Source organism: Tetrahymena thermophila, assembly GCF_000189635.1.
Source record: "Tetrahymena thermophila SB210 genomic scaffold scf_8254367, whole genome shotgun sequence".
NCBI classification, from domain to species: domain Eukaryota; phylum Ciliophora; class Oligohymenophorea; order Hymenostomatida; family Tetrahymenidae; genus Tetrahymena; species Tetrahymena thermophila.
Genome location: NW_002476151.1, coordinates 1 through 144,179, shown reverse-complemented (window position 1 = coordinate 144,179; position 144,179 = coordinate 1). Strand labels below are relative to the sequence as shown.

Below are 144,179 nucleotides of genomic sequence, written 5' to 3'. Positions count from 1 at the left end.
CTCGAGTATTAGGATAATTTAATAAATAAATTAACCAGACTTAAACTAAAAAAATTTATTTAAAAAAAACTAAAGACTGAACATTAAAAAACAAAAAATAAAAGCTAAAGTCTAATTTTTTTAATACAGTAACTTAGAAAGGACCCAATCTTAAAGATAAAGGAAATTTAAATATAAGAATAACTATAAGCAAAAAGAGAACAAATGCCAATTAAAACAAAATTAATTCATAAATAAATAATTGTTTTTAAAAATATTTTCATCTAAAACAATTTTTTTCTATTCTGTTGTTTATTTTTGTCAAATATTAAAATATTTATAAATGACGACTTGTGAATATTTATGAAATTTATCAATAGGGCACAGTGAATCTTAAAAAATAAATAGCCTCAACTGATTATATAGATAAATCAAAAAACTATGAAAAGTATATCATAAATTGTGTAAATAAACCAAAATTTGTATTTTTACTAATTTGAAAAAATCTTATTAAATAAATAAATACTTAAGATAGTTTATTGGAATCAAAAAATTCTGGTGATTTTAAGTTTTTTACTTAGATGTGTATTTTGAGGGTGTTTTGATCTACTTTTATTATCATTCTTACTGATTTTTTTTGTGTGTAAATTTAAAATAATTCTACATGTTATTGTCTTTATTACTTTTCTCCTCTTTAGCAAAATATAAATTTAAATTTTTAGTAGTTGAGTAAATTAAATACATCAATAAAATTATTTTGTATATTTGGCATCTGAATAAATGTAAATAAATTAATTAAGTATGGTTATTTACTAATAAATTTTTAACTTACTATACAACTAACTAACATTAATCAGTATATTAAGAAGTTTTGAAAAATTAAAAAAGCAAAAACAATCTCTAATTAATTAAATTAAAAAAATTGAGAATGCTAAAGTTATTTCTATTTATATTTTACATTATTATATAAAAAAGCTTGTCCTAGCTAGGTTGTCCTTAAAATTGTGCTAAATGTGATCAATTGAATAACTGCATCTAATGCATCTAGGGTTACTAGCTCTAAGCAGGTTAAAATATATGTAATCCAATTTGCTAATATGGATAGTATTATAATCCTTAATCTTAGACATGTGTTTCAGTATGCCCGTATCAGTATTTTAATCAAGATTCATCACAATCTTGCGTTTAGTTTACTCAATGTCCTACTCTCAGCACTCTAGGTTAAGCATACTACGACTAATTCAATTAAGCTATTTAATTAGATAATTTTCTTTATACGATAGGAAATAACTTTGCGCAGAATGACTATTCTATAAAAATATTTGATACTGCCAACGATTGCCAATTTTAAGGAACATTAACTGGACATTTATCTTCAGTATTATCTATAGTTAATTTTTAAGATATTGATAATTAATCAAGCCAAAAAACCACAAATATATTTTCTCTTTCTGCCAATGATCTTATTAAATGGGATATACAACAAGGAAAGTTAGTGAATCAAGCTAAGTTTGGGTTAAATTACTATGCACCTTCAAAACCATATATTGACAGTTAGGTTGTTTTATTGCAATAAAATACAACTTACTTTGGATCATTTTAATATCAATAATATTTCAATAATCCAGTTAGTTTAAGCGCTTATATAACAATGTACTAACTTGTTCACTAGCTAAATATAATTGGTTATGCTCAAGATTAATCAGGAATTCTTTATAGCTATTCAACAATGGAACTTGTCAAATATAATTCTTAATATCAAGGCTAATTAATTTGTTCTTTTAATTAGAATGTTTAGTAAGTGTAGTCTGTAGATTCAAGTTTTTTAATAATTTTATTTTAGTCTTCTTTTAACTTGCAAACATATTACAGAGGTGAGTGTGATGATTTAACAATTCAGTAAAATGAATAAATTACTAATTTTTATATTGTAGATGACCAAAATTATATAATATTAGTTGAATTTTATACACAAGCTATTCTTTATTAGGTTAATGAATACGATAGCATTTCATCGAACATGTATATTTAATCGCTTTAAACGATAAGTCATTCTTCACAAATTCTTTAAATAAATATATATAAATATGATTAAATATAAACCATTAATAATTAAAATTCAAGCCAATACTTAGTCATACTATTTAATAATGGAATTCTTCAGATCTATTCAATAATTGATTTTGACTAAAACAGCTCAAATCCAGTCAATCAATTTTTAATTAATTTAAACTAAATAAATACTTAAAGCTAATCACTAATTAATTAAATTATTGTAAATAAATAGCTAGGAAATATAATATTACTTGGATAAGGACTTAGCTTTTTGGAAATAGATTTTTCCAAAAATATTGTCCTCAAAAATATAGTTAAAAAAAATATTTCTCAAACTAAAACAGAACATACAAATAGCGTAATAGGCTTTGTTAGTGATGCCAATAATAATAGATTTATTTCTTATAGTTTAGATGGTTCCTTCATCATATGGTAAGAGACTGTAGATTAATTTAGTGGATTAATAAAGGTTAGGTTCGTCTTATAGTAATTTCACCCAATTTGTGCCTCCAGTATTTCTTCGTTTTGTCCATACTAAATGTAGTCATTAGAATTAGCTTAAAGTAATTTACTGATAGCTTAGTATGTTAATGATAATCGCGTATACTTATTTAATTATTAATATGATGCTGTTTGGTTAAATAATACATATAATCTTACTGATCCTACTCTTAAGCTAAATAATTATCACTTTTTAAAGAAAAACTTGACTCTTACCTTATGTAATGCCAAACAAATAGCTGCTTTTAATATATCAACAGCAAGTATTATTTACAACAAATTACAAATAAATTAACCATATTTGTATGGAGCGATAGATTTTTAGCCAACAATAAATGGTGCCAAAATAGGTAATTATCTTATTTATATTATACAGTAAACTAGTTCCTTATAATATCTAAGACTAGACTTATTTCCTGCAGGAACAAACAGAATTAATTAAAGTATTTCAAAGCCTATTAATTCTACTTACTATATCTAAGAGACAATGGAAATGATAGTTATAACACCTAATTTCTTATATATAATGAATTAAACTCTCTATATTTATAACGTAGCTGTATAAACTCCTTCTGCTATTTCATATGAACCTTAAAGCAAGAATCTTATTATATTTTAAGCAAATTAAAAAGCAACTTATATGACAAGGAGCTTAACAACTTACACAGCTTAAAGATCTTTCACCTTTTCTAGTGTTATATCTAGATAAGCAGTTAGTGCTAATTCCCCAGAAATGTATTTTTTTTATTAAAATACTATGAACAAATAGCTTCAAAATTAGGTAAAATTATCGATTTTACTTTTTTATTAATAAAATTGTTTTTATAACTTAATTAGATATACGCTCTTGGTCCTAACTTAGATATACAAATGGTTGTATCTTTTTAAAATAAGATAACTAGCTTAACTGCAATTCAATAATCATAAAAAATATATATTGGATTTTAAAATGGCGATATTTAATCTGGATACTTTAATAACAACTACTTATAAAACTAAATTACTGTTGCTTCACCTTAGTTCTAATATGTTTAAGAATTAAATAGAGTATACTATTTTGATAAAGTAAACTTGTTTTATTTTGATTTTTTTTTTTCGAAACGAATATCACTTTCTAAAAATATCTTAAATTTTTTTTTAATTAAACTTAAAATATAATTTTAACTGCCTTAAAACTTTATTTAAATGCTTTAAATCCTAACAAAAATTTTAAAAATTCATTTTTTGAATAATTTTAAATTTTAATTAAACCTAACAATTAAAAAAAAAATTTCCGCATATATTATAATTAATAAAACTCTACAGATAAAAAAAAATAAATAAAAAATTGTAAAAAAAGTTAATGATGATTATTTATATTATAAAAATAGGATATAAAATATTTATAATTATCTTCTAACACAGCTATTACAGTTACTTCTGGATAGTAATAATAACTAAATGGATTAATTATTGATTAGGCATTCTAAAATGTTATTGGATTTACAAATAGTAATATGTACTACAACTTTTTCATCTTTGATTTAAATAAAAATACTTTAAAATATAATATAACTGGAGGAAATAAGCAAGGTACAACTTCAGCATATTTGGATACAAGTAATGGATATTTAATAAGCTATTACAATGGAACAAATTAGTTTTTTGTATGGAAATACCCTAATATTACTTACTTGTACTCATGCCAAGACCATATAAATATTTACAATGATATTGTGTCAGGTAGTGACTAGCCAAGCTCAATTGTATATAACGTTGGTTATATATTCTTAATTCCTTAATAATATATGATATTGTCAACAAATAACTATGGAGGTATTGATAGATATTTTTACAATACAAATACTTCAAATTATATCTAATTGAACCCATTTTCAAAGGTATTTTTTGATAACTAACAATTAATGCTTTATGTTAGCTACTCTTCTTAAATTTCTTATTGCACTGTAATAGTTTATGACACAAACTAGCTTTAGCAACAATACATAAATGGTAATTCATTTCTCAAAGATATATAAGGAGTTATATTTTAAGGAAGCAAATCATATATTTATGACTAAACAAATTTAAATGTAATTGACAGGGTTAGCTTTAAGCTATTATTAACTATTTCTTCAAATAATCCTTCATTTTAAAGTGTAATTATCTCTGATCAGCTAAATTATGTATTTGTATGGAATAATTAACAAGTTAGCAAAAATTCAAATATAGCTATATTTAGCTTAGTTGATGGAACTTAAGTTTTTACAATTTCTAGTTATTAGCAAATCGATTCAGGTAATATTGACACAGTTGTTCTTGATGAAGATTCTTAGCAACTTTTTATTACTAAAGACTCTTATTTCTTTATGTTTTCGTTCGATTTACAATCATTTAAATACTCTGGATACTATTTAATTGGTTATGACACTGCTATTACTTAGATGTAATTTCTTCCAATTCAAAACATGATTGTTTTATTAGATGCTAGTAAAATCAGGTAAATAAATTTCTTTTTTTAATTTTTACTATCATATGTAAAAAATATTTATTCAGAAAATGATTTTATATTTTTAAATTAATTAGTTTTATAAGATGCGAGACTTCTATTAACACGAAGAATAACTTCAGATCAATTTATTTAACTATGAATGACGATTATTTTTAAAATTAAATTACTAATAAGTCTTATATTTTAGACAAATAGAATACAGCTTGGTCTTATGATTACCAAAATTTATAACAATCTTATTTATTCCAACTTGATTAAATCAGATTATCTACTTAGTGGGGTAATAATATATATGTCATTCTTAATAATACTTTGATTTAATATGATTTAAATATGAATTATATAAACAACTACTCAGGCAGGTTTAAGAATATTTGGTTCGATAATAATTATATATTTTTAGAATAAGTTACATAAAGCATAATCCTTTTAAATTAAACCAATTTATAGATAAATTAATATTTTACAACTAAACTCAGCTCTTATATTCAAAATCTGTTGATTATCTAAAATTTCACAGAAGTAATTATTCTTCTTTAGAACAATATTATTTGGCACATTAATTACCTTACTGGTTCAGTAATCAATAATTATTAAGCTCCAAGTACTATAAATGCTTTGTAATTTGATTTTAATGCGATGACTCTGATGTACATAAAGCCTACTTCTGTATAGTTTTTTACTAATTTTACCTCAAACAGAGTAAAATATTATAATTTATTTTCATAACCATACAACTCAACCCTTTCAAATAACATTACTAATGTGATTTTTGACTATCAAAGCAATCAAATGATAGTTATATATAAGAATTTAGCTTACCTTTAGGTACTTTAGTATTAGTATAATTCAACAACAAACTTGACTTTAAATAATATTGTATTAATTAGTCAAATTCCTCTTCCACTAAGGACACCTGACCTTTAAGTGTATTTAAATGGAAATTAATTATAAATTGTTAGCCCATGGTAAGCTGTTTTTTTATAAAGGAAATCTCTTATTCCTATATCTTATTTAAGAGATAATAGATATCTTAAAAGTATTACTGGTTATATACCTTCAGACAGTTAACCTTAATATGGTTTAGTGACTTCAGATTAGTTTTTATATTTAATTGTGCTTAATCCTTCAACTAAAAAGCGAAATATTTTATATAGCTTTTAAATGACATATCCAAGGATTATAATATTCAAAATATAGAATTAAGGATAGGTTTTATAATTTAATATAGTTGGTGCAAGTAATGGCGTATTTTTTAGCTATAATTTTCTTTTACCTTCTAACTTATATTCAATTTCTGCTAATTCAATACAAATCTAGTCACAGTGCTTTGAAAATTTAGGATAAATAAAGTATAGCTATAGCCTATAAAACTAACTTACAACACTCTAAAATTCCCTAAACTAATTGTAGATACAGCTGTAGTAATCTTTGATATATGTAAAAAAATAATTTTCTACATTTTACATTTTTTATTTTATTTTAAATTTAAAAATTAGGTTAATCCTACTGAGTCTTTTTATGAGAATACATTTTTTTAAAATCCAAACAATAAGATAGTCTATTTAAATTAAGATGCATAGAATAACCATATAATTCAAATAAAAAAGGATAGTTTTTAGTAAAATTACTTGTAAAATTTACAAATATCAAACATGATATTTGATATCTCTAATGCAAATAATGTAGGATTCAACTAAAATACAGTACGAATAACTTTTTAAAACATAACAATTTCTAGCAATGGTGATGGATTTTCTTTCGATTTATATAACTTATAGTATTTGGTAATAGAAAATTTTTAAATTAATGACATTTAACTGCAGAACAATTCCAAGCTATTTTCAATATCAAATTGCTCTTAGGTTTATTTCAACAACTTCACTATAAGTAATGTAGTGCTAAAAAATTAGTCGAGCCTATTTGAATTCATTAACTCAAACAATATATTTATTAATAATCTTACTATTAATAATCTAGTTATAGACTCTAATTCAAATACTAGCAATGTTTTCCATCTATTTAACTTAAAATATATTTAAATTCAGAATTGCAATTTCTTTAACATTTCTTCATAAAACTAATAATTTTAGACTAACTTTCTTTTCTCAGAAGCAACCAAATAACTGAATTTACAGTAAATTAATTACTTAAACATTGAAAGAATTCCTTTTATCTCATTTGTAGATAGCTATAAATAAGATTAATACTTATACTAAATAACACATAATTTTTTATCAATGAGTAATATAAACGCAACCTAAATTTAAAATTTAAATTCATCATTAATCAATTTTGTTGGAAATAGTTTTATAGTAAAAAATTCTTACTTTAATAATATAAATTGTAATTCATGCTTAGGGGGTGCAATCTATACCAAAAATGCAGTTTAGTTTAAACTAAGCAATTCATCATTATATAAAATAAATGCGTTCATTGGAGGAGCAATTTACATTACCGATTCTAATTATAATGAAATAGTTTTTGAAAACTGTAATTTTATAAGTAACTCTGCTATAGCAAGCGGTGGAGCAATCTATTTATAAAAAAGTGATCTTAAATTGCATAATTCAACTTTTATATAAAACCAAGCACTAGTTGGAGGTGCTATTAGATATACAGATATTGAACCACTATTTGCCTATAATTAAATATTAAAGCTAACTGATGATAATAATACTTTTGTAAATAATACTGGTACTATACACACAAATAATTTTGGCTCCTACACACACTCTATATAAATTTCATCTGAAAATTCAGCTATGTCTTTAATAGCTTCTAGAAGATAGCTATAACATACAGATACACAATCTATATCTAATGATTTCTTAATAAATGAGTATAAAATAACAGAATTTTAAAGTGGTGGATCTGTTAATTTTACCTTTAGAATTTTAGATTTAGAAGGAAATCCAGTTAATTTTAACTTAGATAAATATAACAATAATGAATACCCAGATATTATTAATTAAGAGATATCTAGCTATGTAATTAATGCAAATACATTTTCTGAGGAAGTAAAGTTGTTCGGGCAGCAATCAACTAACTATCAACAATTTAATTAAACAACAAATTCCTTTCTGATAAGTGATTTAAGTATTTATTCTCTACCTTAGACTGAGAATTTAATCTATATATAAGTGCCTTCTATCCAAAGATTAGTTAATTCTAATTTAACAAATAGGAGTTTTAGTCAAGGTAATATTAAAAAAGCCAATTTTTGAAAATACTTAATTATTTTATAAAATTATTAGGTCCTTTTTATTCGAGATTAGTATTTTAATTTAGAAAATGTGTTGCAGGAGAAATCTATTAAGAATCCAACAAATTATATATTTGCTCTGAGTGTAAAGACGGCTTTTATTCATTAGTTGAACCAAAACAAAGTAAAATTTCATTATTTGATAATTTTTACTTGTTAATTTAATAATATTTCTTTTAACAAGAAATGATTGAATTTAAACAAAATTAATAAGAAATTCTTATTTTTGATAATTTCGCATTTGCTTTTATTTTTTAAAAAAAACTAATTTTGATTGAAAATTAAACATTTTTATTTAAATTAAGATATACAAACTAAAATTCATTTTTTAATATTTATTTTTATTATAAAAAATTAAGCAAAATCTACCATATAAAATTGTTAAAGATGCCCAGATGGAGCTTCTGATTGCTATAGAAACACAATTAAGCTTAAAGAAGGATATTGGAGGAGTAGTAACAATACAGATTCTATTGTTTATTGCTCTAATTAGCCATCGAATTGTAATGGAGACGAATCTAAAGGCTATTGTAAAGAAGGAAACTTTGGACCTCTTTGTGAAATGTGTGACAATAATGGAGTTCGTTGGGGTAGTCCATATATGAGTAATGGTAAATATGGTTGTGTCAAATGCTCTACTTTAATGAATAATTCTTCATATATTTTACCATCTGCTATTGCAGGAATAATAATGTTAATTTACCTAATTTTTAGTATAAAAATTGCAATAAATATAAGTGAAAATATTGTAATTGGATTCTATTTAAGGTGTTTAAAGCTCTTACCTATTAGTAAATCTGCTTATCTCGATACAACAAACATGAATATAAAATCTATGATGAACTACATGCAGCTAGCTAAGCTTGTTAATACCTTCTAAGTTTAGCTACCTTCTTGGTTACAAATTTTACCTTAGTATTTAGGTAATTTCAATTTATTATAGATACTATATAAAATTAATAATCTTAATATTCTAATAGGTTCCCCTGTTGATAATTTTTTGTACACATTTGACTGTTACCTAAATAAAATTGCTAGCAGTAAAATTCCTCTGATATATTTACGTACGGTATGGACACTTGTTATGCCATTTTTATATATCATAGGAATGAGTATACTCTATTTTATATTTGTAAAACTGAAATGGGCTAAATTTCATAAGGTAAATAGTTATTTTAGAATTTAACTTTTCACTAATATAAATATATTTTATTTTATAAAAGAATCATTTAATTAGTGGTCTTGTGTTTTTGATATATTTTTTGTAATCAAATATGGTTTCTAATTTGTTGAGTGTGATGGCTTGCAGAGAAATTGATAATTAAAAATATATTCTAGCAGATATAACCTATTCTTGCTATACTAAAACTCATATTTAATATATTTTTACCATATGCATTCCTGGTTTATTACTTTGGGCTGTAATTTTGCCTGTTTTGATTATAAAAAAACTATCAAAGAATAAAAATAACCTCGAAAACTCTAACATAAGAATACCATATGGCTTTCTTTATCAAGATTATAAATAATAATATTACTATTGGGAGTTTGTGAGAAGCTACTTAAAAATTATAATCATAGTTATCATGAACTTTTATGGAGATCCTTACAGTATTTATTTTTCAATAATAAAATTAAATTTTTTATTTTATAATTAATAAATATTAGATAATAAGCTTGTAATAGCTGCAGTTTTATTCTTACTATATTTAGTGTTACTTCAAAAAGCAAAGCCCTATAATATGATTTACTATCAATAAGTAGATAAAAGGAGCATGGTTGTGTTAATAATTATTATTCTAATGAATATTTTTTTATATAACAAACCAGACATAATTCAACAGCAACTCTTTTATATAATAGTACTAGGAATAGATAATTTATATTAAGCCTATTTAGTATTTGAAGTAGTTAAAAATAAGCTTATAATAATTTATAAATATTAAATAAGAAGCTTAAAACTTTAACTTTTAGAATATTTTCCTATGCTAAAAAAATATATCAAAATAGACACAAAAAGTACTTTAGGGGTTTTCTACTATTGGAGATAGATAAGAAAAGAAATAATAGAAATGAAGAAAAAGAAAGTTGAGCAGGAGGTTATTATTTAATAACACATAACTTCTGTAATGTGTTAGTAATCAAATAGTGGAAGAATATAATTAGAAAATCATTAAAGTAATATTAATTAAAATTTTTAACCAATAAATTATAATTGCTATTTTAATTTTAATAGGTCCTCATAGCATGTTTAGTCAATAAGACATATATTCTTAAAGAAGTATTATTTAAAAGATAAAAGAGCATATTTATAAAATTTAATATTTTTTATTAATAGACATTGGTTCTTTTCTCTTGTAAGACAAAGAGAATGATTGGCTTCAAAGCAACATAAATTCTAACTCTAATTTGTAAAATCATGTGAATATTAGCTCAGCTAAAAATAATAATACTTAATAAATTTAAAAGTCTGCTTTTTCAAATATTTAAGAAAATAATATTAATAGTAAAAATGTATAAGATGATATACAAGATATGTAGATTATTTAAAGAAAAAAATCATTAAAATCTTAAAAAGAGTCATTTTAAATTGTAAGTATAATATATAAGAACCTTAGAAGAGTCCTTATTGATTGTGATCAAATAAATATTAACATTCTTTCATCATAAGAGTTAAATAAGTATAACTACTTTTTTAATCAATTAATATATTAAATAATATTTATAAATAGGTAATAATAAATAAATGAATATGAACCTCATGAATCAATAGAAGATAATGTTCAAAAAAATATAATATAATAATAAGATTCTTAATAGTTAAGTTGTTAAGTGCAAGATTAAATTTCTATATAAATATAACAATCTAAAGAAATTAATTATAAAATCCCAGATTTAGATAGCCATGCAAAGTAATAAAGTAAGTAATCAACTGACAGCTAAGGTATAGATAGCTCATAAGAATAAAAATAGAATAGCTAAATTAAATAATATGAAGATATATGACAAGTATATATATTTTTAAATATAATATATATATATTAAACATGTAAAAAATTTCAAATGTGATCCTAAATATTTTTATAATTGTAATTCGACATTATTTATTAAATTTTTTACTTTTAATCTAAAGAAATACTTTATTTTTCTAGTAACATTATCATACATAAAAAAATAATTTTATTTTAATATTTATTTTAATAATATTCTTAAAATTTATATTAAAATTGAACTGAAAAATCTAATAATATATCAAATATTTTTTTTATTTATTACTTTATTTTATTATATCTAATAATTATTGTGCTTAAATTATTTTTAAAAGAAAAAAATAAACTAGAACTAATAAAATAAGGCAAGTATAATAAATAAAAACTAATTACAGATAAGATATAAATAATGGATATTAAAATTTTGATTATTTTAATAGGTTTTTTTAAATACATTTAATGTTAAGAGATAATCCAAATAGTTTAATGTAAATTTAAATGTCAAGAATGCGATTACACTTTAAGAAAATGTTAAAGATGTGAACCTAATTTTTTTTATAATGAAGAGATATAATCATGCTAATCAAGCTGCGGTTATGGCAGATATTTTTAAAAAGAAACATAGTAATGCTCATCTTCTTGCATATATCCATATATATAAGATGAAATCACTTTATAGTGTAAATAAATAGAATAATGCCCCTATCTAGAAGAGATTGGCCAATAATATTTTGATTTGTTTACAATTAGTTTGTTAGTAGAAGATTAAATTATCACAGCTGGTAGAAATAGTATATAGTCTGATTATAAAATAAAAATTTTTGAGAGCAACAATATTTAACTTATTGGATAGATGGATGGTCATTTGTAAGAAATTATTGCAATTAAAGAATATAATTCAGAAGAAACAAATAATCAAGGAGTAATTTCGCTTAGCTCTAAAGAGATATTTATATGGAATTTACATTATGGTTAATTATACATTAATATTACAATCGAAAATCCTTATTTTATAAGTAATAAATACTCTGAACTAATCTATATTGACAGCTAATTTATCATTTTAAATTATGATGATGAGCGATAATTTGGTTTATTTTACTTTTAAGAGTATTTAGATTCTATTTAGAGAAATTAAAACTTAAAAGCGTCACATTTTTTCCATCTGTTTGAAAAGAAACATGTAAAAAATATAAAAGGATTTATAAGATACAGAGACCAATTAATAAGCTATAGTGAATAAAACATATTTTAATGGGATATATTATCCAAAATTGGTTATAAAAAGTGCACTTTTGATGAAAGAATCAAAGGAGTTAGATTAATAATTGATGATATCTTTTTGATATATTTCTATGAGTCTACAAAAATATTTATAATGACAATTACAAGTAGCTGTGCCAAAGTTTCAGAAGATGATATTTAATAGGAGATTGGAGAAATTTTAGTTTATTCTTCTTCTATTTTTTTTATACTTACAAATGACGAATTACTTGTCTTTCAATTAAATATTTTGCCGTTATAAATGCAAAGAGAGGAAATTCCTAGAGTCGATCTATTATAGATTCAAAAAATACAAGAAAATTTAATGATGATTAGATTTTCAAGTGAAGGATTTTTAGTTTCTCTAGAACCAACCGGTTTAATAAAAATTTACTAAATTTTGATAGATTAGGAAAGTATAGAATCAGAAAAAGTATTAAATTATTTAAATTAGTATGACTTCAAATTTTAAGCTCCTATGTTTTTGACTAACATAATAATAAATGTGAAATAACAAATGATTTCCTTATTCGGGAAGCAAATATTGTCAGTAAACTTTGATTTTTACAAAAATAGCTAAATAAATAATTAGCAGACATAGAAGAATATTCCAAAAATTTAAAATGGTCATACAGATAAGATTAATGGTATGCTTATTGATGAGCTATAAAAAAGAATCATAAGCTATAGCGATGATGGTAGTTTTAAGGTATGGGAATTGAATGAAGATTCATATAATCAGACTTTTGCTAAATAAATGTCATACGATAGTAATTTTGATAATGTAAATTTTATTATGGAATAATATCATCCTTCTTGCAATCCTTACAATTTATTGGTATGTAAATTCAAAGTATTAGGCATGGATATATTTAAGGATAGTGGTTATCTACTTTCTTAGTATAATGACAATACTGTAGTAATGTGGCAATATTCGATATTTTAAATAACATATATAAGAACATTTAGCTTAAAAGATTAAACAAAAAAACTAAATAATTTTCATATTGATAAATTTTATTTATATATAACTATTAGCAATAATTAAGAAGTAAAAGTATTTCATCTCTTAAACTAAAACTAAACTTATTCTCTTCCCTATGACAATCCTTTAAAAACTTACATTTTGAGGAACGATTATAATTTTTATTTAGTTATTTTAAAGCAAACACCAACAATTATAAGTGCTTTATTCTACTCAATTAGGGGCTAAAATTTAGAAAAGATAAACTTTTATATTGAATTTTAAGGATAAATGCAATCTATCCATGTTACTGAATAAGATGAAAGTACTTCTTATGCAAATCTCTATTCTTTTTTTATAAGTACAAATTAAAACAAACTATTTTTTATTGATTATAATTTTAACAAATTTACTACTGTTGTTCCAGTTGCAACAGCTTTAGCTTTTTTTACAGATCTCGATATATTGATTTGCTTTTCTAAGTCATTTCAAACATACTTAGTTGATGCTTCTTCAACAAACATACTCAACTAATTTTAATATTTCAATTCTATTATTAGCGAAAATGCAATTACAATTCCCTTCAGATAAAAGATTTGCTTTGTTTATATTAATAATGCAAATGATGCTATAAAAAATTAAGTAAATAATATTATGAAGCTTTTTTTTTATTTTTCTTTGGTTTTCATTTTTAATTAAATTATTATTTCTATTGGATAGGTGATAGGCATAAATCATCAAGGAGCAATCATTTACTTAGCAACATTCGAGTAGAAAATTACTAGTGTAAAAGCAGATCACATAACATAAAAGATATTTATTGGGTTTTAAAATGGTTAAATATATTATGGAAGCTTCTCCCCTTAACTCAAAATAAATTCATATAGGACCACATATACATAAGATCTTAGATACTCTAAAATAATTAGAGGTTTTATCTCTTTTTAATCAGTAAGTTTATTTTAATTTAAATATTATTGATTTTTTTATTTATTATAATAGAATTTAATGATTTATGATTTAATTTCTATGGAATCCTCAATATTCCCAAAAAAACATTTAAATGATATATCTGGATATATCCTCGACGAAAATAATAATAGCATAATTACCTATTCTAACGAAACAAATACTAATCTTTTTAAATGGGATATAAACGCTTTAGAGTATTATCAAATAAAAAATCCTATCTAAATTAAAGGAGGTACAATGGCTGGAGTAGATCAAGTATTTTTGGATTTGTATAATGGATTTCTTATAACTTTTAATTAAGCAATTTTAGAGATAATTGTATGGACGTATCCTAATTTAAAATTTCAGTTCAAGGGAACTGTTTTGCAGGAAGCTAAGTAAAATTTAACAAATAACAATGATTCGAATGAAAATGGATCTTAATAACCTTAATATACCTATGCAGTTAAACAATTTTATTTGTTTAAATAGAACATGACACTTTTAATTTTAGATAATCAAGACTCAATAATTGCTTATAACTATCAAAATAATATTTCTTATATTTTTACTGAAAACAGCTCTGATAAATTCTTTTTTGATGAGGAAGTTGGTTACTTGTTTATTAAAAAAGGGTTTGGTCTGTAATCTGTTTTAAAGGTTTATAACATAAGCCTTTCTGAAATAGCTGAAAAGAGAGACCATAACCTTGATATAAGAAATGTAATTTTTAAAAGAAAGTACACATACTCGTACGATATAAACATAATAGCTGTAATTGACAAAGTTTCTTTGTAAACTATTCGAACAATAAAATGCTTAAATCCAACAATACTAAATATAATAATCTCAGAAAAATTAGACATGATTTTTATATGGAATGATTACTACAAAGATAAGGTGTTTTATCAAAAAATTGCGATTTTTAATATTTCTTCAGGCCTCTTTTATAAAGAAGTATCTGCTAATTAATAATTAGAATATGGTAATATTGGAGCAGTAACATTAGATGAATCTTCTTATACATTGTTTTTTTCTAGGAGTAACTTTTGTATTTTTGCATTTGATTTATTAAGATTTGTTTACACTGGATATTACATCATTAAATTTAATACTGCTATCACTACTTTAACATTTCTACCTTAATATAATTCTCTCCTATGCTCAGATAGTGCCTAAATTATGTAAAAAATTGATTATTATATATTCTTAAACTTAAATTTTATTTTATTTTTTTAAGGTTCTTTAATGTCGAAAATGCTTTAAATTCAAGAAATTTAGTTACTCCATTATACTAATCTAGAAACGATAATTATTTTATACACAATTAGCAATAAAAAACTTATTTTATTGACTACGATAATTCACTTTGGGTTTTAGATAACTAATCTTTTGAATTAAACTTTTTAAAATAATTATAAACAATAATGGCTGCTAAATTTTGGAATGAAAACATTTATTTATCTACAACAAATGCATTAATTAAATTAGATATGCAACTCAATGTGCTGCATTAATTAGATATATAGCTGCGTACCTTATATTTTAGTCAAAAAAGCATATTTTGTTAAAATCAAAACTATGATTTAGTTAAAATAGATATTGATTCTCTTACTCTAGATTCAAAATTTAAGGTATAGAAGTTTTATAAAATTTTAACATAATTAATTATAATAGAATCGAATAGCGAAATATTAATTTTATATTAATCAGTAGATAGCGTTTTAATTATTAGGTATAGTTATGCAAGTTATAAAACAATATAAACTTTTTTTGATAACAGTTATTAATTTATGCTTTTTCAGCCTCAAAACAGTATGTTAATAATTTTCAAAAAAGAGAATAATGTAATGGATATTTACTCTGCAATCAAGTAAGACATTAGAGCTATTAAAGATCCAAACCAAGATATTGACACATCATTTGATTTTATTGAGGCTTATTGTGCTTATAAAGCTATATATGACCCACAAACAAATAAATTATATACTTTGAGTAATAATGGGTTGATTATTGTATATGGGTTTTCTTTTACAAAAAAAGGAACAATTAATTCTATTACACTATAAAACTGGCTGCCTTTACCCACTTTATTGAATGATGTTAAATTAAATCTCTAAGATTAGTTTTTTTTGATTGAAATGCCTTGGTAATTATATTATTACGATAGATAAACCAATATCCTTCAAAAATCTATTAGAGATAACTATATTCTGAACAATATAAATAAAATAAAGTATATTAATGAGCTTGGAGATACAAATTAAAGCTATTTTTTTGTTAGTTCATACAATATGTTATCATTAGCATACTAAAATAAACAAAATGTTTAGGTAGTTAAGTAATTTCAATTAAGCTATCCCATAGTGATTAATTATCAAATCAAATAAATTGATGGGAATAATTATATAATAATTTAAGGTTTAAGTAATGGTTTAGTTTACAGATATGATTTTCAGTTAGTAAACCAAAGTACAACTCAAAATAAGTTTGAGTGCTAATTTAACATAGGAATTTATAGTAGGTACTATCAGTAAAATAACTAATTATAAAACTTAGAAAAATCTTTAAAAATTGCAGATGCTGAAATATCTTAAACATATATCTATGTAAATAAAATTACCATATTTTATATTTACTAATTAAAAATTTCTTATATATTTTAAAATAGGGTGAACCAAGATTAAGTTTGTATTATGATCCTATCTTTACCAATTTAAAATCATAATATTCTGCTGTTGGCTCAACTCAAAATAATAATGGGAAATATGTTCTTTAGATTTTGGATGATATTTTTTCGCCAGAAAGTTTTTCTTAGATTAATATCCAAAACTATATATTTGATATCAGCTAATCAGATAACATCTAATTTAACAATCAAACAAAAAAAATAATTTTAAGCTAAATAGATTTTAAAAATGATGCTCAAAATTTTTTGATGAATTTTACTTAAGCTAATTCAATTATTTTAGAGGATATCCTTATAAAAAATATAAACATAAGAGGAAAGAGTAGCTTTTTCTATTTTAGTTAATGTAAGTAAGTTTATCTAAAAAATTTAAAGTTTCAAGACATTAACATTCAAAACGAGTCAAAAATAATAGAAATTGATAGAGTACAAGATATTTATATTGAATAACTGATATTTGAAAACATTTTTGCTGATCAAACTTTTCTTTTAGAATCTCTATTTTTAATTTAGAATTCCAAAAAAGTGCATCTTAATGATATTTAAATAATTAACATTCGTTCTAACGAATTCATATATTTTATGTAAGGATTTGGAATAGCAGAATTACAAATAAGAAATTTAAACTTTAAATTTTCAAACAAAATTTCATTTTTACAAATTTCAAACTCCTATAATGAAAACTCTAAGTAATTTATATAGAAAGGCGATTAATTTTTTATATAAAATGCAACTATAGCATCTGTAAATCATGTTTAAAACTCTGTAATAAGCTTAACAGGGAATTCTTTTATTATTAATTAAATTAAAATATTTAATGTGAGCTGCTCTAATTGCTTAGGTGCTGGCATTTAAGTATAATATAGTAATTAATTTATTCTGTAGGATTCATTATTTCAATTTAATTTAGCTTAAAAAGGTGGTGCTATTTATATCGATTCTAATTATTATAATAGTACTATTATCAAAAGTAGTATATTTTTAAATAATAAAGCATTAAGTTCTGGAGGAGCAATATTCTTACAATTTAGTAATCTGTAAATGTATAATACAACAATAATAGAGAATTAAGCACTAATTGGAGGAGGAGTTAGGTATTTAGGAATCTAACCAGATTTTATTAATTAAATCATAAATAAAGACTTAGTTGAAAACAATATTATTAATTCAATTACTAAAAATAATGCTTCAATTCATAGTAATAATTTTGGCTCATATTCGTTTTCCTTAAAGGTTACTTCTAACAGTATTACTAAAAATTATAATGATTAAATCATACCTATGATTGAAAAGGATACTATTTAAGTTTTTGATACTGTAAGCATTAATGATTTTTAAAGTGGGGGAAATATTGATGTAAAATTTTAAATTTTAGATCTCGAAGGTGTACCAATTAATTTTGACTAAAAATTATATGAATCTGAAAGCTATCCACAAGATGTAAGTGAAGAGATCTAAAATTTTAAAATTATAACTACTTTAAGCAACGATAAAATAAAAGTGTATGGTTAATATATTTCTGATTAATAGTAGTTTAATGCAAAAGATAGAACATTTTCAATCAAAGATATGAATATTGTATCTATTCCTGAGACACGAAATTACTTCTTTTTTGAAGTTCCAAGCATATTTAGAGCACATAACAATAATTAACAATACTATTTCAAATAAGGTACATTTAAAAAATATCTACTTTCTAATATCATTTGAAATATTTAATATAATAGAAAGATTTGGTGTAAAAGTTAACATCTAATTTAGGCAATGTATTGCTGGAGAAATACTAACATAAAGTGGGTCTCTTTTTTTATGTTAAGAGTGCAAAGAAGGTTTTTACTCATTATCTTAACCTAATTAAAGTAAGTTACATTAATTTTATTTTTTAAATTTCAACTTATCAAAAATGTTAAAGCTAATAAATAAAGTTAACAATGTGAGAGATGCCCAGAAAATGCAGAAAAATGCTATAAAAATAAGATAATTGTAAAAAAGGGTTATTGGAGAATTTCTGATGAAACAAATGTGATAATAAAATGCAAAAATAATGAGCAAAATTGTAATGGAAATGAATTAACTGATTATTGCAAAGAAGGTCATATTGGCCCTCTTTGTGAATCGTGCGATTCTACGGGAGAGATGTGGGGCTCAAGATATATGTCAGATGGTAAGTATAATTGCATAAATTGTAAGGGTTTGTAGAATGATATTAAATTTCTACTTCCTTCAATTTTAGTAGGGATATTTATGATATTCTATATATTATTTAGTGTTAAAATAGCCTTAAATATTAGCTAAAATATAATATTCGGATATTACTTAAGAAAATTAAATATGCTTAATATTAGTAAATCTGCATATCAAGACACAACAAATATGAATATGAAGGCTATGATGAATTACATACAGATATCTTAATTAATCAACACCTTTGAAGTAGATCTTCCTGGTTTTCTTGAATTGTTTCCAAAATATATAGGTAACTATTATTTAGTTTAATCTTATAAATTATAAAAATAACACATATTCAAGGATCTCCTGTCAATAATTTCATGTACACACTTGATTGCTTTCTTAGTACCCTTTAGTCTAAAAGTTTTCTTCTCATATTTTTGAGGACAATATGGGGTCTTATGATCCCAGTAATTTACATATTTATTGCTGGAATAATATACTTTGCGTTGTATTAATTCAAAGTATTATCATATAACAAAGTAATATTTTATATTTTAAAAAAAAATTAAAAACTTAAATTTTTATTATAGAGTTATTTAATATGTGGATTAGTCTTTATAATATTCTTTTTGCAGCCGAATATCATTAATAATTTACTAAGTGTTTTATCATGCAGATAAATTGATTAAAATTACTACATTCTTGCAGACGTTTCACATAAATGCTACACTGAAGAGCACATTAAGTTTATTCTATCAGTTTGTATTCCAGGGTTAGTTTTGTGGGGATTTATTTTACCAATGAGTATTTTGAAAATACTCTTTATGCATAGAAATAAGCTAGACTATGCAATAATTAGATTACCTTATGGATTTTTATACTAAGATTACACACAATAGAGGTTTTATTGGGAATTCATTAAAAGCTATATGAAAATATTAATAGTAGTAGTGTTAAATTTCTATGGAGATCCATTTAGTAATTTTTTAAAAGAGATTCATATTTAATAATAATTTATTTTTAACAATAGACAATAAACTCTTAATTATTATGATTATACTACTTTTATACTAAGTAAGCTTATCTATTATGAAGCCATATCAAATGAGGTATTTTTAATAATTAGAGAAGAAGAGTATGATAACCTTAACTGTGATAACAATAATGAATATCTTTTTGTATAATTAACCTGATAAGATTTAGTAACAAATATTCTATTTGATTGTATTAGGTATCCATAATATTTATTTAGGATACTTAATCTTTGAAGTAGTGAAGGCTAAACTATCAATTGCTTAGAAAAAAAACTTAGAATTAATTAAAAAGAAAATAATTCAATTATTTCCATCATTATCTAAGTTTATAAAATTTGATAAGCCAAAGGATCTTAAAACATTTCATAATTGGAATAAAATAAGAAAAGAAATACTAAGGATTAAAATGAGTTCAGTCAAAAAAGATCCATCACAAAAATAAAATTCTTCTAAGTCTTAATAAGAAGTTTTACCAGCTTTGATTTCACCACTTTCCTAATCAATAAATGCAAACATAGGATCTTATAATAGTAGCTAACAAAAATAAGTTAATAAATAATATTTAAGAATTTTTTAATTAATTAACAGATATATCTGTCAAAGAATTAATAGACTCACATAAAAACTTAAATGGATATTCAATTAGTAAATTTATTAAATTAATATAATTTTATTTAAATATTTTATTTACAAAAAAAAGCAAGTAAAAAATAGTTGGAGCCACCCTCAACAACTTCCTTTCAAAGCCAAAATTACTTTATTTCCTAAAATGTTAACACAAAGAGAAGCCAATTTTTTAAAGATACTCATCGAAGTAAAATAAGTTTTTATATAATTTATTAAAATATTATAAATAATTTATAAAAGCAAGTAGAATAGAAGATACAAATTAGATTAACTAAAAAAGCTCAAAATACTTAGATATTAATGAAATCATTTTAGACAATAGTCACTTCATATTCCCAAAATCAACAAAATAAATTTGTGATTAATAATAAATTGAATAAGAAAATAAATTTATTAATGATCTGCAATTATCCAACAAGCTAAATAAAAAAAATTATTTTGATTTTTCTAATTAAAATGAAAAAAATGAGAGCATTATTTACAAAAATCTTTCAAAAGTATATTTACAAAGAAATAGTAAAGGATTAACACCATAAAAGAATAGGTAATTCAATTAATAAACTGTAATTTCTCTTAAAATAATAGCTACTCGAATACAACTTTTACATTCAACTTTTTTTTTAAATTACAAAACTTGGTCTTGAGTGTTTTATTCTTAATATATGAGAAATTACAGTATATTTTATCTTTTGTAAATATTTTATTATTTAGTAAAGAAACAAATATCGATGAAGTTGAAGTAGGAAATTTAGTTGAAAGTTAAATCAATCAAGTAAGCCCTAGAAAGAAAATTAATGAGATGATCATTAATTTTCATATCGATTAAAACAAATTAGAAGATGAGAACTCACTTTATTCTACTAATATAAACAAAGAGGAAAAATCAGACTTTAATTTTGAACATAATGTAATATTTTAGATATAATTTTAATTATCAAGTTTGTTAAATAGGTTAAAATAAATTAAATTAATCTAGATATTTAAATTATCTTAAAATTAAGAATTGAGCTTTAATAATATTTGATACTTTTAGGTTTAATCATTTTAGTAAAAAATATTTTTATTTATAAATATTAGAATGAATAAACATCTAGCTTGAAAACAACTAATGATTTAAAAATTGTAAAGTATAACTAACATAATTTGATTGATAAAAATATTATCAATAATATCTAAGAAAAATAGAATGGTTTTTCATCTTATAAAAATTTGATTATTAATTAGTAAAAAAGCTCTAATCAATAGGAAGATTTTTAGATTTAATAAGCTGAGAAAAATGCCAAACAAAAAAATTAAAATATTTTAAGCTAAAATATGGTTAAAAACTCTCATTCAAAAGAGTAACAAATATAAAATTCTGAGTTATCAGATAAATTTACAAAGGAGTCTTCTTTATTAGAAAATTATTAAGATATTTAAGAACATTAAACTGAGCATTCAAAATCATTAAGTTCATGATGCTACTTAAAATAGTTGAAAACTATCATCTTATTTTATTAATTCATTAGATTTTATTTTGATAAAAATACTTATTTGTTCTAACAAAGTATTGATTTTTGTTTACATTTTTATGATTAATTTTGTGAAAAAAAAATAGTTAAATAGGAATTAAATAATTAATTTATTTAATAACAGGTATATATAGTAAACATCTCTCTAGATTACTTTTTAAAGCATTAGATATTATTGTTTTTTATCTGTAATAATACCTACCTTTTAAGCAATTTAACTGATATTTTATTGTTTTTAAAATAAATTATTAAATATCTTCTAAGAGAAAGAAAATTCTAAAAAAAGAAATAGATAATTATTTTATTTTGGAAATTAACTTATTGCATTTTCAAAAATTATTTAGCATAAAGTTAAATCTAAAATAATTTTTTAAAAATTATTTAGAGTAAACAGTAACCTACAAAATTGAATAAATTAAATACATCAATAGATTTTTTTCTCAAAAGCAAACATAGGAAAAATATCAGCTAAATCATTTTGTTTTTTATTTTAAGACCAAGAGAGACTACAACTAAATTAATTAAAATATGAATTATTTATTATTTTTTTATTTCCCACACCAAAGAAAATTTTGATTCATTAAAATCTGCATTAATAATTAAAAGATTACATATTTTTAAAAATAAATATCAAATCATCTTTAAGATAGAATGAGTGATTTACGTTCAAGTTGTAGAGATATATTAAGGAAAATTTTGTATTTTTGATTCTTTAAAATAAAAACTCACATTTACTATATAATTAAGTTTTTTTACATGTAAGATAAAAGAAATACTAAGTAATATTTGTTATTTAAACAAATTTGTTACAGCGAAATTGTGAATCTATTTGACAAGTATTTTTTTAAATCATAAAAAAATACACAACAAATCAAATATTTATTTACATTTAGTTTTAAGAAATTTGAAATATTTGTAACAGAGGTTATAAATTAATTTTTTAAATATGCTTAACTAAAAAAGTAATAAGTTTTAATGCATTTAAATATTTCTCTTAATTTATAAAATTATGCCAATTATTTACATTAAATATTCAAATGAATTAAATTTTTAAACTATTTTGTCGATTTGAAATCGTTATTTCTACTTCCATATTAATGTTTATCTAACCTTATATAAATGAAGTATGTTTAAAGTTAAGGTAATTTTGCTTGAATATTAGTTAATATTGACTGTTGAATAATAATATTTCAATTAAGATTTTTTTGAATATGTGTTGACTAAGATTAGTATGTAACAAATGCTGATTTTTATATAAATGAGGAAAATTTATTTATTTATTGCTGTAAAAATAACATAATTCAATCGCTTATTAGTTAAATCAGGTCTTCAGAGGGTGATGAGATGTTTTTTTTCCTTAAAAGAATTATATGTTATTTTTATTCACTCATTTTTATTTTCTTATTTACTTATGAAATGCTAAATATATTTTTAATTTTTAATATTTTTACAAAATAGTTGCTAAATTCAAACTAAATTTATATCTTATTTGTTTTATAATCTAATTTGGTTTTTAAATGTAAAATAAAGTTAGTTGCTTAAAAAAAAATGTAAATTGAAAAACTTGCTATAATTTTGGGTTGAATCTTAATATTTTAATCATTTATTTAGTAACAATTATTTACTTCCAAAATATTCCTCCTAATGTGGATTTCTTCTAAATTTAATTTGTTATCAATTTCTTACACATTAGTAAAGTTAATCTTAATTAAATTAGGAAATTTAGTTTTTCCAAATTTTTTTAAACCTTAAGTTAGATTTAATAAATTTTTTAGATAATTTGTAATTGAGATAAAGAAATAATCGAATATAAAGAGATTTTTAAAATAATTGTTTTCAAAACATATTTTTAGATTGCAATTGTTTTAATAGTAATTGTATGAATTAAAATGAAGCAAGTTTGAATTTATTTATTTTTTTAATTTTTATTAAATTGATGACTAAGTTAGTTAGTAATCAAGCCTATACTAATCAATTAAATAAATTCATGTGTACTAAATAAATTCGAATTGAACAAAGTTATTTTTATCAAATTTTTTTTGTATACAGTAAATTTATTATATTAAATAGTAAGCCAAAAAGATTAAAAAATGTTAACAGTTTTGAAATTAGGAAAACTTTTTTTAACAATTATAGGATTAATCATTTTAAAAGCTTTAGGAGATTGCGGTTAAAATTGTAGTATATGCGATTAAAGTAAACAAATTTGTTCATCTTGCGTAAATGGATTTATATTAGATTAGACTAGTAGTTTATGCGTTCCTCTTGTATGCAATAATGGTTAATTGTTTGATCCTAGTACGAATCAATGTGTTACAATATGTCCACAGTAATATTTAAATGATCAAAATTAAAAGGTATGTACCAAAATAACTTAGTGCCCTAGTAAATAAGAATTTGGGTAAGAATATTTTGATGTAGTTTAGAAAATAGTTATCTCAAGCATGTTTGTTGTCTTGCAAGGTTAAATACAGAAATAATCAACAGCTCCAATCATTTTACTAGACAATTAAAACTACAATCTAGTTGGCACAATTGATTCTCATAAAAGTTAGATAATCGATATGCTCTATTTACCTATTTAGTAGTAGCAATCAGTAGGTAGTCAAAATATAAATTAAATAGAATACTTATACTCTTATTCATAAAATGAGATAGCTAAATGGAATTTAATTACTACTCAAAATATATATTTATTAAATTTACCAAGTAATATAATAATAAGCAATACTATAAATTTTATCAATTAAAACTATCTAGTAGTACTAAAAAATGATAATTTGAATTAACAGTTTGGATATATAGACCTAAAGGAGCTTGACTTAAAAGCTTCACAGTAATAATTTGCAATTGATTATAAAATTTTCCCCTTGGTTCATTCTTAAGCAATATAGTAAATATGTATTATGAATAATTTTGCTTATAGTTTTGCTAGTGAACTGTTTATAGCGTAATGGGATATTCAGAATGTTAAATTTTCTTCATAGATATTCAAATTTTAATAATAAATTTCTGCTATGTATTGCTTAGAATAATAAAATTTAATGGCTGTAGTGATTCAAAACTCAGGTACTCTATTTTTGTGTAACGCAAATAATAATAAATGCTTAAATACTTAAACTACTCATAATTTTATTAGCAATGTTATTTTCACTGTTGACCCTCGTTTTAAGTACAATATAATCTTCACAAATAGCAATACTGAAATGAATTTACTTACTTATGATGATAATAGTATTTATTTCTTATAGAGCGCTTCTAGTGATATTGCTTATTTATATGAAAATAATGGTTTAGTTTTTGTAATTTCTTAAAGTGGTGCTTTATCTATGCACGGATATAATCTTTAATAAACAAAAGACTCAGCTGATATAAATATGATATCAAGTTAATTTACTAAAAAATCTTTATAAAGTAGTACTATAAATGCAATAACTATGAATAATAATAATGACCTTTTAATTGCTAACAGCAATTTAAACATTTTAAGTATTTCTTAAATAAATGTATAATAATACTCAATATAAAAAAAAGAAACCAAAAGAAAATTGTAATAATATAGGAGAGGCCACAGTGACAGAGTTAATGGTATTTTATTTGATAATTTATATAATAGAATAATTACATACTCTAATGATGGAAGTTTTAGGATATGGGATCAAATAAACTTATAGCAAGGTGAGTTTAGACTGGTCATTTATTAGTACCATCCTGATTGCCCTTAATTTTAATCATCAAATTGCAATAAGCAATTAGTGAAAATGGATTTGCTGACAAGCACAATTTTTATCACACAATACAATGATAACCAATTAATTCTTTGGGATTATTAGCTTTTTAGTGTTTCCATTAGAGATAGGATCGTAAGCAGTTTAGGAATATAAATTTAAAACTATTAGTTTTTCTAATAGTAGTTTCTAATTTTTTGTAATACGAAAATGTGGTAAGTTTATAATGTGAAGGATAAAACCTCTATTACTAAAAGTAATAATGCTCTATATGCTGTTTTAGAAATTATTGATGGTATAACTTAAGTTATTTATTATGATAGTATTCTTTCAATCTTATTTGTTTGTCCTCATCCTGATTGCTCTATAGTGAGTTACAGTACTCCTATTTCAGGTTCTGTTTTATTCATAAAGTATTTTTCTTAATATTAAATAATGGCAATAGGAACTTCTAATAGCTATTTGTATATGCTTTTTGCTTCATCAAAATTTAAAAATTATCCATTATAGGTTTAAAATCCAGTTTATATATCTTTAACTCCAGGTTATTACAAAAATATATATATTTTTAGCTAAAATTTTTTACTATCATACTATACTCATAATGGTGGAACTCTTTACTCTTATTATTCAAGTTTAGGATTTGCTTCAGTCTTTTCTTAGCAAGTTGCATCATTTGCCAATCCGGAGCTTCACTTCTTCTATTAAAATACCATCAATTAATAAATACAAAATCAAGTAAATTTACTTTTATTTTTAAAAATTTTTAAAACTTATTTTAAAAATAAAGCTTTTAGGATTTGATACTTAATTGAAAGTTAAGCTATTGCTTACGTTTACTGAAAAAATATCAACATTCAATGTTGATATTATTAATAGTAAAATTTATGTAGGATTTTAAGATGGTTCTATCAAAACAGGATACTTCTAATAATTTTTAGCTGGTTTATAGGACCCTTATACTTATGTAGACATGAAATATTCATCAGTGAATAACTAAATTATAGCTTTTAAAATGGTAACTAACTACTTTATATTTATTTTAATCCTCTTAAAACAAAAAACTAAAATATATTTATTTAAAGGGTGTTAGCTTATTTAATACAATAGATTGGTCTAAAACTACAATACCAAGTGCTCATACAATACTACCTAATGGAGGTTGGTTTGACGATTAAACTAGACAGCTTGTTACATATTCAAACGATACTACAATTAATATAGTAAAATGGAATTTAACTAGTTTAACAAGTTATGTTTTTAAAAATGGGCACTAGGATTCTGTTGTTATGGTTTATGTTGACTTAAAAAATGACAGAATGATTAGCTTTTCTAATGATTTAAATTTTCTTATCTGGATTTATAGTTCTGGGATAGTGCTTAAAAAATTTGATTTCCATTATCAAGATAACATCTATTTTAATTAATAGAACCTCGATGGTATATTCTAAGTAATTTAATTTGCACATGACATCAATAATAATAGAGTATTTTCATTGAATACAATTAATAAGTTTTATTCTTTTAACTATCTAACATTTGAAGTCATGCTATACTAAAACACTAAAGATAAACTAATAAACTTTTGGATTGATATGAATTATTAAAATAATAGATATATTTATTTGGTCTTATAGCCAGATAGTACTACTTCTTACATTCGGTTTATTGATGACCAAAAATTTATAGACTAATTTAATTTATATCAAAACCATGCTATTATTACAGAAATTAGGTTTGTTAATAGTAAAACGTACACTGTTGATACATAATTGATAGTAGTAATGGATAGAGTAACATTGAAAGAATTAACTAGAATAATTTGTTAAAATCCTTTAATTATGTAATTTATAGTTTTTGAAAAAATGGATCATATTTATCTTTACAGTGATTGGACAAAAGGCGTTTTAAGTTATCGCTTAAGTGTTTATAGGCTTAGTACTGGTTAAAAAATAACTGATATCGTTAATGCTTAGGGTATTGAAGATGGTAACATTGCTAAGGCTTACCTTGACGAAGACAGTTATCAGCTTATTGTTTTTAAATCTTTAAGGGTATACACTTATCTTATAGATGTTAGAACATTCAGATATACTTAGTATATCACTGTACAATATTCATGGAACCCTTCTTATGTTAGATAAGGAATAGTTTTGAGTAAAAATAGTAAATTTGTATTTCTGGATTCTGCAAATCTAAGGTAATAAAAATTTAATAACATTTTTTTAATTTTAATCATTACTAATTTTAGAGTTTATGACATCGATCCATCTGTGAATCAATTAAATAACATGAGAGATTTGACTGAACCAAAAATTTAAGATTAGTTTTATAATTAGCAGACTAATGCTTTATATTACATAGATAATGATAGTACTGCTTGGGTGCAAAATTTAAATAGTAACAATGGCTTTCAAGAAGTGGAAGAAATTGATAATGTCAAAAATTCATTGGTTCTTGGATAATATTTTTATGTTATAACTAATTTATACATAATTAAGTATGATAACAATATGAATAAAATTAAATAAATTAGTCTTAGTGCAAACTTTTACAAATACACTTAAACACACTTAATGGTTGTTGATTATAGCTTAAACTTCATATGCTTAAAACTTGATGACCTCAGCTAAGTAGGGTAAAAATACCTCTTAACTTCTTATCCTGTTTCTATAGTTACTCAAGAAGCCTTCTTTGAGATATTTTTAGTGTTACTTAATAAAGTAATCAGGTTTTCATATACAAATTGTTAATTAATAGAAACTGTATCAGTTTAAAATATATAATTTATTAGAATTGATCCTATAAGAAAATTAATTTATCATATTTTGAATAATGGAAATATTATTCTATATAATAGTTATAGTTAAGGTATCTCGTATGCAACAAATTAATAATATTTATTTACATTATCAGGAGCTTAAGACTTGGTTATTGATTAAAGTGCTAATAGAATATTTGTTTTAAGATTAAATACATCGGTTCCTATAGTCAATGTTTATAGCTTTTCAAATACCTTTGTTTTCACTAAGTTACCTTCTTTAATAGTCCCTTCAAGTGTAATGACAACATAAATACAAATTTTAACTTGCTATTTTGGATAGTGCCTTATTATACAAACTCCATATTACTATGGTTTATATTAACTCACTTCTACTTCTGTAAATTTAGTTGCAATTTTTAGAGATAACAATATTTTAACAAGCTTTATTCAAGCATATAGTACAGGAATTCAAAATATTTTTATAATGAATTCACTAGATTCTTTATAGATTGTAAATGCTAATATTTAATCAGGATTTTAATAAGTTTTATTAAAGCTTAATTTATTAAATTATCGTTTAATAAATTAGAGCCTGACTTAAAATGGGAATTTGTTAAATATAAATCTTATAGGGATAAGCAGTGGAATAAGTTTTAATTACTAATTTGTGATAAATATTTAATAGGGATAACAGAGTTCTCTAACTTAGTAAAACTGTTACTTTAATATCCCTTAAAACAACTACCAAATATAGTTAAGTAACCAAATGACAGGTATCTTACAGTCAAGCTAAATGTTTAATTTTGGTATAGCACGCACATTAATTAATGTAAATTCTTTTATAATCTTAAATATATTTATAAATTAAATTAATAAACAAATAATTTAGGTTGATGCAAAAAATAATTTTTATTACGATCAAATTTTCTAAACTTTAAGCTCTAGTGTAGTTTACTTAAATGGTGGTACAGATAAGAGAGTTTTGTAATTAACTCAAAATTTTTTCAATTAAAATAAAATCTAATAGCTTTAAATTTAAGGATATGACTTTGATTTATCATAAATGAGTGGCTAAATTAATTTTTCACCATAAACTCAAATTATAGTCATGAAGGATATAAACTTTATCTCTAATATTAAAAACTGTTAGTTTTAATTCATTTAACTTTAATCTGTAATCTTAGAGAATATAAATATTTCTGGAGTAGATATAGAATCATCTCAATTCTTTTATTTTTAGAATATTTAATAATTATTTATTAAAAATATAAACTATTCTAATTCTAAAATCTCATTAGATTCATAAATATTTAATTTCAACTAAATTTTTAACTTATTCATTCAAGGGCTCTATATTTCTAATATTAATAAAGTATAATAACTTAATAATGCTAGGTAATTATAATAATCATAAAATACTTTTAATAGTTTGATTTCAATAAATAATTCCTAGTAAGTTAAGATATTAATATCTTAAATTTCAAGTGTGCAAAGCTAGGCAAATATTAATTATATTTTTAAGCTATTAGGAGTTTAAAATATATCTTTTGATCAAGTATATTTCCATGATTCTTCATAATGTTAATTCATAAATTGGTAACCTTTGTATTAGTCTGGAAGTAAATCTATTTATATTGATAAGAGTATTTTTAGTATTACAAACTCTTAATGTTCAAATATTAATAGTCTCACTTAAATGAGCTTGATTTATTTAAAAGGTTACTAAGTTATTGCTCAAAATTTAACAATTAATTTTGTTAGTTGTCCTACTTGTTTTGGAGCAGCTGTTTATTTTGACTCTGTTTAACAAATTTCTATTTTGAGTTCTAATTTTCAAAATAATATTGCCTAAAGTGGTGGAGCTTTAGCTTTTAAAAATTGTGGAATTAGCTAGAGTAGTGCTGCATGTGTATCATCAAATTCTAATTTGAATTTATGTTTACTACTAATATAATAATCAATATTTTAATTTAATTAAGCTTTAGAAAGTGGTGGGAGTTTGTACATATTAAACAGTAATATACAAATGAAAGGTTGCTAAATTCAATAAAATAAAGCAATAATAGGTGGAGGCGTAAGATACTTAATAATACAACCCATTTTTGTATATAGATATTTTATTTATCTCAAATCAAAAAGCCAACAATATAATGACTAAAATGTAATCCAATTTAATAAAGCAGTAATACATAGTAATAATATTGGATCAAACTTAAAAAAAATAGCTGCTTTTGATAAGAATAAAAGATAGATAGAAGAAAATTTAAATGAAATAGTTAATTCGACAATCCACATCATAAGTTAAGTCTATATAAATTCTTTTGTGAGTGGAGGATTTCTTGAATTTTAGTTTTAATTATTAGATGAAGAAAATAATCCTTTATATTTTGATACAGTTTTATACAAAAGTAATGGATATCCGAAGTCCATTTAAAGTGAAATAATTAGCTATTATATTTAATCATAAGTATTTAGTAATTAGATCAAACTATTCGGATAATAATACTCCGATTATAATTTTTATAACTCTACTACTAAGATGTTTTCTATTTCAGGCTTGTAAGTGATAGCCAACCCGAAATCTTAAAATTAGCTGTACATTTAAAGTCCTGCTATTTAAAGGCCTGCCCTAAGTTCTCCAGAATATCGATAAATAGATTAAGGTTAGAGCTAATATATTTTTGTTTTTCAAAAATTATTTTTCCTTTATTTTATTAATTTATTTTTATTCATACATAAAGGGCCCTTTTATTTGCAGCTTTTACTTAAATTCAGGGACTGTATACCAGGAGAAGTTTTTAGAAAAAGTGGTTCCTTATATTACTGTTAAGTTTGTACAGAAGGAACATATTCTCTTATTTAGCCTACGCAAGGTAAATTACTTTAATGATTGATCGATTGAAATTAAATTTGATTTTAGAATAATATAGTACATAAAATTGTATGAAATGTCCTAGTCAAGCTAGCTATTGCTATGGAAGATAAATGACTATAAATGATGGATATTGGAAAGTTTCGAATTCAAGTAGCAACATAATATATTGTACTAACATGCCATCAAATTGTAATGGAAATAGCGATAAAGGATATTGTAAAGAGGGTCATATAGGCCCTTTATGTGAAGTGTGTGACATAAAAGGAACAATTTGGGGTGAAAAGTACGCAACAGATGGTAGCTTTAATTGTTTAAGTTGTAGTGAAGTTTAAAGTGCAAAATATATTATACCAAGTTTGATTCTAATATTTGGAATGATAGTTTACATAGGATTCAGCTTGAAGATTGCTTTAGATATTAGCAGGCTTATTGTTTTAGGATATTATTTAAGAATGATGTAAATATGTCCAGTTAGCAAATCATCTTTTTCAGATACAACAAATATGAATATTAAATCTTTAATTAACTACATCTAAATTTCTTAAATTGTGAATACAGCTAAAGTTTAACTTCCTTCTTTTATTACTTTTCTTCCTAATTTTGTAGGTAAAAATAAATACTTTTTTTCATTTGCTTTGTTGTATTTAAAATTTTTTTTAAAGGTTCGCCTATTTAAAATATGATGTATACACTTGACTGTTGGTTTGCTAGATCAGTACAAGGAGGTGTTCCAATAATATTTCAAAGAACTATATGGTCATTATCTATTCCGGTTATTTATCTTACGGGAGTATATTTGATCTATATTTCATTAGTCTTACTAAAATATGTCAAATTATAGACTGTAATTAAACAAAATTGAATTTGATTTAAATATATTTAATTTTAAAATTTAATTTTAATAACATTTTTTTTTTACCTTTTAAAAGTCTTATTTACAAAGTGGTTTGGTATTTCTATTTTTATACTTGTAGCCAAACATGATTTCTAATCTTTTGTCAGTAATGTCATGCAGAAAAATAGATTAAAAATTATATATTCAAGCTGATGTATCATATGAATGCTACACAGGAGAACATATTAAATATATTTTCTTAATATGCTTTCCAGGCTTTTTATTATGGGCATTTATGATTCCCGTTTACATTTTGAAGAAGATGATAAAATATTAAGATTAATTGGACCACTCACATGTAAGAATGAGATTTGGATTCTTATACCAAGATTATAAAAGAAAACATTATTATTGGGAATTTGTTAGAAGTTATATGAAAGTCTTAATTGTTTGTATCTACAGCTTTTATGGAGATCCATATAGTAATTAAATATCTAAAATTATTTTTATAACATTCTTTTTAATAAAAGCAAATAAGCTCATTTTTGCACTAATTATCTGCATTCTGTATTTAGTACTTTTGAAAAAGTTGAGGCCATTTTAAATGCACTATTTTTAAGATTTAGATACTGCTTCTATGCTTACTATAATAGTATTGATAATCATGAATATATTCCTTTATAACGATCCTCCTTACGTTTAACAAGTCATATTTTACATAATTTTATTAGGAATTCACAATATTTATTAGCTCTATTTGATTAAAGAAGTAATAAAAACTAAAATAGAAATTTCTTATAAAAGTTACATAGAATTTGTTAAAAAAAAATTGATACTTTATTTCCCCTAATTAAGCAAATATATAACTTTAAACAAAGAATCATCATTTAAAAAATTCTTACATTGGAAAATGATTAAATTTCACATCGTTTAGCTTAAGGAAAAAAAGATATCAGGCTAAGTAAGAGAATAAATTTTTGGTATTACATCAAGTTCATAATAGAAATTATCTAAATCTAATTAAATTTAATAAGAGAAAGCGAAGCTAAACAACTTAAATACAAGTATCTAGCAACCATAAAGTATTATTTTTAAAATATTTTTTTTATTTAATTAAATCAAATTACAATAATAGATAAATCAATTTCTTAGATATTGTTGAATGTACCTAACCAAATTAGCATCATTAATTAAGATTAGGCTGCAAAATCCTTTTAAAATAGGCTTTAGTCTTCACAGATATAATTTCAAGATTAACATGAGAGTTTTATGCCTCATGATAATAGTAAACTGATAGGCTTGAATAAAATTTCAGTATCTCAACTTGAAACATCAAAAAAGAGTTTAATAATAGTTAAAAATCTTCATAAAGTAGAAGGTGTTGGTGAAATAGAATATAATTTAGGAGTATTATAGTGTTAGGACTCTATAAAAGAAGACAACAATATACAAGAAGATACTCCTAATAATAATTATTAATACCTCCAAATTAATTCATTAAAAAATAGATAAGAAAATGAAAAAGAGCAAACAGAAGATATAGTTGAAATAAATGATATTTAGGTTTAAATAGATCAACAATAAATATTTTCTTTAGAAAACTTAAATTAATACACAAAAAAATAGTCAGACTCAACCTAGTCTTCAAATCACTAATAGTTTAATGTAAATAGTTTATAAATTTAAAAATTATTTCTAAACATTATTACAACAGTTTAATAGTAATTGCTAAGCTTTAGAAAATGGCTAAAACGTAGAATTAAACGAAAATACATAGCCATCATCAGGAGATTTTTAAGAAAACAAAAAGAATTTAGATAATATTTAAATTTTGTAAAATGCATATTATGATGCTAACTAAAATGATAAGCAGTAAGAATTAATGGAAATATCAGGTTATGACAAATTAGGTCTTTCTCCAATGCAATTTTACAGCAACTAAGCACTTATAATAGAACAAAACTAAATATTAGAATAATCTAATGAAAGCTTTTAAAATCAAACCCAATAAAGAGATAAGTAAAAATCGGAGTGTTCCATCATTTAAGAACAAAACTTAATAAGAAACAAGTCAATTAGTTAATCTAAATTTGTAAAAAACAATAACATTAGTGAAAAATCAAAAGGATAAAATATTTTGGATAGAGGTAACACATTATAAAGTAATTTTTTTTCTCAAAAGCTGTAAGATGTAAATTAAGCTACAGAAATATAAGAGCATAAAACTATCGGTTCTGAATTTATTATTTAATCACCAATTAATACTTTGAAATACTTCGATAATAACATATCACAGTTAGATTTAAACAGCATGAAAAACCAAGACCAATCTCCAAATATTTCTTAAAAAAATTAATTAAAATTAATTAAAAAAGGTAAATTTAACATTTTACTTTTATCAATTTTAATTTAAATTTTGAATTAATTTAATGTTATGTAAAATTATAGATCAATAATAAGAATTAGAAACTGTAAAGCCAATAGACTAAATAGATTAAAAAATAGAAAACAATTTACAAGAATCAAAAATTGTCTCTCCAATTAATTTTGAATTGAAATAAATAAGCTAAAATAATTAATAGGAATTTTAGGTCATTACATTCTAGCAACTAGATGAGATTTAGACAGATTAAAATGATTAAGACAAGAAAAGTTAAGATGAAGCTCAATATGAAATATTATCTTGCGATGTTTTAAGTAATGTGGAGCTTTAAATACTCTAACCTGAAGAAAATAATTAACCTAAGCTAAAATGAAGATGAAAAAATATTAAAAAATAAATCTTTAATTTATTTTTTTTATTATTATTAAATTTCTTTAATGGTAAAAAAAGATAATATCTAGATAAATGTTTAGTAAATAGGATTTTTTATTAAAATAATCTGCTTTAAAAATAATAAAAATTTTAAGCATTTAAAACTCCATCTTTTAATTATATTTTAATTGAATTAGTCTATTTGTATTAAAACAATATTTTCTATCTAAATATCTAAGAAGTTTCTTTGGAATCTAAACTAGAGATTGCTCTTTTAAATTTTAATTGTAATAAAAGAAATTATAAATACTATTAAAATTTTTATCCAAAGACTTATAAGCAGTAACCATATAATATAAGAATATTAATTAAAAAAATATATAATAATTAATTAGATATTTACATTTATCTATAAATATTAAATTGATAAAAATTATCATAAATTAAAAAGTGTTTTTGGAATTTAATTAAAAATAATAGAATAGTTAGCTCATGTATTTTGTTAAATTATTTGCAAAAATCTTTGCTTATTGCACATTACCCATTTTCATAATGGCTCAACTTTTAAGTAGTATTTTTTTGAAAAATTATAAAAAGCCTATATATAGACTAAAATGCAAGTACTCCCTAATCGATTTAAACAAGGGTAAGACCGAAATATTAAAGATTGAAAAGTAAAATAGATAAACAAGTGATAGTAAATAGCAAATTAGTAACTCAGAGGTGTCTGAAAATAACTAAGAAGAAGATGTAAAAATAGTTATGTTTTCAGGAAATCCAGGATATATCAGATTTTACGATAGATTCTTGCATGAACTGTCAAAATAATTAGAAAATAAATTCGATATATATGGAATAGGACATTTAGGATAGTTTAATTACTAAAATAAACCTATCCATAATGATTTTTCATTGACTGATTAAATTGATTAGAAAGTAGAGTTTATGAACTATCTATTTAAGAAATATCCTAAAAGCAAATTTATTTTGATATCTCATTCAATAGGTTCATACATTGTTCTAAACATGCTTGACAGAATCCCATCAGAAAAAATAGTATATAGCTATAAACTTTATCCTGTGATTGAAAGAATAAAGGAAACTCCAAATGGTATTCATAAAGCTAAATTACCCTATTTTCCTTACATCTATCTCTCTAGCTTTGCTGTTGGCTTTTTTTCTTATTTACCAATGTCACTTAAGAGAGTAATTTCAAAAATTTACTTAGAATCTGAGCTAGGCAACATCAAAGAAGATGTTTCAGATATGGCAGAAATATTTGCAACCTATGCTACTTACAGCAACTTTTACTCTATGCTATATATGACAAAAACAGAATATTAAATGCTCAATGAAAGATAGGCAAAGTTGCTTGATAAGTTTTCTTAAAAGATGATGCTCTATTATGGAATAGATGATGCATGGTGCCCAATACAGTACTATAAAGACATAAGAATTGATATGCCTCATTTAAATGCTAAATTAGATGAAAAAGGATTTTTGCATGCATTTGTAATTGGTGGTTCTACATTAAAATCTGAGTTGATTTCTGGATGGATTAAGTAAAAGTTAGATGAAATTGACTATGAATATTGAACAATATAAAAAAAAATATAATTCATCAAATATAATATTGACTTTAATCGTTGCTAAATACAAATAAATAAATTATTTTTTTGTTGAAATAAAAGATTTATTTACAAAATTTAAAATTTATTCAATTTATTTTTCTTTTTAAATTTAAATGCTTGATTTATTATTTTTGAACAACAATAAAAACAAAAATTATTTTCAGCTTTTTTTTTATAAAAATGGATTTGGAGAATTTAATAATGTGCATAAATAAACAAGTAATATAAATAAACTCATATTTTATAAAAATTTTATAGAAGAAATTAAGCTTAAATTGAGAAAAAAATATTTTTAAGTATAATTTTAAATAAGAATAAGATTGGATGAGATTGAATTTTTTTTACTTAGTAGTTTTTTTATATAATTCAAAATATTTAAGATGTCTAAATTGGTTGAATAATTTAATATTCGCATGAGAGACTGGCATTTTATAAGAAATTTAATTTCTTCTTTTCAGAAAAATCAACTATATTTTGTAAAATTATAAAAAAATATTATAAATAAAGTGATATAAAATTAGGTACCAGGCCAATATTGGTCACTTAAAGCGTTCAAAGGTAATAAGCTATTATATTAGTAGCATGAAGCAATTAATTCAGAACAAAAATATGACTCTTTTTTGTTACATAAGTCTTGCAGCTCTATGTTATTTTCATTTAAAATTCTTGATTTCGATTCTTAAGTTGAGATAGATTGTATTCTGCAAATGCGATCTCCTGCGCTTTTAAGCACTTGTTTTGTACTAATGTCAAACTATTTACCTAAAGTTATTTTCATAAAGTTAAAAAAACCTTATATCTGCTTCTAGGTCTTTTTGTAGTTGAGTTTTCTATATGCAATCCTTGATGTTTAAAATAAAATAAAATAAAATTGAATTAATAAATTTTATTTCAGAGTGAAAATTAATACTTTTCAAATTAATTAGACCAATCGCTAGCAGATATTTATTCCCAAGGAGTGAGGTTTACTCCATTTTTTAAATTAGATTCAAAAAGTACTATTTTTCCACATTTATATTTGAGAATCATTCCAACATGATCTAATAGTATTAAATACTTTTTAAAAGAATGAGTTTTATTTTAAAATTTATTACCATATTAGCTTGTGGTCAAAGTTCTTTATATAGCTGAACCAATGCTATTATTTTTAAACAAAAGTATATCTCCAGTATCACATATTTGTTTGAATTGATGCTCTGATATTAATGTTTACTATAATATATAAAATATATGTAATGTAAAAAAATAAATTTAAAATAATTACTTTCCAAAACTATTTATCTAAATAGCATGTCTTATATCTATAATGATAATATTAAGCTTACTCTAAGTGCTATTTTATGGCAAAAATCCACTCTTCAAGGGTTTAAGAATTATTATCACAACTTTTAAAGTGAAAAACCTTGCCTGATCTTATAGGCACTATTCTGATAATTTATTTTTATGATAATAAATATTTAAAATTTTTGGAAAATACTAATTACTTGAATTCTGTCAATTACTAAGTCTAAGGATCTCTTATCTCTTAAATATAAGTATCAATAATTTAAAAATTTATAGAACCAAATATGCTTGATTTGTTCTCTGGCAAGTAGTAGTTGAAATAGAAATTATCCAAAGTGCAGTATCTTTTCTAAATTTAAAATTATATAATAAAATCTTACTTTTAATCAAATAATAATGAGTCAATGAATATATTTATGTTTGTAAAATACTAAGAAGACTTGTATTTATTAAATTAGTGTACATACAGAATAATTAATTAATAATTACCTAAAATCCTTAAAATAAAGTAGGGCTTTTTTTCAATAAATACCCTCTTTTCATAGGTAATTGAAAATCGTGGAATCTTGACTCAAAAAAAGATTACTGTGTTGTATTTAATTTGCTGTTTTCTGTCAATTCATCTACTTATTCGATATTATACTTTTATTGTTTATTTTTCTTAAGTTCAACTGAGTCTCTTATTCTATGAACCAAAGAGCTTTTATTTATTTCTTCATTTAAATTTTACTAACAAACATCTTCATTCTAAAATGCTAAGTTAAAATTATGATTAAAATATTGATATTCATCAATTTAAATCATTTTATTTTTTAATTTTTTCTTCTTTTTCTCTAAATTTTCGACAATCTTATCTAAAATTTCTTCGAGAGTTAAAGTATTGTCTTCACATTCTAATAAATCTAAACTAAGGTCAAAGGCGCATCTCTTTTCCAATTATTCTCCTTCAGAATCTTATTTTAGATCATCTTATCTTACTTATAGAACAACACTTTCAGGTGAGGCATATTTTTCAAAAGAATTTTGTTTGCTTTCTTCTAAGAAATAAAATGACATTAAGCTTTAATTTATAATAATTGCAAAAAAACTAAGGAGAAACAATATCAATTTTTTGCAAAATATTAAATATTTATCAATCAAATTAATTACAAAATTTTTGTTTTTAAGCCAAATATTAGCATCAGAATGTAAATAAGCAAGTTTATCAAAAATTGCAAAAATATTTCTATTCATTAGATTTTTGACTATTTATCTAATTTTTGAAATTAAATTGGTTCAACATCTATCATGTATATTTCATTTTAAGCTTTACTAGAACGTTCATTTAATTTAATAATTCTTATAATTCAAGATATAATAGCTTTTATTTGTAATGTTTTTATATTTTTTGTATTTCAAATAAGGATATTTTTCCAAAACTTACATAAAAAATCTTTTATAATAAGTATTCCAAAAATCATCTAAAAAAATTTTATATTAATCTTTAATTCATTCATCTAAAAATCTTTAAAAATAACTAGCTTAGATTCTAAAATGAAATTTCATATTAAAATAAAAATTGGATTATTCTACTTTTATAATAAATTTAAATTGATTTGTTCATATTTATATTTACATAATTTTTAAGGTTAATTCAAATTTAAAAGAAAAATTGACTTTGAAATAACTTAAATTTACTATGATATTAATTTATGCTATAAAAAATATAATTAATTTAGGCAATAACATCTAATAAAAATTGTCATTTAATCTTATTTAACGAAATACTACTAATTTTATTGAAAGATATTACTTTCAAGTATAGATTTATTGTTATTAATAGGTAACATATAAATGAATGCTAAAAGATTTTCTAAGATTCCTATTTACGATGTTTCGAAATAAAATATTTGTAATAGCAAAGAATACTAATATAAAATATAAAAAGTTATAATTTTCGAGAATAATCTTAGTGAGAAGTGTTTGATTGTTGTTTTTCATAAATCAGATTATTAAATTGTGAAGATTGGAGATTCTACTTCAAATGAAGTTATTCTTGCAGAAGGAAATATCTTAGAAATTTTAAAATTAAATATTTAATAAATAAAAAATAATAAATATAAAAATGAAATATATTTGATTGAATATTCTTCCTAACCATATAGTGTTTTTATATTCGATGATAATTATCTACATGAAGTAAATTTGCTAGAAAAAAAGATTTTAAAGACTATACAATTCCAGTTATCTAATTCTTTTAATGTCCAAAATACATAAGAGCTATGTAGTAAACAAGATCACCAAAAGTATATATTAGAAAGAAAGGCTCTCCTTCATTCTAGTATATAAATAATCCTATTGAACTAAAACTTTATATCTATCTTGCAAAGTAGATTCTAAAATTATAGCTTTTCTTAGATATCTGTATATAATCAAAAGGGCCAACTTGTAATAAGGGAAAGTATTATTGGATATCGTGATAAATTTGATAGAGGTCTATTTCTTGGTTGCTACTTAAGTAGCTAAGAATAGATTTATTTTGTTTAAGAATGCATATTAGATGAGCCAATAAAATTGTTATGCCTTGATGTTGAGATGATCTACAAAATAAAACTTGAAGAAAGTGAATAGATTTTATAAGAAAATGATTAAACTAGTTTAAATTATTTTCAAAGGTACTTAAAAAAACAAGACAATAAATCATATATATCTTAAAATCTCTCCTCTAAAAAATATCATAATTAAGTTATAGATATTCGGGAGATAGACTAGTTTTAACTAATTATATTCATGAATACTAATGAAAAGTAAACATCATATGATTCCTGTTACTTAATATATGACACTTAACAATCTCAATTTAAAGCAGAAATTATTTTTGACAATTTTGAATATCCAATAATTATAAATCGAATTCTTTGTTTAAATCAATGTTTTTAAAAAGTTATATTTGAATTTATTTCATCAGAGGGTTTGTACATAGCAGAATATGGTCTAATTACTAAATAAATTACTAATTGCTAAAAAGAGTGCAGATTTGAATTTAATTAATATGAGTTTGGTAATAATAAAATTATTAATACAAAACAAAATTAATCTAATAAAATTTGCTACTTTGATATTGATGAAGACCAATAAGTAATATATTAAAACTAATTAGTTGGAATGTCTCACTCCCTGATTTTTTTGATGCAAAAAAAAGGAATTACTGAATAAATTTCTTAAATTTCAATATACGATATATTTTTATAACTTGATTTAATTGAGAAATTATGAATGAACAATTAATTGATAGTTAGATAGATAGATAAATAAAAATTTAATTTATTTTTTAAATATCTTAAAAATATTCAATTAATTATGTATAAATTAATTTTTTGTTTTCAGCTCAAATATTTATTTTTTTTATTTGAAATTCTTCCCTGGAATTCTTAATAAATCTTTTGAGAAATGAATTGATTTTTTATTTTCAGAAATTTTAATTTGGAGCATCAATATTTATTATGATTATTACTTTAATGTAAATTTAGAAATATAAGGTAAGTAAATTAATAAAAAATAAAGGATATTTATTTATGAATCTGAAAAGAAAGATAGAGTAATAAGTACATGCATTAAAAGCTAATACAATAAATATTATTTAAATTTACTCTAAACTTTATTCTAGGTGTTAAGTATTAATTTGAAATATTACATATAAATATATGTTTTGTTTTTTTTTTGGCTTGAGATATAAATTATTATTTTTACTTTAGATTTTTCTTTTAATAAATATTAATTTCAGGTTTTTCATTCAAATTATGATAATTAAATAAAAATTATTTATATATTGATTTTATTCAAACAATTTGCTTTTTTAGTAATCAAAATAAAATCTTAGCTGATATTAGCAAGAAAAGTAAAATTCACTTTTTTGCCTTTTTAGAAGCTAAAACTTTTTTTAATCTTGAAAGAAGATCATCTAATCCTTTTTAGATATTTAATTGCTAGTCATCTAGTTATTATTTTCTTGTATTTTTTTCTTCTTCTTCTTAACCATTTTAAAATGTAAACCCACATTATTGTTTTTCTTTTATGGGAGATATTTAATGAAGCAATGATTCATGGATAATAAAATTACTTTCTAATTTATCCGAATATAATTCACTAAAGTGTGGCTATTAAGAATATTAAAATTAATTAAATTGGTCTTTTGGTAAATCCTTTGCATCTGAATTGTGTAAGTTAATACTGAGCAATTTTGTTTTATTCTTTTAAGGTTTTGGAGAAATCAGTTCATTTATAGATTATGAATGATTCTACAAACTTTTTGCATTTGCTATTGTTGATAAGTGCAAAATACTGCGTTATGGAGAATGTGGAGATTTGCTTAAAGATAAAGACATTTAAGCATTTGATGAATTACAGTTTTTCTTATCATTATTAAAGGAATTGTTGTTAGATACATTTGTGTCAACTTACGTATTTTATACAGTGTTACTATTCGTAGCTATAAGAGATGGCATTTTATTTAATTACTACTTGAATTGAAAAGCTTTACTTGTAGAAACAAATGAATTAAGCTATAAAATAGAACCATTTTAAGATTTGCTTTCATAAATAGCAAGCATCTAATCCTTTTCTAATAATTTTTCTTCTTATTCCATACATTGCTTCTCAAGTTGTTAAACTTTTTACTGGAGTTTATAATTTGCCAGCTGCAATTTTCTATATTCTACTAATAGTAGTGATTAAGAAGGCTGGCTACTGTTGTTATTTGGTTGCACTTTTTATTGATGGCCATTTGGAGAAAGCTTGCTATTATTGTTAGAATCAGAGTTCTCATTAAGTTTGTTTACTTATTCTTTTTGGATAAAAGAAGTTAGCCTATTAAAGTTACTTAATGTTACTTATTTCTTTTCAAAATTAGCATCTACCGAAAGCCTTGAAGTACCAATTTAAGAGGATGGAATAGTTAACTTTTGTTTTGGAGAGTTTTCTGTCGTCAAAACTATTCCATTACTTTGAAAAGGTTTTTTTTAAGAATCTAAAATCTTCTCATTGAATTTATAAATGGTTCTCTTATTTATTTTACTATTTTTTGAAGGGAAATAAAAGTTATTTTGTTTTTATTCTCCTGCTTTCGCTGTTAATGGTTGAGTAGGAGATTGTATTTTATCATTGCCATAAATAGTTTTTGATGGCAAGGCCAATCCAACACAACTATTTTTTTTCTACAGCTGATGATTAAAATGAAAATTATTATTATTTTCTCCTTGATCAGTAGCCATTAAACTTTATCCTTGGTTAGCATTCGATTTGTTCAAAAATCCTTAACTAGATGTTTTGTTTAAAGATGCTTGGCTAAAGTTGATTTTTTATTTTTTTACTTATGGCGCAAATATAATATCCTTTAATGGTGTGTTAGAATCTTGATTTTAATAAACTTAATACTCATTTTATGGTCGAATGGCTAACATTAATTTATTTTTTTATTTAATTTATCCTTAACTCCCTTGAGAATTCAACATGCTTTAAGCGTTAGAAGGAGTATTAATGTTGCTGTTGAATTAGTAAGAAGAGTTATGTGGACTTATAATCATCATCAATCTCTTTAATCTTAGCTTGAAAAATTGAATTACTTAATTAATTAATTTATAATCTTTTTATGATATTTATCAATTAATTTTTAATTAATTGTTAAGATGATATTTTGAATAACTTTTAATTTAAAATAAATAAATAATTGATAGCTAAAGTAAATTCTTTTCATAGTGCAATTATTTTAATCTTAACCATAAATTAAAAATTCAGATTAAACTATTAAATTGTTCATTCGAGTATTAAATTATGAATTGTTAGAAAAAAAATAAATGAGTTCTATAAAAATAATTCTACATAGTTATTAAATAATATTAGTATTGAAATTTTATATATTAAATATCTAAAAAACTCTATAAAAGTTTTCTATCAAAAATTTAATGTCAATTTTTTTCTTTCTTTATTTTTTGTATTAAAAACCAGTGAATTTATGTTTTTCATCCTCTTTAAAAATTTAAGTAAATCTTTTTGATTGATCCAATTTTTAACAAGCATTCAAAATGAATTGTATTTATTTGATAAAATTGCACATTATTAATTAAATTAGTAACTTTACTTCCTAATTGCTTCTAACTTTCAGAAAAATAAATTAAATTTAAATTTTAAAAAGATTAAAATAATTTTTGTAAAATCTTACCTATACCAATCTAATCCTAATATATTATAGCATTAGTAATTTAATTAAATTTTTTTATTAATGTTGATTTTTAAGGATAGAAATTTAGTCAATTCATAATCTTAGGTTGCTTATTTCAAACTATTTTATTTAAGCAAAAATATTTAATCAGTTTATTAAATTTGATATATTTAAAAGAAAATTTGATTATTTAATTTGTTGGTGTAAAAAAATTAAGAATTTATAGATAAATTTTATTTTCAATCAAATAAAAATTATTTATTTAATTTATTTAAAATTATTTTAAATGGTAATATCATGTTAAAAAATTTTATTTTCTATATATTTAAACAGATGTACTAATTTTAAATAATTAAAAATTATTTTATTAAATAAGTTTTATTCTTTATTAAGCTTATGAAAATAATTTTAAGAGAATTTAATATAAAGTATTGTTAGATTAATTTTAAAATATTAATATTCTTATGATATTACCTATTAATAATTGATTCAAAATTATTATTATTTTAAATTCTAATATTAAATAATTTGCAATAGCGCTTTAATCTATATTTTATTTTTAATCAACACATAAATATTTGATATAAAAAACTAAATATTTAGTTTTTAATTATAAATTAAAAATAATAAATTTGTGATTTTGTATTTATAAAATTGAAATAAATTAAATAAAATTTTAATTTATTGTTAATTTTTAATCTACACAAAATTGTTAGATAAAACAAATTAAATTATTCAAATAAAAATAAAACTTTTAAAATTAACATACTTTAAAATTTATTTTTTTATGAATTTAATTGAAATTTAATTAAAATAGGATTATTAAATTTTTGTTTAAAGAATGTTTAAACATAACAAATTAAAAACAGTTTCTTTGATAGGTTTCTTGAAATAAATTATGCTTAAGCTATTATTATTTATTAAAGCTAAATAATATTATCTGGTATGATTCGAAGATTTATAAACAATATTTTATATTAAATATTACAATAATTTAGGCTTTTATAGTTTTAAAGTTATTGAAAAAAAAATTTATTTTATTTTAATTAAATTAATAAAAAATAATTATTATCTTTGTTTGTTTAGACTTTAATATCTATTTTTTATTAATCATTTATTAATTACTATTTATTCTAAGATATGATAAATAAAAGAAATATCTTTTGAATTTGTTTTTGAAAATTTCTTTTTTTTAAAACAGAATCTACAACCTTAAAATATATGTAATCTATCTAAATCAGAAATATTTAAATATTTGAGTAAACCTTAACAAATTACTCTAATTTAGCATAAAATAACTTTAAATTTTCAGTTACTAATACATTTAATAGTCTTATCATATTTATTGAATAAAACTAAAACAAGATCAATTTGAAAATTGAGAGAAGTACTAAAAAGTGAATACTTTTATTACTATCATCAAAATTTCTTTTATATAAAAAATATCTTTTTTAAATTTTTATCCAGGGTTAAGTGTAAGGATCGCAATAATTATTAGTCAAAGAATTTGTTTATTATCAATTCTTTTGATTTATCATCAAAAATTTCTTTTATTCAAAAATAACTTTTTATTTATCAAAGACAAAATGTAAGGTTCACAATAATTATTCTTTATTTGCTCTTCTCCATTTATCTTTTATTAATTTTTTGGAGAAATTGACATTTGTTGCTTGGAGTCTTGGCAATTGTCTCTACCATAAATTAGTTTGTGATTACTTAGTAAAGATAAAAAACAAACCTATTTCTTTTACTCTCTTTAAACATTTTTTAAATTTGAAATGAGCTTAAATTGTGTTAATTTTTTTAACATATTCTAATATAATTTCAATTATTTAATTATTTCGAAATAAAAATATTCTAAAAATTTTTTAATTTATTTATATATTTTGCCAAATTTAATAAAAAGCTAAAATAATAAAAAAATTTGTTTCAATTAATTGATGAATAATATAAACGAAGCTAATAATCTATATCTAAATATATACTTTAGTTCTAACAGAATATCATTGATTATTTTAAAATTAAACAATAGAAAATTATGTCTAATTAAATTTGTCTATAATCTAAATGAGTTATAGCATGAAAATTAAAAGAAACAGAAATCTATTTAATGCGGATTTTTCATTTAAAAATGCGTTTGAAAATGTTAAAGAGGAAATAAATTTATATTTTAACTTGTTTTATATTTATAGTATGATATTTAAGAAAATTTTAAAAATGAGAAAAGGTTTATAAAAGAAAATAGTTCTTGCTTTATCAGAATTAAGATAATACGAATATTTATTCTTTTATTTAAACTCATTTGGTTTGCATCTGAAAATGATATGCAATCTTTAAGAAATTTTTTCTATTAAATTTATTTAATAAAAGAATTTAATTAATGTCCATATTAATTACTAAAAGTTTTCTAATTAAAAAAGTTAATAATGAATTTTACTTCCTTCTCGATTTGTTCTATGAAGACTATAAGGAAATTAAAGCTACTGATAATTTATAAGCATTTTTTGATTTCTAGTAAAGTATTGATAACAGCATAGCTATTACTTGAATATATTTATAAATTCTTACTTAAAAAATAAGGAAGGTAGGTACAATATATTTGAACATAGTTTTAAAATTATCTTTTTGTTTTAGCATCTTGAACTTAACATACTTACTAAAAGAAGGCTAATATTAAGTATTTATAACTCTATTATTAAATCCTATTATTTTAAATTTAAAGCTGTTATCCTAATTAAAAGTCATTTTGCTAACTAAAGGAAGAATATTTTTATTGATAATTACTTTTCTGAGTAAAACCAACAAATTATATATTAAAAAATCTAAGAATATTATAAAAAAATCAAGAATTATCATTATTATTTTAAAGTATTTGATATATAGTTTAAATTAATCCAAAAAGTCACTTTTTTCATTTTGAAATGCGAATGTAAAAATAGCGTTCCTTTTATATTGAATACAGCAATTCCTCTTATTATAACTTTACTATGATGGATTAATAAGATTTCTTAAAGATACAATAGGAATAAGCTAAAATAATCTATAAATTTTAACTATTAATAATATTCTATGAGTTTAAATTATATCCTTGAACATATAAAAAGTTTAATGTGCTATTCACTATATATTTCAAGCTCATTTACAAATTTAATATGTCTATCTTATTTTATCAAATTTGTAGTAATATTTCTTTTATGTAAATCAGGTTTGTTTTGTAATATCAGTGACAATCAAATCACTTATCAAAAAATATCTTTAAATTAATGAAACTCAATCTAATTAAAATCATAATCAATTATTAGATAAAAAAAATAGCTAACTTTAAGAAATATTTTGATAATAAAAAAAACAGTCACGCAGCTGATTAATTAAATCATAATCAAAAATTAATTAATTTGCCTTTAAGTGTATACCAATAAATTAATAATAATAAACTTATTCATAATATTATTAACAAAATGAAGAACACAAATACTTAAACTAAAAAACTAACTTTTGTTTTCTACATTGAAAACGAACTTTCAAGACAATATGTTCACTTTGATGACATAGCAACTGGCATACTATCTGGAGATATTATGGATACAGACACAAATGCCTCTACATTAGCTGGCGCAAGAATTTTATTAAGCGAAATCCACAGCGAATTGAAATAAGAAATGCTTAATGGGAATTAAAAAATTGAAGTCTACTCCAGTGAGCAATAAGATCTTTAAAATAAATTAAAAGAAGATTGGATTACCTTATGGAAGCACACAGAATATTATGAATTACAAGAATTTTTGTGCTTGCAAGATATATATAACACTAACGATATGAGCTCTTATACATATTTAATTAAGCTCAGTGATATAGGTCTTCAAAATTTAAGCCTACTTCGTAAAATATCTCTAATTTCCTCAGATAAATTAACTTAAAATCTCTAAACTAATAAGTTTACAGACTTAGATCAATATAATAACTTAGATAATTTAATAGATGAAATATAAAAATTCAACTAAGAAGAACCTAATCGCAACAATACTTTTATTCAATTTATTAACAAGCCATCTGGATGGGAATCATTTGTAAAAGGTCGTTCTTTTGTCCCAGTGAATGCTATCTATAAAGGAGTCTTTAAAAGAAAATTTGAACATTGGTTTACATTCAACGTAGCTAAAGGAGAATATCCTGATGAGGAACTTCTGAATAAGACACGTGCTATTATAGTACCTGGTAGCGGAGCAGGTGCATGGGAAGACATTCCATGGGTTATTAATTTAGGACTTTTCTTAAATAAAATATATAATGAATTTCCTCATTTAAGATTTATTGGCATATGTTTTGGATTCTAAATTATGGCTCAAACATTCGGTGGCATAGTTAAATAAACCGAAGGTAGAAAGAAAGACCCTCATTTTCATGTTATTGGCAATGAAGAGTTAAGAATTTCTAAACAAATTAACAATGAATAATTCTTCAAGGATATTTTTGCTGAAGAAATAAACACCCTTTTTATCAATAAGGGTCATGGCGATTACGTAGAGTCTTTACCATCAGAATTCTTTGAAAAGATTGGTGAATCCGATACTTCTCCTAATGAAATAGCCTTTTCAAAAGATAAACGTATGCTTTGCTTTTAGGGTCATCCTGAGTATTCATTTGAATATTCTAGACGACTTATGGCTACATTTAGCACATGTTCTGACAAATCTCATGATTGGAATTGGCATATTCAATCCGAAAGATTTAAAGAGCTTTTTAGTAAGCCTAATGACCATGGTAAATTAGTCTAGCTTATAAATAACTTTTTTAGAAATTACTGATAAAATACTCAACATTCATCAAATAAATAATACATTATAAAATAAAAATCTTCTCTACTAAAAATATTTCAATAAAAATAAATTATCAACAACTATTTCATAATAAATAAATAAATTCTTCAATTATTTGTAAATATTCATAATAAATCTTATTCATTTTGTTTTTCTTGATTATTTCTTGAAAATTTTATTTCAAATAATTTCACAGATTTTGCATTACTTCTTAATTACATTTCAACAGAATAATTCAAATACTAAATTAGCAAATTAAAAAAAGCAAATGAGCAAAATAAAAACAAGAAAAATAAATAAATATTCAATTAAAAAAAAGTAATAATCAATCAAATAATATTTGTTTTTATTAGAAAAAGTTTTAAAAAAAATGAATAAATTCTAAAAAAAAATGTTTTAAAAATAAAAATTGTTCAATTTATATAAAATTGTTACAAAGGAATATTTTTTTAATTTTTAAATTTATTTTAAATTTTTATTCTATTTATTGAATTAACATCAAGCAATAGGATAGTAAGGAACATTAGCAAGACCACAAGTGTTACCGTTTTTAAGTCTAATGTAACCATTTTCACCCCAGGTAGTACCCCAAGAGTTTTTAACAATCCAAGCATCGTTCTAGAAACCAACAAGAAGGACAGCATGATTATGAGTAGTATTATTGCAATTGGAGAAAATACCACCTGTGTAGAAAGACCAATTAGAAGCATCAACAGAAATAGCAATTGGTTGAATCTTAAGGGCTTCAGCAAGATCATTAGTAGAAGCATTTACTTGCTTGTAGTTAGAGATAGTGTAATTAGGAGTTAAAGCAGCCTTTTAAGTATTGCATTTTTAGTTAACAGCCTTATAAGGATAGTTAGCTTCAGTAGTGATTGGATTAGATTCAATGTATCTGAAAGCCTAATCTTTGTTACCACCGTTACAACCTGCATTATCATATTCAGCAGTGCAGCAATCGACGAGTTATTATTCAGAAAGATTAATAGATCTTTCAGCTTTACCAGCGATGATCAAAGCTGATTCTACGGCACCAGTTGCAGAGAAAGTCCAGCAAGAGCCACAAGATCCTTAGTTTTTAACATCAGTAACCTTTTCTTCAGTAACCCAATTGATATTAGTTGAAGAATCAATAGGAATATCTTCAGCGATAGGTTCATTATTATCAGTAAGTCTTTCAGTAAGATAAGTAGCAGCAAATTCATCACGAGTTAAATCGAAGAACTGAGTGATACCCATAGTACCAGTTGTGTCTTACTTAACAAAGTCTAAATTAGAAGAAAAAACTTAGATTCTGTAATGTTCTGAATCAGGATCAGCGTATTTTTTGTTGTAAGTCTTCTTCCAAAGTGACCATAGCTAAGCTAAGTTTTCTTCATTTTCTTAAACGTTGTTGTTAGACTTGACTAAAAGGAAAACAGTTGATCCAATCAAAGCTGTTCCTAAAAGAGCTAATAAAAGTAATTATTTGTTCATCTCTTAGTTTTATGAGGACTTATTTTATGAAATATATTGTTTTGATTAATTTTATCAATTATTTGATGGAAGAACTGTATTTATTACTGCAAAATTCTTTTATAAAAGAGATTTGCCTCTATTTAGTTAAAAATTAATTAAAGATATGATACTCATAAATTTTACCAGAAGATTTATTAACATTTATTTTTAGTATAAGAAATTAATGTGTAAATCATGATAAGGTATTCATAGTAAATACGAGAATTAATTTATTTCCAATAAAATCATTTAAAGTTTGAATAGATTTACAAAATTTATCATTTTAAAATGAATTTAATCAAATAATATTAAATTGAAACTAAAATTATATAGGAATATTCTCTTATTTTATAAAATTTATTGCATCTAGCTAATAAATAAAAAGTTATATATAACTTCATAATAATTTAAAACTAATTAATTAATAAGATTTTATATTTTTCAAAAAAAGTTTAGATATTTTTCAAATCATACTCTTTTATGAAAATTTATATTTTTTAAAAAGTTTTAGATGCCTCTCAAATCACCTTCTTATGTTAAATTTTTATTCATTTTTCTTTATTCAACTTGCTGAACATGTCTGCATAAACTTTTTTTTCATCTTTTTGATATTTAGATTTCTATTTTCAAAAAAAAAAATTAAGTTTTAAAATTCAAAGTTAAATTAAATTTATTACCTATTGCAACAGCTATGATTTTAATTATTAAACTTCTTTATTATTATCAATTTCCTCCATTTACTTGATAACCTAAAATTTAAAGTAAATATTTTCTTAAAATAAAGGATCAAATTAAAGTATTTACAATAAAATAATTCTATCTTTTAACTAAAAATTTAATGTTTGTTTGTATAATAACATTTTTTAAAAATTATAATTTTAAATGAGAAAGTTTTATTGAAAAACAAAGAAACAACATCAAAACCATAAAAGTTCATATTTCTGAATTTAAAATTTAAGAAGATTGTCAAAAAATTGTAGAATTAATTATTATTTTACTTCTTCTGTTTTATCATACTCATCTCTTTCAAGGTGGATTGTAGCAATTCTAAATAATGCTTTTATATTGCTTTAGTTCAATTTAAGTGCCTATCTTGCATTTTGCAAAGAATCATCATATTCTTTCTGATAATATTTTACTAAAGACATATTTACAAAGCATTATTAACTTAACAGATCAAATCTTTATTACTCATCATTATTATCAGGAAATGTGTAATCAAATTAAAGAAGGGCCTGTTCAATATTTTTAAAATTAATTAAAATTAAATTTAAAAAATTATAATTTGCTATATTCTAGAAAAATTTTAAAATATATTTTTAAAATTAATTTAAATAAATTTTTCTAAAAGATTTAATGAAATTTATTTTTTCTTTATACTTTTTGATAAAAATAAGCTGCTTTCTCATAATCTTTTTCTTTGATTGCTTTATTTCCCTCACCCTTAAAATATTCAGCATTATCTAACTTTTCTTTTGTTGGTTTTTCAAATAACTCTCTTTCCTAAATTTATTTTTCATAATTAAAACAAACTCAACATTATAAATTTTATGAAGATATTAATATAAAAACCTTTCTTCTATCATGAGAGCATCCCATAGCTTACAAATAGGGATTTCCTTTCATTATCTATTCTAATTCCTTTTGCTTATCTTCTTCATCTTTAATATTATTGAATTTTTTCTCATAATCTAAAGAATATTTTTCTTGATTATTTTATGGATTTAATTCTTCTAAATTTTTATATTTTTCTTCAATGTTTAGTATCTTTTTTTCTATTTCTTCTTTTCTATAAGGAGCACCAAACTCCTCTAAAACAAGCTAACTAAAGTTATAAGCGTCCTAACTTAACTCCATTTTACTTTTGCAAATACTTTTTATTTAAGGCAGCTTTATTGATTTCTACTTAAAATATTAAATATTTAATAATCAACAAAAAAATTTCATATGATAATAAAAATATATAATATTCAAATAAGAAAATTCGTATATTTATAATTAAAAAATTATCTTAAATTTATTTATGTTCTACTAAAAAATGTATTAAGCTAAGTAAACATTTTAATCGCTAATTAACTTTCTATCTAAAAATGAGAAAAAATTTATGAAAACAAACACTTTATACATTTTAAGAAATATTTGGTTAAAATAATATCCGTTAAGGTAATCATCAATATTTTTGTGAGTAGATTTCAAAAAAAAATAATAAATTTTTAAATAAATCCAATTCTACTACTACTACTTTTTCATCCAAAACAATTAAAAATGTTAAAATTTAAAATAATAATTAAAATTATTTTTTCAATTAAATATTTTGAAAAGCTTAATTTTAAAAAGAAAAAAATAAAAAAATAAATATTTATTCAAAAGATAATTTTCATTGGTAAATATTAATTTATTGAGATCAGAAAGATTTGAAATTATTTTATTAAATAAATTATTAAATTTATGAGTTCATTTTCTATTTCAATTGATTTGTGTTCAAAAACGTATAATTTTAAGTCAAAAATTGATTTACATTTAATCACAATATAAAGAAAAACGAATAATTCCTATCAAATTTTCATAAAATATTTCATTCAATTTTAAGAATTCAAACCATAAAAATGCTGAAGCATTGATAAAACTGGTTAACAGATAAGATAAATGTTAACAAATCATTAGCAATTAGATGACTAAGCTTTAATATCATTAATTTGTTAAGTGAGTTCTTCACTGTAAGCTTCAAAACTATCTTTTTCACCTAAAAGATTTGAGCATTGTTCCTTTAACACTTAAATGATTTTTATGACTTCATCAATTTTTTATTTAATTTATTCATTATCGTCAGAAGTTGAAATTAAAACTATAGCTGATTGAATTTCTTGAACTAATTATGGATCAACAATTTCACTTATGTTATTCAAATGCTTAGAAAGCTTTCCATAATGGACATGCTTTGCTTTTTTAGATTTGTTTTTGCTGGTTTATGAAAGAGAACCAACTTCAGAGGGGTGATCAAATAGTTGTTTGGCCTTTTTTAAGAGCAATGATGCCTAACCCAATTCATTTATTGATTGTAAAAGCTCCTCTTCAGGATTATTATTCAAAAAACTTACAAAATCTTCCATTCTTCCTTAGTACTACTTATATTCAGCAAGATTATCGCATGAAAAATTTGACACATCTAATTTCAGAAGTTCTTATAGTGTAGCGTTTTGAGGATCTCCATCTTGTTTGACTTAGGCGAACAATCTGTGATTGTGTCTTTTCTTATATCTTAAAGCTGAGCAAGAACTAAGAATTAATGCTATTACAAGAACCAAAATGATTTGTTTTTTCATATTATATACTTCTTATCTAAATAGATCAATTAATTTTTTTATATTATTATTTTTTGTCTAAATGTAATTAAGAGATCCTTAAAATTTTAGTTTTTGTTTAACTCCTTTTAATTAATGAATGTTAAAACGTTTGAAAAATCAATACAGATTAGCGTTTTTGTAAATCTTTAAATTTTTATATTTTCTAAAATATTAAATTGTTTAGATTATTTTTTAAAGATAAAAAAATTATTTAAATTTAATAAAACTATTTTCTAAAAAAATGAAATAAATTTTAATTATATATATATATATATATATGTATAGCACCCCAGGGTACTGTCTTTTTCAAGGCTACATACAAATAGAATACATAAAAAATAATTTATCCTTTTTCTAAAATTTTCGATTCGGTATAGCCTTATTAATTAAGTGTATTATATGTATGGGTGAGTTATTTAATATAAAAATTTTTTTAGATATTTTTATTATTTTAAAAAATAAAGACAGAAAATGAACAAAATGAAAATTACTTTTTAAGTGAAAAATAAATAAATAAATAAAAATCAACTTAAAATATAAATTATCTTAGAAATTTAATATTTATTTATCTCATTTTCTTGGTCTATAAAAAGCACCAGTATTATTTGTATTATTAATACCAGGTGTAATGGTATTGGCTTACCCTCCAAGCATAGGGTTACCTTGTTAACCTGTTTAGAAAAGACCTTATCCTTATTAAACAAAATTACTAAACATATTAGATGATTAATTAGGTTATTATTATTGTTGTTGTTGTTGTTATTATTATTGATTCTAACCAAACGACCCAAATGAAATATTTTTAGGATCTAACTTGAAGGCTTAATTATTTTATTGATTATTATTGTTGGTATTAAAACCGAATACGGAATTACCAGCACCAAATCCTGCTTATGGAAGACCTGATTGTTAAGATGGCTAACCAAAACCAAACATATTCTGATTGTTATTATTATTTTGAGTTCCAAAAAGACTACTGGTGTTACCACTTAAAGCTTGCTTACTTCCACCTTAAAACAAACCCCCTTACATATTTAAACCGCTGGCATTTCCGAAATTAATATTGCTTAAAGCGCTTGCTTACTAATTATTATTGTTTTATTATTATGGGAAAGTATTATTGAACATTCCATTTTAATTTTGTTAATTTTAAAATGAATTTGCATTATTCAAGCTAAATTAGTTATTCTAACTAAACATTCCAAATTAGTTGGTTGCTCCAGATGTTTGCTAGTTGTTTTGTTTATCTTCGGTTGAAAGCCTTTTCTTTTTAATACCTACTTCATCACCTTCTTTATCTTAGAATTGGTTTTAAATAATACCAGGTTGCTGATTAAAAGCTGGAATTTGATTATTTTTTTATCCAAACATTCCACCTGCATTATTATTGTTTGAAGTATTAGCAAAGCTAATTAACCCTTAACCTTGAGTAGGCTATTTAATACCTGTTTCCAATATTTATTTGTTGTCAGCTTAAGTTTATTACTGATTTAATAAACTATTACTATTATTATTATTAACCTAAAATATTGGAATTTTTACTTCATTATTTTGTTAAGGCACATCTTGTTTTATTTCTTATTTATTATCTGCTTAAGGTTGTTATTATGTATTGTTATTATTCAAAAAGTTAAAATAACCTCCTGTTTTCTGTTAGGTAGCTGGATAACTGTTTAAACTAAAATTTGAAGGAGCTGGTGGTAATTTTTTGTTTTTGTCACTTTCTCCAGCAGCAGTAGGTGCCTCAGGTTTTTATTATAAGTTTGGTAAAGCTCCTTATGCTGTATTTTATTAAGCTTAAAGATTTAAACTAAGTGCAGACATACCAAACATTTCTGACTGAGCTTACTTTTTAACTTAATCCTGAGGAGGAGAAGCAGGAGGTAAAGAAGCCTTTTACTGTTATTGTTATTATACTTACTATTTTGCTTTTTCAGTGCCTTATTAGGCTTATTGATTTAAATTAAGTGCAGACATTCCAAATTTTTCTTATTAAGTTTACTTTTTAACTTAATCTAAAGGTGGAGAATCAGGTGGTAAAGAAGCCTTTTGTTACTATTGTTTTTATTATGGTTATTGCTATATTGCTGCTGTACCTTAATTGAATAAACCTTATTGATTTTATTATTTTGCTTAGAATAAAGAGGTAGTTGGAGGTTGTTAAGTTGTTTATTAATCTACAATATTTCCTACTTTTTTAGGTTCATTTAATCCTTATCCAAATAAACTTTAATTAGTCTACTGAGTAACTTGAGCTTAGGATGGTGAAGAAGGAGGTTATGATGCTATCTAAGCTTTTTATTAGTCATTTAGCTTTTATTATTAATTTTAAAGTAAGTCTACAGATTTATCTTCCTATTTTTTTGGCAACAATTTATTTTAACCAAATAAACCTTATGATACTTATTATTAAACTTAAGATTATGGTGGAGATGAAGGAGGTTATGCTGCAGCAGCTTAAGCTTTAGGTTTTTCATTTTAGTTTTAATTTGTAAGATTAATACCTATTCCTAATTAAGGCTACTATTACTATTTTGGTTAAACAAGGGCCGAAGCAAGTGAGTTATTAGATATTTGTTTTTACTATTATTAGCTCTGAGTATCTTTTTATGGGAATGTAGTAGCTTTGTTAATATTTCCAAATAGAGGATTATTTGTTTGAGGGTTTTTTGATTGTTGAGTTTCAGTTTTAGGTTAATTTGTATTTTATATAGCTTAGCTTTCTTAATTACTGCTTAGCTTAAATTGATTTTATGTCATCAAATTAGGAGGATTTTTATTTTGTTGTTATTAAGCTTACTCATTGGTATTGTCTTTTTTAACATTTTGGAAAAGTGAATTACTTTGTTTTGGTAATTCTGGTTATTACTATTTATTTGTGTTACTTTTTTCAACCTCTTGTAAATTGATTGAGACTCCTCTATTACCTAAGATATTAGCGGGAAGTTGGTCTTTTTTATCAGTTTTTACTTGCAATTAAGAAACATTTTAAAGATATTCCTCTTCATCAGATGAATCAGAATCCAAAGGATTATTAATTTCACTTTCATTAATAGTAAAAGAGTCTGCCTTTTTAGTTTTGACCATTATTGAAGGAATTTTTTCTGTTTTAGGTGAAGGCACTCCTTCTTTAATACTTGCTACCATTCTTCCTACAGTCTCATCGCCTTTTGACTTTTGTGGTAGCTTATTTTCTGCAATAGCATTAAGATTAAGATTAATATTATTATTTTCCTTAGTTGGATTGTGCACTTTTTAAGTTTCATTAACTATTATTTTCATTTTTTCTTTTGTGATGGCCTCTTTTCCCAAATGTTCATATTATAAGGGAGTTAATAAATTTTAAATTATTAATTTATTACTCAAATAGTAATGATTTTCACCTAAGTAAATTTCTTTATCTTATTATGATTTAGATAACTTCTTTGAGGACTTCAATGATTTAAATAGATTTTCCCTAAATTTAATGTTATGAGGGATAGGAATTTTAGAGTTATCGCATTAAATTTTGAATAGTAAATCATCAGTTTAAGCTTTTTAAGGTTAGGAAAAATTAACGCATCCCCCTACTTTGCTAATATGCATTATAGATGATTAGCACTAAATAAAATTTTTTTAGATTTCGAATGGATCTACTTAAATTTCTGCAAAATCGTCTTAGCTGATCTCTTCTTATTCAGGATCACTGCTGAAGTTTTCATCAAGATCAAATTCGACCTCCTTCTTTTACTTTTTCTATGCCACAGTTTTCTTTTAACTTTGATTTAGTTCAACCTCATCAGCAATTGTAACACGACCTGCTAACTTTATATTTGGAATACGATCCTTTTACAAAGTGGGATTACTTTCTTTTTCTTCCTAAGTTTTTACATAAGAGTAGTGAAGTAAATGATATTAGTTTTCTTAGACCTGAGTTGTGTCTAAATCAATATTATCTAAACTAAGGTCGACTCTGCCTTTAACTTCTTTCTACTTTTATTAGTTATCTATTAACTATATGTCAAGCTAAATAACTTTATCATGTAACTCTTTGAAGCGAGAGACTATCATATTTTCTAGAACCTATAGCTTCACATCGATACTTTCATCTAAAAATAATTGAATTTCTGAATTATTTTTATCTTCAATTTTGCTATTTAGAGTTTATGTTTGAAAGCATTAAGTAGCTGCATCCTATTAAATTAAACTAATGTTGCTTATCATTTTTTCTAAATTTTTCTTTTCATTTATTTCTTTAGAATTGTTGACATATACAATATTCTTGTTGAATTCATCTAAAATGCATTTTAATAAGTTAAGTTTTACATCTAAAACTTCCAATATCTTTTTATTTTACTAATTACTATCAATTTATTGTTTACTTTTTGTAGAGAGTGAGCTTTTCTAATAATTTTAATCACCTTCATTAATCTGTTTTTGTATTCTTCTCATCTCAATTTAAACTTACTCCAAATTATTAGAAGTTTACCAACATAAATAGCCTAATTCACTTAAAATTTTTTAAAACTAGGAAGTATTGCTACCATATTTTATTCCATTTGAAATTTTTTATATTTCTCCTTAAATGGTTTCGATTCTTTTAGGAAACATGTAGTTCTCCTCCTTACATTAAATTAAAGCGATAAATTAATCAGTCTACGATATTACTTTATTAATTGCTTCATCGATTTTCTGCAGTTTAGGATTTGATTTTAATACATCTTCTTATTATAGGATTTCTTCTCTTAACTTTTTATTTGTTTTAGCTTCTTAAAGTAACTTTTATTTTCTTTCTATCTCCTAAATATAAGGATCTAAAGTTGTTTCCTGCTATTCTACTTCTTCTTTTTTTACATCAAAGGCTATAGAGCTGCTTTTGTTACTAAAAAATGGTGCATTTTATACCATTTAGCTTGAAAAAAGAGTGTTAGGCTAACCAAAATTCAAATTAATTGAATCTATTTTTATGAAAATAAAATAAAAATATTTTTTATATTAAATGCATTTTTTAATTACTTTATTGTTGACTATTTGAAGCTCCAAAGTTACTAAAAGCAGGCAATACTTTAGATTAGCTAAAAATTGAGCTCTCTTATGATACTTAACTTGAGAACATTTTCTACTGATGCTGCTAATACAATAACACTATTAAAGATCGATTTGCTTTATCTTTAACTAAAATAAAATTAATTAATTAATCAATATTTTATTTAAATTGATAGATTGACTTTTTTAATTTATTTATGAATGAAAAAATAGATTAGATATTATTTTGATACCTACATTTCCTTCTATTAATATGCTATTAAAAAAATATTTCTTCCTACTATAAAAAGATTGTGTCTCTCTTTAATTTATTTGGATTGATATATTCTAAAGGAGAAATTTAACAATTAACTTAGAATATAAAAAATATAAGTATTTTTAATAATATAAATACAAATTATTTACAATTTTATAAAATAGATATTTATTTTTAAAAGTTTTTTTTTAATTAAAATAAATTAAAACTTTTTATTTCTAAATTTATATTTTAAATAAAGTATTTTTTTCATTTTAAAAATTTTTCTGAAACAAAAAAATATTTTTTTTGAAATAAATATCCAATCTAAAAAAATTTTTAGATTCAAAGAAAATATTTTCATTAATTGTATGTATTTTTCCTTAATTTAATTTTAATTTACCTCAATTTTCTTACGAATATTTTTAAAAATTTTCAATGAAATAAGAAAAAAAATAAAAAAATTTTATTTTCTTAATTGGTAAAATTGATAAATAATCATATAAAAACATAAATATCACATTTACTTATTTATACAAATCATCAAAAGTCTAATTAATAATATATGGATTTACTATTTTTTGAGAATTTTATCTTGGATCCTCTCATTTAGCTAAAATCAAAATATTCATAGGTAGTGCTTTCACCATCTTACTGAGATTAGAAAAATCCATTAATCAATTTTAAGTTAGGAAGTTGTAATGTGCTAATTTAAGGTTTATGAACTATCTAATTTAGAGAGATAGGAAAGACATATACTGAATTACTAAAATTGTTAGATAAGTAAAGTTGTTTCATTTATTTAGAGAAACTTGCTTTAAATTAAATGGAAGCCTAACTTATATTCGTAATACTACAGCTAATTTAATAATTAAGCTAGTTTTGGTGTGTTACTGGAGTAAATGTACTTGATAAAATTGGTATAGGTGTGAAAGAAGAATGGCTTATTCCTACAACTAAAAAGCACTCTGAGTTATATTAGTACATATATACTACCTTGACGAAGTTGACACCAGCTTTTTCATTTAGATTTATTTCTTTTAGCATAAATACTTCATGATTACCACTTTCATGAAGTATATAAACATGCTCTTATAAAATATTATCATTACCTAAAAAGATTGTTCCAATCATAGAAAAAATAGCAAAATTAGCCTTCCAGAATTGAATAACTTTGAACTCAGAATTATCTCCTTATCCAATAAGTAACTCAACAAAGTTATCAGAATAGGTTATTAAAAGTTTATCTTCTCCATAACAAGTTGAAATATTGTTTATGAGCCTTGACCCATATTTATGGACGACTCTTTATACTTTAAAACGAGAAGGATTATCATCTACTATTAAATGGAAAATGCAGTTTTGTTATCCATTTTAAGCTCCGTTTTAAAACATTAATTTTTATTCTTGTTTTAAAGCTACAATTAAATGCATTCTTTTATCATTTTTCTATGGGAACTTCTAAATAAATTGAATTTCAGTAAATTTTTTAAGATTTGAGTTTGATGATTAATCACTCATTTATATTAATGAGCTTTTACTTTTATCATAAAGATAAAGTTAGTTACTGTATGCAAAAATAGTTATATTCTTTTCAGAAAAATGAACAATTTGATTTATACCTGTTTTATTCTCTTTATTTTCATTCAAATTCTTTTCGCTTTAATTAAAATTAATTTGGATGTTGTCTATCTATGATTTAAATCTTTCATTTGATTCAACTAAATCCTGAGCAGTTTATAAGAAAAGATCTAGTATTTTTTATGCTTTGTCTTAAATAGAATTAAAATTAGTTGGTTAATTTTATTGTAGTTATTGTAGTAATTAGTTTTTTTATTTTTTGGCTTCATCATTTTCATTCAATTTTTTTTACATTTAAGAATCTAGCTATTGGTTAAAATCTTAATTTTCTACTATATTACTTACTTTTTTATCTTCTATTTATTAAATCTTATTTTCTATTTGAATTATTTGTTGTTTGGCTTATGGTTATTAATTAAGAGTTTTCTCTTTTTGGTTGTTTAGTCGTAGATTGTTTTCTTATGCTATTAATTATTCATTTTACTGTTTAATCAATTTCATTTACTTATCTATTTAATTCAAATCTTCTTAAAATTTTGCTTCAATTATATCTTCCACATTGTTATCTTCTAAAAAGTTTAAGATATGTTTTAGCTATTCCATTTTTTCATAAAGCAAATAGTAATCAGGATGTTAAGTAAAGCTATCAATTTTATTGTTGATTAATTTGGTGTACTCTTCAATAGAGATAAGAGTATTACTTTAACTAAGTATTTACAAAGCTTTTTAGTCTTCAATATCTGTTGCAATAGCTTTTCCTTCATCAAATAGAAATATTCTAGTTAAATGGAAAGCCCCTGAAAAAACCATAATTGAAGGCAATAAGTATGTGCGCTTTTACTAATCGTCTCTAGGTTTGTAATAGAAGAAATCTTTCTAGCTATTTTCTCTATAAGGGAAGTAAACAAATCCTGAAATATCTTGTTCAGGTAATGCCCACTAAGGTACTTTATATTGAGGATTTGTTAACTCATCTTCTTCAATATTAAGAATTAATATTGAACCCTTTTAATTAAATATAGAAGCAAGTTACTTAATCTAAGGATTATAATGGCATTTCACAAAACAACTGTCACGTATTAAATTGCGTGTACTCCAAGAATGTTGCATATCTAGCTATATTTATTAAAATTTAGAGATATTGTTAGACTAAAAGACATATATATTATATTCTTTGCAAAAATCACAACCAAGATTACTACATTAATCACATTCTTATTATAATACATTTATTTAGTATTAAACTGAGAAAAAGCTTCCAGGTTTATATTCTTCAAAATGTACCACTTTTAGATTTTCTTAAGGACTAACCTTACTATAACTTCCTTCTTCTTTTTTATTGATGAAATCATACACTTAAATTGATTTTTTATCTAAAATGTAGATTAAATTTTCTTTGTCATGGCAGAAGTTAGCAAACATAACATCTGATTTTTAGAATTTGAGTTCTTGTGTCAAGGTGTTCAAAACAATTACTTAATTATCAGTAGTCAAAATAAGAAAATATTTTTTTGACTAACTAAAAATCACTTATCTGACAGCAAGTGAAGATTACTCTTGGGCAACGAAAGGAGCTTAGTTATAAGGAATTTAGGCTAGTAGAGAATCAACAGATTTTAAAATAACTCCATTAGCAAAGACTATTGCAAGAAAATATGAGTAAACAACATGTATTTGAACGATTTGTGTTTTAGAGCAAAATATTCTATACTTATTCATTTCATTTTGAATTTATTTAGTGGATTCTTCTACATGAGCTTTCTTTTTTTAAATTGCCTCCTTTGGTTTTAATTAGCTATGTGTGATTTTTTCAAATCCTTATTCTAATTTTTTAATAAATTCATGGATTTGTGTGTATTCTTATAATGAGAATGCATATATATAAGATAATCCATCAGGTTCATTGGTACAAAGGAGAAGCTTATCTTTTTCATAAATATAATCAATACAGTGGATAGATTACTATTTAAAAACTTTATCAAAATCTTTTTTCAGGTAGTTTGCTTAGAGATTTGTATATGAGTAAAGCTGCTCAACAGTTTTATCACATGAGTGGTCATATGCATATCTTTAGTTTGTGTAAATAATTTTCTTCGTTTTAGATTGGTAATCTTTAAAGTTACTGATCAATTACTTAACAAACTTTTTTGTATATTAAATTTGATCAGGCTTTATTAAATTTTCTTCCTCTTGGATTTTTTAAATTGGAACAATTTTTTAATCCTCAATTTTTTACTTTTATTAATTCTATTTAATTTCGCTTTTTTAGTCACTATTAGGAGCTTATTTTTGCTCTGCTTATTAACTATCAGACTATTATTACATAGGAGGAATCTCTTTTTATTAATTTTCCTAAATTACCTAATTTTATTTCTCTAAATTCTCAGAAATATCTATTTATTACTCTACTTTTTCTTTTGGTTTATAATCAGTATCTTCTTTAAGTTAATTTTATTCATCTATACAGATAGTCCTATATTCTATATCATTAGGCTATTTCTTAGATTCCTATGATTTTGATAAATGATGACAGAAATAATATTTCTATATAGTTAATTCAGAGTCAAAAGCCATCAAGCATGGTGGAATGAATTAGTAATAGTAAGTTTCACCATCTTTTATCTGTAAGAAAGAATCATCTTCATCTATTTAGAATTTTGCAAAACCAGCTCCTCTAATTTACCCTTTAATTTATTTAACTTCTAATTCTACTTCACAATTGATTTTTTATCCATTATCTAATACCTAAAATGTCTCACTATTAGGTATCACAGACTAAAACAAAGTATAAATATTTTTACTGACTCTCACGATCTTAAATTCTAAAAAGTCTAAGTATTTATTTAATTCTGATAAATTACCACTCAAGCTTATTACTGATTCTTTTTTACTTTTGCTCTCCATGTTTTCAGGATCACCCTTAAGAACTACTAAATGAACTTACATTTCTTCTGAATCTTCCTCATCATCATCGTCACCATCTTTTGTAAAGCCAATAACAAACCATTAATTATCTTAATACTCTTCTATATGGACTATTCTAGACAATTCTTTAGGCGTTTCAATTTAAATATCGATAGTATCATTTAATTCTTTTTCATTTTTAATAAACTTATAATCTTATCCCAGACATTTTATTATACATCCATTTAAAGTAAAGCATATTGCATCAGATTCTTCTAAATTATTTATCTTCCTTTCTGCTAAACAGATATGATTAGTTGCTTTTGTCTTGGAATTCCTAATAATTAAATTATTATTTATTGAATTCCATTTTATCTAGTTGAATTCTTCATCGAAGCTAAACTTAATAAGACTTTCTTAATTCTTAAAGTGAGATTAAATAAAAGGAACTAATTCTAAAATATGAAGTTCATTAATATTTCGGAATCCTATTGCTATTAGAGATTCATCTAGTTAATTAATTTTAAAGCAAGTAATCTCGTTTTCGAATTTAATTTCTGCTTCTTTTTGTAGATTTTTACCATAATATACCTTTAGTACAGTATCATTAGCACATAAAATAGCGCCATGCTTATTTGATATATCAAATTATTATAGTCCTTTTATTTTCAGCTGTTCATTTCTTTTTTTTTTTTAAACAACTACTTCTCCAAAAGGTTTTTTGTCATAAGGAAGTCCATTATGCTAAGCTTTCTTATTATTTTTATCTATTATAGTACTCTCTAAATTCTCCATAAATACTAAAAATTTGCTTTTAATCTTCTATTTTTTATTAAATAAAATTAATTCTTAATTGTATAAAATTGAAAATAAACTAAGGAGACGCTAATTTTATTAGGCTTCTAATAAAATAATAAAAATATCTTTCAATAAATATGAATCAAATTAAATTGATATAATTTAATTTTCTCATTTTTAAATTAAAATATTTTTATTTCTACATTATTCAAAAGAAAATTTCTAAATTTTTTACATTATATATATTTTGTATAAGATTTTATTATTTAAATTAAATATCTACCATTTCAATTGGTTTAACTATAAATGTATAATAAACACTACTACTATTTTTTCTTTTAATTTTTGAGATACTTTAATATTTTTAATTGATTTTATTAAATTTTTTTAACGAACGAACTTGATTGATTTAAAAAAAACTATATTTATAAGAATCAAAAATTAAAAAAAAATATTTTAAATTTTATGATTAATATAAAAAGTTAAAAATAATAAAAGCTGTCATTAAAATAATTTTTTAATTTTGGTAATAATTTTTTTTATTACTTTCATATTTTATTTAAATGATATGCAATTATTAGCTTTTAATATTTTTAAAAATTTTCTTTTTAAAGATACATGATTTTAAAATCTAAGAAGAATGATAAAACATTCAAAAAAAAAAAAAAATATTAATCAATTATAAAAAAATTATTGATATTATTTTTTTTATACATGGATTCTGAATTTTTGATTAAAAGGTAAACCAAATTATTAATTTAATTTAAATTAGGTGTTAAATCTGCAAAAAACTAATGTTTTAATAACCCAATTTGCTTTTTTATACAAAATAAGTCTTAGCTATTACTTTAAATTTCTATGGTTAAGTAAGAAGAATAAATATTTGTTTTTAAAAAATAATTAAGATTAAATCAAAGCTAGAATTATCTTAAAATGAGTTTAACTGCTTTAGAAACTTTGAAGTAAAATGAAATTTTTACTTCTGAAAAGGAACTAAGCAAATTCTCTTTGAGTACTAGTACATCTTTGCAACCAATAATTTCTAGCGAAGCAATATTTACTTCTGAAGAATAGATCGAAGAAAGATTCTGTTCTAATGAAGATATGAATCCTGATTAAAATGATGCTCATGATGAAGGAGATTGTACAGAAGACGAAGAGGATTTAGAAAATATTAAAAATCCATAATAAACTGAATAGTGTAATAAGTAATGTTGCAGTAATTCGTAATAAAATCCTTCAGCACCCTCCTCATTGGTTGATAAACTAGACGACCAATAATCCTTTCCATTAGATGAAATACTCCCTTGTACTGTAGGTAACTTAAGGATAAAAAAACTATCTTGGTTAGATTTTTCTGGTACACCAAATTATGATTTGAAGTGGAGTGCTCATGCTTTTTGGGGAATTAACTACACATATACAGTTCAGTAAAAAGCAGCTAAAAATAAAAAGGTGTCTTATATAATAAAGCCAGAAGTTAATGTTTGGCTAAAAAAGAAAAGTTGGGCCAAAAAGCAGAACGCTCATCTTCTGAACCACGAGCAAGGTCACTATATTATAGGATGCTTTTGTGGATTAGAATTTAAAAAATAGATGATGTCATACAACTTTACTGATAATTATAGGTTTGAAATCCCAAGATTATTTGATAAAATTCTTAAAGATTATATTGCTCTTGAAAAAAAGTATGACAAGGAAACAAATCATAGATTAAATAGAGAAAAGTAAACAGAATGGGATAATTACATGTTGTAAAAATTATTAGATTACTAAAAATACTTTTAAAAGACTGCAGCAACTCCTTTAAATAAAGTTAAAGTTAACAAAATCTAATGAATTATTGATTAGCTTAGAGAACAAATAACAAACATTTTCAATTTACATAATTTTATGCTTTTACTTAGACATTACTTTATAATTATAATAACTAAATTACTAAAATTATTCAAAAAACTATCTTATTCTTACATATTACATGTAACAAGTTTGAATAAGCTTTAACAAATCACCTTAAATATTATTAAAATAAAAAAAAGTGGTATACTTTTCTGAATAATCTAAATTGTGTTGAGTTAACTTATAAAATATTTCTTTTTTAATTGATAGAAAGTTTTTATTTAAATATATAAAAATATAGAAAAAAGACAGCTAAAGAAGATGATTTAATTTTAAGTTTTAACTGGATATTGTTTGAATTTTTAATAAAACAACAAGTCAAATTTATAAAAAAAAGTTTTTATTTATATTAATGTTGCTGTTGTAATATTTTTGTGAAAAATTAAATCCACTTACTTTATAATGAGAAAATATAAAATTTTTAACCTCTTATGCAAAACAAACTTATTTAAAATACTCACAATTATAATTATTAAAAAACTAAGATTTGATGAATTGAATATTCTAACCTTAAAGATAAAATAATTTATTTGTTTTACAGAATTAAATTTTTTTAAGAAAATTAATCATATTATTATAATTTTTTCTAGTTTTAATGAAAAATAAAATAGAAAACAAAATATTCTAAAAATAATTTAATTTAAAAAAATATAAAAATAAATTACTTAAAAATTTAGTAATACTAAATATTAATTAATACATTAATTTATTTGCTAAATATTTTAAAAAGATAAATAAGTATTAAAAATTTTTATTTTGCTAAAAAGAAAAAAATTAATTTATCTTATAAAGTTTATTTAATTATATTGAAAATAATTGTTTTTTTTTTTATATTTAGAATTGATAGAGAATCTTAAGTTTTTAAAATTTGATATTTGAAATATTTATTGATAACAAACACATGCTTTTTAAAAAATTTCAGTTATAAATTTAACTTCTGATTTATTTAAAATTTTTGAGGGAAGTAATCAATTTTTTAACTTGAGGATTTCATATGTGAGATTAGGTAAAAAAAAAATTACTTTTATAATTTTAATCATTTTATATTTTTAATTGACAAATTTTTTGGAAGTAGTATTTTTTAAAAAAATAAAGTTACGGATAGTATTTCAAATACTTTGAATAATATAAAATATAGTCTTTCTTTTATGGTGATAACCAATTTTAATTAAAAATACTTGCCAATATTTGTTTATGTATTTCGAAACTAACAAAATTATTTAAATTGGTTATGGTTAAGATATAAATAAATCGTTTGCAAGAATGTATCTATCTATATATCTATCAAATTAATAGAAATCCATAAAAAAAATTGAAATTAATAAATATTCATTTGAAAATCTAATTAATTACTAAGAAAAAGATAGATTGAATGCTATTGAAAATTTTGATATACTTGTAGAAACAAACATGAAAAATAATTAAATAAATTTCAATTACATAAATAACAATAATTAACTATTAAATTTTTGAAGATAAAAATTTTTTTTAAAGGTATTATATTCAAAATAAAAATAAATGAAAGAAAATTCAATTAAACTAAATGAAAATAAATTAAATTCATAATGAAATGAAGTTAAAGAAAGTGTTATTTGTTTTATCACTCACTCACTAACTCAAAAATTGATTAATTAATTTATTCATTCATACATACATATATTCACTCACTTTATAATCATTCAGTCATTACTCTTAATGTTCTTCTAATAATTTAATATATATTTACCAATTCAGTTTATAAATACATACAAATTTTTTTTTCTTTGTAGATAGTAATTTTAAGTGTTTTTTCTTGTTATTTTTAATTTGATTGATAAAAGAAAAAGAAAGATAATAAATAACTCAAATTGAATTATTACATACATACAATCAATCAAGATAAGCTAGAAGAAAGGAAGGGTCTGTGAATATTTTAGGATTCAATAAATTTAAAATAGTATAAAATTTATAGATCTAAACTTTTGATACAATAGCAAAAACTCGTTAAAATTAGCAAATGAGTTAGTATGATCATTAAAAAGACTAATAGCAGCAGATGAATCAATATCCTTTTTACAAGCATAATGCTTAAGTTAGCTATTAAAACAAAGAGCTTAATAAATATTAATAGGGTTATCAAAATTAATATGAAATACCCTAAAGAGAAGAAATAGATGACATAGACATTTATGATAACAATCTGAACTAAGATAGGAATGCTTTTCAGATTGTAAGCAATATATCTGGCTAACTTATAGATTAGGAATTTATTGAAGATTACAATGAAGATAATTATGTAAATATACTTGATTAATGCATAGACAATATTACAGATAAATAAGATTATTATGAAATCCAAATCTCTGAAAATAGTTAAGAAAACTACTTAAATTAAAAAAATATAGGACATGTGAATCAATAGTTGAAATAAAACATGAATAATGAAGAATATTAAAATGGTTTAGGTTATTAGTGTTATTTAAATACAGAAGAAAAAGCAGCAACTGCATAAATAGGAGGTACTAGAGCGTAAAGCTAGATTTTATTTTTAGATTAAGAAAACTTAAGCTAATAGCAGCATTCGGTTAATCAAAACAATAAGTTGCCCAATAATATTACAAAAAGGCCAAATTTAAATAGTCCTCCTTCTTTAACTAGTTGGTGTGAAAATAATGTTGTTAGCAATGATTTAAATGTTTGCAGTTCAAAAAATTTTAACTTATAAAAAAGTATATAAAATGAAAAAGTTTACAGTAGTTTAAGACAATAAAATGGAAATATCCAAAAAGAAAATTAGCAGTAATTATATTAGTAGAATGTAAAGCAGGAAGATAACTTTCTAAACGAGCAAAGCCTAAAGATTGGAGGATCTATTTTACCTAACTCAAATTTATTGTCTAATTGTAAAATTGACAGTTTGGAAATTTAAAATGGTTAGATTAGCAATAGAAATGCTGCAAGTTAAGATTATTTAGAAGGCTCTTCATTTATGCCAAAGCTTAATATATAAATTGTGAAATAACACAATATACCTTCAAACAAATCTTAATAGAACTAAAACTGTTAACAGGTTCATCATTAAAATGCTTACTCTAACAAATTTATTTTAGATGACTAAGCATAATGCTAAATTTGTTAGAATTCACATAAAATATACTACACTAGCGCATAAATAGTTAGTAGACTTTATACCAAATATGCATCTTCTTAGAATTATTATTATACGAGAGATTTAAATGAAATCTTAAATAATTTTAGAACAAAAGCTGCAATATAATACAAAGATATGACTATGTATGATGAAGAAGCAGAGTACCTTAAAAGATATTACAATATTTCAGAATACCCAAAGAAATCTAAACTTTTAACTGAATATTATAAGTTTCACAAGGATATTCCACGACTATTTATGCTCCCTGAAACTTATATTTTAAATAATTTCCATGATAAAAAGAGGCGCTTTGATTATTACAGGATAGCTTAACTAATTGAGGAGGAGAATAAAAAAAATCCAGATCGCCCTCCAAAAGGAATAGTAGGTGAAAAACCCCCTCTTAGAACAAATGAAAGCTCAGAAGATAAATAGGAATAAATATAACAATAGTAAAAAGAAACAGAATAATCTCATGAATTACTGTTAGGTGAAATTAGCAGCTTTATTAATAGAGGCTCATGTAGGGATGACTAAATAATAATTGAATAAGATTTGATTGCTAATAGTAATACAGAAGATTTAGAATTAACAGATAGATTTGTTTAATACTTAAATTTCTAAAGATCAAACTGTGGTCCTATTAATTCAGTTTCATCTCTGAATAGTTTAAAGATAAATCAAGGTTAAAAAAATAATAATAATTCAAGAGAGGAAAAATCTTAAAAAAACTTATAAGCTAGCTAATTATAAAACCAAAAAGGTAAATAAATTTTTATATCACAATATTCTCAGCAATAGCCTCAAGGTTCTTCGTCTTAATTATAGTAATACGAGATTTCTGCTAATGCATTTCTTAACTATTAAAAAAAATTAGAACAATACAAAAATAGCTAAAAGAAGGAAAATGAATAAATGAACAATGCTAAGTAAAGTATTCCAAGTCAAAGTAATACAAAGCAGTAAATACTTTCTAGCTAACAGTAAATGATTTAAGAAAAAAGCAAAAAAAAGACAGCTCGCACTGATGCATCATTAACCATTCATGAATTGAATCAAAAATTAGAGGAAATAGTTACAAGTCACTCACTCATTAGCAGTCACATTGTAGAAGATGAATCTAGATAATAATTTGATTATCGAGAATTAGATCAGTTTCTTAAATTTTTAAATTAAAAGGAGAAAGAAAATTAATTTACAATCAATCCTCATAAGATTTAATTAAACTTCTAATCTCCAAATTAACAATAAAATCTTCAAACTTTATCTTCAAATGATTTTTAGAAGTAAGCAGGAACCAAAGACATTTAGTCTCTATTGAACTCTAAAGATATTAATTTAGCTAATAAAAATATCTAAATAAATAACAAAAATGAAAAAAAGAGTAACCCAAATATTTAAAATATGTAGACCCAGCAATTGTTACTCCAATAAGCAATTTAACACAATAAGTAAAATATTTAATAGAATCCTTAAATTTTAAATGATACATCTCGCAATAATTTTAATGTCTCCAATAATTCCAATAATTAGTAATAAATCATCTAAAATCAGTTAGCATAGTTACAGCAAAATTCAACTAGCACTTAAAAAAAAATGAAAGTAAAGCCTTCTAAAAGCGAGATAATAAATATAGAATAATTTAAAAATAATAATGTATTAAGTAATAATGAAATGTAAATTTTAGCTTTAAATGAAATGAATTTAGATAATTACATGCATTAGCAATAACAAAACTAATAAATTTAATGCTAACAAGTAGCCAATTACTTGAAAAACAACAGTTAAATCAATCAAAACTAGTCTAAAAAAAGATTAACTCCTCAGCTGAGATTAGATGATATTGAGTATTTTAATGATAATAAATTAGTAGTAGGAAAATCTTCCAACTAACATTAGCATTCAGGTTCGGTTTCTGTAAAATTTTCTCATAGAGACTAACTAAATTCTTAATAAACTTAAAATTGTATAAGATCAGCTAGAGATTAATATCCAACTACTACAACTAATAAATTTAATCTCAATATAAAAAGTAGCTGTGATAGTAAACTGGGTGGCTTTTAAATACAGCAAAGTAGTTAAACAACTAAATCTAGCTGTTAATCACAATTTTAGATACCTACTAATAGCTAAGTTCATAAAGACTCATTAATTAGCTCATCTATAAGCAAATAATAATAAGGTTAATACAATTTTAATTAGTAAACTTAATTCTAATAGGCAACAAATACTACAAAAAATAATTTCCCAAATTCTATATCATCAATTTCAGTTGCTAATAAATTAGACACAAAGGAATCATAGTTATTTACTCCTCGCTAACCCCAAATTTAACCAAGTATTATAGCAACTTCTATATAAAAAAATCTTAGTAAAGGCAGCTAAACTTTACCAAATAAACCGCCACTATCGCCAAGAGACTCATTGCCTAGCCCAAAAAATTCAAATTAAATTTAAAATGAAAATATAATAAATAGCGTCAACAATCAAAATATTTAAAGCTAAGATATACTCTAATAAAATTAAATGAATTCCATTTTTAATTAGGTTTCTTTGGACTAACAAAATCTAATTTGCAAGAGTTTTTCAACAAAAAATAGTGCAGCTGCAAAAAAGAAATAACAAAATTAGCAGATTTATTAGTAGAGCATTCAACAACAATATGTTCATAATAATTCTAACTCTAATTAAGGAAATAATAATAGTATAACAGCTAATAATCAAGTGAGTTAGAGTTTACCATAAGGTTCTTTTTTAAATCAATAACAAAGTGTATCTTCCAGCTAACTAATGTTAAAGAAAGGCAATATGAAACACTTAAATCTTAAGTTGAAATTAGATCAGCTAAATTTCTCAAAAGAAAAAACCTGTCACAATGATAATATAAGCACAAATCAAATAATAAAAGAACCCCTTTCATAGAGAAGCTGTTCAAGCAAGAATATAGATTTGCAAACTCCCAAATATAATCTTTATGAAATGTTTAAACAACAAATCAGCAACTAGGCTTATGCATCTGCAATTTTAAAATCTGATCCAGTTTCTTAAAAGCAATAAAATAACAAAAATATAAACTCTCAATCTTCTTAGATAACTAATTAAAATCAAGCAATTTCTCAACAACAAAAGAATGTAGCCTTTTAGTCTGAATTTTAAAATTAAAATCCTGCAAGCAAATAAGATACAAATAAAAATTAATTCTCTTCAGTACATACACTGAGTTAAAACGAGTAAAATAAATAGTAAAAGCAGTAAATATAAAATTATATTAATTAAAATTAATACCAACCCTTTCTGCTATCTCCATAGTAGTAAAAGACTACACTAGAAAGTTTTACTTAATAGTCACCAACATAATAATCAAATAATATTGTTAAGGTTTTATTAAATTTCAACAATCCTTAAATAAATAATTTAGTTTAATCTTAATAGTCAGGATAAACAGTTATGGTTTAGCAACAAAATAGCAATAACAATTCATCTAATCTAAATACTAATGTTAATACAATTAATAGTAATAGCAATAACTAAAATGCAGGAGGAGCAGCAAGGACAGCTACAAATAGCACTAATAGAAAAAGTGGGGCAACTTTTATTCATATTAATAGTAGTGGAAATAACATTCAAATTAATTCCCCAAAATAATAACTTGAATAGCAGAAAAAAGTAATTAGCTAACAAACAACAAGAAGCGAGGCTAATACCAGAAAGAATTCTTAAGTAAAAACTGCCATTGAGAAATCACATCACTCTACAGCCACTAATTCTAATGCTGCTATTCCAGTTACAAATTCGATGAATGTGAACAGTAAGCACGTTTCAAGAAATTCATCACTTGAGATTAATAACAATCCAAATGTTTTGCGTAAAAAATCTCCTTAACTGTTTAAATATCAATAAAAAGAAACAAAAAATGTTTATAATCTAGTACAGCAACTTTCAAATAACTTAACATAATCTACACCAAAATAAACGGTATCTGCTCGCAACTATCAAACATAACGCAATTCAATTAACAATTTCGATTTTTAAAAGCCAGAAATAACTTCACACGGTTCACAAAATTAATTATCTATTATATAATAATCAACATTTGTTTAATCACCAAGCTATAATAATTCTGTAAATACCAATATAAACCAACAACTAGCACAGGGCAAATAGCAATTAGGTCAATTTTTTGATTCTGAAAATGCTTCAGAATAGTTAATATAATTGCAATAAAATACTCCAGCAAATAATAATTTCATTTAAAATACTTTAAAAAATAATAATATTCAGGGTGCTTAAATTACAAATAGTAATTAATTATAGTTCCTAACCCCAAATGCATCAAACTTATCTCAATCTGTTGTGTAGTAAATTCCTTAATATTAAAACTAAAACTAAAAAGTTTTAAGTTAAAATTTATTGTAATTTAACACAAATAGTGTGGCCTCTAATGTATAGCAACCAGTTTAATAGCCAAAGATGATATAATCAACGATAAATAGTTCAAATTTATAAGCACAAAAAGTAAGCTCTCCTTAAATTAAGAAAGTAGCAAATATGCATAAGCATACTAAATCTGAAAATCTTATGAACCTAATAATAGAAACTAACACTCAAAGCTTGAATCAGCAACAAAGCTAAATACCTCAGACTCCTTCAAATCAGATGATTTCACCAAATGCATAATCAGCAACATAGGCCAACACAATAAAAAAAGGTCATAAAAATTAAATTCAAGCTCTCTCGCTAATGAATAACCCAATAATTCCTAATAGTGCTATTTTAGCAGGCTCTCAGTCAATATAAACACCTTCTTCAGCAAATTATCAATAGCAATTTCAAAATCATAATTAGTATTAATAGTAATATTAATCGATTAGTTCTTCACAATTATCCCCAAGAGTTGTGCTAAATTAAAACTTTTAGCCATTTAATGAAAAGATGTAGAATAGCTAGTAGTAACAATAACAATAACAGTTGACAATAAACTAGTAATCAACAAATAATAATAAAAATAGCAATAATAATTAATTTTTAAATAAGAAATAATCATTAGCGTCGCCACTAAGCTCAAGAAGTACTCAAATGAATTTTTAAGTTGAATTATTTAGGTCTACTAATAATAGCACAAATAATAACAATAGTAACACCAATAACACAAACAGTCAGCATAATAATTATCCAAATAGTGGAGTTAATAATAATAGCAGTAGTATGAATAGTTAGCTTAATAACAATAATAACATTAATAATAACAGTAATAACAGCACAACTTAATAGGTCAACTCAAGTTTGAATGCAAATAACAATTACCCAGCAGGTAGCACATGCGCAAATACAAATACAAATACTAATACTTTTAATTAACTTAATTAAGTAGGTTTTTCTTAGTCTAACAATGGTGGTTGTAATCCTTAACAGTTAGCAAATAGTATTCTCTAACAAAATAACATTTAGAAAAAAGGTAGTTTTGTATAAAGTTAAATAAACGGATTTTTTAGCATGTCATCTAATAACGCCAAGTAGAACCCTACAACAAGCACTGTAACTACTTGTAACAGTAACACAAATATTATTTCAAATAATTTGCTAAAAACTACATAAGACAACTCTCTACAAGCTGCCAATATTAACAAAAAAACAAAAAAAAAATCTATGTTTTGAGTTAAAAAGTAAGTTTTGATTAATTTGATTGAGTAAATTATTGCTTGAAGGTAAACAATAAATATCTTCATAAAAATCAATAAGTTAATTTATAAGATATAAAGTATTAAAATTAAATTTATTTTATATTAAATTTTTAAATTATACTGAAAATTTATGCATTTATATTAATTAAAAAGAGTAAATTTATTAATATAAAAATTTTACTTTTCTTAAAAAAAAGTACTTTGTTTCTACTTGATTTTCAAGAATAATAAATATTTTATAGTTTTTACTTATCTTTTTAAAATTAAGATATCAAATTGGATGTTTTGATAGGTTACTTTTTGTTAATATTTTCAATTTATTAAGTTTTTATTAATAAAAATTGAATTATAAATTTTTTTTTCCAAAGATTTATAAAAGTTAAAAGGAGCGTAAATTAATATAATATATTTAGTTATTATATAATATATACCTACTTCAAATCACTTCTAATCTCAGATTAAATAATTTTTTTTTTTCTTAAAATTAGATTATTGGGTACTAAAAACAAAATTTAAGAAAATTAGTGGCTGTATTAAATAAGTATTTACAATTGTTTATTAATTAAATCAAAAGTAAATAATAAATAATACCCATTTTAAAAATGTTAGGTGTAAATTAAGTTTTAATTATATACTAAAACTTTTGTTCAAATTTAAAATAATAAATTATTAAACAATTAAAAGATTAATTTTGAATATATATTTTAAAAATAATTATTTATTTGGTTAAATGAAATAGATATAAAATTAAATAATTAATTAAATATATTATTTATTTGTCAGATTTATGTTTTTAATATTTGATTCCATTATTTTTTTAAAGGGGAAATTTCGAATAGAATATTAGGATCAATATCTATTTTAAAATCTTGCTCTGTTGTTTTTGTAAAAAGTTAATTTAATTAACTTTTATTTAAAGAGCAGAATTTGTTTTTCTTCATAATTTTATACATTAATTTTAAAGTTTTTGGGTATTGTTTATGGTATCTCATAAAGAATTCATCAATATTTTTCTTTTTGAACAAATCTTCTTCATTTTTGTTTAGGATAAGGTATTAAATGCATCTACACCCTGCATACATCTCAGAATATCTCACTTCTTCCCATGTTAAAGTTATTTCATTAGCAATCTTTTCATTATTTCTCTCCAGTTTTAAATTTTAAGTTATTTATATGTCATCATAATTTATTTGCTAACTCTTTAATTATGATTATTCTTAATTTTGTATCTTTAAAATTTATGAAAAATCTTTATTACCTTCATTCATAGACAATTGCTTACTGTAAGTTTCTTAAAATTAAAAAATTTTAGATTTTTTATCAAAATTTTAACTTTTTTAGTAACTTGATAAGTTATCATTAAATACTCTGCTAATTGGTTGCTTTTGATCTGTAAGCATTTAAATAGAATCTTATTATTAATAGCTAGGGAAATTTTGGCTTGTTTTACTTGCAAGTGTACTTTTATCATTTGAATTATTTGTTTTTAACGTCAATGAATTTTCCATTGACTGCCTCCTGTCAATTTCTCCTAGATTGGTCTATTTTATAGGTTTTATTTTTATTTTATTAATTACACTATTTTCTAACTTGGACTTTTCAATGTTATTTGTATCACATTCTTATTCATAATTTTCTTCTATTGAATCTAATTCTTATATGTATGCTGATTTTTCTTTAGAAATATCTTTTGAAAAGCACGAGTCACTTGATAACAACTTTTCCCATAATTTTGGACATACAAAAGCTGGAGTGTAATATATCCAATAATCTTCAATATCAAAAGAAGCTCCTCCGTAATCTATTATCATGAGTTATAATTAAATTTTATTGCTCTCATTTAATTTAGATCTGATAACTATGTTTGAAGGTTTTATGTCACTATGGAAAGCTTTTTAATCGATGAACAATTCTATAGCCACTAATAGTTAATTTAAAATAGAAAAAGTCTACTAATCGGTGAGACAGAAATCTGTCTACTCAGAATACTTTTTTAAATCTTCTAAACTACACAAACCCATTTCCATGAATAGCTTTTTCTAAGTTTCATCATAAAAAAATAGTTGTGGCATATAAATAGATTGTAGTGTTTCCATTAAATAGAGTTCACGAGCAAATTCTTCAATAGTTTTTAATTTTTTTACAGCAATCGGAAACTTTAATGGAGTAAATTCATACAAATCTACTGTACCAAAGCTTCCTTCACCTATAGAAGTTATATAACGAAAATCATTTTGTTAATGATAAAGCAGTGCATCCTTTTCAAATAAAAATTAGGTTATTTATTTTAAAAATATAAAATATTAATAAATTTACTTATTTTTTATATTGAAAGTTTAATAATACAGAAGTCATTTTGCTAAAATTGAAAACATTAGAGCAATTGAGAACAAAAGATAAATTTTCTTTATTTTTAGAAGGAATTAAATTATTTAAGTTGCTTTTGCTTTCGTTTCTTATTTAAAAATCACCTACGTGATCTTTCAATAAAGTTTAACTTTAAGGTATGAATTAAATACTTAGAATTTCATTATTAAAATTTTTTTATTTTTTCTTCTTCCCTCTTTATAAAGTTATGTAAAATGAATTCATTTCGTCAGGTACTGCAGTAAGCTCATATTTTTTTCTTATTAACTTCTTTACTTTTTATTTTTTATTTTTTTAAATTTTAATATTTTCTAAAGCTTATTGGACTTGAGTTTCATCTTCCTCATTAAATGGTGGTTTTTAAAGCTATTCTTATATATCAAACGTTTCCTTATTTGACTATGTTTCTTATTCTTCTTCAATTATGTTTTAGTCATTTTCATATTCATTATCGTTATTATCATCATCCATGTCTTCATCATCTTCGCTTATAAAAATTGAATCAAGATATCCATTCTGAATGGTTTCTTGCTTATTAAATTAAAAAAGACTCTATTATTTTAATGAATTCTTAAATACTTCAGACTCACAATTAAATTAGCTTGTTTTCATTCTTATAAATTTAGTTGATTCTACTTATTCTTTTTATTTGTTTACTTGTGACTGCTATAGTTTCTAATTTTTTTAGTTGATTGTTGATTATAATTATTAAATATCATTTTCACTTGCATACTTTTAATCTTTTATAGTTTATGTTTTTTTCAAATTATTAAAGAAATTTTCTTAATCTGGAGTAAAACGTGATTTATCAACATCTTTTTGTCTTATTTCTTCGTTGGTTTCTATTTTTTAAGCTACATTTTCTTAAAAATCTTATTAATTTTCTTCTCCTATATTAAAAACAACTTTTTGTTTGTAAAACTTATTTTTTTTATCTTATAAAGGGACCTAGTAATTAATTTATTCTTAATAATATTATTATAGAATAGAATCACCTACAAAATTGACATTTTAATCTTCTTCTTTTATCATTTATGAAAAAAAAAATTCCAATAACAGAATATAAAAAAAATAAACTGTACTTTTATTCTAAATTTCATTCAACAACACTTAATTCCTTGAAGTAATTGATCTATTTAAGTGTTGGGCTGCTTTATTTTTCATCTTGAATTCACGATATTAATGCCTTTAATCCATATCATCCATAATCTCTTCTTTTATGGACTTATTCTAATTTGATGAAGCTAAAACTTTTTAGTCATTTTGATCTGCTAAATCTAATTTTTTTTACGGCGAATCACCTTTAATTGGTTGATGCTAATCTTTTAAATCTCTAATAAATAATCAAAATTATCTGATTAACCAATTCATTTTAATGAGATATTTACTTTTAGTTTTTAAATAGTTAATTTATGTAATTCATATTTCTTTTTTCGAACTAATTCTAAATATATTAAACTTTTTTCAAGGACTTTGTTTTGAAATATAAGAATAATTTACTATTAATAATAGATTGATTGATTAATAAATTATGTGAATTAAAGATTTAGAAATTAAAAAAAGATAATAATAAAAAGTACATATATATAAATTAATAAGCAATTTTAATTTTTAGGTAATAGTTTAATCTAAGCTTTTTTTTAATTTTTTTAGCTGATTTATATCAAAAATAATTAATATTTACTAGTGAAAAGCAAAGTAAAAACACATAATTCTGATATATTATGACTACAAAAGTAAAATAATAAATTTATTGAACTAAATTTCAAAATATTTCTAACATATGATTTAGGTTTATCAGAATTTCTTCAAATATAATTCGAGAACTATTTACCTTAAATTATTTTTTATATATTCTTTAAAGCTAAGTTTGATATTTTATCATTAAAGACTAAATTTCATATTTTTAATGTAAAAAATTCTCTCCAACAAACTTATCTTTTATATTAATATTTAACAATAAATTTATGCATAAATACTTTTTGTCATTTATATATTTATTTTTATCTAATTTTTAAATTTTTTTTACCATATTAAAAACGAATTATTAAAAAAAAGTTTAAAAATAATTAAGATAAAAAATGCTTTACTAAAAACATAAAAAAATTATTTTTTTTCAAAATTTATCCAAATTAAATTAAAAATTTTTTAATTTCTTTTAAAACAAATGACAATTTATTTATTTTTATTTATAGAGAAAATAAAAATGCTAAATAAAGGTATGAATTTTTTAAATTAATTGAAATTTAGATAATCTAATTTTATCATAAATATTAAAGCGATATAGATTGTCGCCACAGCTAATATAACAATCATATTACTTTAGCTTAAAATTTTTAACTCTTCAATTAGAGCTTGAATTACTTCTTGAATGTTTGTGAGATTTCTTTTTCTTTTTATCTTTCTTTTTACTTTTCTTTTCCTAGCGAGAACGAGAATTTGATCGGGAGCGACTCTTTTTGCTTTTATTTCTTGATGAGTGATGTTCACGGTGTCTATGACTGCTTTTCTTTTTCTTTTTATCTTTATGTTTTTATCCACTATCAGAATCCTCTCCCTCTTCTTACTCTCCATCTTCATCATCTGATTTGTTTTTAAGCTTCTTCTCCATTTAAGGTATTTCACCTTCTTCTCCTTCATCAGCACTTCCCTTTTGATTAAAAAAATAAAATAAAATATAGTTCCACTACTATAAAAAATTACTTTATGGTTTAGCTATTACTTTTTTTGAGGTGAAGGCTCCATCTTAGAAATCTAGGGAGGATTATGAACAATAGGAGGTATAGCAGCAGTTGCAGCAAGAGCAGAGCTATTTGTTTATATTTAACTATTACCTTTAGAATTATTATTTTATTAAGAGTTTTGTTTATTCAAATCTTGAGGAACAGTTTCTTGTTCTATATAAATATCTTTATAGTTAGGATCAAGTGTAGCTACATATTCTTTAAAAATTTCTTCTCTTTCAGTGAGAGGAATCTAGGCGTTAATTTCTTCACCTAATCCTTTAGTTATAATTTCTTAAAAATCTTTATATTAGCTATCTTTATTCAATTCTTACAAAGTTTTTAAAAATTTGAGATATTTTCTCTGAGCCTTTTTATGTTTCTTTTATGTTTCTTTTTCCTTGAGTTTTGCTTTTTGAATGAAATAGTGGTAATAGAAATTCTTCAGGTAATCTTCAAGGGTATCAAAAACACTCAAAAGTTTCATTTTTTCAATAAATTCTTAAAAAGTAATATCAGCTACAACCTATTTATGCACACAAAAAAGAATGAATGAATAAATAAATAAATATTTAGAAATAACTTAAAATAAATAAATAAATAAATTCCAAAACAAAAAATTAATTACCTTCATTCCTGATTATTTTATATGTTGCTTTATTTCTGCTTTCATAGCTTTATGATTATCGATTAATAAATCCTACTAGTCTTCAAACAATTCATGTGGGGCAGAACCTGGTTGATCAAGCATATTTAAAAATTCTGGAGCATCTTTGATTGTTTAAACAAAGTTTTTCCATTTTGTTTTATGGTTGATCTCTCCATATGCAATTTTTTATTTCAAAAGTTCTCTAAACTTTTCTCTATTGATTCTTTCATTTCTACGTTTATTTTTACGTCTTTCATCGTTTTCAGATTTTTGCAAATCTTGAATGATATCTGAAAAAATATAAATCTTATCAAAATCAGAAAGCTTTTTGAAGCTTTCATCGTCCTTGAATCTCTAACAAAACTCAGACCATCTAAACGATGTTGATAAATCACTTAACTAAAGAATCTATTTTTATAATTAAAAATATTTTTTTATCAATTATAGGCTTATCATTTAATATCTATTTACCTTTTTTTTAAGGAGATCAATATGAATTTTTTTTTCATCTTTCATATTTTCTTGTTCTTATTCGAACAATCTATCTAAGAAGTCTTAAAAATATGTCTCCCTATTTTTTTCATCTAGAGCTTTATATCTTGGGTCTTAAGCAAAGCTGCTAACTACCTTATAGAACTTTGCATCAGAATTAAAATTTTATTCTTCTAGCAATTTGAAAAAGTCTTCCTTAGCCTTTTCAGATTTATTTTACTACTCTTGTCTTTCAATTCTTTTAATCTTTTGAATATAATCTTAAAACAAACGTTTTTTTTCACTAATTTATTTTATTTTAATCCATCTCTAATCATTTTGCATAAGTTTCTAAGCTTAATCCCATTTCATTTAATTGCTTACTTTATGTTCTCTTAGCATTTCTAAGAAATTTCTTTAATCTATTTCCTTTTTTAATACATTATGATTAATAAGTTAAGTATAAATGAATGAATTAATTATCAGCTAATTTTGATCTTTGACTAATTATTTAACTTGTGTGAGTTAAATCTTATTTATTGGTTCGTTTTTACAAAATTAAACTTGAATGAAATTTAGTTTTACCTTTTTTTACTCATCAGAAATTGTGAATTCTTATTCTTCCTCTTCATCACCTAAACCTTATTACTCGCGTATCCTACGTCTTTCTGCTTGCTACTATCTTAAAATCTTTAACTCTTCAGGAATTAACCATTAAGATTTTTTACTCTTAGTATTATAATAAAAAACTCTCCCATCTTATTTGGTACACTCTATCCAATCAGTCTGATTTTCCTTTTCTTCTTCAGTTTTCAAGCACTCAGGCTTTTCCCATTACGATTCTTTTGTTTTCTTATTGTAATAATATTTTTAACCATTTGAAGCTTTTTCTATTGACCAAAACTATCTTTCATCTACAAATGTAGCACTTTCTGGCTTTTATAAGAGTTTATCAACAAGACTCATTGATATAATATACAAAGTATGTTTGTTTATTTACCCTTTATCTACTTGCTTTATTGTAAAGTAACTTGAAATTTTTTCTAAGTATTTCTAACAAAAAATTATATTGATACTTTATAAAGATTTAATTATCACTATTAATTAATCTTCTTTTTCTTATTTATGATTTTGAAATTATAAGATATCATGTGTCTCTTTTAATTACCTTTGAAAAATAAATGATAAATATTAATTCAATCATAATTTATTGACAAATAGAAAGATAACTAAGATATTCAGTCACTCTAAATTCTAAATTATTGATAAGCTTTCAATTTATTAAATATATCTTTATTTGATATTTCACAATTTATTTTTTAATAAATTATTTATTCTAATTTATTAATTTTCAAATCATTTATTAGTTAACTAAAATAATCGTGATCTCAATAAATATTTTAAAATGTTTTTTTTAATTAAAGTTAAAAATAAATTAAAGTTATTTTATTTTTAAATATTTTAAAAAATATTTGCTAAGTAAAATATATAAAAATGAAATAGCTTAATAATAAAAAATTATTTTGCACATTTTTAGAGAAAATATTAATAAATATAATAAACAAATTCTTTTTATATAGCATTTTTTTTTTGTTTTCTAAAAATATACTTAAACTATTAAATAGAATTCCATATGTGTTTGTTAAATATTTATCATGATTAAATAAAGAAAGAAAATTAAATTAATTTCGTATTTTTTGAAATAAATAATATTAATAGCTTTTGAGTTTAATACCTATAACTGAAAACATTTTGTAATATTTTGATTGGAAAATTGAATATGGTGCATAAATTTTTGTTAAAAATAAATTTGGTTTATTTATCCAATATAAAAATTAAAATTTGATAAATAATTTTCATATTTATTGAAAATGTAGTAAAAAATAAATAAGCAATAAAATTAATTTAATAATTTTTACATTTAAATAAAATTAAAAATGATAATTTATTTAAAAGTTAAAAAATAAAGAGGTGTTTTTTGAAATAAAGAATAAATATTTTGTTTATTTTGTAAATTTTTAAAAGAAATAAAAATATGTAAATTATATTTTAATTACACATCTCTTTATTATTTAAGTAAAATATGTAAATGATACCTTTTATTACTTAAAAATATTTAATTTAATTAAAGATTATCACATCAATAGAATAATGGAATAATTTTTTTTAACAAAATAAGAAAATAACTATCAATTTAAAAAGTAAAAAATGGTATGAATTAATTTATAACAATCAAAATTTTAGTCATTCATAATCTTAAAAGTAATCAAATTATTAAATGTAAATTGAATATTTTTACAAAGTAATCTTTTATATAAATTTTATAAAGTTAATTAAGGAAAAATAGAACATATCTAGAATAAAAATGATACAATGTTTTTAACGTAAGATGTTGTGTAAACTCATTCAATGGAATTTAATTTAAAGTATCAATATTATTAACTTGAATAAAGTTAGGTTCTTGTCGTCATTAATTTTATTTTTTGTTTTTATCACTTAATTTGAATGAAAAAGAGTAATAAATTAATTATTAAAACTAATGATAAGAGAACAATTTAATTAAATTTTGTTACTTTATTTTTTGATGAAGTTTGTTATGAAGTAGATTTCACATAGAATCAAAATCAAAATTGGTATTTTTAAATTAATTTGTTAAATTCCATCGAAATAATGTAATTAAGATGTTTGATTTTATGAAATGTGTAATCTGTATCTTCTTTTTTACCACTATACAAAAATAAAAAATGAAACATAATAAAGCAGAAACAAAATTGAGTTTTTTACCCTTAATGAATCAACTTTATGAAGTTATAATTAATAAAAATATAAAAATTATCCATCTTTATAATGCTTCTTGTTGTATATAATTATTATAAAAGAGGCGACATTTTTATATCTTACACTCTCAAAAACAAAAACATAAAATCGAATGAAGATACTTAGAGGTTAAGTTACCTAATATTAACATAAATTCTAAAAATAAATAAGAATAAAACTAATTAGTTTATTTTATTCAACTTTAACTTTGTTTAAATTGGATTTTTAAATGCATTTGTTTTTCTTTTTTTCATTCGATTTTATAGTAAAGCAAAGAGACATTTAAAAGGAAATTTAATGAACTAATTTATAAATTAATAAATAAATAATGTTTTTGGGCTAATTTTCACTTGAAAATAGTAATCAAAAATTGTAAATTATATGATTGTTTTAATTATTAGTCACACACATAATCACTTTCTATATGTTACTTATATTTTTGATAAAAACTGAATTTATTCAAGATTAATGAGTGCCTAAAAATTAATTTTAAAATTGCAATTGTTTGACTATTTGTTTGCCTTAAAATCCTTTTTAACTGTAACAAACAATATATAAAAATCTAACGGTTTATACCTTTCATTTTTCTAAGCTTTTTAATTGCAAAGACCTAATTATTTACTTTTTAAAAAGTGTACTTAGTATATTTAATAAATTTTCACTTATAATTTTAAATTATCTTTTCTAAAATGTTTCTTAAATTTATGTATTTTTAATGCTTCTGTTAAGATTAAATAGTTTTTGAAGAATGATTTGTATTTTATTAACTAAATTTAGTTTTAGATATTCATACCAAATCTTGTAAGTTTACAAACGCAAATTGTAAAACCCAAATCAATCAAATTATACCTTTACCACTAAATTTATGGCTTTTTATTGAATAATTAATTCTATTCTAAATTTTGTGGGGATATAATCTTTAAATTCTAATTTAAAAAATAAATTATTTATTTATAAGCTTAGTAGGCAACTGAAACCTCTTTTTGTGATGAGTATCAATTCATTTTACTGTGTTACATCATTAATTAATAGTAAAGATAATAAATTTGGATTAATGTGTAAATAAAGTTTAGATAAATTGCTCATTTTAATAAGAAAAAAAATTAAGAATATCTATAATATTAAAAGAATATACAAAAATATAGCTTTGTTTATTTGACTGATCAAAGACAGAGAATTATTACTCTTAATAAAGAAAGTTATAAATGGAAAATAAATTTTATATTTTTAATCGATTCGATCAATAATATTTATCAGCATTAGATACCTGCATGTATTTGTTACATAATTTTGATTAAAATTTTATAAAATTATTACACTTCTAAACATTAACATACAGCAATTTAAAATGAAAAAAAATATCAACCAAAAACTATAACTATTAAATGAGAAGATATTTTTTATATCATTTTATATTCCTATCTTTAACAATATATACAAAAATACTTATCTTTAAACAGCCATCTAAAAAAATGAAGTTTTTAGCTAAGGTTATCTAATTACGCCCACCCTATAATTCAATATTTAAAATTCCTTGAGAGGTATTATTTTGATTATTTAATTACACTTTTTTATTGTAATCTCAATATATAATCTGAGATGTAAAAAAAATTAAGACGAATTTAGTTTTAACTTTTTATAAAAGATTATTTATGCTTGTTGTTATTTTAATTTTTAATTCGTTTACATAAAAAATAATTATTTTGAAATAGTTTGGATATGAAGATAACAATTAAATTAATATTTTGATATTTAAATGACTTAATTTGAGTGAAAGTAACATATAATCTAATAATTTTTGTTATTTAGAGATATTTTTCTTAATCAATTTTTTTATATTTTGAGTTATTATTGATGCGAAAGTATTTATTACCCACAAAGTTAGTTAGTTAATTAATTATTTCATTCTAACCAAATTTTTTCTATACATTTTTTAAATATTTTAGACTAATAAAAATGATTTTTGAGATATTTTCTATCATAAATTCCTCTTTAAATTAATAAATAGTATAACAACCAATTCTAACTTGAGTTTTCTTCTTTAAAATATTAAATAAAATTTAGAGTTTTTTTAGATTTATTTTTTTAAATCTACATGAAATTTATACTTTTTATATAAAAATACTTGTTTACTTATGTATGATAGAATAATCTGGATAGTAAAGTATTTTTTGAATTTTGGTTGATCATAGATTATTAAAAAATATTCTTTTTGTCTTTTATCAAAGTCAACCAATAATTAAATAACTATTGATTGAATTTTTTATACTTCTTTTTCTAAAAAATCTTCGATAATATCAAACCAAAATCAAGATAATTATTGATTGATTGATATTTTTATGAGTTTGCTTAATCTAAATAATATATAAAATTTTAGTGATTATTTCGTCTAATTGAAGCTAAAATTTTTATATTAGAGCTTACTTATTTTTAATCAATTTATTTGATTCACAATCAATAATAGGCTTGTTCAAATATAACATGAAAGTTTTCAAAATTATTTAAAGATTTACTATTATTACTTTTAAGTCTAATTATGCCAAATTTCAAATTTTAGTTATTTAAGATATTCGATTTTTAACCGTTTTTCTTTTGTAATAATCTGATTTAAATAATGTATCTGTAAGGGCATCTATGTTAATTAAGTAACTCTAATTAATAGTAATCTATTACTTTCTTTTGTTTTTAATGGCATAACTAAATGAAAAATCCAAATGAAAAACTTTAATAATAGTTAGATCAGTCCAAGTAAGAATGGCTATATTTTGAAATAGAGATCTTTAAAATTAAACTGGCCTAAGATTAAGAAATGAATTAAATTCAATCAGTCCTAAAACATTAAAAGAACCTATAAGCAATGTAATTTAGCTGATGAAAAAAAGGCTGGCACATAAATTTATAGCTTCAATTAATAACTCTAATTTTAGATAATTAATAAATTTAAAAAAAATTAATAAATAATAAAAAAAAAGATATTAAACTGCATACGTTCATTCTGCTAATATATACATATCTAAGAGAATAAACCAAAAAAATATTTGATACAACAAACAAAAAAATAGTTTTTATAAATTAAAATTAACAAAAAATTCCTCGCTTTCGATGATATCCATTAATAGAAATAAAAAAACTTCTATAGTCAGTGAAGGTTAAATATCTATCACCCAAAATGATTCTGACAGTATAACTACGCTTAAGCTTAGCTAATAGAAAAATTACTAGAAATAAAAGGAAAAGAATTAATTAGTGCTGAATGAAGCGGTTCTAAGGCAACTTCTTCATGCTGACCGCTTCATTTCAAGTGAAAAATCATACTTTAAATTCCCATAGTTTGTAAGAATGCTTTTCTTCTTGTTTTTTAATTTAGCTGAAAAATTATTAATTTAGAGTATTCTTTCTTTCAACACTACTTTAACTAAAGATAAAAATCTAAGATTTTATTCAATAATGTGACATTTAATTCTTTCACTACTAATTAAGATTAATTATTAAAAGAATTCTCTTTAATTTCAGCATTAACAATAAAAAAAAATACATTTTTAAATTATCTTTTTTATGCAAAAGGACTTCTTTTTGAATATTGATTGCTTATTTTCTAGTGTAAATAGTAATGGCCCTGTTGAAGGATCTATAATTTCAGTTATAAACTAATTTAAGAAAATTAAATATACAAAAATCAGTAAAAAAAGTAATGGTGTCCACATATATTTTTAAAAGAAAGACTGTTTTTAATTGCCATGGTAAATAAATAAATAAATAAAAAATTATTTAATTTACCTAATTTACCTTATTAAAATAGGAAATGCCTTGTTGATAGAATGCAATCTTTTGGAAGCTAAGATACTTATGAGATGTCTAACTATTTAGCTGATGCATGTCAAAAGGAGTATATTCCTAGAGAAGATACTGAATCTTTAAATGATTAGAGCTACGATCAACACTCAGCATAAAAAATTTTCAATGAGGGTTCCTAAAGAGATGATATTGATAAAATTGATGATCTATTTATTTAAAACAAAAATAAACCGATGATTATATGGAGAGGTGTCTTAAAAGAAATGTATTCAGTGCATATAAACGAATGCTATTTAAATTTCCTTTAATACACTCCTGAAGAATTCCAGTTAGAAGTTGCTTTAAGTGGACTCCCAGAGTAAATAAATCTTTTAGAACTTTTAAAGAAATATTAAACTAAAAAGATAATATTACAGCTGTATAATAAAAACAACACTAGAATATAATAATATATATCAATATTTTTAAGTTATTTTTCATTTAGTCTTTTTTAATTTAGAAAGATTAATACAGCCTATATTTTAAGATTAGAAAAACAAACAAATAAATTTTCTAAAAAATTTTATTTTATCAATCAATATTAGGTTTCTAACCAGCCACAATTATTATCAGTGGGTGAAATAACTGCTTAATGTTGTTAATAATGTTTTGAGTATTAGCAGAGTAGAAAATGAAGAAAGATAATGCTACACATTTTAAAAAGAACATATTACTCAAAATGGCCAAGTAATTTACTATTTATCATCCTTATACTTTTTGTATTTATATTTAAATTTATTACAAAAGCATCTCACTTTAGAGCTAGAGTCTTATGATCTTATAATTGGTGGTTGCAATCTAGTAGTTGAAGTTGGAGTCAATGAAATCAAATAAACAAAGAAAAAAAATAAAAAGAAATAAGAATAAGCAAATTAAGCTAATAACAACGAAATAAAAGAAGAACAGTAATAACAACCAAAGTGCAATACCTTAGTAAATTTAAATGAAGCTAAGAGAAAATTAACTGATGAAGAGAAATATTTCATAAACAATCACTATTTCAAAATTCAAGATTTTGATTTTAACAAATCGAAGGTCTGTAAATACAGAATGCTTTCAAGTGATTTTTCTACCAAAATTCAATTGTAATTTCATGCGTGAAAAAATTTGATAGAAAGCAATTTAAATTATTTGCTTTTTTAATAAATTTTATTACTTATTTTCCTACAAATCACATGAATTTCCCAACAAACTGTCTTAATCAAATCTATATACACTTTTAATTATAATTAAAATATATAACCAAAATTAACCTCAACAACTCTTACTTTATATAGAATAAATAAAAAAATTAAGTTCTTTCTATATTTCATAATATTTGTTACATATACATTTGCATTCATTCTAATAAATTATATAATCAAACTTTTACTGTGATTAGGTGCTAATAACTAACTTTTTATTTCTTTCTATTTATTGGGATGTTTACTTTTACTATTTGTTATTTATAAAGGTTACCCTAAAACATCAATTTATTATCAATTAACTTACACTTTTAATTATCAATTCCAATATATTTTACCTATTATGATGTTTTTTAATTGTAATTTAAGAGAAGTAAATTTTTACATCAAAATTCAATCTTTCAAACAGTTTTCAGATTTAATTTTTGTGCAAAATTACAATTTTTCTAAGGTTAGCAAGTGCTAAATGAAAAAATTACAGCATCAACTTAACATTTTTTCTTCCAAAAAAAACTTACTTAGAGAGATCTCAAATTCTTTTATGCATACTCAAGGTTGATTGATATTCATCTTTGAGTAAATATTTCTTATGAAATAATATTCTCTCTTAATTTATTTAATTATTACTTTATTGTAATCAGTTTAATAATCCTTTAGCTGATTTAAAAAAAAACCTATTTTAGTCTAATAAAAAAGTAAGAACCATATTCATGAATTTAAAATCACAGCGAAAGTTTCAGCTATGGAGATATAAGATGTTTATCATTTAATCCTGCTTATTGATAGTGTGAGGATTCTATTATATTTAATATTTAACTATGATTTTTGGTTTGATTTATTAAAATTCATATAATTATTTTTTAAAAAATTGAAGAATGTCCATCAAATTTTAAAAATTAAACACAAAGAAGTATACATTTATTTCTATTTATTTTATTACTTATTATAATAATCTTAAGATAAATGGTTCTTAAAATATCAAGATGAATTAGTTTAAAAATGATATACATTTAAAAATGAATAAGTATTGGCATTTTTAGAAAATATGATTATTTTTTACTGAATCTTGTTGTTTAATCCTAAACCTTAAATTGATATAAGTTGACTTATTATTTCAAAGTTGTCATAAATATGCAATTTAAAAATGTATTTTAATACTAATTATTAATGAATTAAACCAAGCATTTTATAAATTTATATTTTTCATTTTTGCAAAAAAAGTTTAAGACTAAGACTGTATAAAAATATGGGTATTTGTTGCTAAAAACTATTGGTTTGTTGTTTATTTATAAAATTTGATAATTTCTAACTACTTATTTCTTTAAAATTTGATTAGCTTGTAATTAAATCTAATATACCATATGTGATTTCAGATTATCTTGTTAAAGTTAATTATCTGTATATAAATAATGTTACAGGGCTCTCAGTATTCAATAGATTCAATAAATTATTGTATGTACTGCTTAAATGTAAAATTTTTCTTGATTTTTTACCTACATTTAAATTTTATATAAAAATGCTATATAACGTCGCTTTTAAAATAAACTTATTAAAGTATCAACAATCCATTAGACTATATTTATTATAATTCTATTCTATAAAAATCTGTATGGATATGAAAATTGAATATTTTAAATAATAATTACTAGATAAGAATTAGCAATTGATTTTATTTTGTTATTTTTAAAATCAAAGATTAATAACTAAAATAAAAAAACTACTTAAATATATTGAAAAATTTAATTTATAATTTTTACTCATTTATTTTACAAAAAGAAATTAATAAATAAGTAAATATATATTTTTTTAATTTTTGAAATTGTTCAATAAGAAAATTTTTTACAACGTAAGTCATCTTATAGAAAGAAGACGTAGAAAATATAGATCAGATGATTTTTAATGTATTTATGAGTAATTAATCTAAGTATTTTAATTATTTTAGTTACTGTTTACATTTGAATGAAGGTTGGCACATTAAAATGAAAATAAGCTATTTCTAATATGTCATAAAAATAAAATTGCATACAGTAATATAATAAAAACATTAAAAAAGATAAATTAATAATAAACAGATTGAAATAAATTTGATAGTCTTCCTAACCTTACACAACTTTTTATATTAAATTTTCTTAATAAATGAAATCTTAACCACTGAAAAAATATTCTATAAATAACTTATAAATATTTACTCACTACAGACAATATAAAATTTAAAATTATTTGAGCTTGCTTGTATTCAATCTTTAAAATTTGAAAAAAAATTTTAAATGTTACCACTGATCACCTTAATTTAAATAATATTGTAAGATCTATGAATTTTGCTTTGAATTTAATTAATAATGTAAGTTGTAAACAACTCTTAGATTGAGAGATTTCAATAAAAATTTTATTCAAGCTTCTATTAAATTTGCTTATATTTGATATATAAAATATATTCTTCAAAAATATTAGTCTCAAAATTTAGCAATTAAGGTCTTTGCATTAAATATGAGATTAAAAATTATTTTTCATTAAAATTAGTTAAAATCAGTAACAAAAACTCTCAATTTATAAGAAAATGTAATTACAGTAGTAACTCAACTGTTTCAACAATAGTCACCAAAAAAACTACAATCATTCGAATAACATCAACTTTATAAATATATTTTCTGTTTTTTTAATCGATTTATTTAATAAATAACTTTAAATTAATTTTGTTTATTTTGAAAAATATTGGCTTATTAGCAATTTAAAAATAAAATATTTCTTTTTTATGTTTTGATTAAAATAGAAAATTTCAAGTAAATTTTAATGATTTCTAAAAAAATAATATTAAATTTATTTTTGTATTTCTTAATTTTTGTTTAACAAAATTTTCAAATAAATTGTATGATTTATTTATTAAATATTAAATTTAATGAAGCAACCAAAATAATAAAATAAAAAAACTGATAAAAAAAATAACATTGATTTATTTGTTTAGAAAATTAAAAAAAATGAATAAAAATATTTTCAGAAATTCATTTATTTATTTATTTATTAAATAAATCACATTATTCAATTATTTTTTTAATAAGTTTATTTTTAAATTATTCACAATAACTGAAAAATGAGGACTTTATTTATTTTATTTCAAGCATAGATAAATTCTTAACAAAATTCAATGTTCGTTATTCATAAAAGCTGAAAGCAACTTTTTATTTAAAAGATACTGAATAATTAAATACTGAATTAATTTGAAAGATTTATTATCTATTTGAAATATTATTTAGAATTTTATTATTGTTTTTGTTAATTTCAACAATTATGATTCCTGTTCAAAGCTAGCGTTAGTAATACTAGTAGCCAATAATAGTATTAGGTTAGAATAATAGATAAACTATACTTCCTCAACAATTAATTTTGAGCACATCCTCTAATAGAGCATAAAATATAAGTAATGTTTAAACTGTTTAAAACAGCATTCAAAACTCAAGAAAAAATTAATTATTTGGTTCTTTATCTCCAAAAACAATAAGTAAAGAGTCTTTTGAAAGAAATCCTAATAGCAGAAATCTATTCTCATCTTAGATTAGACTTAAAAGTGATACGACACAACCTTTATATGGGTCAGAAATTCAAAATTTTAGAAATACTTCTAGCGATTAAAGACACAATGCTTCTGTATATTCAAATCACTCTAATTAATTTAGGAGCAGCTAAAATATATAAAATTTACAAGCATTTTCTTAAAATCAAGTGACAACAAATGAACAAAACTTAGCATAAGAAAACTAATAAGTAGCTTATTAACAAATAAGACTTTCAGCAAGTGCTCTTAAGCAATTAAAATATAACAATTCCCCAACTGTCTTAAGCGATTATAATTATTCAGGTTTAGGAAATAAAAATGTATAGAATTTTGAGAGTCCCAATAACAATATGGAATCATAATAACAATAACAACAAAGCTACAATGAAAAAAATATAAAAGGCGATTACGTTTTGATGTAAAAAATAAGTGAATAATAGAAATAAATATAAACTTTGATTGATGAGAATGATGGTTTGACAAGAATTACTTAGCTACTTTCTGAAGAAAAAAATTCTCTAAAAGATGAACTAAAAATTTTAAAAGAAGAAAGAATTTAAGTTATTCATAAGATTCATGAAGATGATAAAATTTAAAGGTTGAAATAAAGAGTAAAAGAATTAGAAGAGAATAATTTATATGTAAGAAAATAGTTTTCTGAATTAGAAATAAATTTATTAGAAAAAGAAGCAACAATAAAGACATATTAAGAAACTATTTAAGATAGGTCTGAAGCCAATTCTGAAAAACTAATCAATATTTACATAGAAAATGAGGAAAAGTATAAAAAAAGAATTAAGGAATTGGAAAAGGAAATCAAAAAGTATGAAAATACATTTTAAGAGTAAACAGCAAAGATGAATGAGTAGCAAATTAAATTCTAGCAAAAAGACTTAAGTATCTAGCAGCTTCAAAGCAATTAGATGAACGAAAAGCTTAAATTACAAGAAGAAAATAATGAATTAAGAAAATATATTAAGCAAATTCAAGAAGAATAGTAAATAAAAGCATTTAATGTTTCTTAAAACGAATAAGAATGCTAAAAGGAACTTAAAAATCACATAGAGTAATTAAATAAGTAAATTTAGTTGTATACAGAATAGCTGAACAATCTACAAGATAACTATGACCTTAAAGCAGAAGAATATAAAAATGTGCTTTATGAGTCTGATAAAAAATCAAAGGAAATTAGAGAACTCAACATCTAGATAGCCTAGCTTAAAAAAGATAAAGATGATATATTAGAAAAACTTAAAATAATGATGAATGAAAATGATAAGTTATCAAATATACTTCAATAGAAGGACAGTGAACAACATGCAAACTAATAAAGATTATTATAGATTGATGGTCTCAAAAGCAAATTATCAGAATAGCTAGATAAAATTAATAACCTAGAAAAAATAGTGAAAGAATTTGACTAATTCAAAAAATAATAAATTATAGTTGTTGAAAAGAATGAAAATCTAAATATTTAGTTACAGACAATTGAAAAAAACCTTTAGGAAAAATAGAATGAAATACAAAAGCTAAACGAATCTTTATCAGAAAAAAATGAAATAATATTAGAAAAAGCCAAAATTAATGATGAAAAAATAAGCTGTATTAGATAAAATGAGTAACAGCTTATTCAAATTTCAGAAAAATTAAATTAGGTAAGTAGTTCGTTAGAAGCTACCACGAAGTAGAATGAATTACTTCAATAGCAAATAGCATAGTAAAAGAAAGAAACAGAACTACTTTAAGAATAGATTTAATTCTAGGCAGAATAAATTTAACAACAAAAGTAGTAAAAAAAAGAATTAGAGTTAAAAATAGTAAATTTAGATTAAGAGCTTACAGATAAAAAACTCTTAATTAGTTAAGATGAAATTTAGGCAAATGAAGCATCTTCTCGTATCGATAAACTATCAGAAGCCCTTAAGAGTGCTGAAGAGGATTTAAGATAAAAAGAAATAATTATATAAGAGCTATCATAATCAATAGACCAGCTGCAAGGAGTTATGAAATAAGTTGCTAATGATTAAAATCTTGAAATTAGCAATCTTAAAGAAAGTCACTAAAAAGAAATATAATACCTATAAGCTCTTAATGCTCAATTAGAAAAAGAATATTTAAAAAAAATAGAGGAAAAAAACATGAAAATTAATTCTTTAGATGATAGGATAAAGTTTTACAAAAAAGAAGTTTCATAGCTTAATGAAGAAGCAAAAGAAAATGAACAACAAATTTAAATGAAAAATTCAGAAATAAGCAATTTAAAAGTAAACATTTCTGATTTATCTTCACAAATCTCTAATATAGCAAAGCACCTAAATGAGTCAAAGCTATGTGAAGAAACTTTGTAAGAAAAAGTAATTAACTATACAACATAAATAAATGAATATAAAAGTGAGTAATAGCAATAATAATAGCTTATATCTAAACTCTCAATTTCATATGATTTCCATTCTAATTTAGAAAAACAACTCTCAGTATTTGAAGAGAAAATAAAAGAATTAGAAAGAGAAAGGGTAACCTTGAACACTAAAATAAGTGAACATGAGTCTAATGGAATAGAAACAAATTAAAAAATTAAAATACTTGAAGATAAATTGTAATTCACAGAAAACTCTTACAAAGATTTACAAAATTAGTATGAACAAAAGGTAAATTAATCTAATCATCCTTAAAAGAATTTCATAAATTTTTTTATTTCATTTAAACAAAGGAAAAAGAATACATCTTTCTCCTTAGAAAATCTTAGGACTTAGAAAAGCATCAAAATATTGCTAATTTATCAGAAGGATTTTAATTCATTAAAAGCACTTACGAGTTTCTTAAAGACAAAGAACAGGCTGACGAGAATCTTAGATTAACAGAACAGGAACTAATAAAACACAAGCTAAAAGAATATGAAATACAAAACTCATAATTAGATGCCTTGGTGAAGTAATATATGAATTAAATAGAATAATTAAAATCTGTAAACACCTAGAAAGATTAAGAGATTTAAGAATACAAGAGAAAGATGATGAATTTACAGGACGCCTTAAACTCTAACTTGTAATAACAGCAAAATAAATTACTACTTTTTTATTTATATTTTTTATAGAATAGAAAAATCTATTATTGAAGAAGAACTTGACTCTATAAAAGAAGAAAAAAGTGATCTTAAAACCAAAATGAATGAATGCTAACTATAAATTTCATAGATAAAAAATGAATCAACTCTTACTGCCGAAGAAATGAAGAATATATAACAAAATTTAACTCTAAGAAAAGAAAGCAATTAAAATTTACAAAAGAAATTATTAGAGACTTCTTAATAGCTGGCATTTGCATTGAATTAGCTATAGCAAATATAAAAGTCCAGATACTAGAGTCCTATTAAATCTGTTGAAGAAAATTCTTAAGAATAAGGTTTCCCTGATAATCAAATAATTTCTATCAATAATTATGACACGACTTAATAAGCAGGTTTAACAAATAATGATACTCTTGTATCAAACCTCAGCAGAAGCCCAGATTCTAATGCTTGATTTATTTTTTATAAAAGTTATATTAAATATATAAAGATACTAGCCTTCAAAATATAATTCTTGGCATAAATATATTTTTATATTTGAAGAAATTAATTTTTTAAATAAAATATTTTTTGTTAGGTAACAAGTTAGATATTTAGAATAACATAAGATATATTTTATGTATTTAAAATCTATAATTTGTTTGTTAAAAATTATTTTTATTTTGAATCAAAATTCATAGATATCTATCTTTAAATATTTTATATTTTCATAAATTTATAATCAGATAGTGTTTTTAGATAGGTGTTTTAATTCTCAAATATGTATGTATGTATGTGTATATATCACTTGTTTGAAGTTTATTTATTAATTCATTTATTTTTCAATCTATCTTATTATTAATAAAATTTTAAATATTTGATATGAAAAATTTAAATTTTGAATACACATCGAAGGCAAATATAAAAAGAAGAAAAAATTAATTAATTGAAAAAAATAAAGTAAAAATAAATTTGAAATAAACATTTAGAAGCTCGTTTGAAATAAAACTTGAGCTCTAAAAAATGAGAATTTTGCTATATTATAATCTAGCTATTTAAGCTTAGTTACTGCTAATTAAGTAAAATCCTAGCAGGTTCTTTAGTTTAACTAAAGAAAAAGTTTTTAAATATGCATTTCGCCGCATATAAAAAAAAGATATTATGTGATTTTGCAGTCATAGTATCTTAATATAGTCTAGAGACTATTAACAAAAACTGCAATAAGAGGGACCTTTCCACTAAGTTTTTAAATAAATAAATAGTTAGAAAATATAATTAGCAACAATATTTTTATCCTCGAATTCTCTTCACGAATACGAAAAAGTTAATATCAATTATAATAAAATTTAAGTTTTTAATGCACAATAATACTTATCACATAGAAAATATTGGATGATTATTTTCTGATAAGTTTATAAATAAAACCAATATTACCCGTTATTTTTTTATCCTTTAATTGTAATTGATATTAATATAAGTATTCTTTAACCCAATTTTTATTAAATATATAAAAAAATATTTTTTAAATAAGGTAAAAGGAGCAGAAGAGAAACATAAAAAAGAAAAAATAAAAAAATTAAAATAAAATTAAAATTAATAAAAGAATTTAATAAAAGAATAATAAGAAAAATTTGAAGAAATTCATAAAAAGCAATTAAATAATAAAAAAATTAATTAATTACAAATCAAAGAAAAATAAAAATTATTGCTAAAATCAAACTAAAAAAATTATTTACTACTCTAATAGCAAATCATAAATCAAATATTAAATATTTAAGAAATTTATTTTTGTTTTTTTAACAATTTTTATAATTAATTAAAAATTTGATAAACCTAATAAATTATCAATTAAAAATAATTATTCTCTTTTTTTAACATGACTATAATTTAAATTTCAACTATTCTTATTAATCATTATAATAAGTCAATTCAAAATTTTACTAATAAAAAAAATTATTTGTATTTGCTAAGAATTTTCTTTTAAAAAAAAGAAGAAATAAATGGTTTAAGTAATAAATTAAATTATCTATTTCGAGATTTTAGGTAAAAAATAAAACAATAATAAAAATCTAATGTGAATATATTTTCACAAAAAAATATAAAAATTTTATTAAAAATTCCTTGATAAAATATTTAAATAATGATTTTATTTATAATAATTATGAGTTTAAAATTGTAAATATTATCTTGATTGGATTAACTTATTTGGTTTTTAACAATAAAGAGAACCATGAAATCATATGCTTTTTCAAAAAAAAATTATTTATTTTTTTAACCATTTTTTTCTAAAAATAGTGGATAAGGTAGATTGTCTAAGCAAGTTAACTATACTATAAAAGCCTAAGCAAAATAGCTAGTTGAAAACGTAAAAGTGGTGGGCATGCTCCTTGTTTAATCTTTTTATATTTATTAAAATAAATTGACAAAATTTTGATTAATTTTTTTATTTTAAATCTAAATTGTCATTTACAATAAGAAGCAGAAAATAAATTTAAATTATATTTTAAAAGATTTGCTTAGTTTATTAAATTTTATTCTTCTTCAATATTTCTCAAATATTTATTAGTTCATTTTTTAACATTTAATTTAACTTAAATTTATTTTAACTATTTTTTGGCAAAAGGAACAGTATTAAAATTTCTAAGCAAAATTAAAAAAAAAAAATTTCATTTTAAATTCAGCTTTTGATAGAAAAAAATAAAAATTAAAGATATATAAAGATAATTGAGCTTTGAAACTTAAATATGCTTCTAAGAGAAGAATATTATCAATTCTACTAACTATTATTTATATGCTACTAATTCTTGAAGCAAAATTCAATACATACTTGAAAATAAGAAGCAAGTACATTAAATTTATAATTATATAAAAAAAATGCGTTAAAGCTAGAATAAATAACTAATCATAAAAATATAAAAGTGAGATAACATCATACAAAAACTATGGAGGGAATAAATTTTAATAAGCTATTTTAAATTTTTTTTATATTAAATAAAAAATTAATTGTGTAAGCCATTAATCTAGCCAATATATCTATTTTACTTTATTTTTTAAATCAAATTTTAGGATAGTGAAATTCTATTAGTAATAATGAAATAGAAATTTAAAAAGAGATTAACAAGTTAATTTATTTTAATAAGCATGAATACAGTTATGTGAAAAATTATTATTTTTAGCATCTGTTTTTACTGACTCATTAAATATTTTTATATAGTTTTAAGTCATTGAAAAATATTTAAATAATTCGTTTCATAAATTTTATATCAAATATTTTATTCAAATTTAGATTTTAAATATTTTTAAACATTAGTAAATAATCACTTTAATTTTATAAATTTATAGAAATTTTGAGGTTGAAGATATTGTAAATAAGACCAAACAAAATATTTGATAATAAATAATGAATTCATGGAATAATATTACCACCGTAAAGATAAATACTTCTTAACAATTGATAAATCATTCTTCAGTAATTCTAATATAAATTTTATGTATTTTTAAAAAGAAAATGTTATATAATTTGCTATTTTTTTTATGTTATTAGCTTTTATTATTTTTCACTTTTAATAACATAAGCTTGAAATAAGCTAAATTAAAAACAACAATATTTTTCAGTTGAATAAAGACATTTTTGTATACTTAAAATAAATTTTTGAATTAAAGCAAGGAGAAAAAAATCATAAAAATGCAAGATTATAAAGGAAACCTTTTGATTTTCCTTAAAAAATACCTCTTTTATACCAATTTAATTAATATTTTTTAAATAAATTGGATAGATATAAAGTTGTGTTTCAAGATTCAAAGAGTGCATTTTTGAATACACAATGTAAAATACCTATCTTTTGTATATTGATATTAGTACAATTTTATAATATTTCTAATTAATTTTTCTAAAAATTTATTTAAGGCTGGGGAAAAACAAAATAAATTTGTTGTTTACTCTACATGAAAATTTTAAAATTCATTTTTGATAAGAGAAAAAATTTAGTTTTCTCCAATTTATATTATCTATTTAATATGAATTAATTAATTATTGTTATTTTTTGTTAATAAAATAAACCTTTTTACAATTATAAAAGCTTGCCTTTAAAAATTTGGAAAAAGTTATTTCAACTAACAATAAATATTTTAATAAATTTTATTGAATTAGGGATTTTTTAAATCATCAATCTATCAAAGTTTCATATTTTTATTTAATTTTGCTCATTTTGTGCAACTAAAAATAATTATGGGTTATTTTTCAAATTTTTTTATTCATGGTTTTAAAATAAAAATGTTGCTTCTTAATTGAAATGATAAAATTCATGTAAAAAAAAGAAAAGTATGAACAAAAAAGTTGAAAAATATGTTTAGTATAAGTATATGAGCTTTCTTTAATAGAAAAATTTTACTTAATTATGCATACATAATTTATGAAAAGCAAAAAGAAATGCCTCTCAAATGATTACGTTGCTCATACACAATTACTTTAATCAAGAATACTTACTTAGTATTATTAATTTGAGACAAACCAAATAGAAAAAAAAATAAGTTGGAATGTAAAATCAGTACTATTTTACCATTAATTAATTATATTGTTTAGCTTATCAATGCCTAAAATTTTTTAAAAATATAATAAATAATAATAACAAAAATAAAAATTCACTATAAAATAAAATGAAGTAAGTTGAGATCAACTCTAACACATTTTAGTAAAATCATAATAATCTAATCTAGCTTTTTCTGGAATATTATGAGTAATATCTGGTCTAGGGCTAAAAATTTCCTTAATAAAATAGCTCATATTCAACAATGTCAGAAACCACTTATAACTGCGATAACAATTCTTAATTGACAATTTTGGATATCCCATGCTAATAGAATTACTTCTCATAACGATAAAACTAGATAAAAAATTTGCTAAACAGCTTCAAAAACCATATTACTGAAACATAAGATGAGTTTCTTATGAACAGGTACTGTTAGTTATACTAAAGCTAAGGGATAAACTACACAAATTTGAAGAAGATAGTAACAAAAAGAATTAAAGATAAAAATACGAGATGGAATATGAAGCTCAAAAGCCTACTAAAAAGTATACACTTGAGACAAATATTCTATTATTATCTAGAAAACGAATCTATGAAATGGCTAAACAACTCTAAGGTCTAGGATAGGGAGTTGATTATTGAGCTGGTTGAGAGATTAATTTAATACTAACATAACGATAAAATTTTAAAAGAAATAAGAACCTACCGAAAATGAATTTCCTATGACAATTCACCAGCTAGTTAGCTAGCTAGCTAACTTCTAACAAGCTGGTTTTATAAAAAAACTAAGTTTATTTTCAATATTAAAAAATAAAAAGAGAAATTTGATTTAGGAATAAGAAATAAATTGTTCATAATCAATAAAAAATAATAATAAAAAAAGCTTTATAACATAAAAAATAATTAAATAAAAAATATTTTATCCTTGAAATGTAACTCAAATTATCAATTAATATATGTCTTTTTGATATTATAGTTAGATATTTATAATATTTTAATTTTTGAATATATTTTTTAAATTATTAACCACTCATAAATTATTGAACAAATTAATTGTCTTAGATGTGCAGCTTAAATAATAAGCAGCTTTATTTAAAAAAAATATGTTTATATGAACCCAACAATGACGAAAGTTTATTTTTCCAAAATTTCTATATTTTAGATTTGAGCAAACATAAGAATGATCAAACATTTTTCTTAAGAGTAGCTTCATGATAAAAAGTAAAGAAATAACTAGCATATCTATATGAATTCTATGAATAATAAGAAAATAATAACTAAAGTAAATGTAAAAATGACAAATATTATAATATACCACAAAATATGTACTAATTTTTTATAAACTAATATATATTAAATAAAATAACTGATTGTATCTTTAAGCTAGCCATTGGGCGTAGTCTTTCGAGCTTATATATTTCCATAAAAGTTATACCGCTTTCAGCTGACTGTATTTATCTCAAAATACTAGACCATAATTAGAAATTGGTAAAATGCGAGAATAATAAATAAATAAAAAACCTGTCCTGTTTTATTATATTATACTCCTAATTTAATGAAATGAGAGGAAATACCAATTGAAAACCTATAATTATTTTTTATATTTTGAGTATTTCAAATAAATGTAAAATTTTATATAAAAAAAAAAGTGGATGCGAGTATTCAATGTATTAAGAGATCCATATATTTTATGTTTGATAACTATTTGGAAACAGACTGAATAATAGTTATTTTTTAATTCTGTTATTTTAGTTAGAAATCAAGAATAAGGAAAATGTTTTTGAAACGATTTAAAATTTTTTCTTTTTAAGAATAAGTAAATAAATAAATATTTAAGATTAGATTATTACGTGCAAACATAAATATAAAAATGAACTATTAGAATAAAATTTCAACTTTATTTTTATGATAACAGGTAACATGTATTGTTAAAAACATTTTGAAAAAGAATTGTAATACTAATATCATTAAAAAAATAGAAATGGATAACTTTTTTTTCTCAACTTACAAAAATTTACTTTGCTTTTATAAAATATTATTATGTTAAACTATTTGCTAATATAAAAAAAAACATTATAAATAGATAATTATAATATTTCTCAAATTTATTGCTAAAAATTTATAAAAATCCTAAATGATTATTTGCTTAGTTTGTTTGTCTTTTTGCTTATATGCTAACTATATAATTACTATTTGAAGACTTCCTATTCTCAAGCTTGCTATTGATTGATAAGAATATATATTAAAATAAAAAGCTATTAACATTTATGAATAGAAAACTAAGAGAAAATAGTAGAGCTAACAAATAAATTACTATTGATTCGCAATAGGAATTAACTATTAATACTACGACTACTTAAAATGACAGATTATAATCAAAAACTAACATTTAAATTGACTTTTCTGAGTATATGCTTCCTAAGCTGAATTAATAAAATAATTTGAGTTCTTAAAATGTTTTAAGTAAGCATGATACTCTTAAATTGCGCTTCAAAGCCTTGCAAGAAAATAAATTAAACTATCTGTTCAAAAATGAAAGCCCAAAGACGGAGCGTAGCTCAATCAATGAAAGCAATATATGTCAAGCTGCTTATAGAAATACTTAAAAAAATTTTTATCAATAATATTTTTTTAAAAAATACCTTCAAGAGCAGCAGTCATGCTAATAAAAATATTAACAAAATTAAGAGTTGAGGAATAGAGTAATTAGATAAGCTAGTGTACCTCGTATGAGCTTAGACCATGATTTAAAATAAAACCAGCCCTAACATTATATGAGATCTTCACTTGATCAAGTGACCATACCTATTTTATAAAATGAAAGGTTTTTAATACATTAAAAAAAGGATATAAATGTGGAATATTTTAGGTTCCATCCTTCGGCTTAAGAAAAGACAATTAATTAATTAAAATATATGAAGAATGATATTCAAAAAGATATTTAAAAAAAAAATAACCACAATAATTCAATTAACTAAAGCCAAGAATTGATTACTGAGAGATCAGTACAATATATCAAAGATAGTTAATAAAATCTCTTCTTGAATTATCATAACTCGTCTTAATCTTCCTTAAATAAAATTTCTTTCATTGAGAAAAATATAACTCAAAAAAAGAATAAAGCCCAGTACGTGACAAGCCTAAATGATATTGATGAAGACACAAAATAATCTGTAAAAAGGCTTCAAACTCTTCCAAAATACGAGTAATCCAAATAATATGGATCTTATCCTTCAATAGAATAGAGTGGAATCCAAGCTCAACCTTCTTTGCTAGAATAGATTGGAGGGGAAGAAGCTCTAGATAAAATAATTACCAAATTTAAAAATATTTATGAGTTAAAATAACATCTAAAACTGAATTATGATATGTTAAAATGTCTTCTTTTAATTATTTTTGACAGAGATAAAGTGGTAAAATAGAAATACTCTTCTTCTGACATTAGAATTCACTTTAAAAATATTGGATTAGGCTAATTTCACTATATAAACATCTTTGAAGTTATGAAGTAATGCTTTGAAGAACTCACAAACTTACCTTAAAAACTCATTCAAAAATGTTTAAATAAATTAGAAAACCCACAAAAATTTATGGTAACTGATTGTTTAGTTAGATTAAATATTGGCTGTGTTCTCTTCTTTAAATTTTTTATTTTTTCATAAAAAGTTTACAAAACTTTAGATACAATTTTTGGGCATATAAAAGTCAATTACCTTGATTTTCCTTAGCATTTTTAAATTTTTTTCAAAATTAATGTCTCTAAAATTTTTTTACTAGTCAATTATCAATTATTTCCTTTTGCTATTGATGAATTTCAAAGTATATTTTAATAAAGATTTATAATAAAACAAAGTTGCAATTGTAAGAAAATACATTAATAATGTTTGCAATAAAATATTGTGAAAATAATAAGCATATTTTCTATTCATACTTTTTATTTAATAAGTCTAATTATCTCTTTGAAATGTGAGCTATAAACTATTAATATTTTTAGAAACAATTACTGATATTTTAATCAAGTATTTGAAATAGGTAGGTAAACAATAAGATTCTAAAACAATAACTATAAAACGAAAGCAACTAAATAAATAAATAAATATAATTCGTATTTTCACACTTTTATTATGGCTTTATTTAGAGATAAACCCAAATAATACAACTCATACTTAGAAAAAGATTTAATATATTTAAATGATTAGATTTGTTAAAATAACTATAAACTATAAATTGAATACCCAGAGCTTTAATATTATATAAAATGTCCAAAAATGAGCATTTAATTAGCTATTGCCATTTCACATAAAAATTTTATGATTAGAAATCGCTTTTTATTATTACTAATTTTTTGATCTTTTTAATTTTATTTAATTGAATTCTTTTTTAAAAACTTGCTTGAATTAATCAAAACCATAAATATCACAAGAGAAAAGATATTTAATGCCGCTTAAATAAATTATAATATTGTAAACAAGAGGATGACATATTTTAAATTAGTCACTAAATTATCTCATTTTAAAGAATAGTTGAAATTTTAATTTTACAAATTTTTTTGTAAATATTGATTATTTTTTTTTATAATTAGCTAAATGTTACTCTTTTAGAAGAGATTGGGGGTGAAGAGGTTGTTGTTGATATAGTGAATAATGTTAAAGATTTTATTGAACAAAAGGATGAAATAATCAGTGAAGTCTTATTTGCAAAAGGCATAAAATTAAATGAAAAGGTTATAAAAGGAATAGTAAATTTCCTAAAATTTATTCTAATAGATCCAACCATTTATTAGCAAAAACTCTTATTAGAAAATGTTTAGCCACTTGAATTTCAATACTTAGATTTTTTTAGAATAAAGTTTATTATAGAAAAATAATTTAGATTAAATAAATGGAGCGAATTCAATATTTAATTAGCATTATTTAGGTTAGAAAGTTTCAGATTTTTTATATTATAGACACCTCCTTTTTACCAAAAAATTATCAACTCTACTCAAATATAAAAAGAAATAATTGAAGATTTATATGCAAGTCTCAAAAGAAATAACTATATTTATCATTTATGTATTACCAATAAAGTCAAACTAGATACTATCTATTCTTTCGTGACTGAAACCTTCAAATTTTTAGCACTTCCTCTACAAAACAGAGAATTTTTTTCAGTCTTAAAACCATTTAGATAGTAAAAATAAATAATAAGCATTGAATTTTTTGAAATTTTCGTATCTCAAATCATTGACATACTTAAATTTTATGAATTTGATATGTATTTCGTTTTAGAAATCAAAAAAAAGATTTTAATCTTGCAGTATATAGAGAATATAAAAATACCCCTAGCTAAAAAACTTCCAAATGATTCTATTAATCAAATAAAGGAATTTATTTTAGAACTATTTGAAGAATAGCTTTAGGTATCTCAAACTATAGAAAAAGAGACTCTGCAGCAAGTAGTCAAAATGTAAAAATTCATTTTTATTGATATTATTTAAGATTTTTCAAATTAAAATTAGTTTATTATTTGATTCGTTTGGTTAGTTAACAGATGATATTATGCCTATTTACTTACCTATATGGGATTTACAAGCAATAAAAATATGGTTTAGGTTAGATAGTCTCTGGTTAGAAACATTTAAATAGGGAATAGATAAATATTTCAAAGAGTAAGCTATTGAAAATATTGATCTACAAAAAGAAATAAACTTATAATTAAAGTAATATTTTTAAATGATTTTTTCATTAAAATGATTAATTAAAAAATAGTATTAATGTTACATTAAATTTGTTTTATATTAATTACATCTTCTATATTTTTGATGATAAGTAAGATTTCTGCTTAAATTAATATATTTTATAATTTTTTAATAATCATTCAAAAGCAATATAAAATAAAGATATTATCTATTAATTTTAATCAATTGAAAGATTTATAAAAAAATATGTTTTCTTAAAATTTATATCTACTTTTGTCAAACTTTAGTTTAAGTTTTTTTTATTAACATCAAAAGAAAAAAACTTATTTTTTTAACAATTTTAACCTTGTTCTATATTTTATGACTAAATTCTAGCTAAAAGCATATAAAGTGAACTTCAATAAAAAAAATTTAGGACAATAAATGATGTTGATTTGAAAATCTAGTATAAAAATATATGAATTTTTTATTAAAATAAAATTCTATTTAAAATAAATTGAAATAAGTATTATTAAGTAACTACTAAATATTAAAAAATTAATAAATATTATTTAAAATCCAAATAAATTTAAAAAATAAAATTTTTTTACTAAAATAATATATTTAAGTATTATATCAATATATTAAAAAGTTTTAATTTATTAAAAATGAGTTAGCAAATGTTTTTTAAAAGCAGTTAATAATAACAAATAATGTTTTTTTTTTTTATTATAACAAATTAGGTTTTGTTTATATAAATTTTTACTTATATAATTTATTTAATAAAATTTTATTATGTACAAAGTTTAATTTTAATACAAATTATTAAAATATTAATGAGTTTATGATTATTTTTAAATTTACTTTCATAACCCTTATTTTACTTTTAAACCAGAAGAAATAAATATTTAGTCTAAAACAAGATGGAGATAAGCATTGCTTTCTGTACACAAATTAAATCTGTCTAATGAAGTGTCATAATTAGTTAATCCACTTTTTAATTTAACCATATATTAAATTTAATAGTCATAAGAAGTTAAATTTTTATCAAAGCTTGTCATATGAGTTAAAGGTTAAAATGCTTTCTTGTTAGGATATTTTATTGATGCGCAATAAAGCTTAAAATCTTTAATTTGAACATGGGGATGAATAAACCAAGTTAATTTTATTTATGTTTCGTTTTCAAATCCGATAAGTGCTTCTGAATAAAATGTTTCATTTGTTTCCATACTTGAATAAAGTTCCACATCTATAGATGAGTTTAAAATTAGCTTACTTTCTAATCTACCCTCAATTTAATCAAAAACTGGGTTGTTCTAATCGTAAATGTCGTTGTAGCTGAGATGAGTAGAACTTATAACTTAAAATTACTATTTATCATTTAAGCAATCTATTTGCGATGATGCCTCAGATGAAGCTTTATTGTTTTTAACTTAATATTTTGAGAGCGTCAATGCTAGATGAAGGGGGTAACAAAACCTATCAAGACCACAGCCACCTTAATTAGGATCAAATATTCTACCGTTTGTAGAGAATGGCTTTGGTCTTACAAAATGAGCTTATATTTTTTTAATAAGGCCAAACTCGCCATCCTGTACTCTTTTTACTACATCTTAAATAGCAGGATGGTGAATATAATGCCAGCCAAAAAATATTCTATCTGCTCTTTGTTACTCTGATTATTAGTTTTGTTACTTAATTTACTAAGAAAGCTTTAAAAACTTTTAAGCACAATCATAATTAGCAAAAGCAGGTTTCTCAGCTAGCACATAGTTCTTAGAGTGTTCTGCTTATATAAAACTAAGCATTTCTTATTCTTTCCTTTTTCCAGGCAAAGAAGGGATATAAGCAATACCGTCAAAGCGGTTTACTAATTCTTAGATATCAGAATAGAAGTGTACTCCTTCAGATTTATTTTAGTTATAGATAACTCTTCCTTTATTCGCATTTGATGTATAAAAAGATGAAAAGTAAGAATTTTTAAGTTTTTTAAGTGGGTCAAATAAGGCTTCTTAATTAATTGCAGCTGTTCCAGTTGTGCAAAATTATACTTTTTACCCAAATAATTAATCGAATTTTGTATCTATATTCACAGTTTAAATAGGAGGTGCTATTTTCGAATCAGCGATGCAATTATCTACAATTGTGGGTTATATAGAAACTGCTTCTGCTGCTAATTCTTACTTAAGCATGATGTACTTCTCTTTGTGCTATTACTCAATTTGTTTAGTTATAAAAATAGGCTTTAAATGTAAGCTACTTTTATTTTCCATAGCTTCTTTGCAGAGTTCTCCCATTTTTTTCAAATAAATCAATTTTTCAAAATATTCATTTTCCTAAGTATTATCTCTTAAATTAAGTTTATCATTAATAAATTAGCTTATTTCTTCTGTTACATGCTTTACAACAGGATTATCATTGAAAATCATAAAGCACAAGCTCTCTGAGTCAGTATCAACACAATAGCGATACCCTTAAAATAAAGATGGTTCTACTATTTCAAAGTGAACATATGACTCACTACTGGCAAGACGAGCATTGATATGATTTGAAGCTATACTTTTAATCTCAATTATTGGATCATAATTAGAAATAAATGAAAAAATAGATATGCATTTTAGAATGCTTTAACCTTTAACTGAGATTTCTTTAATTTTTTATCCAGTTATTCTTTCTTTTGTTTTTTATAATTCAAATTTGCATTAAATCACACAATATGATTTTGTTCCTCTAAGCTCCTCTAGTTCAAAAGAAGAAAAAGTACTAAATATGTCAATAAATATAAAGGAATTGTCTTCATCCTCTTTGTAGAGCTTCAGAGTCTCCTTAATTTAGTTAGATTCTTAGAAATAAATTTTTTTTTCTGTCAATTATTAAACAACATAATTGTACCACTTTGATTTATCTTCAGTATGTAGGAGATAAAATTTTAATGCTGACATTAATTTCGATAACAATTAGAGGGTAGTATAAAGTTTTCAAAGTAAGTTTATGGGTTAGTGAAGGTAGATCTAATAAAATAGATGTGATATTTACAGATTTAGCAATTTTTTTTAAACTGGTGTTTATTTTTTCTAAAAATAAATAATGAAAGTTTTGGTCCTTAATCTATATAATTAAGTAAATATCTTTTTCTTCTAGCTTTTGTTTGAAAATAAATTTTGATATTTCTTATGAAATATCACTTTATTGAACTATTTTGGTACTCGTCTATGCCTCAAATTATTCCAGACTTGTTCTATTTTGTTATTCTTGAGTAAAAAACAAAATTAATCATTGATAAGTGATCTATTAATTTAGTCACACTTTTAATGCAAATTTTCATTTAAACTTTTAATTTACATAGGTGAATACATTAATTAAATTTTAATAGTCAATCATAAATTATTCAATGATGCAGTACTTAATTTTGAACAATAAACAAATATTTTTTGAATGCCTTTTATTTAAATGAAATATTTATTACGAAATGCCAGATATTCTTACAAATAAAAATATTTTAATATATTAAAGAATTTCAAGAATAATTGTAATTATTAGAAATATATAAATATAATTTATCTATATAGGTTTTAATTAAAAATCTGATGCTGGTTTCAATAAAAAATTTTATGTATAAAAAATATAATTTTTTAAAAAAATTAATAGCAAATTATATTACTTTTATTTTTTTAAATTTTATTTACAATCTTCTTTACAATTTACCGAATAAACATATAGCTTTTATGATGTATTAAACCTTCTCCTTTTTTTCTAATATGTTTAAATGTAAATTGAACGTAAAAAATAGCGGATTAAATATATTTTTTATGTCATGATTAGTTCTAGAAATAAATTGCTTATACTCACTCAATGATTAAATTTATTTTTTTTTATCAAAAATTTTTGATCATTAGAAATTGATTTATTTTGCATATTTTTATATTATTCTTTATTTACCATTTAAAAAGAATTTCAAGCAAAAAATTAAAAATACTAATAGTTTTTTAAATACTTACTTACTGGCATTTTTTATTTGAAAATTAATTTTTTAAATTACTTTGATTTTTCTTTTATTAAACTTTCAAAAGTATTTGAGTATTTGTAAACTCATTCTTATATTTCAAATATACTTCTTAAAAATAAAATATTTCACTGAAATTCAGTCACATTTTAAGCTAATTCATATTTTAAGTAGAAATTTTATTTGAAAAAAAATAAAAAACATATAATTTTAATTTGATAACTTTTTTTATCAACATGTAAAACATTTTCGAAAGCAAAAATAATAGTATTGTGACTTAATCCGAAGAGTATATGTTATCTCTTGTTGGAAATCATATACAGAGAAAACTTATTTCAGAAAATATTGATAATATTAGGTAAAATATAAAATGAATTTAATAATTTTAAACACAAATTTTTCACTATTTTTAAAAGTCTTGATGGTGATAGCTAATAGATACTCGAATAAATGATAAAAGATAGAAAACTGTATGAAGAAATCAAAGATCTACATAAAGATTTTATAAAGAAATAACAAAATCTTGAAATATAAAAAGAAAAATATATAAAAATTAAAAATTATAGTTAAGTTGAATCTGAAAAAAAGTCAAAATATAAAATCAAATTAATAAATACTCAACCATTTTTTTATATGACCATAGTTTTAATGGTTATTGTTCTGTTTATTTATATTATATTCAAATTTTGAGGTTTATCTATGTCTTAAGTTAATCAAATTAACATTTTTTTCTCATAATTACACAAAAATTAAACAAATTAGTTTTTAAAAGATTTAATTTATTTTTTGCAAAAAAAATCTATATTATATCTAATTGCTACTTAATACTAATATTAATTGTAAAAGTAGAATTTAAATTAAACAAATCCCTACATAGCCATTTAAATTCAATTTAAAAAGCTATAATCCTAAAAATATATGAAGTGCATTGAAGCAATTATCAAGAAGAAATCTGAAAAGGTAATTGACAATGATCAAACAATAACAGATTAAACCCATAATAACCAAAATAATAAATTAATTGCTTGTAATATTTTGCAAAAGAAAAAAAATTAAGGCTACTATCAGTTAAATGAAGAGGAGCAAATATTTTCTATAAATTTAAGGTATATTTAGTTGATTAAATTAATTTTATTTTAGTTTTAAACTTACTAAATAGAAAATGCGAATTAAGTGCTTTAGTAGACGAAGCAATCAACCATTTAAATCTTTAAAAGATGCTGAAAAAAATATAAGCAAATATAGAGTAATTAATTTCAAAATGATGGTAAAATAATGAACTAACAAGTTTTATAAAATACTAAGCATAAATAAAGTGACTGAGAATCAGTTCAAATCAATAGTTAAAGGAATTTAAAAACAAAAAAATTTATTCGAATTGGAACTCTTTCTATAGTATATTTCAATTTGATATATATAAATAAGATATATTAGAAATAGCTAATTAATTTATTAGTTAGAGTACATAATAATTTAACCTCTAAGAAGCTCTTTAGTAATTTGAAGCTCTAAATTAGCATGGACTTTATATATTTACTTTATAAATAAGGTTAATTAATATATTTTATATTATTCAAAAAACTTAATTTTCATTCATATTAAAAAGTAATGGTTCAAATAATCTCTCATAGTAGCCAATACCAAACTTCTAAACTTTCTTTTCAAAATTGAGCTAATTAAAATATTTAGAAATTAATTTACCGTAAAACTTTTTATTTTTTTTCTACTTTAAATAAAGTATTTACTTTTTAGATGCAAAGAAATAGATGATTATTATATTATTAGCATTTCCTAAGGGGTTTCTCAATTACTCAACCTTGAATAGATAAAATTAGATATTAGGTAATAGTTTTTCCAAACTAAATGAATTAAAGAAAAATATTTTATAACAGCAGAAATAATATAACTTATAGCGGGATAACTGTTTTTATGGATGCTTTCTAGAATTTAAGCAAAATAGAAGAATTTAATTTAAATTTAAAGTAAGATTTTTAACTAAAAATAACTCTGTCATAAATAAATTACTTAAAAGTTGGAATTAGTAATTAGGTTATCATTCAGCATAGTACATCATATAAAGTCTATTTTAATTCAAAAAAATTAAAGTGCTAAGGCTTTACATTGCGTATAATTATTTACTTTTTTAATATGCTTATCCTAAGCTTTTTTATCCTAACAGTTAATCTGGGATTCAATATAATTAGTGGATAGTCCTTGCAAAACAGTTTTTATTTTTAGTTTATTTGGATGAATTTGAAATTTAAACAGGGTAAATTAGATATATATTATTTTTTGATTTAAATAAATTGAATATTAAAATAAATAGATACGGATTGAAACATATTTAAGTTATATATGAAAGAATTGCTTAGATTAAGTTACTTATACATATGAATACACTTTTTCTTAAAACATATTTTAAACATATTGCTCCAAATTTATATCCTTAGCTTGTAAATCCAATTTATAATCATTGGGATTTATACTACTGAAAACATTTTATTAACAAAAAAGTAAGCTTTCTTTTAAGACAATAAGGAAAAAACTTTCTTTTAAAATAAATATTAATACTCAATTACATGTCTATGTTTGTTTTATTAATTATTTAGTAAATTTAAAATAAAATGTTTTCTTTTAAATATCAAATAAAAGGTCAATCTTTATCTTTTTAAAATTAAAAAACTTTTATTAAAAAATATTATTGAGAATAGAGTAAAAAAAATTAAAATAGAAGTTTTAATTGGATTATTTGTAATTACATATTTATTCTTTTATTAGAGTCTTTTAAGAATAAAATTATTTATTTAAATAATACATGGTTGCTTTTTATTTATATAATCTAAAAAAATATATAATGCAGTTACAGATTTTGAAATACTCATTTTGGATAAAGAGCTATTCTCGGATAATTATTTATTTCGGTAAATATAAATGAAAATTAGTTCTATGAATCTTATTATTTAGAAAATTTTAGGTATGAAAAATAATAATTTGTAATTATAAGATTAATATTAAACGTATAGAAACTAACTTTTAATTATTTTTATTTATTTATATTTGTTTTTGTATCATAAAAAAGTAAAAAATTAATTTTGATAAAAAAAATATAAATTAACTCAAAAATGGACAACTTCTCTTCAAAAGCTTTAATGTAATATTTTAATATTAAAATTAAGTATAAAGTGATTTATAAATAAAAAAATGAAGGAATCATATAATTAGTATCGATGATTTAAGCTTGAGTTCCAACTAGAATGAAAAAAATGATTGTGCTTAGAACTACGCATAAGATAATCATAAGTTATAAACAGACAAAAATCATATAAAATACAGTTAATAAGATGATTAAAATAGTAGAAAAGATCTCTCCTCTTATAAAGAGCAAAAAGGTATATTTTAGAGATAGCCATTAACTGAATTTAAAGCAGATCATAGGTAAATTTATATTGTTAAATTATAAGTATGCCATTAAATAATAACTGAAATAAAGATAATAGATAGGAAAAGAATATTCTAATTAGATTCATAATTTTGAAATAAAATAAAAGGCTTAACCAGAAAGTTAAGTAAAATTAATTAGTATCAATCAATATATATTATTTACTCAAAAATAAAAGAAAACAAGCAATAATTCAACTGGTTAAGCTAATGGGAATCTAGCACAAAAAACAGAAAATTTAATTGCAAATAATAAAAGATTTAGAAAATTTTAAAATTCTTTTAAAGATTATGATGCTTTTGATAGAAAATTAGTTCTTTTTAGTTTTTTAAAGATTTAAAAAAAAGTTAATTATCTTCCAAATCAGGTTGAGGCTTTCATTAACATTGATGACTCAAATTAACTAAATACTTTTCTTTAGAAAAACAATTTAAGTAACGAATTCTATTAATACTTAAAAGAACAAAAAAAATATACTAAATCTTTGGCTTCTCAATTGAAGCAATTCGTTCTACAAAGAAATCCAAGTGATTATATGAAAGGATAAGTAATTGAAAATATTTATGAAAAGAATAAATACAACTTTGCTAACTATTTGAACAGATTATAAAGTGAAAAGTTTTTCAAAAAATTTTTTGAAAAAGTTTAGTAAATAAATAGTCCGGAAAGTAAATAGCAAGTATGTCCTGAAATTCCAATTTACCGTAAAATTAATATTTTAAAATTCAATAACCAATATAATGATTTAAAAAAGATTACATAACTATTTTGAGAGACTTTGTAAAAAAATAAAATAATAATTAAGATTAATTGATAGAAGTATAAGCTTAAATAAGTAACAGTTAAGAAAGTAAAACTAGAAAATTTTTTATTTTTTTCAAGTAATTTTATTATTTAATAAATATAATTAGATTAATAAAAATAAAATAAAAGTTAAGAAATAACTTTAAGTAATAATTTACTCCCTTAATTTGGTGCTAGCTAAATAGTGGAAGAACAAAAGTGTAAACCTAATGAGCTTAACATTCAAAAATATAACCCACTTTAGATAAGAAACAGTCATTAGAAATAAGACAACAACAAAATAGAAATTAAATAAAATTTAGCTTAAAAAATATTATTAAAAATGGAAGCTATTGAACTTTAAAATGCTGAAAATAAAAAGCTTTAATCTTTAAATAGCTAAATTTTGCTTGATATTCTTTAAGTCTTATAAAGTTAGCGAGAAGATTAAACGAAATTTAATAAATTAATTTATGAAAATATACAAGAATTAATTAACAATATAAAAAATTCTAAATGAAATAGTTCTATAATCTAATTATTTGGCAAATAGAAAATAAAAAAATTTTTTAACTTCATTTTGATATAAAATTCAAATAAATAAAAAATATATACTAATTTTTAAGTTTTTGTTCAATTAAAATCTAATTCATTATTAAGATACTTGATCTCAATCGTTTATAAAGCTAATACATTTTATTTGTTAAAGTTATATCATTTAATTTTGTAAGGAAAGATTAATAAAAATATAATTAAGATTAAATTAAAATTAGGATATCTGTTTGTAAGATGATTAAAAAATAATTTTTTAAGGATTATTTTTTTATTTATTTATTAATAATTTATTATTATAAAAATAAATACCAAGTTTTTCACATTAATATTTTAATTTATCTAATAAATATTTATCAATTTAAAAAAATTTTTTATAATATTGTACTCAATTGAAATTTAATTTTACAAGTCTTTTTATTTTTTTAAATTTTTAAATTTGCTAATCATCTAAACCAAAATTATTAAGTGTAAGAGTTTTTAAATTTTTTATTTTATTTAATTAATTTGATTCTTAGATATAAGTTTAGTGACGTAAAAATCTGAAACTTATATGTTCAAGGCTATTTTATATTTAACTTAATGATTCAAAGCATGATTAATAAAATTGTGGGAAAAATTAATTTTGTTATTAGTTAAGAGTATAGTATCTCTATGTTTGAAATTCCAAACATAAATTTGTGGTGGAATGCAGAGATTTTATTAAAGAAATAACTAAATCAATGAGAACTTTACTTATATAATTCGAGTTGTAAAAAATAATTTTTATTTTTTAAATATTTTCCAAATTTTCGAAAGCTCTTGCAATTTAATCTTAAGAATAATTACGAATTGTTTCTGATTCTTAAGAAAGATCAATACCGAATGAGAAGTATTCTATAAACTCGAAGTACTTTAATTAATTTAAGATAGCAACAGGACATTTTTAATTAATTTATATATCTAATTAAGTAATATTGCTGAAAGACTTCATAAATTTGGAGAATTTTTTCATTTCCAAAAAATCTTTTTGATCTAAATAATTGTTGTTATATGTTAAATACGATAAATTAATATATAGCTGAAATTATTTTATCTTTTTTAAACATTCAAAGCCTTCAGAAAATGAATTGACTGTTTTTTGATCACAACTAATTTATGGAAGAATTAATGATAACTGGCTTAAATTACTCCACTTCTTTATTTCAATAGAAAATTCAAAAAGAAATTTAGATTCTAAGTTATTATTGGTTATATCAATATAAAGACTATTCAAAGTCTTGCATCCAGAGATACCTTAACCTAGTGATTAAAGTCCTTCACATGATAATTTGGTTTATTATAAGCTCAAATATAATTTATAAAGCTACTATTATTCAATCAGCATATTTCCAAGAGCTACCATTCCCTCATTTGATAGGCAATTAGAATTAAAATTTAGTTCCATTTCCTTAAGAGTCTTTATCTTACTTAGCTCTTCAAAAAATTCTACAGAACTTGCTTATGGAAAATTACAAGCCTTAAATTATATTTTCTTTAGATTCTAGAGGTATTATAAATTGATAGCTATTGATTTAGGTATAGTTTTAGTGATTTCAGAGCATTCCATTTTCACTATTTCAATACTTTTAAAATCTTTTAACCTTGTAAGAATCTAATCAGATTTAGCTTTATTCAAATTCGATTTGTTTAGTATCAAAGTAAATTCTTTGATATTTGGGTGAGATTCCAAAAAGCAATCGATTAAATTTTAAATTTCTGATGATTATATGTATACTTTATAAAAGGTTAAAGATAAATGCTCAATTTTATAAAATTTTTTTAAGTTTAATTTTATATTATCATAAATATCTCTATCTTTTATATCTACATTTGACTAAATATAAAATCTGATTGATCTGTTGTACAGATTTAAAGGCTTGAATTATTATTATAAATCTTCACACAAATTAGCCTGGTTTTGCCCTATTTAAATTTCAGGAAGTGTACACTGTTGCTAAAGGAAAAAATATGATTAATTATATAAAAACATTTGCTATTTTTTATTTTATTCTATTATTTATGCAAATTTTTAATTTATTAGGTGTATCTTTACTATTTTTCAATTTTTGATATTGACTAAATTCTGATAAATTTACAACTAATTTGAATTAATTTAAAAGTGCGATATTAGAATTTCTTTTACTAGTAAATCTAAATTATTTAATAATAAATATTTTATAGTTACCATTCAATAATTAAAATATAATATTTATTAATTTTTAATAAATTAAAATAATTTAAAGTTAAAAAATCATATTTTTGTTAAAAATTATTTTTTATTTTAATAATAATTGATTATAATTTTAAAATTACATTATTTTTTATTATTAAAGTAAGCTATATTGAATCCTTAAATAGTAAATGTTTCTCACTTAACTTAGCTAAATTAAATATTTATAAAAAATTACATTTTATTCCAATTTGTTTTCTTTAATGAAAAATAAATTCTAAAATTCAACAAATTAAAATAAATTTTTCTAAGTAGAATTTTAAGATTTCATCGACCAGCGAATTTGTATTTTTGGATATAGGGAATAGATTTAAGCTTATTTTTAAAAGAACAAAAAGTAGAAAATACTTAAATGGTTGATGGATGGAAACTTTAGTAATTAAATCTTGGATAAATGATGGATAAGAATTTGAAAATTGAAATGATGTGAATTAGAAAACTTGAATAAAATCATGAGATTAAGAAAAATAAAAGATATTCATTAGAGATAAATAATTAAATAGCTATCAATTTCAAGTTAAATTAATTAATATCAAGGAAAATAACAAGAATAATAATTAACTTAAGAATATTTAGATTGGTTATTTTTAATAGATTAGCCATAATTATAGTTTTTAGCAATAAATAAACAAATAGCTGAGCTTACTTAGGATATCTTAAAAATATTTTTTATTGAGAAATGGAATAATATATACAACTCTTTTAAGAATCTGCTAATTACCATTCTGAGGTTATGAAGGAATAGCGTAAAAAATTTGAAAGCAAACCATAATTTATCAGAGCTGGATTATATTATTTTTAGAAATTTTAAGAAATGCACCATCAATAAATTTAGTAAAAGTATTTTGCTTCAGAATTGCTAAAAATAAGTGGAAATTAGAAATTCAAAAACCAAGAATATGAATAAGCTTGTGTTTTGTATGAGCAAGCTTTATCTATTTTTAGATTTGTAAGGAATAAAAGAGAAAATTGGCAAAAAGAAGGTCTATACGACGATGATTTGGAATATGTTGATGAAAATGGTAACAGATTATCATTTAAATATAAATAATTCTAATTATTATTGAGCGAAAATTGAATATTTATAAAATGTTATATAAAAATAATGTATTTTATCAATTAAACAGGTAAAAGTGACAAAGAAAAAAAATTAGTAAAGGGATTAAAGGTAGTTCTATACCAAAATATTTGTTTAGTGTATTTAAAGCTTTCAAAAAATAATTGCTAAAATGTTAATGATGCTCTGTATGCATGTAATGAAGCTATAAAACTAGATTAAAAAAGTTCAAAGGCTTATTATTTACGTGCAAAGGCTAGATTAGATAAAGTTGCTTTAAATAATGAAGATTTCAAGCAATCAATTAAAGATTATAAAAGAGCATTAGAGCTAGATCCAGATAATTAAAATATATAATAACAGCTATAAAAATGTATTATTGCCTTTGATAAAATAAAATAAATAGATTTCAGTTAGCCATTTAATTCAAATAAATAGACATAAAGAGAAGAAAGGTGCTTTATTGCAGATTGTTAAGCTGCTAATGGATTAAATAGTAATTTTCAAGTGAATATGGTTAAAAATAATGAAAGAAAGACTGTACAATAAATGTAAATTAATGATAAAGATAAAAAGAAAAAATCACAAAAAAATGACAATATTGATGAATAAACTAATAAAACTTAAGATTTATGGAATTAACTAAGAATAGAAAAAACATTCTTGAACCAAAATATTAGTTTAAATTATGAAATTATACAAAAAACTGTAATTTGAGTAAGTAAATTCATAATATAAAATAAAATTTTTTACTGCTACTACTACTATTTATCTATTAATCTATTTATTTCTATCTATAATGCTGATTAATTTAGCTAGCTCCTCTTACTTATTTCTCTCTTAGAATTCTATTCAGTACCTTTTAGTTATTCATTTTACTTTCTTTGTTTCTTTAATCTATTTACTGAAACTTAACCTAAAAATGTTATAAATTATAAAATAAATCAATAATTAATTGAAACTAGTTAGTTAGTTATCTATCTATTTATTAAAATAATATAATATAATTAGTTTCATCATAATTAATTGCTAGTATAAGATACGGCTTACTCTAAAAATACTAATAATAATAAAAATAACTTGAAAAGGCAACATAAATATTTTATATACATTACTTAAAATATGTTGCTTTTGTCTTTAACGCTATTCAAAAATTCTGTAATTATAAATTAATTAAAATATTAGTGGTATCACTGTATTATTTAATAAATCTTTATATAAAAATTACAATTAAATATTTAATCATTTTTAATTCATTCTTGCTTTTTAATTAAAATATTCATTACACAATAGATTGATTTTTAGAAGTTTTATTCATAAAAAATATTTTTTTGATACAATTTTGTTTGTAAAATATACTTTTTCTTAATTTTTTATCATTAAAAATCTCTTTAAATTTAATTTTTTATTTAAAAATTCTTCATTTTATCTCCACAATTACATTTTAAAATTATTCTGCTTTTCAACATAATCATTACATTAGTTAATTATTAAAACTATATTTTAATTTCTAATTTATTCATGTTTTTAGCTTGTTTATTTACTTATTTGTTCCTTAATTTATTTTTCTTTATAATATTTATTATCAATATTCTACTGCTTTAATTTGCTTGCAAAGTGGCTTTTATTAGAAGTAATTTTTAATAGAATATAAATAAACTTAAATTCTAAAAATTAATTAACTACAAATGAATTAAAATCAGATTTAGCTTTAACAGTTTGAAAATAACCACTAACCTGGCTCTAATATATATAAAAGTGGGCAGAAACATGTAACTCCTGACTATAATTCAGCGCTGTTTTATACTTTAAATGCTTATTTTTATTAAAATAGTACTGATATCGATGTGTAATTTAATTTTTTGTTTAGCAATTAACTGAGAATGGAATTAATTAACATATTTTTATAGTAATTATGCTAGAATTAAGGATTTTTTATAAAATGAAGAGATAAAAAAAAGAAAACCTGAGGAAATAAAATAAATGATGGAAAGGATTGAACATGCATATAAAATTTTATAAGATCCAAGTGTAATTTTACTCATATAGCTATTCTAACTTAACATAATTGACTTTTTTAATTATTATTATTATTTATTTTATTGTTTAGTCAAGAACAAAGTATTTAAACAATTTGAAAATCAGAAGCTATTTAAACTAAATTCTAGAGTCTGATGAATATGTTCATTTCCCTGGTATAAATAATTACAATTGAAAAATATATTTTAAGATTTATTTAATAAATAAATGAAAATAGAAGTTAAGTTGTTCCCATTTTTTATTTTTGAAGTTTATAAGGAGACCTCTCAAAATGTAAATTTACATATAGTTTTGATTAAAAAAATAAAAATGCTATCATTTAAAAAGCTAAAAATAATCAAATAATTATTTGAATTTTAAAAAAGAGCATCATAATAGAATATGACTTTGTTAGATTAGAGATTAGAGAAAGAGGCTCTAAAAATTAAGTAACGACTTACAAATTTTATGATATTGATGGAACAGTATATAGCTAAAAAGAGGATGAATATATTATTAATTTAAAAATACAATTTAAAACTCATAGCTTTAGCTATAGAGCTAAATTCATTTCTTAGAGAAACTAAATTGTTGAGATCACTCAAATTGCAAAAGCAGTCTCAGAAGAAAACAAACCTTTTTTAAAGTTTATCAATCCTGTTTTCAAAGATGTCTACAATAACTCCCTTGATATTTTTAAAATACCTGAATTGAAAAGTTAGTTTAAAAATAAATTTTATTGGAATGATAACATAATGCCAGCAAAGGCACTGGCTAAAATACAAGCATCACTTCAAAAGAAATTTAACTCAACTAAAATTTATTTTTTGATTGGCTTAAACATCTTAGTTATTTCAAAAGATATTGATGGCGAAGATATTTTATAAGCAATCCCCATCAAGAAAGAATATATGGCTTATGTTATAAATAAACAAAGTAATTTAAAATTCAAAATCCATCTTTAAAGTTTTTGTAAATATTTAATATAGGCATTTAGTTGTACATATTAAATAAAAATTCAAAATACAAATTTCACTCTGAAGAAGATGCTTTAAAATTCAATGCTGTAAATTGCAATTTATAATAACAAATATAATTTTTAAATTTTAAACAATAGGCTATTAAACGTTGCTATGATATGAGAAGGAATAATATGGCTCCTAGAACTATTATTCCTGTAAATACAGAGTTTATGATGGGAGTAAAATCAAAATTTCTATCTATTCGTGAATTAAATTAAACTGTTAAATATTAAACAAAAGACTTCCTATTTAAGACCTTTCAGAAGTATGTTGATCTAAAAAATAAAATCAAAAATTGGAGAACTGAATGAAAAACAAAAAAAATATATGAAAAAAATGTATTAATTAAATCTATTTTTTTAGACATTTAATATTTTTTCAAAATAGAGAGGAACTTTAAAGGGAAAATGAAAATGATGAACATTTAAAAAAAATAATTGAAGAAAAATTAGCCAACCAAAGTATCAACTAAAATGATAAAAAGCTAAATTCTCTTAACTAAGAAATTAGCTCTCCCTATTAACATAAGCAATGAATTTAATTAATTATATTTTCTGTAAAATCTTTTTTAAATTAAAAAACTTAAAAAATAAGCAAAATTTATTTTAGTAAAAAAACAATTATTCAATTTAAATAATAAAACATTAAAATAATTTAGATTAAATTATGTTTGTTTAATGTAATTTACCTAACAAAAACTTTAAAAAAATTAATTTTGTTTTAACAAATAATTAATTTTAATTTTATTAAAATGTAAACATATATTCAATTTAAAAGAAAGTTTATATAAAAAGAATTTATTTTTTAAGTATTTGTTAAAATATTTTTGTTTCATAAAATAATTTTATTTATATCTTTAAATAATAAAATTTTGGAATTAGATAAAAACTTACTGATTATTTATCTGTTATTTTTTTATATCAATTTAGATAAATTATTAAATTTGCAAAATTAAATACGTTTAGATATAAATGAATGAATGAATACAAATTTCATAGATGTTTTTGTTTGGTATTTGTGAATTCTAAGATTTTATGAATTCTACTACTATTAGTCTTATATTGCAAAAAATAGATGAATCTAATATTGTTCTTTAGAAATAAATGAAATCTTAAAATCATCTTTACTCTTCGAGAAAAAGAAAGAAAACTAATTATATTTATCATTAGAATTAGAAGCAAATTAATAGCCTTCAAACTAATTAAAAGAAAAAACTATTATTTTTTAATATAAAGTAAAAAAATGCGCTCTTTGATAAACATATCAAGAATATCTTTAAATAACTCACTTAAGAAAAATAGTTTTACATCTTAAGTTTTAAGGGTTGAAAAATTAGCAAACATTTAATCTAACTCATAAAATTAGTCAAATGATAATCTGAAAAAGTTAAAATAATTTATGGAATATCACAAGTTTAGTAAAGCAATTAAGGTAAATTAATTTTTTGTTACGTTTTGAATTAAGAATCAAGATAGTATATCACAACAATCTAGAATAGCTCTAAATTTAATAAAGTTTGATTAAAATATATTTTATTTTTAAATAGGAGATAGATAGACTAGCTTAAGAAAAAGTTGACATTCCTATTCAAAACATATTGGAGTAATTAGTGAGAAATGAAGAATTTGAATTGACAAATAAACTCTATGATATTCTTTAAAAATAAGAAATTAAATTGAGTGATATTTCATATAATTATCTTATAGATGCTAATTTAAAATTTAAAAATAACCTTAATGCTCTCAATATTGCAATTCACGTAAAATTTATTTTATAACATTCTTACCTAGCTTTACATCATTTTTTTAATTAATTGTTTTTTTTTAAAAGGCTTACTTAGCAGGAGTTGTTTTAGATATCGAAGCTTATAGAGGATTATTTAGTTCGATTCCTCCTGATATGGATAATTCTTTTAGATAAGTCCTTTATAAAATGTATAAATAAAATTTTAATCTCAGTACAAAAATGTAATTAATAACAATTTGACTTTAACTTTTGAATTATTTTTTCAATTTAATTTTAGAGTAATTAATTATGAATTTAATTATAAAAAGCCTCTACGATCTTGTCATTTTGGCCAATGCTACTAAAGATTATGAGCTTTTAGCTGAACTCGAAGAGGACACAATGAAACAAGGGTTAAAAATGCCTGAAAATTTAAATAAAATGATAAATCGCGAGGCAGCAGCTACTAAGAAAAAGTAAAAATCATCAGAAAATGAACCAGCTGAAAATAAAGAAGTTAAAAAGTAAGAAGAAGTTTAAGAAGTATTATAGTAGTAAAACGAAAAACAATACGGATACTAACCTGTTTTTTCTTATGATGATATAATTCCTGCAGAATAAAACTCTAATGTTGGAAAATATGGCTTTAACTAAAATTCTGTTTTTAACTATTAAAATATGGACCTAGCAGGTAATGATATTCTTCGTTTTTTGAAGAAAGGCTAGCAAAAGGGAATATTTAGTTCTAAATAAGCTCCTATGATTTTTGTTATAAAGTAGCAAGGATTATCTGATTATGGTAACATTTTATTTATTTTTCAATATCAACATTTTATAATATTTCATGTAAATTAGATGATATGGAAGTTTCTGATGAAGAATATAGTAGTGATATAGGATATGAGGGAGAAGGATTGAATTCTTATAGTGATGAAGATAGTGATTGATAATAATAATAATTTTAAATAGTATAAACGATTTTAAAAAATAGATAAATATTTAAGAACAAGTTTTTGATGGATTGTAATAAAAAAATCTACTTTAAATCTATAGTAAATAAAAGGGATATTTACTTGATAATTATTAATTTAATATGTATATAAAATATAATTTGTGAGTATGTTATCTACCTATTCTTATTGATTGTATCATAAAAACTAATTAATAGTTTCTTATTTGAATATTTAACTACCATAAAAATATCTCTAATTAATTATTTAACCAAAAATTTTTTTCACTTTTGATGATTATATATCTGCATATATTACAATTTACAATAATAAAATATTAATTTAAAATGAAAATTAGCACTATCTTTTTAATAATTACAAAATTATTATTTTTAAAATAGGAACTTAATAAAAAAAATAATTTATAATTTTACAATTTTTTATTTTAAGTCAAAAATGTCCAATAGAATTGTATTTTATTTATATTTATTATTGAATAAATCATATTTACTTACAGTTTTTAATGATTTTATGTGAAAAATTTTATCAATAAAATATTTAATTTTAAATTATGTCATTTATTTATTTAGTTGTATTTCAAATAGCAATATACTTTTAACCATAATATTCCCTAATAATAACAATTATAATTTATGTCATAGCCTATATCATTTGATAGTCTTCCTAATTTTATTAACTATTTTTTTATTAAAACACAGCCATTTTAAGAATTCTGTTTAAGATACAACTAATATCTGCTAAAATAGGATTATCTAATCTCCCCATCAATCCATATATCCATAAATACTAGTTATAATTTAAAAATACTTGCTTTTCTTTATATAATTATAATAAATTTTCTTTATTTTCCTGTTATATCTACTCAGCTAATTCCAATTTATCATAAATTACATGATCTATGTACTCTAAAATCTTCTCTAATCTTATGTATGTGATTTTTTAAAGAGTTTATGTTGATGGAATCACAACTTTTGTTAAATCTTCGTTTGTGAAATTTTCTAAAAAGCACTTTTTACTTTTTATATACTTGTCATCTTCTAACCCATTATAATAATTTGAAATAATTTCTGATGGTTTTATTCCTTTTTGTACTTGCTCATCAATATACTCTAAATGCTTTATGTAATAAATATATTAAATTTTAAGAATAATATAATAAATATAAAATAATACTTTTTTAAAGTTTTTAAATTAATTAAGCTAGTCTTATTCCCAAGAATTTAACTTGTTTGTTTCTTAAAACTCTCCTTTCAAAATGCTTTATGGGATATACTTTTAATCTGTTTCTGATTAGACTACATTAACATTTTTTGCAACCATAATATTGCTTGTTTTATTAGCTTCTCTTCTAACTTTAACATTAGCAAATAAATAAGCATTAGTATATTGTGATAATATTTTACCATTTAAAAGGTACTAAAGACCTTCATAGTCTTCATGCTCTGAATCAATATCGCTGTTGCTTTGAATCGGAAGAGCTCTTGGCATTAATTCTTAATCATTTGAAGAATCATCTTCTTCCTCTTCGGCATCCTAATTAATGCTTACACTTTCAAATTCCATTTGATTATTAATTTTATCTCCCTAGTTTGCAAGAATTTGCGAATCTTCATCGCATTCATTTTCACTCTCTTAATTTTTATATTCTTATTCTACCTTATTAGTGCTATTACCCTAAAAAATATTTTATTCAAATATATGTGTATCTTATAATAAATACATCTGAAAAGATTGAGTTTAGTTGGTTTGGTTAGCTCATTTTATATAAAGATGCTAATAAAAACAATCGTAAATTAGTTTTGTGTGAAAATCAATAAAAATAGACGCAAATTTATCTAAAAGATTAATTATTATTATGTAGAAATTAAATTTACACAAAATACTTTATTTACAAAGAGTTATTAAAAAACTTTGATAATAATTTAAAAATAAAATACATAAAATAGAATAACTTTTTTAGTAATTAAATATTAATTATTTAAGTATAGAATTTATTTTAGCTTGCTCATTTTCTTTTCAAAACTGCCTCTAAAAGAAGCTTTGAATAATTTTCTAGCAGGTCTTATTTTACTTTTTTAAGAAATACTTTAATATATTAAATAAATAATTATAATTTTACCAAAATCTTAATCAGCATATGAAATATTGAATTGACTACTGATATTTTGCTGACTTGCCTATTGTGTTTTGAAGTTTATATTTTATAGAGATGCTTTTATTTTATTTGCTCTTAACTGAACCTTTTCACATACTTTCTTTCTTATTGAGACTGGCTCGTGATCTAATTTATTTTCAACAATATCTTCAATTTTGTTTAGCTAATCAAGAATAATTTTAAAGCTGGCTTCTAACTCGTTTTGATATTATTAATACTCCTTTGAATTACAAACTATATAACTCTCATCAAATTCATCCCTTGGTTCTTCTTGTACATATGTTTATTTTTAATATTTCGAAACACTTTGATCTCCAATTAAGTTCTTTTCTTTTATCGAATGCTAATTCATTTCTGATTCTTTAGAATTTTTATTTTCATTGAGCTAAGTTTGCTACTTTTACTTTTATAAAACCTAATTTGACTACATACTAATACTGCTTTGATTATTTTCAATTTCTTCATAAATGATTTCTGCATCTTCTTCTTTTTATTAAACTAATTAGTTTATTGATGAAAACTTTTTTTCTGCTGCATTTTTAATTAAGAGTTGCTTATTGCTTTATTGTAAATTTTCTGTATTTATCACATTATCTTATTTTAATTATTCACTTTTAAGTGTATTTTGTTTAGACTGATCCTTGATTTATATTTAATCAAGATCTACTCCAAGTTGTTTAGGCATAGATTCTTTATCCTTCCCAAACTTCTTTGATAAAACAAACTCTTAATTTTAATTTAGTTTGTTACTGAGTTAATATACTTCCTATTTTTATTCCTAATATTGTAATTTATTGATTTTTTAAGTGGCTTAATCTTCTTCCAATTCATCTTCATCATCAAGCATTATCAATCCATCTACTTGTTTATGTTCTTCTTCAAATTAATGTATTTAATTGTCATCACTTATGTTTATTGAATTTATTAGATTGTTATTTGAAAATGTTTGTTGCTTATGAGATACAGGTTACTGATTACTACTTTAGAATATATTTATCTAATCTTCCTTGAATTTAAAATTATTCTCAGCTTATTTTATATTATGCTCAACTTTTTACAACTACCCCTAAATATGATCAACGTCAAAAGTAGAAATCTTTCCATTATCTTTTTTATACTTGATGTCATTTACTTCTTTTTCACTCTTAAGTGATTAATTACTATTTTAATTGGATAAATGTTTTTAACTTTAATTGCTATAGATTTCTTCTACTTATAATTCATTATTTTGTTATGCTATTTAAGCTAGGTTTGTATTAGCAAGTTTACTAAGCAACTGAGCTTGAGTAGAGGATATAGGTACGGTTTAATCTTATTTTAAAAATTGAGATAGGTGGTCACTGTTATACTGAAATCCATCAGAATCACCTTAGTCAGAAACATTTTTCAATCCTATAATTTTATTATCATCTATATATATGGGCTTTTAATTGCTATAATCATCATCAAATTATTAATCTTCTATTTTTAGAATTTGATTTTACTGCTTATCATTTTATGGTGAACCATCTTAATTTTTAAATTAATTGTTCTAGTTGTTATAGCCAATAATACTTGCTACCTAATTTTTTGAGAATATCTCATCTTCATAATCATTATCATTAAAATCTCTTTCATTTATTGAATCTAATCCATAACCTTGTTAGAGCTTGCTTTAAAACTATGAATTTACTTAATGCTGCTAAATCTAACTGCTGAACCTAGCATTAATACTATCTTATATGTACTCACTATCTCTAATAAAATTATTGGTTTTTTTATCAGGATAATTACTAACTTTTTTATCAATTATAATTCTATCTTTAAAATCATTGAGTAAATTTTCTTCATCAACTGGTTTTTATTATTGCTAATTATTTGTTGATGGTTTTGTTTTTGCCCAGTTTGGCAGATTTGTGTTTCTCATTAAGTCAGTTGGTTTCAAATTTTTTATTGGATCAAACGAATCCTCTTTTTAAAGAGGTACATTCTGATTTTACTTTTACTGCTATATCATATATTATCTCATTTCTTCTTCTATCCAGAACGAGCCTAAATTTAAATCTTTTGTAGACAGCATATTCTAACCTTCTTATTTAAAGAAGTCTTATATTTTTTTAGCTATTATACCAAGCTATTATTTTTTTTTGTCTATATTATTTTTCAGATCAGAACTCATTTTCCATATGTAAATTAAACCTTCACTTGTGCTTGTTATTAAATGGCTATTGTTAATTGTAAAGCCCATACCTGTCACAGTATCTCCTACTAAAGCCTTTGAAACAACTGCCATTGTCTAGCAGTCTCTAATCCTTATCACTTTATCTTAGTTGAAGCATGCTATATATGATGCTAATTTAATTTTAAATAGATTAATACAAATTAATTATTATTATAATTGAAAAAATACAAGAAACATCTGTTAAAGTAGATAAGTTATCAAAATAGGTTTTAGAAACTTTTTCATCTTCTTTGGTTTCAGTCTACTTGATAGGCTTTCCTGTTGATACTGAAAATGAATTTATTTTTTTATCAAATCCAACATAAAGTGTTTATTGGTCAGAAGAAATATCTAAAGAGTTAATTTTATTATGTTTATCAACTTCTCTATGAATAGTTGCGAAGATTTAGTTTTTGTATTCTCTAAAAATAATTTGTCTATCAGTTGCAGCTGATATCAAATAAATTGTTTAATGATCTTAAGATTATGCAAATTTTAAAGCCACTATTGAAGAGCTGTGATCATCAAGAGTGAATATCAATTTATTATTATTTTTTAGATCAAAAATTTTTATTTGTCTATCTCTTCCTCCTGTTGCTAAAAATCTATGTGATGAAGTCTCTATTAAATCCATGCATGATATTTCTTTGTCATGAGCTTAAAATTAGTGCGAAACTTCAAAGTTTGAAACGTTCATGAAAATTAATTATCCTTTATTATTTGCCAAAATTATTTGAGACCCATCTTAAGTGCTTTTAATGCAGGTTGGGTATTCTTAAACCTCTATGTCCTAATTCACTTGTTCTCCTTCTGTTAAATTTGTTGGTTATTCTATAAATAATTTATATGAATTAATGATGTTTTTATCTTTAAAAAAATTATACCTTTATACTTAAATGTTTCAACATCATTTGTTAAATAAATTATACGACTAAGATTTTTTGAATAAACATTTCTGCGAAACTTTAAATTCTATTCTTACTATTTTGAATTATCCTCTGTACTTATTTCATGCCAAATTCTAGCAGTTTTATCAGTCGAAGTAGTCATAAAAAATGTTATTTCAGAAAAAGATGGATTATTTAATATTTATAAATCGTTAATGCCTCCTGAATGGTTTAAGAAGCTTCTCTTTATTGCTATTTAATCAAATTATTAAATATCCCAGATGAAGAGACTTCTATCACTATAAACAATACTAACTTTTGCTCTTAAATCATCATAAACCAATCCTATTGCATCTGCATATTCAGTACTTTGAAATTTTATTTTAGTTTAACCTATGTTTTAAATGATAATTTTATGAAAAACATATTTTTTTTCCTCTACTTTTTTTATAATAAATTTAATATTAGAAACAAAGCTGTACCTTTTTCAACGTTGTATTAAAGGAGTGGAGGCATTTTAGGGAAAGAAGTTATGTAATCTAGAGTAGACGTCCTTAAAACTCTTATAAAATTATCTGAGCAAGAACAAATTATAAAATCCTTTCCTATTGCTATATTAAAAATTCTTTAAACTTTAATATCCATGAACTTATGTATTGTTCTGCTTTCATCCACTATACATATCTGGCCAGTTGAAGTACTTACATATAAGTACTTGCTTTACTTATCATATTCACAGTCAGTAAATGTCTTTTCTTGCATTTTAGATCCTAAATTTATAGATTTTCCCTCTATGATGTATGCATTTTCTTTTTCTTTAACTGGTGTTTTTATAACATCCCCATTACTATGAAACTACCATAGTTTTATGTACTTTTCTCCACATGTGATAAACTTAGTACCATCTTCAGAAAAACAAGCAGATAAAGGTACTTTTGACATTTTATTTAAAGTAATTCTTTCTTCAGCTATCCAATCCCATACAAACAAACCTTTATCATTCTCATCTCCAATTGATAATAAATACTTCATATTTGGAGAAAAAAATAACATTTTTAAACCTATTTTATGACCTTTAAGTTATTTTATAGGTTTATCACCTTCTTGACTATTGCTTGAGAAGACTTACTATTGTTTATTATATAATTTTATTAAATATATTAATGTAGTCGCATTTAATTTACTTGTAAATCCCATATTATAATTTCAGGCTACTTACTTGTACCCTCTCCTGCTGCTAAATACCTACAATCTTTAGAAAGGCAAATACACACTATATTTCTTTTATTTGGAGATTGTATATACTTCTTTTAAACATTTTATTCAATATTATAAACTACAATAGTACTTCCTGCAATATAATAAAGCTCTCCACTTACAGGATTTATTAGCATATTGTGTTTACTATTAGATGTCAAACCTATTACATTAGACAAAGCAAGATTTTAAACTCTGTTTTACATAGCTTTTCTAAATCTTGCTTCCTATAACTTCGAAGGATTTGATGCTTAGCTAATATTATTGGATATAAAATTTTCACTTTAATTTTTATCCATTTTTGACTTTTGTGCTTTTTTAGAAATATAAAATTATTAAAAAATATTCAAAATTTAGAATTAATGTATAGAAAAAATTTTAAATTTTTTGCTAATTGAATATCACACATAACACATACATGAATAAGTAAAGGAAATATTATTGAAATAATATATGATAAAAAATAATGTGAATTTTCATATTATTTTATTAAGTATTTATCAAAATCAACTAGAAAAATAATCAGGATAGAAAAATTTTAAAATTTATACGCATTCATTCATTAATTAAATAAACAAAAAGCACATTTAAATAAAATGTTTGTCTATTTTTATAATTTAACTGATTAGAATTACTTAAATAACAACAAAATACATGACATCAAAATCTTTTTAAAATCATACTTTTTTAAATTTGTGCGAACTCTGATTTTAATTTAATTAAGATATAGATTTAAGCTTTAGTTAATTTATTTGGCTTTTATCTTAAATAGAGCTCTAGTTTCTAATATTTTAAGAAGAAAATTCATTCTAGTAAAAGCTGCTCGGGGACTGTACTTCATAAAAATTAGTAAAATTTGTCTGATCAATTTGATTAGATTCTTAATTTTTATTTTAGAAATTGCTTCTCTATTCTTCAAATCCTTTTCTATTAAGTTTAAAGATAGAGATAAACTTTTATTAGCTTATGTCGTTAATCGAATATTTATCTTCTTGCAGCCTCTCCATATTTTCTTCAAACACAGAAGAGTCCTCACAAATTTTATTCTAAAAATTTTTTTCACTACTCTTGATTTATACAGATCCTAATTAAATTTCATTAATATCATATGGTTCAGTTTTTACAGTCTTAATAAATTATCCTTTCTTTGTACTTTTTTTTAGGCTACTATCTTATTAGTCAACTTTTAAAAATTTTATTTAATATAAAACTTAGACACTTGAATAAACTAAAATCAAAAAAAATAAATTTTTTTAAATTATTCTTTTTTAAATTTATTTCACACAAAAATAATTAATTATTGAATCCTTTTAATTTAGGACATTTCAAAAAAAACTTATTCTTGTGATTTTTGGTGATAATTAATTTAAACATTTTATTATTTAAAATATACAATAAAATTCAACTGCAATGAATACTTTTCTATCAATATTAGTGATAATTATAAAAATATGAGAAAATTTTTAATAAGTTTTAATAAAATTTTATGTTTATTAAATAAATTTTATAGTAAATATAAAATAAATTGAAAATAAAGAAAGTGATTACAATCTTCTATTGACATATTGCAAGGTAGCGAAGATAAATGAATAGGTTATCTTTCTCTTATTTTTATACTTTCAATTTAGCTTTTTTGAGAACTATGACTGGTTATTTCGTTTAGACCTTAACCATAAAAGCGAGTTTATTAAAAGGTTTTAAAGAACTAATCATTAAATAAATTCCTAGATTTCCTCATTTCTTAAAAGTTTTAAATAATTAACTTTAGTCTTTTCCAATTTCTAAAGATGTTGAAAGGATTCTATGGTTAAAATTAAACAAAAGAAAATAAAGCTGGAAAGATATTTCTTAATTTATAAATCATTTTTTAAAATAAATTCATTTCCGAATAGCTGAATGGCAAGGGCTTAAGAATCAATCTTTTTAAAATTAACAAAAGGAAAAAGCAGTTTATTACCAAAATTATAATTTAATTGACTTATTAGAATACAAAAGAAGAGCTTGAAGATTAATTTAAAAATAGATCAATTATTACAGATAAAATTATAGTGAGATTCGAAATTCTATCACAATAGTTTAGATCCTTGGTGATATAAGGGTTTGCTTGCAAAGTTATCAAAAAATAAATGAAAAGAATAAAAATAACTATAACATATCTTAAAGACAAATCATTGTTGAAAGCTATCACAACTACCATTATCAAAATCTTCATATATATCTTTACAAATTCCCAAAAGTATTTTTTATCGTTATACTCTTGGTATAAAAATCCATATGATTGCTTTATCCATATATAGTATAGCTTATTAGAATTTTTACGAAGGATAAATATTACAGTTAAAGGAATTAAAAAGGCCCACAAAATAAAAAGAGGAAGAAGCAAAGTATAGAAATAAGCTTTGTGCTCTGCTGTAAAGCAAGAATAAGAATGATCACCTACTAAATGAGAGAAGCTTATTGTTGATGAACAAAACATGTATGATATTAATTTAATCAAGAAGGAAGGAGAATAAAATAGATAAATAAATAGTCCTTAAGCTTTGAAATCTCTCATTGAAGGAAATATATATTTGGTCTAAAAAGTAATATTTTTTCTTCTTTATGATATATTTTTTTAAATGGCCAAAACTAAAATGCAAAGAGCTAGAATAGTTAAAGGTAATAACTACTAAAATAATGTTTTGTTTACATAAATAGGTAATGAAGAAAAATTAGAAATAACACAGTCCATGCTTGCGTATTGCAATTAAAGAGGATCTCCTCCTAAAAGTTGTAAAATTTATCTAACAATAGGTATCTACAATTTATTTGAAAATAGTAAAAACATAATCTAGAGATAGTTGATGAATATCTTTGTGTAGACCTTTATGAATATTTAAAATGTATAATTAAATTTATTTAAAAAGAATTCAAAAAATATTGAAATAAAATTTTTTAAAGAATAAATAAATTAATTACAGCTCCATGGTCAATTAAGCCACTTTTACCAATCAGCATGAAATTAAATTTTCTTAAATAATAGCTTATACATGATTTTTTAGCAAACTTTCTTTACCTGTTTACTTGCATATAGTTGTAAATAAATAGAAAAATCAGAATAATTACTGTAAACACTATATTGCTCCATTAATTAATTTAACTACATGTTTAGCAATCTTAATCATAAAATCTACCATACTAAAAATCCCACAACTTTGCTCTGTAATCACATTCAGCACAATAAATACCAATGTATCCTGTTTTACACCCTTATCTGCTCTTTGGATCCTCTGGAAGGCAACTATCCCTCGAATCTTAGCAATCATATATTAAATCAGTCATATTATTTAATCTCCAAAATCCATTTTTTAAATTAATTATGTTTTTTTCACACGAAACAGCTTACTCTGGGCATATTTTGCATTATTATAATGACTGATCTTTTTGTAAGTTACTATCATATTATGTGTAACTAGAAATATCAACTAATGTGTATTTTCCTATTTATAAAAAAAATTAATATTTTATTTTATAAAAATTTTAATTTAGATATTTTTTTATTTTAAAAACAAAACGCAATGTTACTAAAAAAAATTCTAATAAAAAATAAGGAAATATTTATAATTTACCACTGGGACATGGTTGACAAGTAACAATTTAATCATTAAAGACTAAGATATCTCCAGGTAAACACTTACCGAATTCCACATTTATTGTCAAACTTAAAGGTTAAAATAATAATTATGGTTGAGTATTATTAAAATCAGTAATATAATATGAGTTTTTTGTTTATATTTTAAAGGATGAATTAAATAAGGGCTTAGCAGATAATGAAAAGTTTATAATATAGCATTTGCATTAGAAATCATAGACCGTAGTGATACTACTTTCATCAATATGCATTGAAGGATAAGGAATAACTTGAATTTAGTAAGATTAAAATTGCTAAGTTATTTAATCACTTTCAATTGGAAAGTTATTATCAGGATTCTCATTTTAGTTTATTGTTTATTAGTTGGCATCTTTTAGATTATTTTAATTTTATAAATAAAGAGAATATGGAAATATTATGGGTATCATATCTTAATCTGTCAAAACTACTTTCAGAGGGTATTGTAGGTAATCTCCACTTATTTAATTGATGACTGTATAGTTTTAAGTTTGATTAAAAACATACACAGTAGAGCTATTTAAATTTTATTATACTAAATTTATTCCTTATGGATCAGAGGCTATATTAGGACCATAAAGTGAAGCTTTATTATTCTTAAATGTATTATTTTATAGATAAGTATTGTTTTTATCAAAGAACGAAGGAAGGGTATAGTAAAATCTCATACATCCTCCTATAGCTGCTTGGTTATTCTCAAAATAATTTCCATAAAACTAATTTGAATTATTAAAAGAAAAATTAATAAATTTGCTTAAAAAATAAAATTAATTTATCAAAATAAAGATTTTACTGATTTAATATCTGTAGAAATAAGTAAAATAGCCCCTGCTGAATCTTTTTTTGCTTGATTTCCTTGGAAAATATTACCTGTAAATTAATAGACTAAGGATTATTGGATAATAATAGCTCCACCAGCACTTTCACTTGCTTTATTTAAAGAAAAAGTACAACCTACTAAAGTGATTGATATAATATTTTGTAAATTTACAGCTCCTGCTATCGTTAATGCCTAATTAGCTTCGAATTTGTTTTAAATAAATTAAATTATATATCCTTGGCTGAGATAAATTGCTGCACTTGAGTAACTTTTACATGAAAGAAATATGTTGTTTTTAAGTAGGAGGCTATGAATGCTATATAAACCTATAATTCCACTGGGTTATTTTGAAAAATATATGTATTAGTTATTAGATTGTAATTCTTAGATTTATTTAAGAGTTTAACCATTAATTAAATTATAAAAATAAGAGTTTATAATTACATTATCATAAGCACTTCCTTCAATAAGACATGCAAAATGTTGTGAATTACGGACTTAAATTTTATTGAATTTTACAAATTGATTTTATACTAATTCTGCCTAACTTATAGGAAGATTAGGAGTGAAGATAAATCTTATGTTAGAGTTTTTTTCGAATACACTATTTGAAATTTCAAATTATTAGCTACCCTATGTATTGATAGCTTAAGCCAAAGGAGGATTTTAAAGATAAGTTTGAAATATATTCGAAAAAGTAATATTATCACTTAAAATTTGATTTGTTTGTATAAAATTAAAAATGTTAAATTCTACTGCATTGAGTTATAAATCATCAATTAAAATATTGTTTAACTGAACTGCCTATGTTAAAAAAAAGCTAAAAAAGCTTTATGGTAAGCAAATAAAAAGATTATAATTTAAATATATGCTATCATTTGCTTTAAATTCTCTTTATTTTTAGTGATTAACTTGAATTATATTACTTTAGGATATTTAATTAGCAAAGATTCCATTTATTTTGCACTCTTAATTTAATTAGTAGCCTTATTGTAGTATTTAATCTAATGTTTGATTTACTATGACTATTTATTATGTTATTTAGCTGTTATTAAAATATACCACATTTGAAATATTTATAGTCCTTAGAAAATAGAAGTTTGTCCATTTACAGCTATTCATGTTAATATAAGATATCTCTAAATTAGTCACATTTTCAAAATGTAAAAAATAATTTAAATAGTTAATTGTTGTTGGTAAACCAAGCTATTATAAATTTTTAGCTGAATATCCAACACAAGTAATATTATTGAAATTGATGTTTTTAATTTAAACATTTAAACTATTTGTTACTCTTAAGAAAGATCCTCTCCCAAAAAGTTTATCTATATTAGTAAAATTAACGCCATCTATAACTACATTTAGAACATTATCTATAGATATTACTCCCATCCCTGAAGAAGGTGTTTCAATTTGCTGCATATTTTAGAAATTTATATTATGAAAAACTACTTTTTCAAGATTTCTTAGATACAAAGTCGAATTTTTAATATCAGTATATATATCAGTATAACTGAAGATGATATCCTATAAATTTTAAAATTTGTTTCCATTAAGTTCAATAACTTATCCTTTTAAATATTTAAATGAAACAATTAAATTATCGAAATTCACTGCATTGGAATTTAAAAAATTTAATGTTTCCTTTAAGACCATAGTATATTTTTGATCAGCTGGTATAGGTAATGAGGTATCTTAATTATTTTCTAAATTTGAATTTTATGCATATTTTTAAAGTTTAATGCTTATTCCTCCATCTCCAATATAGGATTCATCAAGATAGGGAATTTAAAATCTAGCTTATTCTTTAACATATACCTGCATAGAGGTAATAGCAAAATTGAAAGCATTGCTACTTTACTGTAGAAGTTCTTATTCTACTATATTATTAATTTCATTTGGATTCATGACAAATTCAAAAGCACACAATAATTTTTATCTAATTTATTTGAAATTGTTAAAGACATTTTTTACTCTAAACTCATTATTTTGGAGGAGCCATTATTTATAGAAAAATACAATATTTGAAATGACATATTCGCCATATTTCAGCGATTGGATTTCTATAGTAAATTTAGAATAAATAGTATCAAAATCGACTGAGAATACTTCGCTTTACTCAAGATTTACTTGAAAAAGGCTAAAAGATTATTAAGAAACAAAATCAATTGTAATTAATCTTATAGCTTAATTCATTACCACAATATAATAGTTATCAAAAAGTGTCTACTAAATATTTTGAACTTTATACTACTTATCAATATATCTATAAGATAGAATATACCTTTTTGTAGATCTGTTATAAAAATTCACTTAAGAATCACTATATATTACGATGAAACTCGAAATGATTGTTATTTAAATATTACTTCTACCAGGTTTAAATATAACTGTATTTTTCTAAATCGAAAGTGTATCTAAGTCAAAAACATTGATAGAATATCCTCTATCTTCTATTATATAAAGTATATTATAAGCTTCTTCTTTCTAAATAGATTAAATATTATTTGTGACTACTTAATAATAAATTTACTTAAAGCTATTATTTATATCCAATATCATAAAAGAATATTTATTATTTAAGATTAAATAAGATTTCATCATACTAAATTTTACAAAATCTATTTAAAAAGATATTTAGCTATTTGGTACAAATACATAGCTGTCAAATATCAACTAGTTATCAAAGAGATTAACTAATTTTAACCTGTTGTCTTGCTCTACAATAACTAGAGCGTCTAAATTGTTTTAAAAATAGTATATTTACATAAACTTATAATAAGTATTCACTGATGTAACATTTAAAAATTTAAATAAGTTATTTGAAAAGGTATTATTATTATTCGAGCTTTTCTCTGAATATTAAACCAGAGTTTTTATCATCATATTTTTAAAGTCAAAGAATATAATGTAGTTGTCTTAAACAATAACTTCATGAGAATAAAAATCAAATGGTGGATTATTTATATCATATGTAGTTGACCAAGCAATCTACTTCAACACCAATTCTTAAATATTATACAAAATTCTGCTTATCTTTTTATTAAAGATTATCATGACATCTATTTCTAAATCGTTGTTATTTAAGAGAATTATTTGAGCATTTTAAGCATATATTTTATTCTCATGTTCAGTTTTCAAATTCAATTAAAAATTTTTTTTAATATACTCTCTTTTTAATTCTTTCAATTAAACGAGCTGCGTGTCTTTATCATTAGTTACTTCATTAAAAAAAACAATATCCTATAATGTATCTACCTAAAATAAATACTTATATTCAACAAACAAAGTATAGCTCTGTACTTTATTTGGCTATATCCTAGGTGGTCCAATATAAAATATTTATTCTATGCTAAATATTTGGTATTTATATAGCTGGAAACAATGTAAGGTTTATCTATCTTTATCTAAAAATAGCTCAACAATATTGTAATCAAGAACTGTTAAACTCATCAACTCTTTTAGGTAGATATCAATAAAATAAATAACATTCCCAATATAAATTATGAGCAGTTCTTTTTCTTAATACATTTAAATACTACTTTTTTCACTTAATGAGTTACTATCTGTTTAAAGCTAGATAATTAATTAAAGACTTTAATTTCAAAAAAAAATTTTAAATAAAAATAATCACTTTAATTGTGTAGACCTAGTTACTATAGTTTAATAGATCAAGTTGCTATAACTTTACTTCTCCTTTATCAGTAATATAAATAATTAGTTCATTTAAGTTTGCATATTTAAAGTATCTTGTTATTGGTGAATCAAGATATAGAATCTTACTGTAAAATAATCCACCCTAGTTGCATAAAACTTGAACATTTACATTCTACTCAAAAGCGATCATAGCACAATTATACGAGATAATGAATTAAACCTATTTCCAAATTAAAAAATAAGATAAACTTAATTTTCAACTTTTTTAAGAAATTTACTATTGGAGCTGCTTAAATATTTATTAGACTAAAAATTGATACTGATACATTTCCTTTTTCGATATTAAAATATTATATTAAATATATTGCACCATCTTAATCAAACAGTAAACAAATTTAAAGCATATCATTGCATTTGCTAAAGTTAACACTTCCATCAGATTTATAGCTCCAAATAGTTTAAAATTTTAAATCTTAAATTTTTTAAATATATTCTTAGATATATAAAATATATTTATTATTTAGTACTATTTAATTAACATAGCTATTAAAAAAACTTTAGAAATCAGACTATTAGCATCCCAATTGTTTTTTAATCTTTATAAATAGTTAAACAAAAAATAAATTTTGATATTTATATAAAATTTTTCTTCAAAGCTTTAATAAAATTAAATTAATGTAGTTTCTCTTAATTATCATAATTTCTCTATAAAGCCTTCTGACTGATTGCCGAGAAATTTGAATTTTTCATAAAATCTTAATTTTTGAAAAAATATAGGGTATTAACTAATTAAAGTAGGTTTTAATTTAGGAAGGACTACTTTAATTGAAACTTAAAAGTATTTTATTTACCTTTAAATCATATAAACATGAGGAGTTGTCAAAAATTTCGTTTATCCCATAAGCTAATAACATCTTTTAGTCAGTTATTTTATTCATAAAGTCTATTCCTTTTTAAAATTCAACAACCTAAATTAATTTTTTATTTAATTTAAATAATTATTAAATATAATTAAATATTAATTTATATATTTACCTAAAAATTATTTATAATATCAAAAATCATAAAATATCTAGTGTTTTAGATAAGAATTATCTGCTAATCCATCAAATATAAAATATTCTAAATTAGTTATTGAACGCTTCCAATAGTTTCTCCAACTTAGATATCTGCAATAATGTTATTAACAGTTCTTCCTTAAAATATCTAAACTGATTCCATTGATGAAATTATAAAAATATCTAATTCTGAAATGTATGAAGAATATAAATCAGTTTTTTAAGTTTAATCAGCATCTATTTCTATATCGAAATGGGAACTAAGTATTGGATTAGTGACAAAGAATAGAAAATCATTATTTTATTAAAAAATTATATTATTTTATGATAACTAAAAATCTACTGGTAAAATAACATTAAAACTTACAATATCCTTTTTTTATTTTAAAAAATTTTAATGATTATTAAAAGAATAATAAATTTTACATTTCCTAAATTAATTTAATTTATGATATTCTAATTTAAATAGTCAAATACCAAGATTTAATTTGTTAAAAATGTTACTAAAGCTATATTAAAATCATAAATGTTATAATCAAAAATGCTTTATCCAAAGCTTTAGCTTTTAAGCTACTTAGAATCACAATTAAAAATATTGAGTTCAAACTAATTTCTTATAAACCCAAAAATAGTAGAAGAAAACCAATTTTGCTGAGTTATTTTAAGTGCTCCTTCTTATTAGTATTGCTTAAAATTAATTGAAATAATAAAATAAATTATAAATAAAATATCAAAAAAAAGTAAATTTTTTAAATTAAATTTGAAATTACTAAAATAATATCTTATGTCAAATAGTTTAAAATAATGGCCATCTTTAAATCTTATATAAAAACCCAAGGTGAATCTAAAAATCCATATATTGCTTATATCTTTAAATTTGGTAAATTTATTTCTTAAATTACTCTAGAATTTTCTAGTTAATATAAGTAGATCATGTTGTTGAATTATAGCAGAATAGTATTATTCTATTAGTTATATGCATATCCTATTTATAAAGAACTAGTGACACTAAATTACTGTTCAAAGACCTAATTAAATATATAAATAATTATTTGATACATTTTGAATCATAAAAATAAATCTTTTTTACGATATCAAGATTAAAATTTAAAATAATAAATATAAAGTATTGATTTTTTGTAAACACAAGCTAATTTTGCATATTTATTTCATAATCTCCATATAAGTAATCAGAATTCAATTGAGTGCTTTTAATCACCTTATAATCTAATTTTATGAAATTTTATTAAAATTTTGAAAATTTTAAGTTATTTTTAATACTCTTTAATAAATCTATCTGATACAAGTAAAGTTTGCTGTCTATGAATCCAATAACTATTTATTCTTTATCTACTGAATAGAAGCATTAAATTTAGGATGGATTTCCTATATTATCAATAAAAACAACATCTAATACTCTCAAGTTGATCTAACCTAAAACAATTAACTAAAATATATTTTTTTCGATATTTTAAATAATTAAATAGATTTTCGATTGCTTTACTGATTAAAAAGCACTACAAACATCTATATTTTATCCTAATTCAGAGTAGTATGTGTTTATTAGCTATTCTGTATCTTCTTAAATTAAAATAAAGTATCCCCTTGAATTTAAATAGCCAATCATTGAGCCATTAGCACTTCTAAAATACTTTGTTTATTTAATCATAAATTTATTATTTTATGGAGTTTTCATTTATTCAGTTGCTTTTAAAACAGGAATAAATGTTTTGTAAGAGTAAGCTTAGAAGCAACTTTGGATTGCTTCCCTTTTATATTAATCAAAAACGCTTACTTTACCTTCAAATAGTATAAATAGATATTATATTGACAAACTTTATTTATTGAACCCTTAAACAACAGAAACATAATAATCTGAAAAATTTGTATTTAAAGTTAAATTATAAACTGAAATAGCCTATGTATCCTAAACGATCTATAAGCCTAAAGAGCTTGAATCATTCTATTAGAAGATTATAAAGTCTAAAGTTTCATATTCAATTTAAAAATCGTAGTCATCTTCCAGATAAGTAACTAAAGTCTATTATTCCTATGTTAAAAAGTATAAGCAGTATGTTTCTTCACTATAAAAAATTATCTAATTTTAAAAAATTAAATAAGTATGCTAATTACCACTTTTGTCAAAGAAAAAAAATTTGCTATTATTTAATTAGTTTCTTTCAAAAAAAGCAAAGAAAAATATTTTTAAGGCTTTATTTTAAATTTACTTAATAAAATAATTTTTCAAATATGATTTAAAAAGTTAACATTCCAAATTGAAAAAAAGCTTTATTTTAAAATAATGTTGAATTAGATTATTTAATTTAATACATAATATGGCGGTAATAGGTTATCATAAACTATAATTCCTTATATTGTTAGAGTTTTTTAGAAAATAAGATCCCCTGAAGCCTCTGTAAAGTTCAGATAAAAGATACTTATTAAAGCTTGTGAATAGTTATTACCAATAAAGATATTGTCTGTGAGATAAAAAGTAGATATTCCCTAACACTTAGTACATGAAACTTAAATAACAGAATTTTAAACAGTATCAATATAACTAAATGAGAAATCATCGTTCTTAATTATAAGATTTAATTTTTTTGTATCCCATGCTTTGGCTGTTGAAATAGTGTCTTCCTCTAGAAAATAAATTAAATTTTTTTAAAGAATTTAATATATAAAATGTAAAAACTTACTTAAGCGGAAACTAGTTTAATTGAAAGTAAGAAAATCAATAATTATCAAATTAGACCCTGAAGGAGTTATATACATTTTTTAGTTGTATAGAATCTAAGCGTTTGGGACAATTCTTGAAGAAGGAATATTTGTCGAATTTAAAAGAGCAAAAATCTCTAAATCTATTAAATTTATTTATGTAGAACTTATACTTATCACCTTTTTTTTATTGATACTAAGAAATATCCAATCAATAATCTATTTATTAAATTAAAATAATTATTTTTGAATTTTTATATTTCTATGATGTTTTATTTATATACCTAGCTATCAGATGAAAACAACTTTTAAGTTACGTAGTCGAGTGATGGATATTTCAAAACTTATATTTATCCTCCATTATCGAAAGTGTATAATAGCGTATCTGTAAATTTATAAATTATAAAATTCATCTTAATAAAAGTTAATTTATACTTACCATATATAACTGCAGTTAAAATAACATTAGAGTTACAAAAATTATTGTATCTTATTGTAGATGGGCAATACTATTTTTCTACGCATTTTCTATTTTATATATCCAAAAAGTTATTGCTACATGAATATTTGCACACATCTTCTAAAACTTAGCTGTCTGGACAATCTGGAACGCACTTATTCTTAATGAATACATTTAAGTACTATAAAAAATCTAAAATTTTACTTAGTTGGCTTTTAGAATATATCCATGATCACATTTATTACATATAAATTGCTTATCGCATTAAATACAATTTTCTACTTAGCATTAAACGCATTAGTTATTGTATTCAACTTGGTTACTTTAACAATTTGTTACACATGATTATTTATAGAAATCATACTTATACCCTTATGCACACTATAAACAAGATTAATTAGATGAGTCATAACAAGTTGTACACCCAGATGAACAATCTTTACAAACATTATCAAACAAGTCAAAATATTATCCAATTTAACATTCTATAGAAACAGTTGAAGCAACTTTTATAAGATTAGTAATTATGAATATAAGATATACTTCTTTCATTTATTAATTTTTTGAATTCTACTAATTTACTGGTATGATATATAAATTTATTATTTATCAAATTCCAATTTTAATTTATAATTAAAATGTATTTACTTTCAATTGATATTTAAATTTATTAAGTAATCTTTTACAAAATATTAAAAACTCATAATTATAAATAAGCTAAAAATTAACATAATAAACCTTAGTTAGTGTAGTTACTTTAAATGATTGGGGTTGGGGTTGGGGTTGGGGGTTGGGGTTGGGGTTGGGGTTGGGGTTGGGGTTGGGGTTGGGGTTGGGGTTGGGGTTGGGGTTGGGGTTGGGGTTGGGGTTGGGGTTGGGGTTGGGGTTGGGGTTGGGGTTGGGGTTGGGGTTGGGGTTGGGGTTGGGGTTGGGGGTTGGGGTTGGGGTTGGGGTTGGGGTTGGGGTTGGGGTTGGGGTTGGGGTTGGGGTTGGGGTTGGGGTTGGGGTTGGGGTTGGGGTTGGGGTTGGGGTTGGGGTTGGGGTTGGGGTTGGGGTTGGGGTTGGGGTTGGGGTTGGGGTTGGGGTTGGGGTTGGGGTTGGGGTTGGGGTTGGGGTTGGGGTTGGGGTTGGGGTTGGGGTTGGGGTTGGGGTTGGGGTTGGGGTTGGGGTTGGGGTTGGGGTTGGGGTTGGGGTTG

General features: G+C 22.3%; 32 protein-coding genes across 32 annotated transcripts; 19 read left to right on the top strand and 13 right to left on the bottom strand. All coding sequences in view use genetic code 6, as the record gives it.

The window, feature by feature from the left end:
* Window positions 1-420: 420 nt before the first annotated feature.
* Window positions 421-11,297, top strand: TTHERM_000756049 (transmembrane protein, putative; the record flags this gene model as incomplete). The annotated part of the gene is made up of 15 exons (XM_012800299.1): window positions 421-443; window positions 955-2,001; window positions 2,230-3,316; window positions 3,373-3,600; window positions 3,906-5,014; window positions 5,101-6,466; window positions 6,526-8,227; window positions 8,284-8,415; window positions 8,651-9,214; window positions 9,272-9,453; window positions 9,515-9,902; window positions 9,960-10,469; window positions 10,528-10,572; window positions 10,630-10,972; window positions 11,024-11,297. The coding sequence occupies 15 exons, from the start codon at window positions 421-423 to the stop codon at window positions 11,295-11,297; spliced, it is 9,000 nt and encodes a 2,999-aa protein (XP_012655753.1).
* A 1,293-nt stretch (window positions 11,298-12,590) lies between these two features.
* On the top strand, window positions 12,591-17,501 carry TTHERM_000756048 (WD domain, G-beta repeat protein). The gene is made up of 9 exons (XM_012800298.1): window positions 12,591-14,150; window positions 14,229-14,459; window positions 14,511-15,643; window positions 15,700-16,093; window positions 16,176-16,194; window positions 16,299-16,608; window positions 16,793-16,800; window positions 16,984-17,068; window positions 17,131-17,501. Exons 1-9 carry the CDS (start codon window positions 12,660-12,662, stop codon window positions 17,396-17,398), a joined length of 3,939 nt encoding a protein of 1,312 aa, XP_012655752.1. The 5' UTR covers window positions 12,591-12,659; the 3' UTR covers window positions 17,399-17,501.
* Window positions 17,502-17,730: 229 nt separating this feature from the next.
* Window positions 17,731-22,439, top strand: TTHERM_000756047 (transmembrane protein, putative; the record flags this gene model as incomplete). Its single annotated transcript, XM_012800297.1, has 11 exons — window positions 17,731-18,820; window positions 18,876-19,007; window positions 19,061-19,624; window positions 19,678-19,859; window positions 19,911-20,298; window positions 20,351-20,884; window positions 20,943-20,999; window positions 21,055-21,168; window positions 21,222-21,525; window positions 21,693-21,888; window positions 22,059-22,439. The coding sequence occupies 11 exons, from the start codon at window positions 17,731-17,733 to the stop codon at window positions 22,437-22,439; spliced, it is 3,942 nt and encodes a 1,313-aa protein (XP_012655751.1).
* A 2,143-nt stretch (window positions 22,440-24,582) lies between these two features.
* TTHERM_00756020 (WD domain, G-beta repeat protein) lies at window positions 24,583-35,450 on the top strand (the record flags this gene model as incomplete). Its single annotated transcript, XM_001031731.2, has 13 exons — window positions 24,583-26,958; window positions 27,011-27,238; window positions 27,306-28,420; window positions 28,472-29,813; window positions 29,874-31,647; window positions 31,726-31,857; window positions 31,905-32,465; window positions 32,522-32,703; window positions 32,789-33,176; window positions 33,225-33,776; window positions 33,830-34,359; window positions 34,409-35,069; window positions 35,143-35,450. The coding sequence occupies 13 exons, from the start codon at window positions 24,583-24,585 to the stop codon at window positions 35,448-35,450; spliced, it is 10,149 nt and encodes a 3,382-aa protein (XP_001031731.2).
* Window positions 35,451-36,001: 551 nt separating this feature from the next.
* TTHERM_00756010 (UPF0554 C2orf43-like protein) lies at window positions 36,002-37,045 on the top strand (the record flags this gene model as incomplete). The annotated part of the gene is made up of 1 exon (XM_001031730.1): window positions 36,002-37,045. One exon carries the CDS (start codon window positions 36,002-36,004, stop codon window positions 37,043-37,045), a length of 1,044 nt encoding a protein of 347 aa, XP_001031730.1.
* Window positions 37,046-37,446: 401 nt separating this feature from the next.
* TTHERM_00756000 (PH domain protein) lies at window positions 37,447-39,420 on the bottom strand (the record flags this gene model as incomplete). The annotated part of the gene is made up of 7 exons (XM_001031729.3): window positions 37,447-37,547; window positions 37,606-37,922; window positions 37,991-38,120; window positions 38,175-38,292; window positions 38,345-38,507; window positions 38,565-38,713; window positions 38,854-39,420. 7 exons carry the CDS (start codon window positions 39,418-39,420, stop codon window positions 37,447-37,449), a joined length of 1,545 nt encoding a protein of 514 aa, XP_001031729.2.
* A 1,723-nt stretch (window positions 39,421-41,143) lies between these two features.
* On the top strand, window positions 41,144-41,524 carry TTHERM_000755999 (hypothetical protein; the record flags this gene model as incomplete). The annotated part of the gene is made up of 1 exon (XM_012800296.1): window positions 41,144-41,524. One exon carries the CDS (start codon window positions 41,144-41,146, stop codon window positions 41,522-41,524), a length of 381 nt encoding a protein of 126 aa, XP_012655750.1.
* Window positions 41,525-42,248: 724 nt separating this feature from the next.
* TTHERM_00755980 (hypothetical protein) lies at window positions 42,249-43,928 on the bottom strand (the record flags this gene model as incomplete). The annotated part of the gene is made up of 1 exon (XM_001031727.1): window positions 42,249-43,928. One exon carries the CDS (start codon window positions 43,926-43,928, stop codon window positions 42,249-42,251), a length of 1,680 nt encoding a protein of 559 aa, XP_001031727.1.
* Window positions 43,929-48,018: 4,090 nt separating this feature from the next.
* On the top strand, window positions 48,019-49,365 carry TTHERM_00755960 (class I glutamine amidotransferase domain protein; the record flags this gene model as incomplete). The annotated part of the gene is made up of 1 exon (XM_001031725.3): window positions 48,019-49,365. One exon carries the CDS (start codon window positions 48,019-48,021, stop codon window positions 49,363-49,365), a length of 1,347 nt encoding a protein of 448 aa, XP_001031725.1.
* A 510-nt stretch (window positions 49,366-49,875) lies between these two features.
* TTHERM_00755950 (papain family cysteine protease) lies at window positions 49,876-50,853 on the bottom strand (the record flags this gene model as incomplete). The annotated part of the gene is made up of 1 exon (XM_001031724.3): window positions 49,876-50,853. One exon carries the CDS (start codon window positions 50,851-50,853, stop codon window positions 49,876-49,878), a length of 978 nt encoding a protein of 325 aa, XP_001031724.1.
* A 569-nt stretch (window positions 50,854-51,422) lies between these two features.
* Window positions 51,423-52,731, bottom strand: TTHERM_00755940 (tetratricopeptide repeat protein; the record flags this gene model as incomplete). Its single annotated transcript, XM_001031723.1, has 5 exons — window positions 51,423-51,494; window positions 51,552-51,623; window positions 51,873-52,109; window positions 52,255-52,377; window positions 52,447-52,731. 5 exons carry the CDS (start codon window positions 52,729-52,731, stop codon window positions 51,423-51,425), a joined length of 789 nt encoding a protein of 262 aa, XP_001031723.1.
* An 800-nt stretch (window positions 52,732-53,531) lies between these two features.
* Window positions 53,532-54,197, bottom strand: TTHERM_00755930 (transmembrane protein, putative; the record flags this gene model as incomplete). Its single annotated transcript, XM_001031722.3, has 1 exon — window positions 53,532-54,197. One exon carries the CDS (start codon window positions 54,195-54,197, stop codon window positions 53,532-53,534), a length of 666 nt encoding a protein of 221 aa, XP_001031722.1.
* Window positions 54,198-54,788: 591 nt separating this feature from the next.
* Window positions 54,789-59,430, bottom strand: TTHERM_000755929 (hypothetical protein; the record flags this gene model as incomplete). Its single annotated transcript, XM_012800295.1, has 2 exons — window positions 59,214-59,430; window positions 54,789-59,155 (listed from the first exon to the last, which is right to left on the bottom strand). The coding sequence occupies exons 1-2, from the start codon at window positions 59,311-59,313 to the stop codon at window positions 54,789-54,791; spliced, it is 4,467 nt and encodes a 1,488-aa protein (XP_012655749.1). The 5' UTR covers window positions 59,314-59,430.
* Window positions 59,431-60,021: 591 nt separating this feature from the next.
* Window positions 60,022-64,758, bottom strand: TTHERM_00755920 (hypothetical protein; the record flags this gene model as incomplete). Its single annotated transcript, XM_001031721.3, has 1 exon — window positions 60,022-64,758. One exon carries the CDS (start codon window positions 64,756-64,758, stop codon window positions 60,022-60,024), a length of 4,737 nt encoding a protein of 1,578 aa, XP_001031721.2.
* A 745-nt stretch (window positions 64,759-65,503) lies between these two features.
* TTHERM_00755910 (secreted protein) lies at window positions 65,504-67,035 on the top strand. The gene has a single exon (XM_001031720.3). It carries the CDS (start codon window positions 65,620-65,622, stop codon window positions 66,598-66,600), a length of 981 nt encoding a protein of 326 aa, XP_001031720.2. The 5' UTR covers window positions 65,504-65,619; the 3' UTR covers window positions 66,601-67,035.
* A 1,621-nt stretch (window positions 67,036-68,656) lies between these two features.
* On the top strand, window positions 68,657-75,445 carry TTHERM_00755900 (hypothetical protein; the record flags this gene model as incomplete). Its single annotated transcript, XM_001031719.1, has 1 exon — window positions 68,657-75,445. The coding sequence occupies one exon, from the start codon at window positions 68,657-68,659 to the stop codon at window positions 75,443-75,445; it is 6,789 nt and encodes a 2,262-aa protein (XP_001031719.1).
* An 805-nt stretch (window positions 75,446-76,250) lies between these two features.
* TTHERM_00755890 (kinase domain protein) lies at window positions 76,251-79,261 on the bottom strand (the record flags this gene model as incomplete). Its single annotated transcript, XM_001031718.2, has 4 exons — window positions 76,251-77,729; window positions 77,788-78,860; window positions 78,921-79,171; window positions 79,227-79,261. 4 exons carry the CDS (start codon window positions 79,259-79,261, stop codon window positions 76,251-76,253), a joined length of 2,838 nt encoding a protein of 945 aa, XP_001031718.2.
* Window positions 79,262-80,182: 921 nt separating this feature from the next.
* On the bottom strand, window positions 80,183-82,794 carry TTHERM_00755880 (FF domain protein; the record flags this gene model as incomplete). Its single annotated transcript, XM_001031717.3, has 5 exons — window positions 82,267-82,794; window positions 81,682-82,110; window positions 81,190-81,618; window positions 80,542-81,087; window positions 80,183-80,488 (listed from the first exon to the last, which is right to left on the bottom strand). The coding sequence occupies exons 1-5, from the start codon at window positions 82,645-82,647 to the stop codon at window positions 80,183-80,185; spliced, it is 2,091 nt and encodes a 696-aa protein (XP_001031717.2). The 5' UTR covers window positions 82,648-82,794.
* A 4,806-nt stretch (window positions 82,795-87,600) lies between these two features.
* Window positions 87,601-89,433, top strand: TTHERM_00755870 (hypothetical protein; the record flags this gene model as incomplete). The annotated part of the gene is made up of 5 exons (XM_001031716.2): window positions 87,601-87,831; window positions 88,063-88,238; window positions 88,298-88,651; window positions 88,878-89,019; window positions 89,080-89,433. The coding sequence occupies 5 exons, from the start codon at window positions 87,601-87,603 to the stop codon at window positions 89,431-89,433; spliced, it is 1,257 nt and encodes a 418-aa protein (XP_001031716.2).
* A 1,692-nt stretch (window positions 89,434-91,125) lies between these two features.
* TTHERM_000755869 (hypothetical protein) lies at window positions 91,126-91,831 on the top strand (the record flags this gene model as incomplete). The annotated part of the gene is made up of 2 exons (XM_012800294.1): window positions 91,126-91,306; window positions 91,368-91,831. 2 exons carry the CDS (start codon window positions 91,126-91,128, stop codon window positions 91,829-91,831), a joined length of 645 nt encoding a protein of 214 aa, XP_012655748.1.
* A 907-nt stretch (window positions 91,832-92,738) lies between these two features.
* Window positions 92,739-96,587, top strand: TTHERM_00755860 (hypothetical protein; the record flags this gene model as incomplete). Its single annotated transcript, XM_001031715.2, has 3 exons — window positions 92,739-95,714; window positions 95,777-96,111; window positions 96,161-96,587. Exons 1-3 carry the CDS (start codon window positions 92,802-92,804, stop codon window positions 96,585-96,587), a joined length of 3,675 nt encoding a protein of 1,224 aa, XP_001031715.2. The 5' UTR covers window positions 92,739-92,801.
* A 3,965-nt stretch (window positions 96,588-100,552) lies between these two features.
* On the top strand, window positions 100,553-101,356 carry TTHERM_00755840 (hypothetical protein; the record flags this gene model as incomplete). The annotated part of the gene is made up of 1 exon (XM_001031713.2): window positions 100,553-101,356. The coding sequence occupies one exon, from the start codon at window positions 100,553-100,555 to the stop codon at window positions 101,354-101,356; it is 804 nt and encodes a 267-aa protein (XP_001031713.2).
* Window positions 101,357-102,640: 1,284 nt separating this feature from the next.
* On the bottom strand, window positions 102,641-103,030 carry TTHERM_000755823 (transmembrane protein, putative; the record flags this gene model as incomplete). Its single annotated transcript, XM_012800293.1, has 1 exon — window positions 102,641-103,030. The coding sequence occupies one exon, from the start codon at window positions 103,028-103,030 to the stop codon at window positions 102,641-102,643; it is 390 nt and encodes a 129-aa protein (XP_012655747.1).
* A 2,254-nt stretch (window positions 103,031-105,284) lies between these two features.
* Window positions 105,285-105,740, top strand: TTHERM_000755821 (hypothetical protein; the record flags this gene model as incomplete). Its single annotated transcript, XM_012800292.1, has 1 exon — window positions 105,285-105,740. The coding sequence occupies one exon, from the start codon at window positions 105,285-105,287 to the stop codon at window positions 105,738-105,740; it is 456 nt and encodes a 151-aa protein (XP_012655746.1).
* Window positions 105,741-107,166: 1,426 nt separating this feature from the next.
* On the bottom strand, window positions 107,167-109,242 carry TTHERM_00755820 (hypothetical protein; the record flags this gene model as incomplete). The annotated part of the gene is made up of 1 exon (XM_001031711.1): window positions 107,167-109,242. One exon carries the CDS (start codon window positions 109,240-109,242, stop codon window positions 107,167-107,169), a length of 2,076 nt encoding a protein of 691 aa, XP_001031711.1.
* Window positions 109,243-111,002: 1,760 nt separating this feature from the next.
* On the top strand, window positions 111,003-112,795 carry TTHERM_00755810 (hypothetical protein; the record flags this gene model as incomplete). The annotated part of the gene is made up of 10 exons (XM_001031710.2): window positions 111,003-111,409; window positions 111,463-111,549; window positions 111,609-111,698; window positions 111,760-111,852; window positions 111,910-112,005; window positions 112,056-112,145; window positions 112,196-112,285; window positions 112,336-112,428; window positions 112,483-112,572; window positions 112,630-112,795. The coding sequence occupies 10 exons, from the start codon at window positions 111,003-111,005 to the stop codon at window positions 112,793-112,795; spliced, it is 1,302 nt and encodes a 433-aa protein (XP_001031710.2).
* Window positions 112,796-113,383: 588 nt separating this feature from the next.
* On the top strand, window positions 113,384-115,045 carry TTHERM_00755800 (hypothetical protein; the record flags this gene model as incomplete). Its single annotated transcript, XM_001031709.2, has 6 exons — window positions 113,384-113,454; window positions 113,511-113,738; window positions 113,794-113,869; window positions 113,921-114,446; window positions 114,497-114,592; window positions 114,654-115,045. Exons 1-6 carry the CDS (start codon window positions 113,426-113,428, stop codon window positions 115,043-115,045), a joined length of 1,347 nt encoding a protein of 448 aa, XP_001031709.2. The 5' UTR covers window positions 113,384-113,425.
* A 2,962-nt stretch (window positions 115,046-118,007) lies between these two features.
* Window positions 118,008-119,102, top strand: TTHERM_00755780 (tetratricopeptide repeat protein; the record flags this gene model as incomplete). The annotated part of the gene is made up of 2 exons (XM_001031707.1): window positions 118,008-118,350; window positions 118,456-119,102. 2 exons carry the CDS (start codon window positions 118,008-118,010, stop codon window positions 119,100-119,102), a joined length of 990 nt encoding a protein of 329 aa, XP_001031707.1.
* Window positions 119,103-120,387: 1,285 nt separating this feature from the next.
* On the top strand, window positions 120,388-121,961 carry TTHERM_00755770 (transmembrane protein, putative; the record flags this gene model as incomplete). Its single annotated transcript, XM_001031706.3, has 7 exons — window positions 120,388-120,580; window positions 120,643-120,698; window positions 120,791-121,340; window positions 121,394-121,470; window positions 121,522-121,605; window positions 121,667-121,764; window positions 121,814-121,961. 7 exons carry the CDS (start codon window positions 120,388-120,390, stop codon window positions 121,959-121,961), a joined length of 1,206 nt encoding a protein of 401 aa, XP_001031706.3.
* Window positions 121,962-122,668: 707 nt separating this feature from the next.
* Window positions 122,669-124,098, top strand: TTHERM_00755760 (hypothetical protein; the record flags this gene model as incomplete). The annotated part of the gene is made up of 5 exons (XM_001031705.2): window positions 122,669-122,857; window positions 122,973-123,185; window positions 123,257-123,393; window positions 123,481-123,950; window positions 124,007-124,098. The coding sequence occupies 5 exons, from the start codon at window positions 122,669-122,671 to the stop codon at window positions 124,096-124,098; spliced, it is 1,101 nt and encodes a 366-aa protein (XP_001031705.2).
* A 600-nt stretch (window positions 124,099-124,698) lies between these two features.
* On the bottom strand, window positions 124,699-130,920 carry TTHERM_00755750 (survival motor neuron interacting protein; the record flags this gene model as incomplete). The annotated part of the gene is made up of 9 exons (XM_001031704.3): window positions 124,699-125,238; window positions 125,296-125,474; window positions 125,526-125,796; window positions 125,843-125,895; window positions 126,242-128,608; window positions 128,667-129,308; window positions 129,362-129,757; window positions 129,847-130,492; window positions 130,549-130,920. 9 exons carry the CDS (start codon window positions 130,918-130,920, stop codon window positions 124,699-124,701), a joined length of 5,466 nt encoding a protein of 1,821 aa, XP_001031704.3.
* A 378-nt stretch (window positions 130,921-131,298) lies between these two features.
* On the bottom strand, window positions 131,299-143,535 carry TTHERM_00755740 (transmembrane protein, putative; the record flags this gene model as incomplete). Its single annotated transcript, XM_001031703.2, has 18 exons — window positions 131,299-131,804; window positions 132,170-133,484; window positions 133,580-134,100; window positions 134,230-134,986; window positions 135,064-138,666; window positions 138,725-138,967; window positions 139,026-139,343; window positions 139,599-139,715; window positions 139,783-140,178; window positions 140,232-140,492; window positions 140,576-140,833; window positions 140,896-141,032; window positions 141,087-141,903; window positions 142,137-142,447; window positions 142,505-142,742; window positions 142,808-142,908; window positions 142,963-143,143; window positions 143,188-143,535. 18 exons carry the CDS (start codon window positions 143,533-143,535, stop codon window positions 131,299-131,301), a joined length of 10,428 nt encoding a protein of 3,475 aa, XP_001031703.2.
* Between the last annotated feature and the right edge of the window lie 644 nt (window positions 143,536-144,179).